Here is a 144,179-nt window from a genome sequence, read left to right as displayed (position 1 = left end):
GCAATATTACAGTAGTTATATTCTTCTACATAGGAGCAGTATTATAGTAGTTATATTCTTGCACATAGGAGCAGTATTATACTAGTTATATTCTTGTACATAGGAGTAGTATTATAGTAGTTATATTCTTGTACATAGGAGGCAGTATTATAGTAGTTATATTCTTGTACATAGGAGCAGTATTATAGTAGTTATATTCTTGTACATAGAAGGCAGTATTATAGTAGTTATATTCTTATACATAGGAGCAGTATTATAGTAGCTATATTCTTGTATATAGGAGCAGTATTATAGTAGTTATATTCTTGTACATAGGAGGCAGTATTAAAGTGGTTATATTCTTGCACATAGGAGCAGTATTATAGTAGTTATATTCTTGTACATAGGAGTAGTATTATATTAGTTATATTCTTGTACATAGGAGGTAGTATTATAGTAGTTATACTCTTGTACATAGGAGCAGTATTATAGTAGTTATATTCTTGTACATAGGAGGCAGTATTATAGTAGTTATATTCTTTAACATAGGAGGCAATATTACAGTAGTTATATTCTTCTACATAGGAGCAGTATTATAGTAGTTATATTCTTGCACATAGGAGCAGTATTATAGTAGTTATATTCTTGTACACATTAGCAGTATTATAGTAGTTATATTCTTGTACATAGGAGGCAGTATTATAGTAGTTAAATTCTTGTACATAGGAGCAGTATTATAGTAGTTATATTCTTGTACAGAGGAGCAGTATTATAGTAGTTATATTCTTGTACACAGGAGGCCGTATTATAGTAGTTATATTCTTGTACATAGGAGCAGTATTATAGCAGTTATAGTCTTGTACATAGGAGTAGTATTATAGTAGTTACACAGGAGCAGTATTATAGTAGTTATATTCTTGTACATAGGAGTAGTATTATAGTAGTTACACAGGAGCAGTATTATAGTAGTTATATTCCTGTACATAGGAGCAGTATTATAGTAGTTATATTCTTGTACATAGGAGCAGTATTATAGTAGTTATATTCTTGTACAGAGGAGCAGTATTATAGCAGTTATATTCTTGTACATAGGAGCAGTATTATAGTAGTTATATTCTTGTACACAGGAGGCCGTATTAAAGTAGTTATATTCTTGTACATAGGAGCAGTATTATAGCAGTTATATTCTTATACATAGGAGCAGTATTATAGTAGTTATATTCTTGTGCATAGAAGTAGTATTATAGTAGTTATATTCTTAACCAAAACTCTTTTTATTGAGAGTGCATATGGTCTTGTCCAAAAAAATAATAATGCGTATCAATATATAGCCATGTGCAAATGGCAGCAGTAGAGTGGGTGCAAATATTCTTACAGACCATATCAGATCTACTAACATAGTGAGTATAAACAAATTTAGTTAACAACGAATGAAAGAAAAAGACACAGACAAGATTGGGGGGTGGGGAGTTGGGAGGAGGGGTAGAATGGGGTGGGTAGAGGAGGACATAGTAGTTATATTCTTGTACATAGGAGCAGTATTATAGTAGTTATATTCTTGTACATAGGGGCAGTATTATAGTAGTTATATTGTTGTACATAGGAGGCAGTATTATAGTAGTTACACAGGAGCAGTATTATAGTAGTTATATTGCTGTACATAGGAGCAGTATTATAGTAGTTATATTCTTGTACATAGGAGCAGTATTATAGTAGTTATATTCTTGTACATAGGAGGCAGTATTATAGTAGTTATATTCTTGTACATAGGAGTAGTATTATAGTAGTTATATTCTTGTACATAGGAGGCAGTATTATAGTAGTTATATTCTTGTACATAGGAGCAGTATTATAGTAGTTATATTCTTGTACATAGAAGGCAGTATTATAGTAGTTATATTCTTGTATATAGGAGCAGTATTATAGTAGTTATATTCTTGTACATAGGAGGCAGTATTATAGTAGTTATATTCTTGTACATAGGAGGCAGTATTATAGTAGTTATATTCTTGTACATAGGAGCAGTATTATAGTAGTTATATTCTTGTACATAGGAGCAGTATTATAGTAGTTATATTCTTGTACATAGGAGCAGTATTATAGTAGTTATATTCTTGTACATAGGAGCAGTATTATAGTAGTTATATTCTTGTACATAGGAGCAGTATTATAGTAGTTATATTCTTGTACATAGGAGCAGTATTATAGTAGTTATATTCCTGTACATAGGAGTCAGTATTATAGTAGTTATATTCTTGTACATAGGAGGCAGTTTTATAGTAGTTATATTCTTGTACATAGGAGCAGTATTATAGTAGTTATATTCTTGTACACAGGAGGCAGTATTATAGTAGTTATATTCTTGTACATAGGAGCCGTATTATAGCAGTTATATTCTTATACATAGGCGCAGTATTATAGTAGTTATATTCTTGTACATAGGAGTAGTATTATAGTAGTTATATTCTTGTACATAGGAGCAGTATTATAGCAGTTATATTCTTGTACATAGGAGCAGTATTATAGTAGTTATATTCTTGTACATAGGAGCCGTATTATAGCAGTTATATTCTTATACATAGGCGCAGTATTATAGTAGTTATATTCTTGTACATAGGAGGCAGTATTATAGTAGTTATATTCTTGTACATAGGAGCCGTATTATAGCAGTTATATTCTTATACATAGGCGCAGTATTATAGTAGTTATATTCTTGTACATAGGAGTAGTATTATAGTAGTTATATTCTTGTACATAGGAGCAGTATTATAGTAGTTATATTCTTGTACATAGGAGCAGTATTATAGCAGTTATATTCTTGTACATAGGAGCAGTATTATAGCAGTTATATTCTTGTACATAGGAGTAGTATTATAGTAGTTATATTCTTGTACATAGGAGGCAGTATTATAGTAGTTATATTCTTGTACATAGGAGCAGTATTATAGTAGTTATATTCTTGTACATAGGAGCAGTATTATAGCAGTTATATTCTTGTACATAGGAGTAGTATTATAGTAGTTATATTCTTGTACATAGGAGGCAGTATTATAGTAGTTATATTCTTGTACATAGGAGCAGTATTATAGTAATTATATTCTTGTACATAGGAGCAGTATTATAGTAGTTATATTCTTGTACATAGGAGCAGTATTATAGTAGTTATATTCTTGTACATAGGAGGCAGTATTATAGTAATTATATTCTTGTACATAGGAGCAGTATTATAGTAGTTATATTCTTGTATATAGCAGTATTATAGTAGTTATATTCTTGTACATAGGAGCAGTATTATAGTAGTTATATTCTTGTACATAGGAGACAGTATTATAGTAGTTATATTCTTGTACATAGGAGCAGTATTATAGTAGTTATATTCTTGTATATAGCAGTATTATAGTAGTTATATTCTTGTACATAGGAGCAGTATTATAGTAGTTATATTCTTGTACATAGGAGACAGTATTATAGTAGTTATATTCTTGTACATAGGAGCAGTATTATAGTAATTATATTCTTGTACATAGGAGCAGTATTATAGTAGTTATATTCTTGTACATAGGAGCAGTATTATAGTAGTTATATTCTTGTACATAGGAGCAGTATTACAGAAGTCATATTCTTGCTCATGTAATACTTCACTATGTAACTTGGCATAAGTTATTGTAGTATTTCTGTTAATATTAATAATGTGGTGATTGCTTTTTATGGATTTTTCAGGGTTCACTTACCAGGTCATGGTGAAAATTAATATAATTGTTATTGCAAAAGATGCACAAATAAGAATCTTCTTCAGAATTGTTGTTTTTCCTACTAAGAGAAAAATAGGGAACAAAACTTAGGTTATGTGGTCACTGGGAGGACATTTCACACTTGAACTCTAAAACATTTCAGATTTATTTTTATAAATATTGTTATTTTGTATTGTTCATCCCTAAAAAAATGACAATTCAAAATTAATTAAAACTACAACTCGCCCCAGAACAATAAACAAGCTCTCACACGGTCACGCGGCATTTGTATTGTGCTCATGGTCATGTGCAGTCTGCAACTTGCGACCACAAATCCTATAGTGTAAGATTCTGTGTGATTTTCGGGTGGTCACTTCTTGCTCTGCGACATCCAGGGGGTACTGAACTCGTCATGCACTGCGCAGGGCCGGCCTTTGGGGTGTGCGGGCTGTGCGGCCGCACAGGGCGCCATAGCAACAGGGGCGCTGGGCGGCCGACAGCTCGCAATGTATATGCGGCAGGCGAGGCTGCACTTGTGTTCTACCTCGGGGCGCCCCCTCCATCTCCCCCTCCCCTATCTGACCTGATTCCTCCTCCCCTGTGTCTGACCTGCCTGCTGCCCCCGCCGCTGCCAATAAGAAGAGAGATGGGAGGAGGAGGGGAGGGGCTGTGGCCACTGTGCCACCAACGTTTCTTATAAAGTTATACAAATACAGGAGGCGGGTGCCGGAATCAAATAGCCGGCACCCGACCTCTGTGACAGGGAGCTGCGATCAGCGGCAGTTGAGTTAACCCTTCAGGTGCGGTACCTGAGGGGTTAACTGCCGCTGATCGCAGCTCCCTGTCACAGAGGTCGGGTGCCGGCTATTTGATTCCGGCACCCGCCTCCTGTATTTGTATAACTTTATAAGAAACGTTGGTGGCATAGTGCGCCCCCCCCCCCCCAACACCCCAGTATAAGAAACGTTGGTGGCACAGTGCGCCCCCCCAACACCCCAGTATAAGAAACGTTGGTGGCACAGTGCGGCCCCCTCCCCCCCCAACACCCCAGTATAAGAAACGTTGGTGGCACAGTGGGAAGTGCCAATGAGGGTTAAAAAATAATAAAAAAAATTAACTCACCTCCTCCAGTTGATCGCGTAGCTGCCGGTCTCCTGTTCTTTCTTCAGGACCTGTGGTGACGTCACTGAGCTCATCACATGGTCCATTACCATGGTGATGGATCATGTGATGGATCATGTGATGAGAACAGTGATGTCACCACATGTCACCACAGGTTTTGACAGGTCATGAAGAAAGAACAGGAAACGATCAATTGGAGGAGGTGAGTTAATTATTTTTTAATTTTTTAACCCTCATTGGCACTGCCCACTGCACCACCAATGTTTATCATACTGGGGTGTTGGGGGGGGCGCACTGCGCCACCAATGTTTGTTATATTGGGGGGGCCCACGGCGCCACCAATGTTTATTATACTGGGGTATTGGGGGGGGCGCCACAAGGTTAGCTCGCACAGGGCGCCTGAACACCTAAGGCCGGCCCAGAGTACGTCAGAGTCCAGGTTCTCGCCAGACACATGTTCAGTAAAGTAAATGGACTTTGGGGAGGGTAGAACAACACTTATTATACAAAAGACATCTTTATTATGTTCTCTCCAAATAGATTTACAAACATGATTATCAAAAGCAATAAAACCAGCAAAGCAGGTGGGTGCAGTGAAGGCGATATCCCCCACCTAGCTCTAAATCTACATATCGCATGTAAAAAGGTCTAGAATTATAAATGGTATATACAAACTGGATCCCTGGTTGGTGCCTATATCCACATCGCAAAATAGTCGGTGTCTGGGTCTGATTGTCCACATACCATCATCTTTAAAAAATGTCAATATATGGTGGGAAAACAATCGGACACAGGCATCATCCCCTGCAGTCCACATGTTATAGAAAGAACCCCCCCTTACTCAGTCACAATAGACCACAGTATACGGGGAAAATACTAAGAGAAGGCACAGAAACAGCCAGGACATACCAATATGGAGCTTCGCCTCGTACGTTACGCCCCCAGAATAAGCGAGGCAAAAGTTACTTTGGGGGTTTTCGTCCCCCTCTAGCTCCATATTGATATGTCCTGCATTGTTGTTTTTATTGCTTTTGATAATTATGTTTGTATATCTATTTGGAGATAACATAATAAAGATGTCTTTTGTATTATATAGTTGCAAGAAAAAGTATGTGAACCCTGTGGAATGATATGGATTTCTGCACAAATTGGTCATAAAATGTGATCTGATCTTCATCTAAGACACAGCAATAGACAATCACAGTCTGCTTAACCTAATAACACACAAAGAGTTAAATGTTACCATGTTTGTATTGAACGCACCATGTAAACATTCACAGTGCAGGTGGAAAAAGTATGTGAACCCTTGGATTTAATAACTGGTTGAACCTCCTTTGGCAGCAATAACTTCCACCAAACGTTTCCTGTAGTTGCAGATCAGACGTGCACAACGGTCAGGAGTAATTCTTGACCGTTCCTCTTTACAGAACTGTTTCAGTTCAGCAATATTCTTGGGATGTCTGGTGTGAATCGCTTTCTTGAGGTCAGGCCACAGCATCTCCATCGGGTTGAGGTCAGGACTCTGACTGGGCCGCTCCAGAAGGCGGATTCTCTTCTGTTTAAGCCATTCTGTTGTTGATTTGCTTCTATGCTTTGGGTCGTTGTCCTGTTGCAACACCCATCTTCTGTTGAGCTTCAGCTGGTGGACAGATGGCCTTAAGTTCTCCTGCAAAATGTCTTGATAAACTTGGGAATTCATTTTTCCTTCGATGACAGTAATCCGTCCAGGCCCCGACGCAGCAAAGCAGCCAGGGCTGGTGCTACCATAAGGCAGACCAAGCGGCTGCCTTAGGGTGCACCCTGGGGGAGGGCGGAAAAATGTGACATGGAGAGCCTATTGTGACATGGAGGGCTGATGTGACATGGAGGGGGAGAAATGTGACATGGGGGGCATGATGGCTTACATGGGGGGCTGATGACTGACATGGGGGGCTAATGGCTGACATGGCGGCATGATGGCTTACATGGGGGCTGATGGCTGACATGGGGGTCTGATCTGAGGTCTGATTAACATTGGGGGTCTGATTGGGGCTGTGAGCTGAGGTCTGATTAACATTTGGGGTCTGATTGCTGGTCTGACCTGAGGTGGGCGCCCCCCCTCGCAAGTGAGCTGCGAGGGGGCGCCAAAATGTAGCTTTGCTTGTGTTGGCAAAAATCCTTGCACCGGCCCTGAAAGCTGCCCCAAACCATGATGCCCCCACCACCATACTTCACAGTTGGGATGAGGTTTTAATGTTGGTGTGCTGTGCCTCTTTTTCTCCACACATAGTGTTGTGTGTTTCTTCCAAACAACTCAACTTTGGTTTCAGCTGTCCACAGAATATTTTGCCAGTACTGCTGTGGAACATCCAGTGGCTTCCTCTGTGGTATCCTCCCATGAAATCCATCCTTGTTTAGTGTTTTGCGTATCGTAGATTCGCTAACAGAGATGTTAGCATATGCCAGAGACTTCTGTAAGTCTTTAGCTGACACTCTAGGATTCTTCACCTCATTGAGCAGTCTGCGTTGTGCTCTTGCAGTCATCTTTACAGGACGGCCACTCCTAGGGAGAGTAGCAGCAGCGCTGGACTTTCTCCATTTATAGACAGTTTGTCTTACCGTGGACTGATGAACAGCAAGGCTTTTGGAGATTATTTTTTTTAACCCTTTCCAGCTTTATGCAAGTCAACAATTCTTAATTGTAGGTCTTCTGAGAGCTCTTTTGTGCGAGGCATCATTCACATCAGGCAATGCTTCTTGTGAAAAGCAAACCCAGAACTGGTGTGTGTTTTATAGGGCAGGGCAGCTGTGACCAACACCTCCAATCTCATCTCATTGACTGGACTCCAGTTGGCTGACACCTCACTCCAATTAGCTCTTGGAGATGTCATTAGTCTAGGGGTTCACATACTTTTTCCACCTGCACTGTGAAGGTTTACATGGTGTGTTCAATAACAACATGGTGACATTTAACTCTTTGTGTGTTATTAGTTAAGCAGACTGTGATTGTCTATTGTTGTGACTTAGATGAAGATCAGATCACATTTTATGACCAATTTGTGCAGAAATACCTATCATTCCAAAGGGTTCACATACTTTTTCTTGCAACTGTATATGTGGTGTCCTTGAATTGGGTTTCAGTTATGTTCCGACACTGCTCAGTCAGGCTGCAAAATTAGCCCTTTCAGGACTTTGCGATTTTCCATCTTTAATCCATGCCTTGCCATAGATTTTTTATTTTACCATTAACATAGTCGTATGAGGGCTTGTTTTTTTTTTTTTTTGTGGGACAAGTTGCACTTTCTAATGGCACTATTTAAAATTGCATTTGATGGGATGTTATGGGAAACTGTAAAAAAAATTCTAAATGGGGTGGAATTAGAAAAGAACGCAATCGGTTATGTTTTCATGGCGTTCCCTGTGAGGTAAAACTGACCCCTACCCTTCATTCTCCGGGTCAATATGATTAGAACAATACCCCATTTATATTGTTTTTCTTGTTTATTAATACAAAAAAAAATTAAACCTGTAAAAAAAAAAAAGTATTTTTTATTTTCATCGCTATATTCTGCCCCCCCCCCATAACATTTTTATAGTTATGTCTAGCTCATTTTTTGTGGGACGATCTGTAGTTTTTATCGATACCAGGGTGTCTATGACTGCTCCATCACATTTTATTAAATTTTTATTTTGGAAAGTTACATTTTAAAAACATACTAAATCGGCCATTTTTTTTATTTTTTTCCGTTTGTCGTATGGGAATAAGTTTTTTTACATTTTTATAGTATGATTGATTAGGGACACAGGAGTCATGTTTATCTTTTTATTCTAGGGAAAGGGAGGGGTGTGAGCTGAACATTAATATTTTCAATTTTTGTATATTTTGTAAAATCTTTTTTTCTTTCCTTTTTAATTTTTTTTTAAGCAACCCTAGGTGGGATCATTAGATTGCCACTGATATTCTGTAATAGATATCTATGCATTATAAAGAACTGGATTTAGTATAGTCCAATGCGGTGCTGCCACCTGTAGGCCATCATTGGAAAATACTAATAATCAGGCTGAAAGCCTTGTACAGGCTCAGGCCTATTACTAGTATGGATCGATATCCCCGATCTCCGCCAGGGGAAGTGTGCAGCTTCCAGTTTTAACGCTCTCACATTTGCCCACGGCATCTGAGCAGTTACATGTCTGCGATCGGCATTTTCGCTGATAGCAGACATTATACCCAGGTCTCTGCTATTTAAAACAGCAGAAACCCGGCAGTTATGGCGCCCACTGCGCTCGCGAGCAGGCACCATCTTCAAAGACCGGCTTCGGCTGTACATCTACAGCAGAGGTCCAGAAGGAGTTAATGGCTGCACAATATTTGTTAGTGATCTAAAGAGTTAAAGGATAACCGTCATATTTTCACTCAAAATTAAACTTTCATATATGTTGTTGCTGCTGTGGTGATAATCCGTAATCACTAATTATTTAATAAGATTCCGTCCATAGCAACCGCTCCTCCAAAGCGTCCTGGACTGCCGTCCTCCGCCTTCTGTATATAGAAGATAGGAGACGGAGGACACCTAGCAACGCTGTCTTGTCTGCACCACTGAAATGCCTGGGGGAGGAGAGGACGCGCTGCAATTACTAGGTAATTCAATACCTATACAAAAGTAGTAACTAGGGAGCTAAGGTGAACTCAGTCTGACCAATCCAGTTATATAATAAGAAAAACATGACAGTTTCCCTTTAAGAACTTTTCAAAAGGACTGTGCTTTTTATCCTCTTATCAGTGAAAAAGTTCAAAGGTTTTGTCCATTTTAAAGATGTTTTTTAGTTTTCACGTTTTTGGAAATATAAAAAATGAAATATTAATATTACATGTTTCCCACTTGACCAGCAGAGGGAGCTAATGCAACAAGCGGCTTATCCAAGCTACCTGTAATCTGGTTGCTGCACCAGTGACCCGGGCCCTCTCCTTGCCGGTGACCTCGCACCTCCCCTCGTGACTGTGGGCAAAAGGAGCGGGGAGTTGGTCTCTTAATACCCCTGTGCGGCACCATTGCCTTGGAGTCTGCAGAGCAGTGACTGTTCAGCACGGTGTGAGAATATATCTGAGCTGCTCTCTATATAATGCACAGCGCAGTGGGAAGTGTATCCGAGCTTTTCTCTATATAATGCACAGCGCAGTGGGAGGTGTATCCGAGCTGCTCTCTATATATAATGCACAGCGCAGTGGGAAGTGTATCCGAGCTTTTCTCTATATAATGCACAGCGCAGTGGGAGGTGTATCCGAGCTGCTCTCTATATATAATGCACAGCGCAGTGGGAAGTGTATCCGAGCTTTTCTCTATATAATGCACAGCGCAGTGGGAGGTGTATCCGAGCTGCTCTCTATATAATGCACAGCGCAGTGGGAAGTGTATCCGAGCTGCTCTCTATATAATGCACAGCGCAGTGGGAGGTGTATCCGAGCTGCTCTCTATATATAATGCACAGCGCAGTGGGAAGTGTATCCGAGCTTTTCTCTATATAATGCACAGCGCAGTGGGTGGTGTATCCGAGCTGCTCTCTATATATAATGCACAGCGCAGTGGGAAGTGTATACGAGCTTTTCTCTATATAATGCACAGCGCAGTGGGAGGTGTATCTGAGCTGCTCTCTATATAATGCACAGCGCAGTGGGAGGTGTATCCGAGCTGATCTCTATATAATGCACAGTGCAGTGGGAGGTGTATCCGAGCTGCTCTCTATATATAATGCACAGCGCAGTGGGAGGTGTATCCGAGCTTTTCTCTATATAATGCACAGCGCAGTGGGAGGTGTATCCGAGCTCTATATAATGCACAGCGCAGTGGGAAGTGTATCCGAGCTTTTCTCTATATAATGCACAGCGCAGTGGGAAGTGTATCCGAGCTTTTCTCTATATAATGCACAGCGCAGTGGGAGGTGTATCCGAGCTGCTCTCTATATAATGCACAGCGCAGTGGGAGGTGTATCTGAGCTGCTCTCTATATAATGCACAGCGCAGTGGGAGGTGTATCTGAGCTGCTCTCTATATAATGCATTATATGGATTCCGTTATTTTCCGTTATGGCTTTCCATTATAACATGCTTAGAACGGAATACATAACGCTGAGGTGAAGCCTCACTAAAGGTTCAGAAAGTGGGACAATCAATGACCGATAGAAACAATATTCCCAGAGTAAAAAACCCTAAGTATAAGAATAATCCGAATATAAATATTATTATAAAACCATATGGAAGTAATAGACACATTTACAGTAAAACATAACAAAAGATATTCTAGGACGATACAGTAAGTGATCAAAATTACAGATTTTTCTAATTGCTTTTCTAGAAATTATTTTGTAACTGAACGTATCCATCTCTCCTGACCTTATTATAATACTTACGTTTCTCCATGATGACGGCGGCTCTTCTGTACGGATGTGTCCGCTGTAGTAACCGGCTCTTCTGTACGGATGTGTCCGCTGTAGTAACCGGCTCTTCTGTACGGATGTGTCCGCTGTAGTAACCGGCTCTTCTGTACGGATGTGTCCGCTGTAGTAACCGGCTCTTCTGTACGGATGTGTCCGCTGTAGTAACCGGCTCTTTTGTACGGATGTGTCCGCTGTAGTAACCGGCTCTTCTGTACGGATGTGTCCGCTGTAGTAACCGGCTCTTCTGTACGGATGTGTCCGCTGTAGTAACCGGCTCTTCTGTACGGATGTGTCCGCTGTAGTAACCGGCTCTTTTGTACGGATGTGTCCGCTGTAGTAACCGGCTCTTCTGTACGGATGTGTCCGCTGTAGTAACCGGCTCTTATGTACGGATGTGTCCGCTGTAGTAACCGGCTCTTCTGTACGGATGTGTCCGCTGTAGTAACCGGCTCTTCTGTACGGATGTGTCCGCTGTAGTAACCGGCTCTTCTGTACGGATGTGTCCGCTGTAGTAACCGGCTCTTCTGTACGGATGTGTCCGCTGTAGTAACCGGCTCTTCTGTACGGATGTGTCCGCTGTAGTAACCGGCTCTTATGTACGGATGTGTCCGCTGTAGTAACCGGCTCTTCTGTACGGATGTGTCCGCTGTAGTAACCGGCTCTTCTGTACGGATGTGTCCGCTGTAGTAACCGGCTCTTCTGTACGGATGTGTCCGCTGTAGTAACCGGCTCTTCTGTACGGATGTGTCCGCTGTAGTAACCGGCTCTTCTGTACGGATGTGTCCGCTGTAGTAACCGGCTCTTCTGTACGGATGTGTCCACTGTAGTAACCGGCTCTTCTGTTTGGTGAGTTTGTTTCGGAAGCAAGAAAAACCAGGAGTGGATTCGAAAAAGTGGAGACGCTGCATCTGCCCTTAACTTCTTACCTTTTATGAGCCACTCCTGATTTTGGCTTCCATCCCCATCTCTAGAAACCTGAATGTCTGGCCGTCCCCGTCAGGTGAGAAGTTGAAAGGTGAAAGCTCCTGGTTTTCAACCTGCATAACGCCTCGTTCAGGGCAGTAAGTAATAATTTGCTGGTTCTGACCTTGTTCCTTCAGCCTCTTCTTCCAGTATGTGTTGTGTGTGCAGAGGACAAACATCAACCATCTCCAAGTGGGGGCTATCCTGGAGGACACTGCATTCTCACACCATACAACAAGCTGCTGTAAAGGGCGAGGAAGTATACACCACAATCTAATCTGACACAAAATATGGGGATTTTACCCCTTGCAGCTCTCTATAGGATGTGTAGGTAACTCCTGTGTATTATGGTTGCCAGTACCCTATAAATGATAAAGGAAGATTTATAGGGACATACAGGTTCAGTAGATGTCAGCCGAAGAAGCGCCCCATAAATATGTATGCTCGGTTTGACCAAGAGTGCCTACATTTTCAGTTGGAAAGCGGAATAAGCCAGATACCTCGTTAGCCCCCCCCCCCCTCCCCCAGTACATTCAGTACCCGATCCCCCCCCTTCCAATTTACCATCACCCAAACAGTATTGCTCGCAGTCACAGTATCCATATTTATTTGGGGGACATGATGCGCTCCTACTTTTCCTCTCACACATGGGAACCCGATATCGGCCTCCTGTAATATAGTGATGTCACCCGTACCAGCCTCCTGTAATATAGTGATGTCACCGGTACCAGCCTCCTGTAATATAGTGATGTCACCGATACCAGCCTCCTGTAATATAGTGATGTCACCGGTATCGGTCTCCTGTAATATAGGGATGTCACTGGTACCGGCCCCCTGTAATGCAGTGATGTCACTGGTTCCAGCCTCCTGTAATATAGTGATGTCACTGGTACCGGCCTCCTGTAATATAGTGATGTCACCGGTACCGGCCTCCTGTAATATAGTGATGTCACCGGTACCAGCCTCCTGTAATATAGTGATGTCACCGGTACCGGCCTCCTGTAATGTAGTGATGTCACCGGTACCGGCCTCCTGTAATGTAGTGATGTCACCGGTACCAGCCTCCTGTAATATAGTGATGTCACCGGTACCAGCCACCTGTAATATAGTGATGTCACTGGTACCGGCCTCCTGTAATATAGTGATGTCACCGGTACCGGCCTCCTGTAATATAGTGATGTCACCGGTACCAGCCTCCTGTAATATAGTGATGTCACCGGTACTGGCCTCCTGTAATGTAGTGATGTCACCGGTACCAGCCTCCTGTAATATAGTGATGTCACCGGTACCAGCCACCTGTAATATAGTGATGTCACCGGTACCAGCCACCTGTAATATAGTGATGTCACCGGTACCAGCCTCCTGTAATATAGTGATGTCACCGGTACCGGCCTCCTGTAATGTAGTGATGTCACCGGTACCAGCCTCCTGTAATGTAGTGATGTCACCGGTACCAGCCTCCTGTAATATAGTGATGTCACCGGTACTGACCTCCTGTAATGTAGTGATGTCACTAGTAACGGCCTCCTGTAATGTAGTGATGTCACCGGTACTGACCTCCTGTAATGTAGTGATGTCACTAGTACCAGCCTACTGTAATACCAGTAATTTGTATAAAAATGGTGCTTGCCAAGTTATCCAGATATTTGATGCAATTCACAGTCGAGTTCTGGTGCGTTTTGTTTAGTGACGTCCATATTTTTACACAACGTTCCAAATTATTATGCAAAAGGTTTCTGCCAAACAAATTCATTGTATTAAGAGAGCAGGTGCTAAAATGCCATTACAAAGCAGCAAACTGGTACATGAAGCCTCTGGAGTCCGGTGGACCTCAAGGTGTAGGACCCACCAGAGGCTGCATCAATCTAATATTCAGCCACCCCCTAGTGCTCACAAGCACAACGGTTGCAGAGGGCCCAGACATACATGAAGACTCATTTTCAGTCTAGTTTACTGATGAGGGCCGTGTAACCCTGGATGGCCCAGGTGGATGGAGTAGTGGATGGTTGGTGGATGGCCCCCATGTCCCAACAAGGCTGCGACGCCAGGAAAGAGGTGGCGGAGTCATGTCTTGGCTGGAATCATGGGGATAGAGCTGGTAGGGCCCTTTAGGGTCCCTGAAAGTGTGAAAATGACCTTGGCAAAGTATATAGAGATTATGACTGACCACTTCAAAATTCATCTTCATGCTGACAATGCCCCATCTCATACTGCAAAGAAGACCTCTAAGTCACTGGCTGCTATGGGCATAAAAGGAGAGAAACCCATGGTGTGGCCCTCATCCCTGACCTCAACCCTATTGAGAACCTTTGGATTTTCCTCAAGCAAAATATCTACGAGAGTAGGAGGCAGTTCACATCAAAAGCACAGCTCTGGGAGGCTCTTCTCAAGCAGAAACTCTCCAAAAAACTCTCCAAAAAGGTCAATGGATGTAATAATTGTGAAGGTGATATCAGAGAAGGGTCCTATGTGAGCATGGAACTTGGCCTGTTAAGATGTTTTTGAATGAAATAGCTTTTGATTTCAGTAAATGTGACCTCTTAAAGCTGCAAATTCAACAAATGACCATTTTTCGTTCTTTACAACCTATAAAATGTCTCGAAACTCTTGTTGTGCAGAATAATTTGGAAAAGTGCATTTTGTGCTTTTTAATTTGTGAAAAACATCCTGTTATCATTGGGAAGTTTGTTCCATAAAATGTGATTTATACTCTGACGGTTGAGGACTTGAACTTTATATTGTCACGAGCATCGACCATTTAGGAAAATCAGAGAAAAATATCAACAATAATAGGTTGGAACGCAGTGTATATGATTATTTTATTCCACTCAGTGGAAAAGTTGATGGACTTTGCCTCTGAAGACGACTCTATGAGGGGTCTTGGACTTCTGTCTTGATACAGGATGAAGCAAGATTTAGATTTTTTGATGGACATTTAAATTATAAAGATATGCGACTTTGTCTGAGCTTCATGGGGTCAGAGGTCAACTAAGCTTCACTTTTGCAGCATTTGGACTTTGCGGATTTCACCCTATGCATTTAAAAGGAAAAAATCGGCAGCATAAATTGACATATTAAGGTGGATTTTGGACCAAGATGAAATGATAATAAAGGATCACTCACGTCTTCCTCTTAACGTATTTGAACACAGATGCACCCCCTCCATGTCACATTTCACCCCCTCCATGTCACATTTCACTCCATCCATGTCACATTTCTCCCCATCCATGTCACATTTCACTCCATCCATGTCACATTTCACTCCATCCATGTCACATTTCTCCCCCTCCCTATGTCACATTTCACCCCCCCTCCATGTCACATTTCACCCCCCCTCCATGTCACATTTCACCCCCCCTCCATGTCACATTTCACCCCCCCTCCATGTCACATTTCACCCCCCCACCATGTCACATTTCACCCCCCCACCATGTCACATTTCACCCCCCCCTCCATGTCACATTTCACCCCCCCTCCATGTCACATTTCACCCCCCCTCCATGTCACATTTCACCCCCCCTCCATGTCACATTTCACCCCCCCTCCATGTCACATCTAACCCCCCCATGTATCATCTCCACCCCCTCCATGTCACATTTCACCCCCCCCTCCATGTCACATTTCACCCCCCCCTCCATGTCACATTTCACCCCCCATCCATGTCACATTTCACCCTCTCCCCTCTATTAATCTTGTGTGAAAAAACATTATCCTCACTTGGCCCTGTCTGCAGCAGCTCCCCTTCTCCTCTGTGTGGTCCTGGTATCTTCTCTCTGGGCTCCGGACAAGTTGTCGAGGACCTATCCCACTCAGCCAATCAGTGGCCACAGCTGTGTCATGTGTCACGCCAGTGATTGGCTCAGCAGGAAATCACTGGCCTGACGCGTGACACAGCTGCAGCCACTGATTGGCTGAGTGGGAAAGGTCCTTAACAACTTGTCGGGAGCCCAGAGAGAAGAAACCAGGAACAGACTGGCGGTGCGCAAGTCATTTCACCGCTTCCTGGTCCTCTGGTGCTCAGCGGGCCATTTTTTAACATACTTTAGGGTGGCCTGGGGGGCAATTGCCTCCCTGCCCTACGTCCCAGCCCGCCCCTGTGCTCTAGTGCTATGCTCTAGTCTCCTCCCCGCAAGTTTGTTGGCTGCTACGAAGCCAATACACGTGCAGGTGCGTACTGCCCTTCACTGTAATACTGTAGCCATGTTGGTTACTGGTATTACAGTGATTGGCTGGCCGGTATGCGTCATCGGGTGCTATATAGCACCCGATGACACGTGTTCGGCTCAGTGTTAGTCAGGGAGAGCTGTGCTGAAGAAGGGAAAGATAGTGTAGGGAGTGATCTACTTCTCACCATGAATGAACTGGGCTTCTCTCAAGCCGTTCACCTCCCTACACACAAGAAAGGCCACGCCTTGGACCTCATATGTCACGACCATGGTCATGGTCGTGACTCCTGTAACCGCATGCAGTTGCCTGCGGTCTAGGTCTGGTTGTCAATCACAGGTGAGGGCTGTAGTATGTTGCCTCACCTGTGGTTGCCGCTGGCAACACTATTTATGTGGCAGCATAGCAGCCTGAGCTGTTGCGAGGCAGCTTGCTATGTTGTGCATGTGGTTGCACTTGGCAACGTGTGTTTATATGTGTGCACTTTCCTTGTCTGGTGTGCACTGGGTTTATTGTGTGTGTGTGTGTGTGTGTATTCCCCTTTAAGTTGCTGTCTTCCCTTCCCTGGTGTTGGAAGGGTTAACTTCCTTCCTAGTGTGTGTGCACTGGTGTGTCTGAGTGTGGGTGTGGCTACTTGGGGCTATTTAGCTCCTAGCTGTTGCCAGTATCTGAGGGGTACTTCAGTCATGCTTGCTGGAGTCATCCTCCTGGTGATTTACCATCTGCCAGTGGGGGCCACCGTTGTGGTCATAAATGTTATATGTGATGTTTAGTTGATGTTGTTTTCCTTTTCATATTTAATGCAGCTATGGATCTGGGTTCCTGTGTGTTTGTGTGTGTGCTGTGTCCATTTATGTTTGGGTGTGGACACTAGCTTGTATTGCACGGGATCCAGTCAGTGTGTCTGTGGCAGGTAGGTGTGGATGTGCTTTTCATCCTCCTGCCATATCCATAGGCTGTTTATGTTCTTATCCCTTGCAGCTTGGCCAGTGAGACACCTGTTCCTCCGTGACTAGGAGGAACAGGTCGTCTTACCCTGCTCCTTGTTCCAGGGCAATCCTGAGGGCTAGCAGGGATTATAGGTTACGGTGTATGAGCCCTCCCACCATCAGGGTTGGCTCATATAATTAGGAGTCAGGGTCAGATTAGGGACGCGATAGGAGGTGACCTGCTCCCTGATCCTGTGCTCCTGGCCAAGTGGCGACTACATCTTCTGGCATCGCACGGCTGAGGGTTTCCCCCATCCTCAGCCGTGACATCATATTTCATTCAGGACTATCAATATCCAAGATGGAATAAATCCTGTAGTTTGGCCAGACCATCACACTATCCACTTTTCCCTTGCAGGACCAGCTCTAAAAAGCCAAGCAAAAGATCTCACAATATACCGTTCTCTGAAAGGTCTATCTCCCCAACATCTTCAGCACAACCTAAACCTGGATGGACTAACAGAACACTGCTTAGACCTGGACTCCATGGTCCATTAATATATCAGCCTTGTATCATCTTCCTTTGACTTTATTGCTCCCCTACGCATCACACGCTCCACACCATTACATCATGCGAGATGGTTCGACAACTCCTTAAAGGAGCTAAAGAAAGAGGGACGCAGACTAGAATGACAATGGCGCAAACACTAGCGCTTAAAGGATAAACACTCCTTAATTCGTCACCAAAAGAATTATCAGGCAATGATCAACAAGAAAAAGTCATTTTTTCTATCACAGGAAATTGCAAAAGCAGCCAACAAACCAGCCCAGCTATTCCGCACAGTAGACAGTCTATGCAATCCATCGTGCCGGAATCCCAACATAACATCCTCTTAGGACCTATGTGAGAAATGTGCCCTCTTCTTCACAAAGTCTCATCTATTCGGTCTGCTATCAAATCTACAACACCGAAAACCTATGCAGAGCCTCATAATGGATGCCACAACAACCTACTGCCATGGTATGACTTTAAGGTAAATACTGAAGAAGCCATCTCAAACATCCTTCTAAACCTTCGCCAGACTACCTGCGACCTGGACCCTGGCCCCACACAGTTCATGTTGAAATGCCCTGATCTGTTCATGCCAGCATTCCATAAGATAGACAACTGCTCCTTGCAAGCGGGGAAGTTTCCTACCTGTCTGAAAGAAGCAATCATCGGAAACCATCCCTAGATCCGGATATTCTGAGCAACTACAGACCGGTCTCCAACCTTCCCTTTTTGGGAAAAGTTATTGAGAAGGCTGCATATCTCCAACTTGAAGCCAGGCTCTTAATGAACAACATCTTTGACCCCCTACAATCTGGCTTCAAGAAGCACCACAGCTGTGAGGTCCGGATTTGCAATGACCTGCTAATGGCCAGAGACAGAGGCGAGTGTTCCATCCTGGTACTGCTTGATCTCTCAGCGGCTTTTGATACAATTTATCATGAAATCTTGCTCAACAGACTGCAAGAGTACTGTGGCATTGATGGTTTAGTCCTTCCTGGCTGGCAGAACTCAAACGGTAGCCTTGGGGCCTTTCCAGTCCAACCCTGTACCACTAAAATATGGTGTGCCCCAGGGCTCAATCCTATCCCCTTTGTTGTTTTCCATATACATGCTGCCACCCGGGAAAATCATCCAAAAACACGGTCTAACGTACCACTGCTATGCTGATGACACCCAGCTATATATGTCATTCAAACCCGATATGACAGACCGAATCCCAAAAATAAACACATGCTTAGCCGATCTTCAGGAGTGGATGAATGGAAACTGGCTTAAACTAAATGCTGACAAAACAGAGGTTCTTGTCATGGGAGGCCACCGCCTAACAGCAAAACCGCTCCAGACACAGTCAACACCACTGCGGGCAGGGAACTCGGACCTTACTAGCTCCAACACTGTGCGCAGCTTGGGTTTACTGATGGATGAGGAGTTAAACCTCAGAAACCAAATTTCAGCTTCGGTGAAACACTCCTTTTTTCACCTAAGGAATATTGCAAAAATTTAGCATCTCATTCCTTCAGAAGATCTTCCAACCCTAGTTCACGCCTTCATCATATCACAGCTGAACTATTGCAATGTCCTCTATGTAGGCCTTCCTAATAAAGACCGACACCGCCTGCAGCTAGTACAGAATGCTGCCGCAAGACTGTTAACAAGCCAACCCCGCCACCGTCACATAACACCAATCCTCTGCTCACTACACTGGTTACCCATAAAATGGAGAATCCTTTTCAAAATTGGCATGCTAACATTCAAATCCCTACACGACCTAGGCCCTGGATACCTGAAGGTGTTGTTGCATCCGCGTCACACCTCACACAACCTCAGATCAAAAGGCTCCAATAACGACCACCCCCAGAATTCAAGTAGAAACCCTTTGGAGCCAGAGCTTTGTGTCACGCTGCCCCTACCTTGTGAAATGCCCTGCCAAACGCAATCAAGACAGCTCCAGTGACAATTTCTGTGACATCCAGTGTACTTTTTCCGTAGACGGTGTCCGCTGCAGACAGTGACATTGTCTCCTGTGTAACGTTTCCACATCCAAAATACCTGTGACATTCCCTGTAATTTTATATTAGCCGCTGCTGACATCAGCGTCATTATCTGCGGGAAATCTCCTGTGTGATGTTTCCATATCCCAAATACCTTTTTACATTTTTTTGCGCATACATTTCGAAATCCTACGCTACTGTACGTGTGACATACTTGCAAGCATAGCTACCATTTAATATGCGCAAGGCGAGCAGTAAGGGACGGGGCAGTGGCCGTGCTGCTGATGGTGCACGCAGAGGCCGTGGCCCTGGGCGCGGTGAAACTGAGCCTGCTGCCAGAGCACAAGTAACACACTCATCCACGATACCTAGCTTCATGTCCCAGTTTGCAGGGCGGAGCAGGACACCACTCTCGAAGTCAGACCAGTGCGAGCAGGTGGTCGGTTGGATTGCAGCAGATAATGCTTCCAGCACCACCCTGTCTTCCACAAAGTCCAGTCTCAGTAGCCAAGAGTCTGGTCAACAGAATCCTCCCCCTGATCCTCCTTCCTCCCACCATGGAGAGTCTTTGCAAACAAGTGATCCCACACTCAGATATTCAGAGGAGCTGCCATACCACCAGCAGTGGCAGCCGTCTAGGCATAAGGAGCGACGCATGTGCCGGGGAGCGGGGTAAGTATTAGGCTACTTTCACACTTGTGTTTCTATTTTCTGGGATAGAGATCCGTCATAGGGTCTCAATACCAGGGAGAAAAACTCTTCCGATTGGCCCCATTCATTGTCTGAGGGCACTGTCCACTATAAGCAGCACACAGGCACAGCTCATGGGGGGGGGGGGGGGCTATGGTGGTGCTGGCACAATAGTATACCAGTGCCACCATAGCCCCCCTTGCCTTATGATCTGTGTCTGCTCTTCTGTGTGCCAACAGGCCCCCTTATAAACTGTGCCTGCTAAAACAAATTGCCATTGAGGGGTTAAAAATAATAATTAACTCAGTGTGTCACATAAAGGTTTTCATCTATAGTCTTGAGGACAAATGAACTATTATAAATCTATAGAGCTCAGGTATAAAATGAAAACCCAAAACTTTACAAGTTATTACAAATTAGAATGTGGCTAGCTGCCAATAGTGACTATATGTAGATGGGGCCTTTCACCCTGCTCTGGATACTGTGCAGCATACAGCTATAGCGCTATAGCTCAGTTATATATATCCAGATACTGTCCCCCATTTGTTGGAGGGGGGATGTCAGGTCGCCTTATTGAGATATAGCGCCACTGCTATTAGCATTCAGTAATCCCCTGAGCCTAACATACGGCTCACGGGGGTCCCGGCTTTGAGGTGTGCTACACAAAGAGGTGCCACCTGCCTAACAATCCCTATACCCCCCTTTGAGGCTGGCCACAGATAAACTGATTCCCTAACTCGTGTCCTGCTCGACGCGTTTCTGTGATCGACATAAGCCAGCAGTTCCTCAGGAGTCAAGTGCGGGGAAAAGAGCGTCAAACATACAATAATGGATGCTGCGCGCTGCTGATATTGAGCGTACAGCGATGCGTAGCCTCCGGCACTATGATGGCCGTCTCACTGTACGCTCAATATCAGCAGCGTGCAGCATCCATTATTGTTTGGTGCTCTTTTCTCCGCGCTTGACTCCTAAGAAACTGCTGGCTTATGTCCAGCAGAGAAACGCGTCGAGCAGGACGCGAGTTAGGACCTTCTATCTTCATTCAGAAGGACCTGCGGTGACGTCACTGCGCTCACCACGTGGTGAGCGCGATTACATAATCGCAGGTCCTTTTGCAGGTCCTGCAGAAAGAAGAGGATGCCGGCTGCGTGATCAAGTAGATGAGGTGAGTTTTTATTATTATTTTTAACCCCTCAGGGGAGGCAGGATGAAGGGGCCTGCACACCTACCTGAAGAGAGGGAAAGCAGGGCCCAGGACGGAAGACAAGTGGGCCGCCTCATTGCCCAATATAACTATAATAAAGATGTAGGAGGCGGAGCCTTCCATGCGCTTCGGGCCTCCCCCTGCCACGGGCCCCATAGCAGCTGCGTGGTCTGCCTATATAGGCGGTACGCCACTGTCCACTGCCACAAGAAGTTGACGGTGGGGAACGGCAATTAGTGTCTAAAGAGGTTGATGATGAGGATGAGACACAGTTGTCAATAACTGAGGTTATTGTTAGGTCATCAAGTCAGGAGGATGAGCAGAGTGAGGAAATGGAAAAGGAGGTGCTGGACGATGAAGTCACTGACCCAACCTGGGAAAGTGGCAAGCCGAGCCAGGACAGCAGTACAGAGGGCAGGGAGGGGGGGGGGGGGGGGGATCCGCAGCACCGCAACAGGCTGGAAGAGGCAGTGGGGTGGCAAAAGGGAGAAGGCAGACAACATCAAACAGGCCCGCAACTGTTCCCTGGAGCACACCCTTGCGGAAATCTCCCTTGCCAAGGGGTAGCTGTTCCGCAATGGTTAGCTAAGCAGCAGGGACTCGCCCATAATTTTTTCAATGGTCAGCTCAGCAGCAGACCCTCACCCCTAATATTTTAGATGGTCAGATCAGTAGCAGGCCCTCACCCATAACGTTTTAGAGGGTCACCAGCAGGCCCTTGCTCCTAATGTTTTTGAGGGTCACCAGCAGGCCATCAATCATAATTTTTCAAGGCTGCGTATGATGCCCTCCTTTATGTGTAATAAAGGGTGTATTGGAGCGCCGGTTCCTTGTAATTTTTGGCAGCACTTGCACTTTATATACAAGTAAATATATAGGAAAGAATATTTCCTAACAATTTTTCCTCTAAAATCAATTTCATCTTCGGTTTTGTACGTATTATTGTCAGTCTGTAAAAGTGGCGCACTACTCGGACAACATCGTTCCCAGCAGCGACCTGGGAGTCCAAGATAGATCCAGACATCCTCCCCATGCTGTTCCCGAACCATTTCACTAGTGTTTCCATCAATTTCTGACCTTTTCCTTTAAACCAGACACCCTCCCCTCTTCAGAGCGGGGAGTACCTGGTTTAATGCTCAGGTTCTCCCATTGACTTCCATTGTGCTCGGGTGCTCGGTAGAGCACTCGAGCATCCTGAGGTCTTCGATCCGTGCACCAGAGCACCCATGCACTTTGGTGATCGATCTACACTACTTATTATCACTGCACTACAGGACAATCCAGAGGGAGGAGCTTATTATAACAGCACTACAGCACAGCACAGAGGGAGGAGCTTATTATCACAGCACTACAGGACAGCCCAGAGGGAGGAGCTTATCACTACAGTACATTGTGCATATTTTAATCAACTTGTATAAGCCCATCAGTCCTGGAAGTAAACAGATTTTTTAGACCTATACCTTTAAGAAGCAAACATAATGATGGGCTGGTGATTTATAGGGAGCCAGTGTCCATTAGACCACAGCACGATCGCTATTGATTGCAGTTTATGAAGATGATACATGGCTGGGATCCATATTTTGTAACACCCTCCCCTTGCCGTGCTCATGGGGGCAGTGTGCTTAAAGATGTGAGAAGACATTAAAAAGGCTGTGTATTCTCTACATTTACCACCATAGTCATAGTGCTGGCTCAGCTTGGTTGCTGCAGTCACATTTTGCTAGAAGATTCTTAAATGACAGCGGTGAATGCTTAGGATCGCAGCTGACCTTCAGCGCCAAATTGTAAAGGTAAACTGACCATATTTAACCAGTTGAATGTTACTGTTTAGTCTCTGATTACCCCTTTTTTGGCTCAGGCTCCTTGGTGTGGGTGATATCTCAGCATCACACTTACAAAAATTACGAGTGGCCATGCAAAAAAAATAAAAAATTACACAAATTTCACAAAAGAATGTCAATATAGTAAATACAATGTCTCAATTCAGAAACTATTTTACAAGTCATCGCATGGCCATTGTAATAAGCTTCATAGGAATAGCAGCAAGATCTGTACAGACACAATCAGGTTCAAGTATCATCCATGAGGAGTAACATGGAAGATTCTCGAGATACGAGAACTCAAGAACAAAGAGGTCTAAGATAATATGCAGGAGGATGAGGACTATGGAAGAATTAGAGATATTGCATAAAAACCCTCAACCTCCAAACCGCTGTGTGGAGCGTCAGGGGTTGTCACGTACTTTGGCATATTCCTTAGGCAAATCAATAAATCTCTTCTTCTCCACCACGGCTGGGTTTCCGTAGTAGTAGTTCCAGGAATACTCTGGAGACAGGACCTTGGTGGGTTTGTAATGCAGGAAATATCTGTTGAGATAACTTTCATCATGCCAACGAGCTTCTATGTTTATAGCTTTATCGGACAGCATGGCGTGGTGGCAATGGTTGGTCAACTTGTAGATCTCTTCCACTGTGCCTCCAAAATGGGCCCCAGTGTAATAGAAATCGCCCTCGTCTTCAGGGATGTAACCTGCAGATTGAGGTCTCCTTTAATTGGTGAACTCCTTGCGAGACGATGTGAAAAAACCCGGATGGATGACACCATAAACATCACTGAGGATCTCAACCCCAACCTGGTCTTTGAACACCATGTCCACATCTAGACACACCAGATAGTCCACCTCATTGATGAACCGATCATTGATGTAGTCTCGAATGATCTGCATCCTTCTCATGGTGATGTCCTGCCATCTTTTGTAGGCTGGGACCTCCAGGACAACCAGATTTCTCATTTCACCCAGTGTAATGTTGGGGATGGCAGTGGGCTGGTCGGTCATTACATAATAAGTGACCCGGTGTCCAGTCATGAAAAACTTCTCAGCTGTGTCCAGAAAATGTTCAATAAACTTGGTGTACCTAAAAAAGAGAACAGAAAAAATGGTCAGAAAACGTGGTTTATGAAGAAAAGTATTATAGTAGTTATATTCTTGTACATAGGAGGCAGTATTATAGTAGTTATATTCTTGTACATAGGGGCAGTATTATAGTAGTTATATTCTTGTACATAGGAGCCGTATTATAGTAGTTATATTCTTGTACATAGGAGGCAGTATTATAGTAGTTATATTCTTGTACATAGGAGCAGTATTATAGCAGTTATACTCTTGTACATAGGAGGCAGTATTATAGTAGTTATATTCTTGTACATAGGAGGCAGTATTATAGCAGTTATATTCTTGTACATAGGAGGCAGTATTATAGTAGTTATATTCTTGTACATAGGAGCAGTATTATAGCAGTTATATTCTTGTACATAGGAACAGTATTATAGTAGTTATATTCTTGTACATAGGAGCAGTATTATAGTAGTTATATTCTTGTACATAGGAGGCAGTATTGTAGTAGTTATATTCTTGTACATAGGAGCAGTATTATAGTAGTTATATTCTTGTACATAAGAGGCAGTATTATAGTAGATATATTCTTGTATATAGGGGCAGTATTATAGTAGTTATATTCTTGTACATAGGAGGCAGTATTATAGTAGTTATATCCCTGTACATAGGAGCAGTATTATAGTAGTTATATTCCTGTACATAGGAGCAGTATTATAGTAGTTATACTATATAGAATGAGTGTGAATTTTCTGGATTTCCTTACTTTCTAATAGCAAACACAGTCAGTCCAATGTGAACTCCTCTCTTGTGGAATTGTGCGTTGAGTATGTCTATATTGAAGAGTCTATTCCATACAATCGGCGCTAGCCATGGAGTCACCGAGAGAACATCTGTCCGTCTGGAAGAGAGAAGAGCATTAATCATTACACCCAGTGTGTCTTTTTTTCCAAGGAGATGAAAGTGTTATTCCAGTTTGCGTTTGGCCGTGTCTTCCACAAGTTATAAAGCCCGGAGATCTCGCTCTCTAGACAATTGCTCCCTCTTCCATTTTCAACCACAAGTTTTACATTTTCATGGGAAATGCAGCCAAACTGTTATCTAGAAATAATATGTAGCACCAAATTGTTTCATCCTAAAAATGTCAAATTTTAAATGTTTTTTGTTCAATAAATGACATGTGTCGGCACTACCTTCCTCTGCTCAGATCACTGCGATACCATTGAACTCTATGGAGCTTGCTCAGGGCCCACAAGCAGTGGATAAGTGGTGCTCTGGTTCAAATACTTCACAGTCCAATCATCAAAAGATGAAACAATGCGTCGCTCACCATAAAATCCTTACTTTGTTCATAAATCCATGAAATACGCCGGCTTTGGGGTGAGGGCCGCATTGTTTCATCTTTTGAAGATTTTAATGTTTTTTTCTGCTTTGCATTATAATTTTTTGATAGAATAATGTAATAACAAAGACAAATAATAAAGTAAATACAATAGCCATACTCACTAGAGAAAAGGTACTAATGCTACAGCTCAGTTATAAGGGCTCCGGCAAACTAACGTATGTCGTCCGTTCTGTGCATTGGGGACCACAAATTTCAGTCCCCAATGCACTGGCACCATCCATGCGGATTCAACTTGAATGGAACCTTGATCCGTCCGCAGCACAAAAAAATAGAACATGGAGGCACGGACAGAAAACCACAGAAGCACTCCGCAGATTCTAGTAAATGGGTCCACATCCGTGATGAGGTGCACAAACAGCCGGTGCCTATATATTGCGGACCTACTGCTTGCAAGCTGCAATACGGGCACTGGCCGGCAACGATCGTGTACACGAGCCGTAAATGTGAGATTCTTTGCAAATTCTTGGCAAATTACGTATTTGTGCCTGTCCACCAACGACAAGGCGATCTCTTAGGACAGGAACCTGCACTAAATTCTACTTCTTCTGATGCCGACTGTAAGGACTGTACCCACTAAGCCTGTTGCCCCTATGGGACCTGTATGAACCTTTTATGTCTGTATCCACTGTTCCCACTGAAATCAATTACTATGATTATCAGGCAGGGGTGTAACTACCATAGCGGCAGACCATCCAACTGCTACGGGGCCCAAATGCAACAGGGGACCTAGTCTTTGTTGTCATTATCTTCTCTTCTACTGGAGGTGAAAACTCGGTCAGGACTTTACCTTCTAAAGGAACAACTTTTAGCAAATAAGGCAGTGGAAAAAATGGTTTAACGGTCATTGAAAGGAGTTTAGGTGTAAATCGTTCTGTCCTGTGTGTGGGCTTCCTGGTTTGATCCTTGCTATGGGGCCCTTACTTCTCTATGTACGCCACTGCTCTAAGCACCTTGGAATAACTTACGGAGGCTTCAGGGCTTCTGGTCTCTCGTACAGCATCCTGGAAGCAAAGAAGACATCAGCAGTATTATTTCATTGTATTTGATCGGTCTACATGTTAAAACTGCGCTCCGAGACCGGGTGCCAGATGCCTCAGGCTCACTCCCTACTGCAGGCCACGGCTTGTGCTTGTCTTTCAGATCTCTTCTGCTGGCCTGCAGATTAATGGATGTTAGGCTAGGTCTACACGACGACATTTGTCGCGCGACATTTTGTTGCACTAATGTCGCGCGACAATTTTTATAATGGCAGTCTATGGTGTCGCACTGCAACATGCGACATGCTGCGACTGCGACGCGACAGTCGCAGAAAATCCATTCGAGATGGATTTTTCTGCGACTGTCGCGTCGCAGTCGCAACATGTCGCATGTTGCAGTGCGACACCATAGACTGCCATTATAACAATTGTCGCGCGACATTAGTGCAACAAAATGTCGCGCGACAAATGTCGTGCCCTATCTGTCGCGCAACTTTTTGTCGCGCAACAAATGTCGTCGTGTAGACCTAGCCTAACTGTAAAAGCCATATCTAACCAGTAGGTGGCGCTTGTGTACATTATCCTGTGATATTATTTGTGGCAGTAGGTGGCGCTGGTGTACATGATCCTGTGATATTATTTCCAGCAGTAGGTGGCGCTGGTGTACATAATCCTGAGATATTATTTCCAGCAGTAGATGGCGCTGGTGTACATGATCCTGTGATATTATTTCCAGCAGTAGGTGGTGCTGGTGTACATGATCCTGTGATATTATTTGTGGCAGTAGGTGGCGCTGGTGTACATGATCCTGTGATATTATTTCCAGCAGTAGGTGGCGCTGGTGTACATGATCCTGTGATATTATTTCCAGCAGTAGGTGGCGCTGGTGTACATGATCCTATGATATTTTTTCCTGCAGTAGGTGGCGCTGGTGTACATGATCCTGTGATATTTTTTCCAGCAGTAGGTGGCGCTGGTGTACATGATCCTGTGATATTATTTCCAGCAGTAGGTGGCGCTGGTGTACATGATCCTGTGATATTATTTCCAGCAGTAGTGGCGCTGGTGTACATGATCCTGTGATATTATTTCCAGCAGTAGGTGGCGCTGGTGTACATGATCCTGTGATATTATTTCCAGCAGTAGGTGGCGCTGGTGCTTACTGGAAGGGTAAGAATTAATTTCCCTTTTTTATAGGTCGGTATCGACCATGTAGTGAAGCTGTTCAGCCACAAGATGTCAGCAGTGAGCTGAATGGATCTTTCTATAGAGTTACAGGGCGGGGGAATATGGGGTCACTTCTCATGAATTTATTGCTCACTGGGGGGAGGGGTGATTTCGGAGACTGTCTGGGCATGGACAGTCTTTTAGCCTTGGTATTGGTGTGGGGATTTTGTCTGCCTCTAATAGCGAAAGTGACGCGCTTTGAAAGTCACCAGCTTTGGAGTCGTTTATTAGGGATGGGTTCAGTAAAGAACCATTGGAAACAAGAAAAAAGCTGGAAAAAAAAAAGACGATAACCCAACAAACAGCAGAACCTTCTCTTTAATTAAATTACCGTCCCTCCGATCGATCACATCGTAAACTCAGCAAACAACAGAAGTGAAGTTCTCAAAAAGACAGAGATTTATCGGATATAAGACTTTAACGCCCCAAATAATTATCTCTGTAACTCAAACCAATTATCTGTCCATAGACAGTCTCCGAAATCACCCCCAATGAGCAGTAAATTCATCAGAAGTGACCCCATATTCCCCCGCCCTGTAACTCTATGGACGGCCACCTACTGCTGAATATAATATAACAGGATCATGTACACCAGAGCCACCTACTGCTGAATATAATATAACAGGATCATGTACACCAGCGCCACCTACTGCTGGAAATACTATCACAGGATCATGTACACCAGCGCCACCTACTGCTGGAAATAATATAACAGGATCATGTACACCAGCGCCACCTACTGCTGGATGTAATATCACAGGATCATGTACACCAGCGCCACCTACTGCTGGAAATACTATCACAGGATCATGTACACCAGAGCCACCTACTGCTGAATATAATATAACAGGATCATGTACACCAGCGCCACCTACTGCTGGAAATACTATCACAGGATCATGTACACCAGCGCCACCTACTGCTGGAAATAATATAACAGGATCATGTACACCAGCGCCACCTACTGCTGGATGTAATATCACAGGATCATGTACACCAGCGCCACCTACTGCTGGAAATAATATAACAGGATCATGTACACCAGCGCCACCTACTGCTGGAAATAATATCACAGGATCATGTACACCAGCGCCACCTACTGCTGGATGTAATATCACAGGATCATGTACACCAGCGCCACCTACTGCTGGATGTAATATCACAGGATCATGTACACCAGCGCCACCTACTGCTGGAAATAATATCACAGGATCATGTACACCAGCGCCACCTACTGCTGGAAATAATATCACAGGATCATGTACACCAGCGCCACCTATTGCCACAAATATTATCACAGGATCATGTCCACCAGCGCCACCTACTGCTGGATGTAATATCACAGGATCATGTACACCAGCGCCACCTACTGCTGGAAATAATATCACAGGATCATGTACACCAGCGCCACCTACTGCTGGAAATAATATCACAGGATCATGTACACCAGCGCCACCTATTGCCACAAATATTATCACAGGATCATGTCCACCAGCGCCACCTACTGGTTAGATATGGCTTTTAAACTTGTGAACATTTACATCCATAAACAAAATGAATTATGTCATATTTATGTAGAAAAGAGAAATGTACAGTATGTGTATAAATATATATACAGTATATATACGCTCCCACTTTTATGTTTCTAATTAAGGACGAGACCAGCATTGGCCTAAAATGTGGGCTTCCGTGATTAGTTTTAGTTACAGCGCCACCTTGTGGTGATGTTTCTCTTAATTTCTGCTCCTCCATTGGCTTTCGTGTTCTCCTGGCTGTCACTTTCTGTTGTCTTCCTGCATGTCTCATACAGATGAGTGCAGGGAGCAGACAGAGAGCTGCTATAACTCTACATCCACGCAGATCGGCCTCAGTCACATGACCATATTTTTGGTCCGCATCTGATCCGCAGGTTTTGCGGATTAGATGTAAACCTATTTATTTTAATGGGTCAGCAAAAAATGTGGACATCACACCGCGCGCTGTGCGCATCCGTATACCTGTGCTGCAGTTCTGGAAAACAAGATAGAACATGGTCCGTTCTTGTCTTTTTTGCAGACGGGAATAGCATTGTTATAATGGATCCGCAAAAAAAGACGGACGCAACGCAGACGTCACACAGCTGTCATCCATATTTTTTGCTGATCCACAAAATATATACAGTCCTGTGAATGCAACCTTAGAAGTAGTCATCATCTCACCTGTCAATCATAGGTTTCTGCCGGTGTCTGGAGATCAATGATTTGTTTTCCCTGTGACACAAAAATAAGACATTTTGAGAATGGAAGGAAATAACAAAATTGTGGCCTGCCCCCCCCCCCCCCTCCCCAAATATCAGAAATCACAAGAACCACAAAGGTTCAAACTGTAAAATTATGGTCTTCAGTGATTGTAAAATACAATCCCCAGCTCATCATCTTGTGCAAAGCAGACATTCTGAACAAGCACAGCTGCAGTGTAAAGCATGATGTAAGAACAATGCTAGCAGTGCAAGAATTTATATACAAACGTACTCACCCATTTTGATTGCAGGAAAATATAGCGATTGTGCGCCAGTCCCTAATGTCCATATGTCCCCTAAACGGTGAAACAGCAGAGTCATTACTTCTCTTTAGATGATGTGTTGTCCCATACATACTGCATCTTATACAATGAAATACTTATATTCCTTATCAATCGTCTTTTTATTGAGAAAGGTCAAGATCAAAAATACAAAGTTGACGTTCCATACACAATAGTATAAAGATAGGCATTGTATAACACCATATCTGGGGGAAGGCACCTCATTTTACATTATAAAGCCTGTGTTACAGATGTTATCATATCATAAAACCTCTTTTCACACATAGGAATAGCGTAGTCAAGGCACTTAGTAGGTGCACAGGTAATACACATATTGCAGTGTTGTAATACCACCCTTGGTTAAGATTTTAGTAAGTGCAAGTACTACTTGTGTAGGGTCTGCAAGGACCTCTGACATTTTGAGGCAACTGGCCTCACGAACATAAAACATGAAACCAGAATAACGACGAACAATAGATCTCTAGTTATTCATGGAGATAAAGCATTCTGTGATAGGTAGTCAGGTATGCAATGCAATAAGATATGACCGGGTCAATAGACCTTTATGAGATTGTTAACAGTGTTGACTCCCTAAATTGCAACCATGGCCTCCACATCTTAGCGTGCTTCTCATGAGTCCTGGACTCCCAGCTGGCTAACTCTTCCAGGCGTTGGATGAGGTCAACCTTGTGTATCCAGTGAGATATGGTAGGGGGTTCGGTACTGAGCCATCTCTGAGGAATTAGCAGCCTTGCTGCTTGAATTAGTTGAGTGGCAAGACAGCCTCTAGATGGGGTAAGCGCCTTAGTAGGCAGCCACAAAAGGACCAGCTCAGGTGTTAATGATATATCGGTATGGAGAATCGATTTCAGAGCAGTAGAGATACCATCCCAAAATGGTCTTATCCCTGAACAATACCATAAAATGTGTGAGAGGCTACCTTCTTCCGAGTTGCACCTCCAACAACGGTCAGTAGGGCACAGCCCCTTTGAGAACATTTGCTTGGGCGTCATGTACCACTGGGTTAGGACCTTATAGGAGTGCTCTTGCACCTTGACGCACCGGGAGAAGCCATGAGAGTGTGCGTATATCCGGAGGATATCTGTTTCAGAGAAGGTTCTGTTCAACTCTGATTCCCATGTGTTCAGGAACTGAGGGCGAGCATTGGGTCCTGGTGTGTTCAGTGCTATATATAGTAATGAGATCAATCTCTTATGTGTTGACCTAGAGGAAACAATCTTCTCGAACCAAGTTTGGTCCAGATCATGAGCTTTTTTATCCACTAAGGCCTTCCCAACTGACCCAAAATCTGCTAAGTCTAGAAAATTGCGCGACTTCATGACAGTTTTGAGAGTGTGATCCTCTGGTAGTTTGCCTAAGGCATTCTCCAGGAAATCCTTTGTTGTGAAGTCTCTCAGTGAGCCCCATCCTGGGGGGATGTGTCTTGCTGTCGGTCTAACCGATAAAGGAATCAGGTCTGCAGGCATGACTGACGAAGGATCGCGTAGCAAACCATGATCTCTATTGAGCTGCTTGACTACTTGACCCGTGCCTCTGAGTAGTGTGTATGTATGTAGAGAAGCTGAGCCCAGGCCCCACAGTGCTGCCCTCTGTGACTGAGACAGCTGGAACAATTCCAGCTCATTGCCGACTGCTGAGCAGCTAGGTAGAAATACTTATATTCCTGTACATAGGAGCAGTATTATAGTAGTTATATTCTTGTACATAGGAGCAGTATTATAGTAGTTATATTCTTGTACATTGGAGGCAGTATTATAGTAGTTATATTCTTGTACATAGGAGCAGTATTATAGTAGTTATATTCTTGTACATCGGAGCAGTATTATAGTAGTTATATTCTTGTAGAGGACGTATTAGTATTAGTCTTGTACATAGAGCAGTATATAGTAGTTATATTCTTGTACATAGGAGCAGTATTATAGTAGTTATATTCTTGTACAGAGGGGCAGTATTATAGTAGTTATATTCTTGACAGAGGAGGCAGTATTATAGTAGTTATATTCTTGTACATAGGAGCAGGATTATAGTAGTTATACTCTTGTACATAGGAGCAGTATTATAGTAGTTCTATTCTTGTACATAGGAGCAGTATTATAGTAGTTATAGTATTGTAATGCATAGGAGGCAGGTATTAGAGCAGTTATATTTGTACATAGAGCAGTATTATAGTAGTTATATTCTTGTACATAGGAGCAGTATTATAGTAGTTATATTCTGTACATAGGAGGCCAGTAGTTATAGTAGTTATATTCTTGTAGCATAGGAGCAGTATATAAGTAGTATATTCTTGTACTAGGGGGCAGTATTATAGTAGTTATATTCTTGTACATAGGAGCAGTATTATAGTAGTTATATTCTTGTACATAGGAGCAGTATTATAGTAGTTATATTCTTGTACATAGGAGCAGTATTATAGTAGTTATATTCTTGTACATAGGAGCAGTATTATAGTAGTTATATTCTTGTACATAGGAGCAGTATTATAGTAGTTATATTCTTGTACATAGGCAGTATTATAGTAGTTATATTCTTGTACATAGGAGCAGTATTATAGTAGTTATATTCTTGTACATAGGAGCAGTATTATAGTAGTTATATTCTTGTACATAGGAGCAGTATTATAGTAGTTATATTCTTGTACATAGGAGCAGTATTATAGTAGTTATATTCTTGTACATAGGAGCAGTATTATAGTAGTTATATTCTTGTACATAGGAGCAGTATTATAGTAGTTATACTTGTACATAGGAGCAGTATTATAGTATTTATCTTGTACATAGGAGCAGTATTATAGTAGTTATATAGGGCAGTATAATAGTTAATTCTTGACATGGAGAGTATTATAGTAGTTATACTCTTTTGTACCTAGGAAGCAGTATTATAGTAGTATATTCTTGTACATAGGAGGCAGTATTATAGTCGTTATATTTCTTGTACATGAGGAGGCAGTATTTATAGTAGTTATATTCTTGTACATAGGGGCAGTATTATAGTAGTTATATTCTTGTTACATAGGAGGCCAGTTCTTATAGTAGTTATGATTCTTGTACATAGGCTGCAGTATATAGTAGTCTACTCTTTGTACATAGAGGCAGTATTATAGTAGTTATATTCTTGTACATAGGGAGCAGTATTATAGTAGTTATATTCTGTACATATTGGAGGCAAGTATATAGCAGTTATACTTTTTGTCCATCGGCGCCGTATTATAGTAGTTATATTCTTGTACATAGGATGCCGTATATAGTAGTTATCTTCTTGTACATAGGAGGCAGTATTATAGTAGGTTATCTTCTTGTACATAGGCGCAGTAATTATAGTAGTTATATTCTTGTACATAGGGGCAGTATTATAGTAGTTATTATTCTTGGTACATAGGCGCAGTATATAGTAGTTATATTCTTGTACATAGGAGCAGTATTATAGTAGTTATATTCTTGTACATAGGAGCCGTATTATAGTAGTTATATTCTTGTACATAGGAGCAGTATTATAGTAGTTATATTCTTTTACATAGGAAATCAGTATATAGTAGTTATATTCTTGTACATAGGACGGCAGTATGATAGTAGTTATAGCTTGACATAGGAGCAGTATTATAGTAGTTTTTTTTTTTTTTTTTTTTTTATATTTTGTACAAGGAGCCAGTATTATAGTAGTAGTATATTTCTTGTACATATGAGCAGTAGTATTTATAGTAGAATTTGTCATAGGAGCAGTATTATAGTAGTTATATTCTTGTACATAGGAGGCAGGTAGATATAGTAGTTATATTCTTGTACATAGGAGCAGCCCATTATAGTAGTATATTCTTTACAAAGAGGGCAGTATTATAGAGTTATATCTGTACACAGGAGCAGTATTACTAGTAGTTCTATTCTTGGTACATAGAGAGCCGGTCATATTATAGTAGTTATATTCTTGTTACATAGGATGGCCGTATTATAGGTAGTATAGTCTTGTACATAGGAGCAGTAATTATAGTAGTTACTATTCTGGTACATAGTACGGCAGTATTATAGCTAGTTATATTCTTTGTCCATAGGCGACAGTATTATAGTAGTTATATTCTTGTTACATAGGAGGCAGTATTATAGTAGTATATTCTTGTACATCGGACGGCAGTATTATAGTAGTATATTCTTGTACATAGGAGCCGTAGTTATAGTAGTTATAATTCCTTGTCCCATAGGCAGGCAGTCTTTATAGTAGTTATATTCTTGTACATAGGTAGCAGTATTATAGTAGTTATTATTCTTGTACATAGGGAGCAGTCTTATAGTAGTTCATATCTTGTACATAGGAGGCAGTATTATAGTAAGTTATATTCTTTGTAACATAGGACGGCGTAGTATTATAAGTAGTTATACTCTATGTACATAGGAGGCAGTATTATAGTAGTTCTATTCTTGTACATAGGAGCAGTATTATAGTAGTTATATCTCTTGCTACATAGGAGGCACGTATTATAGTCAGTTATACTTCTTGTACATAGAGAGCCGTATTATAGTAGTTATATTCTTGTACATAGGAGCAGTATTATAGTAGTTATATTCTTGTCCCTAGGAGCAGTCAGTATTCTAGTAGTTATATTCTGTATATAGGAGGCGTATTATATAGTTCTATTCTTGTACATAGGAGCCGGTATTATAGTAGTTATATTCTTGTACATAGGGAGCAGTATTATAGTCGTTATATTCTTGTAATAGGAGCAGTATATAGTAGTTATATTCTTGTACATAGGAGCAGTATTATAGTATATTCTGTACATAGGAGCAGTATTATAGTAGTATATTCTTGTACATAGGAGCAGTATTATAGTAGTTATATTCTTGTACATAGGAGCAGTATTATAGTAGTTATATTCTTGTACATAGGAGCAGTATTATAGTAGTTATATTCTTGTACATAGGAGCAGTATTATAGTAGTTATATTCTTGTACATAGGAGCAGTATTATAGTAGTTATATTCTTGTACATAGCAGTATTATAGTAGTTATATTCTTGTACATAGGAACAGTATTATAGTAGTTATATTCTTGTACATAGGAGCAGTATTATAGTAGTTATATTCTTGTACATAGGAGCAGTATTATAGTAGTTATATTCTTGTACATAGGAGCAGTATTATAGTAGTTATATTCTTGTACATAGGAGCAGTATTATAGTAGTTATATTCTTGTACATAGGAGAGTATTATAGTAGTTATATTCTTGTACATAGGAGCAGTATTATAGTAGTTATATTCTTGTACATAGGAGCAGTATTATAGTAGTTATATTCTTGTACATAGGAGCAGTATTATAGTAGTTATATTCTTGTACATAGGAGCAGTATTATAGTAGTTATATTCTTGTACATAGGAGCAGTATTAGTAGTTATATTCTTGTACATAGGAGCAGTATTATAGTAGTTATATTCTTGTACATAGGAGCAGTATTATAGTAGTTATATTTGTACATAGGAGCAGTATTATAGTAGTTATATTCTTGTACATAGGAGCAGTATTATAGTAGTTATATTCTTGTACATAGGAGCAGTATTATAGTAGTTATATTCTTGTACATAGGAGCAGTATTAGTAGTTATATTCTTGTACATAGGAGCAGTATTATAGTAGTTATATTCTTGTACATAGGAGCAGTATTATAGTAGTTATATTCTTGTACATAGGAGCAGTATTATAGTAGTTATATTCTTGTACATAGGAGGCAGTATTATAGTAGTTATATTATTGTACATAGGAGGCAGTATTATAGTAGTTATATTACTTGTACATAGGAGCAGTATTATAGTAGTTATATCTTGTACATAGGAGCAGTATTATAGTAGTTATATTCTTGTACATATGAGCAGTATTATAGTAGTTATATTCTTGTACATAGGAGGCAGTATTATAGTAGTTTATTCTTGTACATAGGAGGCAGTATTATAGTAGTTTATATTATTGTACATAGGAGCAGTATTATAGTAGTTCTATTCTTGCACATAGAGCAGTATTATAGTAGTTATATTCTTGTACATAGGAGCAGTATTATAGTAGTTATATTCTTGTACATAGGAGCAGTATTATAGTAGTTATATTCTTGTACATAGGAGCAGTATTATAGTAGTTATATTCTTGTACATAGGAGCAGTATTATAGTAGTTATATTCTTGTACATAGGAGGCAGTATTATAGTAGTTATATTTCTTGTACATAGGAGGCAGTATTATAGTAGTATATTCTTGTACATGGAGTCAGTATTATAGTAGTTATATTCTTGTACATAGGAGTCAGTATTATAGTAGTTATATACTTGTACATAGGAGCCGTATTATAGTAGTTATATTCTTGTACATAGGAGCAGTATTATAGTAGTTATATTCTTGCACATAGGAGCAGTTATTATAGTAGTTATATCTGTACATAGGAGCAGTATTATAGTAGTTATATTCTTGTACATAGGAGCAGTATTATAGTAGTTATATTCTTGTTACATAGGAGTCAGTATTTATAGTAGTTATATTCTTGTACATAGGAGGCAGTATTATAGTAGTTATATTCTTGTACATAGGAGGCAGTATTATAGTAGTTATATTCTTGCAATAGGAGCAGTATTATAGCAGTTATATTCTTGTACATAGGAGCAGTATATAGTAGTTATATTCTCTGTACATAGGAGGCAGTATTATAGTAGTTATATTCCTGTACATAGGAGGCAGTATTATAGTAGTTATATTCTTGTACATAGGAGGCAGTATTATAGTAGTTCTATTCTTGTACATAGGAGGCAGTATTATAGTAGTTATATTCTTGTACATAGGAGGCAGTATTATAGTAGTTATATTCTTGTACATAGGAGCAGTATTATAGTAGTTATATTCTTGTACATAGGAGGCAGTATTATAGTAGTTATATTCTTGTACATAGGAGGCAGTATTATAGCAGTTATATTCTTGTACATAGGAGGCAGTATTATAGCAGTTATATTCTTGTACATAGGAGGCAGTATTATAGTAGTTATATTCTTGTACATAGGAGGCAGTATTATAGTGGTTACATTCTTATACATATATAACTGTAGCATTTGTATTAATATTAACAGTGAAGCGATTGCTCTGGTTTTTCAGATGTCACTTACCTGATCATGGTGAAGATTAATATAATTGTTATCACAGAAAGTATACACATAAGAATCTTCTTCTGACTTGTGGTTGTTACTAAGAGAGAAATATGGAATAAAATGTCAATGATGTGGACACTGGGAGGACATTTCACACTTGAGCTATAAAATATTAGTTTCTGTGTGTAGTATAACAGATTTTCAGTTTAATATGCTACCGAACTATTCATAAAATGTGAGAAGTCAGAGATCGGGTCCAAGTCAGACTAAAGCCTCTTGCACACGACCGTATGTATTTTGCGGTCCGCAAAAAATAGATCCGCAAAAAATACGGATGACGTCCGTGTGCATTCTGTATTTTGCAGAACGGAACAGCTGGCCCCTAATAGAACAGTACTATCTGTGTCCCTAATGTGGACAATCATTTTTTGCGGAACAGAAATACGGACATACAGAAACGGAATGCACACGTAGTAACTTCCGTTTTTTTGGGGGACCCATTGAAGTGAATGGTTCTGCATACAATCCGCAAAAAAAATAAAAAATAACTGACACAGAAAGAAAATACATTTGTGTGCAAGAGGTAATGGTGCATTTAGACTATGAATATTCTACAGAACTAGTCATAAAATGTGAGAAGTCTGAGACCGGGTCCAAGTCAGACTAGAGGTGCATTTAGACTATGAGAGGATCAGCCACTTCCGGACAGTCTGCTCTTTGTTACATGTGCAGCACGCCAGACCTGCAGGGTATAGCGATAGTGAGGTCACGGTTATGGGCAATCGAGGGTTACTCACTTTTTTGAGGAGAACCCTGGGCAGGCATGCGGCAGTGAAGGAGAGGTAGACACAAGTTCCTCTGGGGCACACTTGGTAAATAGGGACCAGGCCTGATGGTGTGTGAGGTGCCCTGGATGTTGCAGGTATTTTTAGTGCCTTAGGCAAGGTCCCTTTAAGGATCGTGACGCCAGTGCCTGTAACGGTGGCACACCGGTTTGCAGGAGGATTAATAGAGTACACCGTTGGTAAACCAAACGTAGCTTTACTTTTAGAAAACAGTCCAACTTTATACAAGCAGTTGCAGTGGTGTATAATGCAGTCCTTTTACAGTACAAAATGCACAGCAGGTTTACTTGATAGCACAGCAGGTTTCAATCTTGCAAGATACTTGGAGGGTAAACAGTTAATGCTTTGCAGTACAATGCTGCTCTATCCCCACAGCTATCCCAAGGCCCGGATGCCTAATTGCTGGCTTGAATCCTTGGTATATATAATTCTTCCTCCAGTATTGGCACTTGCTTTAGGTTACAATACCTTTGTTTCCTAGCTGGCTTCTCTGCTTGAGTGGGAAGGTGGCTGCAGGTTTCTCCCAGGAGGTGCTCTCCTACTACTGGGGTGTCTCATCTGAGCTAAGCTTAGCCTCAGGAGCTTTAGGCTGACTAGGTGACTCCTCTAGTCCCCTGGAATACACTGCCCTCCCCTGTCTAGGCCTTCCTATATATAACTAGGGCTCTCTAGCTCCCCCTAACGTCTGGGAGGCTAAACTGCACCCTGACAGGCCTGGCACCCAGATAACACAGGGAAATACAACACATGACAGTAAATGCAATAAACACATTAACCCTTGTGTAGTGCCCACCTTCACCTAGTGGGACACTACATACCCCCACGCTATGACGTTGCCCGTCCTCGGCTCAACATGAAGGGGTCCGCCCAACTGGAAAACGCAGCCTGAAAGACAAAATGAGAACAGGCATGCACAACAATCACCACATTAGCAATATAAATATGACAGACAGCGTCACTGAATGGTGTGGTGAAAAGGGGCGTCGTTCTCTTCTCTCAGGATAATGTAAGGGAACAGGGGCGCTGACCTGGTGCAGCGTATCAAGGATACCAGGATTAGTCCATTATAAAAGTAGAAGTGCAAACTGTCCATAATAAAACGGTAGTAGTCCATAGAAAATGCAAACAAACATAAGTCCTTGGAGGCTTAAAGGATAAACATGAGTCCGTACCCAGGCTTGCAAAGGGTTTAAACAGGGGTTTCCCGTGAGGGGCTACCTGGGCCCATAATGTAGTCTCCAAACCTCACAGGCGGGTGACCCCTGGTAGAACGGGTGGACCTCCTTACTGGCAGGGGTTCTTCCTGCCTGGACTCAGGAAGGTCAGAGGAGCCCACCGCCTCTGGAGTTACTTCAGGAGCTCTCTGGGGCAAGGTGTCCTGAGGCTGAGGGCTAACAGGAACTGGAGCTGGGACCATCAAGTTCAACCAGGGTGTGAGAAACCAATGGAGCGGTTCCTTGTCATAGAGTAAATTCTCCACAGCCTGCATGGGGTCCATAGGTGGAGCTGGCAATTCCGGTTCAGGAGACTCCGGCTCCATATCCTCTGCCGCCGGTTCTCCTTCTATACAAGGCTTTAAACGATTCCTATGAACAATTTGAGAACCTTTACCTTCTCTGGAGACTTGATAAATATGTGCTTCAGCATTAGGCAGAAATAATATAGGGAATCCTTTCCCATTTACTGTCCAACTTGCTGGTTCGGTGGTTGTTTTTCAACCATACCTTGTCTCCTAGAGCTAGGGGTTCCGCATGGGCAGCCTGGTCATAGTCTGTTGTCGTTCCCGAGCATTCTCCATGCGTTCCTGAACGATCTCCTTAGCATTGAGGAGACGTCTTTGGTGCTCCACTACCCAATCAGTCCTCGGCAGTGGGTTAATCACATCCGGCACTTGCACACCCAGGGATTGATCCGCAGGCAACCTCCCTTGTCGGCCAAACATCAAATAGAACGGGGTGTAGCCGGTGGAACAATGAATGGTGTTGTTGTAAGTATACATGAGCGGTGGCAACAGAGTAGGCCAATCACCCCTCGTCTCAGGGGGTACTTCTCTCAGCATTTCAATGAGAGTTTTATTTATCTTTTCACAGAGTCTGTTACCTTGCGGATGATAGGCGGTGGTCCGGACTTTCTGGCAATTATGCAGCAGGCACATCTCTTGAAACAGCTGTGACTCAAACGCAGACCCTTGGTCGGTGAGGATCCTTTCTGGGCAGCCATAGAGCAGCAGGAAATGCTTCCAGAACGCCTCTGCTGTAGTCTTAGCTGTCAGGTCTTTCACAGGCACTGCTACGACAAACTTAGTGAAGTGATCAATAATAGTAATGGCATACGTATACCCTGAGCGACTCGGCTCCAACTTCACATGGTCAATAGCAGCAAGTTCTAAAGGAGTTTTACTTACGATAGGATGGAGAGGCGCCCTCTGGTCATGGCGTTCAGTTCGCCCTACAGCACAGGCAGTGCATTCTCTGCACCATTTCTCAATAACCTCTCTCATCCCAATCCAATAGAATCTTCTGCGAAGAGTGGCCTCAGTCTTCTGCACGCCGAAGTGTCCGGACTGGTTGTGGTACATATCCAGCACCAGGCTGGCATCTCGACATGGTATAAGAATTTGATATATATACTCCTTCTGAGCAACAGGCCTCTTTGAAGGAATAGTTGGTGGCGATGTCTCCACAGTCTCACTAGTTCTGGGTCTGCACTCTTCCTGCGGATTCTCTCAGGGATTTTCCCACTGGTAAGGAAGTCGAGCAGTTCACCGAGCACTCTACTTTCGGACTGGAGCTTAATCCACCTTTCTTGGTCGCCTCTGGACTCCAGAATGTCTGTTGAGGGAGGATCAGCAGCAGGGAGGTTTTCAGTACGGATATTATCCTGCTGGGCAAATTTATTGTAGAACGCTGGCATTTCCACTTCTTCCCAGGCATCCTTTGGTTCATCTGGGGCTTCAGTAGTGGGAAGCCGCGACAGGGAATCAGCGTTATCGTTGGAGCGGCCTGCCCGATATTTCACAGTGAAGTCATAGTTGGCAAGGCAGGAGGCCCATCTTTGCTCCAGTGCCCCTAGTTTGGCTGTAGTCAGATGCGCCAGGGGGTTATTGTCCGTGAAGGCAACAAATAGTGTGGCAGCGAGATAGTCTTTAAACTTTTCGGTCACAGCCCACACTAAGGCAAGAAACTCCAGCTTGAAGGAACTGTAGTTCTGGTCGTTCTTTTCAGCTCCCTTTAGAGATCTGCTGGCGTAGGCAATTACCCTCTCTTTGTTATCTTGCACTTGAGCCAACACGGCCCCCAGGCCTCTTTTACTGGCATCTGTGTAGAGGTGGAACGGCTTCTGATAATCTGGGTAACCCAGGACAGGGGGTTCGGTCAGCTTCTTCTTTAGGGGTTGAAAGGCAATTTCCCGTTCTTCATTCCATTCAACAGGAATAGGAGTTTTTGGGCTCTTCTTTGGATGCCCCCTCAGGAGTTCCTGGATGGGATCAGCAATTTGTGCGAAATGCGGGATGAAACGCCTGTAATACCCTGCAAAACTGAGAAAGCTTCCAACCTCTTTCACGGTGGTAGGAGTAGGCCAGTTGCGGACAGCAGCAAGTTTATCAGGATCAGGCTGTACTCCTTCGGCACTGATAACGTGCCCTAGGTATTTGACCGCTGGTTTCAGCAGGTGGCACTTGGATGGCTTGATTTTGAGGCCATATTTAGTAAGAACTTGAAACACTTCACCCAGGTGCTTTAAATGGTCCTCATACATCTTGGAGTATATAATGACGTCATCCAGGTATAATAGTACAGTCTCAAAATTCCTATGGCCTAAACAACGTTCCATCAGCCTCTGGAACGTTCCTGGAGCGTTACACAGTCCAAACGGCATATAATTGCATGATTTTCCTATTTTATGACGTAAAGTCATGATTTTATTAAGGACACGGAGGCGAGTATTGCTATCTCTTTCTTTACTAGATTTAACAGCAGCAAAGAAAAAATACAAGTCAAACAAGTTGCCATGGCAACAGAACCCTCCCCTATGATCCAGTATAATAGGTCTGGACCCCGAACACTCATCCTCTTTCTTTGATGATGATTCCATAACAGAAGAACTGAACAACCCAACTTGAAGAAAAGTTCCAGCTGAAAAGGAAAACTTAAGACGAAATCCTCATGGAACCGGATTCGCAGAGCTGGAAAACGAAAAGGTAGACGCTGCCGTCAGTCGTTGTAGCGTAATAGGGAAGTTCATCCTGAGAAAGAAAAAACAGAAAAAACAAAGGGTAATCGACCTTTTAAGGAAGAAGGACAAAGTTATCAACAAGATGTTCTGCATCAAGGGAAACATTCAAATACAGTAGGAGACTAAAAACATGGCATAATGAAGGTATCAATCTCAGAAGTAAAATGACAACCGCATAAATCAGGGAGGGAAGGGAGGGGCAATACTCGCCTCCGTGTCCTTAATAAAATCATGACTTTACGTCATAAAATAGGAAAATCATGCAATTTTATTACATGACACGGAGGCTCCTATTGCGAGTTTAAAGCTGGGAAACAACTGAAGTAAAAGCATGATAAGAAGGCCGAAAATAGAACTCACGGAATGTAGACACCCGGGACCAGTCCGCCAGACGCATAATATCCTCCAAATGTGCTCCGGCGACTGCCATGGAAGTTGCAGCAGCACCCCTGGTGGAATGTGCGGTGAAGACCGCGGTATCCACTCCCGCTTGGGACATAATCCACTTGACCCATCTGGCCAAGGTGACGCTGGTGACAGGTTGAAAAGGACGGCGATATGATAGGAAAAGGTGAGAACAGGAGGAGATACGATGAGAAGAAGTACGGGACTCATATTCTCTCAGACAAGCGACCGGGCATAGAGATGGAGAATCCGGGAAACATGGGTAAGACACTGATCGAATATTGGTCTTGGTGCGACGGGTGATATTAAACACCACCCCTTCCGGAGTAAAAGAACGAGCGTCGTAGTCCAAGGCCCTAACATCAGAGACTCTCTTACAAGAGACCAGACAAAAGAGAGATACCAATTTAGCGGAAAGCTGACGCAAGGAAAGGTCTGGATTGGGCGGCCAGGAGGAAAAAAGAGAAAGGACAGAAGAAACGTCCCAGGTAGAAGAAAAACGTGGCCTGGGAGGACGCGAAAGGCGAGAGCCTCTAAGAAGACGACACACCAAGGGATGTTGACCCGCAGGAACCCCACTAAAACCCAGATGAGAGGCCGAAATTGCCGAACGATACAAATTGATCGTACGATAAGCCCTACCCTTGTCAAACAGAGATGTGAGGAATTCCAAAATCTCCGTCACAGGAGCTGATAAGGGATCCACGTTCCTAGCCATGCACCAGTCAGCCCAAGATTTCCAGGCCGCACGATAGGACCGTCTGGTTCCGGGAGCCCATGCGTCTTCCAAAAGACGTCTAGCTGAGTCCGAAATTGCAGCGCCCTGCCAGGGTCCCCCGAGACCCTGCAGGCGAGGAGCTGTAGAGATCCCTCCAGGATGAGAAGATGTTGAAGACCCAAAGGATCCAGCAAGAGATCCGGAAACATTGGGAGAAGAAATGGGCACTGAACCAGGACTTCTAACAGTTGAGGGAACCAAGATTGTGTGGTCCAGAACGGGACAATCAGGACTAGTTCGGCCCTCTGTTGGCGAATCTGAGCCAGGACACGGGGAATAAGGGCAAATGGCGGGAAGGCATACATCAGGTGACCCGACCAGTCTTGCAACAGGGCGTCTATTGCCTCCGCGTCCGGATCTGGACGCCAGCTGTAGAAACGGAGCAGCTGAGAATTCAAGCGGGATGCAAAAAGGTCCAAATGAAAGGGTCCCCAAAGGGAGGATATAGAAGCAAACACAGTCGAGTCTAGCTTCCAATCGCTGGAATCGGAAAGAAAACGCGAACTCCAGTCCGCGTGAGTGTTGTGGAGACCGGGTAGGTACTCTGATACTACGGTGATGTCCCTGGAAAGGCAGAAGGTCCAAAAATCCCGAGCCAGCCGGGACAGGGTCGATGAGTGCGTGCCTCCCATGGCGTTGACATAACGGACGGCCGACACGTTGTCCATCCGTAGTCTGATGCAGGTTCCGGTCAATCCATTCGCAAAACTGCGAATCGCGAAGGTGCCCGCGAGCAACTCTAGGCCGTTGATGTGTAAGGCAGATTCCTCTGCAGACCAGCGTCCTCCAGTGGTCACTCCGTCGCAGAAGGCTCCCCATCCCAGAAGGCTGGCATCCGAATCGACAGTAAAATCCGGACGAGAGGCGAAAATCGCTTTGCCGTTCCAGACCTCCAGGTTGCCAATCCACCAAGTCAACTCGTTCCTGGTTGCCACGTCCAAGGTGATCAGGTCCGAATACGAAAGGCCCGCCAGAAGATGAGAGTTCTTGAGGCGTTGCATGGCCCGGTATTGCAGGGGAGCCGGAAAAACTGCCTGGATAGAGGCCGAAAGGAGGCCGATGACACGGGCCAGTTGACGCAGGGAGACCTGCGGGAGAGATAGAGTCCGGTAAAGCTCTTTGCGAATCGCCTGGACCTTGGAAGACGGGAGACTCAGAGTTTCTGTAATGGAATTGATGGAAAAACCCAAAAATTCCATCTCCTGGGCCGGAGAGAGACAGGATTTCTCTAGGTTGAGCAGGAAACCCAGACGGGACAGTAGGTCCATTGTCCAACTCAAATGCGTCAGAAGGGTAGTTCGATCCAGAGCCATAAGAAGGATATCGTCGAGATAGACGATGAGACGGATCCCTCGACTGCGAAGGTAAGAGACAACCGGGCGCAATAATTTTGTAAAGGCCCAAGGAGCTGAGGAAAGACCGAATGGGAGACAAGTAAATCTCCATATCTCCTTGCCCCATCGGAACTGAAGGAGGTCCCTGGAAACCTCGGACACTGGTACAGTCAGGTAGGCGTCCTTCAGATCCAACTTTACCATCCAATCGCCGTGAAGGAGCATGTCTCTCAAGAGGTGAATACCCTCCATTTTGAAATGGCGGTAAAGGACGAAGGCGTTTAGTGGACGGAGGTTGATCACAGGGCGCATTTGGCCCCCTTTTTTGGCCACAAGAAACATATTGCTTAGCACTCCCATGGAGGTAAATGGGGCCGGCTCTATGGCGCCCTTCCGGAATAGGGCCAATAATTCCTTGTGCAAAAGGAGGAGTTTTGAAGCAGGAAGATGGTACGGGTCTGGAGGGGGAATGTAGATCTGAGATCTGGTTAGCTCTATTCGGAAACCTAGTACAGTAGAGAGAACCCATGGGTCCGAGGTTGTTGTAGCCCAAACGTGGGAAAAAAGACGGAGTCTTCCCCCTACACAGGAAACTGAAGAAAGGGATGGGGTTGGTAGACTTACCGAATGGACGTCTTGAAGTTGGGAAACCTCTGGAGCCTCTGGATCTCCAAGCCGGGCCACGAGAGGGGAAGAAGGTAGACGGCTGCCTGGATTCCTGATTGGAGTTGCGGTACATGAAGGAGCCTCGACCCGAACCACGGGTCTGGAACGATGAACGGCCGGACAGGCGGCCCCTAGAGCTGCCGGCCCTGGTGGAGACCCGACCTTGAAAAACGCGTCTCATAGACGTTTGAGCCTTATCCAAGGCTGTAAAGGCCCCAACAAAACGGGAGAGATCTTTTATAAAAGAATCTCCAAAAAGGAGGCCTTGGGCATCCTTGCCTGCTTCCGTTAATGCCAAATTTGAGAGTTTCAGCTCAATTTTAAACAATATGGCCTTACGTCTCTCGATAGAGAGGGACGTATTGATATTTCCAGTTATACATACTGCACGCTGGACCCACCCTCGTAGCTCTTCTGGGTCAACCAGCGTGTTTTGAGCTTTAGCGGCCTCAGCCAACTCAAATATTTTAGTCAGGGGGCCCAAAATATCTAAGACCTTGTCTTGGCAGGCTTTTAGAGCAGATTCAAGCCCTCTGCGGGGATTCCATCCTGACTTAGTTAAATACTGGGACATTTTTGGGTCCACCAGAGGGGTCTCACAGACCTTATTGGGAACAATTGGCCTGGGGCATTCAGCCCGTAACTTGTTTCTAGCCTCTTTACTAAGAGGTTGGCGAACTCTCGCCTCCAAGTATTTGGCAACATGCTCAGAGGGGAGCCATTCAGCGGATCTGGGATGGTGAAGTGCATCCGGATCAAAAAGCGGTTCTCCCGCTGGGTCTAGTATGGCCAAGGAGGGTTCCACGGAACCATCAGTATTGGAAGTAAGGGGTAAGGCCGGGTTAGAAGAAGGACCGGGGGGGTCCATATCCAAAGGGACTAAACCCTCCTCCTCTGTACCGTAAAAACGATCATCCTGTGCCTCCTCATCCGAATAATGATCGGAGTCAGATTCAGTGTCATGTTGCGCTCTGGCGCATTTCCACTGCCTCGCCTTTTCTGCCTGGCGGGCGTAGGCTCTCTTGCGCGGACGAGGCGCATTACTGGTTCTGGAGGCAGGTAATTCAGGGGCAGGTGCCCGAGAACTAGAGGGTGCAGGGATGGAACTATCCTTAGAGGGCGGATTATGTAAAAGGAAAGCTTCAGAAATGGAGTGCGATATGGCCGAAGCCATGGACCCCATAGCGGACTGAATGGCCATAGCAACAGAACGCTGAATCGCCAGCGCCTGATCATCAGACTGACCAGCAACAGACTCTTGGGCTAGAGACAACTGCTCCAAGTCCCTAGGAGTGGGGGTACGCTGATTGTGATCAGTCATGGTAAAAACTAAAGAAGCTATATATGCCTGACTAAACTATATATGGCCTGGGACAGGATCAGAGTATAGAATATATGGACGGGGCACTAATATGTGTAAGGACTCCGGAGACAACCAACCTAGAACAAGCAGGAAACACTGAGGCAAGGAGCGCTACTGCTGGAAAAACCGTCCGCACCAACACACTAACACACTGTCACAAGGGAGATCTCGCGATGCTAGGAGCAAGGAATACACAGTAAACGGACGGGAGCGAGATCTCGCGATGCTGGAGGCAAGGAAGCGCGAGATCTCGCGAGAACAGGGCAAAGAAACGGCGCGAAGAATCGGAGAAGAAGCAGGACAGAAGACGAGATAAGAATATGGCAGCCGAAGTCCCGCGAGACAACGGCCGCCGACGGGAGCGCACTGGAGAGCGAACCTGTAAAGTAAGAGGGTAAACAGGCGGGGGGCGGTAGACGGAATTAACCGACCGAAACCTGTGGAACAAAAAACAATACAGGGAAACCCACAGAACAAAAGAATAACGAAATTGACATAGATATATATATAAACCTAAGGAGAAATACACGGACAGTAAACCATATACAGAGTAAAGTAAAGGACAATTGCCTAAATAATTGAGAAGGGAGATAATGCCCTTAACAAAATGAAGCCCCACAGATTAGCCCACACAAGTACTTATCTGTGGAAGCAGCAGCAAAGAAAGAGGAGGAGTGTTCGGGGTCCAGACCTATTATACTGGATCATAGGGGAGGGTTCTGTTGCCATGGCAACTTGTTTGACTTGTATTTTTTCTTTGCTGCTGTTAAATCTAGTAAAGAAAGAGATAGCAATAGGAGCCTCCGTGTCATGTAATAAAATTGAATTCAAAAAGGCCCATAGGTGTAGTGAAAGCAGTCTTTTCTCTATCTTCTGGGGCCATGGGTACCTGCCAGTACCCGCTGGTTAAGTCCAAGGTGGAGAAATAGGCTGATGACCCCAGGGCAGTCAAAGACTCCTCAATGCGTGGCAATGGATATGCATCTTTGTGGGTGATTTGATTAATTTTTCTGTAATCCATGCAGAACCTTATGCTGCCATCTTTTTTTCGGACAAGAACTAGGGGCGCAGCCCAGGGACTATGACTGTCCCGAATTATATTAGAGTCTTTCATCTCTTGTATCATCTCTTTCACAGACTGATAGGTAGTAGGTGGTATGGGTCTGTATCTCTCCTTAATAGGAGGATGAGAGCCAGTGGGTATGGTGTGTTTGATTACACTGACCTCTCCGTAGTCCGTGGAGTGCTTGCTGAAAGCCTGGTGGTGCTCCTTCACCAGATTCAGGACTCCCTCTATTTGCTCCTTTGGGGTGGATTCGTTCCTCACATGTAATTCTTCCCACCAGGATGTCGTAGGGAGGCTGCTGCTCTGTGTGGTCTGGAACGCCTCCACGGCAGGCAGACGGATCACATCCTGGAAAGACACCTGGAAAAGCTGAGCAACGGGGCAGTGTTTGAGAGTAACGGGATGATCACCAAAGTTGATTAAACAGACAGGCACTTTACCTTGAGACACGGTAACCAGGCTCTTGGCTGTCCGTATGAAGGGATGATTCTCAATGGGAATAGGTTCTACTAGGGCTTGATAGTCCTGGCCCTGGATCCCTAACACAGCACGGCACCACAGGATGATCTGGGAATTTGGAGGCAGAATTACCGGCCGGTTATCCCGTATCCTTACAGTACAAATTTCTCCTTTTTTGTTGGCGAACCTTTGTTGAGCGCACAGCACACTGATAGTCTTTTGAATAACTCTTCTGGAAGCAGGCGAGGCTGAAGATATAGTTTGATTCAATGCGTCAAGCACTTCGGAGTAACAATTTTTAAGAAAATGAGTCCCTAGGATCACAGGGTGTCCTCCTTTATCTCCTGCTTGTACCACAATCATGCCTTGCTGTGGCAGGGTGGCTTCTCCCACCTGAAGGGTAGGTTCCCAATACCCATGGGCTTTCACTGGCTTACCGTTGCTGGCAATGATATCTAGCCAGGACTCTGGTGGCTGGGTGAGGAGACTTGGATCCCAGAACTTGTCAAAGGCAGGCCGTTGAATAGTGGTGACCTGTGACCCAGTGTCCAACAGGGCTTCAAAGGGTATCCCGTTGATACATATTTGAATTTTTGGACGGGATCCTACATACTTACGCATCCAGCTTGGATCCTTTGGACCTACTGTTCTACCTCCTGAGGGGCGGTCCTCTGCCTCAGGGGTTGCCCGTTTAACTGCCAGCACATTGATTCAGTATGTCCATATTTCTTACAATGGTGGCAGACAGGTTGCTTTCTACTTCTGGACCGGTAACTCGGTCACCCATCAGGTTCTTTTGGATATACATCCCTATAGGCAGGTGGGAGCCTTGGAGGAAAAGGGCCTTCATCTTCCAGTAACAATGGTCTCTCCCACTCCTCGATTTTCTTGCACACTTTCTCTAAGCTTAGAGTAAGATGGTTCACTTGCTCCATTAGTGCTGGCACTACATCTGTGACTGGAGCCTGGGTGGCCTGACTGACTCCTGAAGGCCCCACATTAACAGTCTTTGGCTGACAAGCCTGAGGTTCAGGGAAGGCTGTTGGCCCTGCGGCAGGGTTCTGACCTAGTATACTGATGGCCAATTCTTTGAAATCCAAAAATGTACAGTGGGGGTGTTGAGCTGACAACATCCGCAGCTGGCCCTTTAAATGCTCAGTACTTATGCCCGCAATGAACTGCTCTCTAAGAGTCCTGTCCTGGTCCTCAGCCTCTTTGGGATCCACTTGGACCACAGCTCTCAGTGTCTCCCCAGGCTGCTGCTTTCTGCTGAAGAAATGCATTTTAACTTCTGACACCGTTCTGGCCTCAAATGTGGTGCCCAAGCGATCAAAAATCTGTTCCAGGCTACTCTTCTCAGAACGGGGCCATGACATGACTTCCCTGCGGGCGGCCCCTTCTAACTGAGCTAGGAGGATCTCCATTTGTTGTTCTGCATATATGGGATAAAGCCAGAACAAGGCCAGTATCTGATCCCTAAAGTCCTTCCCCTTAATAACGTGGGAACCAGGGGGCCCCAAAATAATACGGCATGGTTAGCGGCATCAGGCTTGGCGGTGCCGCGGCAGCAGGGGCCCTAGGGTCGGCTGTGGGTACTTCAGAAGGCACGACTGGGGCCACCTGCCCGATTTCTTCAGGTGCGGACATGGCGTTAATAGGCGGGTTTGGCCCTTTAAATGTAGCGGAGCGGACCGGAGCAGCAATGTAATTTAAAAAAAAATTTTTTTTCAGGTAAAGTCTTTGGTCACTAATAGGGGACCCTCTCCGGTGCCCTGGCAGGAGTCGGGAATGTTCCGGTAAGGTAATCAGAAGGGCCGGCAAAAGATTAAAGTTGGTACTTACTCGTGATGCTCGCTTCAGATCTTGCGAGATGCGTGGCTACGTGCGTTGGACGTCCTGCGTACAGCGTCAGCAGGTGGTAGCGGCTTCTCGCAGCTCCGGGACTCAGGTAGGAGGCACCTTTTCTTCCAGACAGGGTGGCGTTCTTCCTCCTTGTTCTTTTTCGCGCCAAACTGGTCCCACGAGGCGCACTTGTAATCCAGTCAGGTTAAGCGGCCATCTCTGGACAAATCGCTGTCTATTCACTGACAGCAAGCGGTGGCTTACGCAAACGGCAAACAGTCCATACAATATAATCTTCACACCGCAAATTATTACAGTTCTCTTTGGCCCAGCAATTTTTCAATAAAACAATTAGGGCTTGTCACTTTAAGGCAAATAACAGCACACACTTTTTGTATCCGCAATGGCGCAGGAATGATCGTATCCTGTTCGTGACGCCAATTTATGCAGCACGCCAGACCTGCAGGGTATAGCGATAGTGAGGTCACGGTTATGGGCAATCGAGGGTTACTCACTTTTTTGAGGAGAACCCTGGGCAGGCATGCGGCAGTGAAGGAGAGGTAGAAACCAGTTCCTCTGGGGCACACATAGGGACCAGGCCTGATGGTATGTGAGGTGCCCTGGATGTTGCAGGTATTTTGAGTGCCTGAGGCAAGATCCCTTTAAGGATCGTGACGCCAGTGCCTGTAACGGTGGCACACCGGTTTGCAGGAGGATTAATAGAGTACACAGATGGTAAACCAAACGTAGCTTTACTTCAGGCTGACTAGGTGACTCCTCTAGTCCCCTGGAATACACTGACTCTCCCCTGTCTGGGCCTTCCTATATATAACTAGGGCTCTCTAGCTCCCTCTAGCGTCTGGGAGGCTAAACTGCACCCTGACAGGCCTGACACCCAGATAACACAGGGAAATACAACACATGAGAGTAAATGCAATAAACACATTAACCCTTGTGTAGTGCCCACCTTCACCTAGTGGGACACTACACATGCTGTGATCACCCGCACAGTATGAGGGCGAGGGATCGCTGCTGCTATCACTCACCACCACGCTGTTCTGCCCGGGAACCATCCGCACCTCTGATGATTTCACCTGAGGAACGAGTGTTTTGCTGGTTCATCGGGTGATCCGCGGCACCTTTAATTATTATTCGGAAGGAGCTTTTGTGGGAATGTTCGTTCCCGATAATCGGCCGGAATATTGGGCAGTGTAACTGCAGCTATACAATTGTTTCTCAATATAAAGGGACTTTGGTAAGGAAACATTATCTTTAACCCTTTAGTGAGGGGGGCAGTTGTCTGAGAACGTAATGACACCCATGTGTTTTAGAGAGGGAGGAGTCTGTCTCTCCATCAGCATCCAAAAACCTCAAAGTAAAAACATAAAACTTATTTTTTTCTTTGCACAATGCTTCCTAATGAAAAATAAGGGTTCTGTTTTATCGTTTTTCTTGTTCATTCTTAAAAACGGTAACTCAAAATGGCACCAATAAAAACTATAAGTCGTCCCATAAAAAATGCGCCCTCACAGAGCTTCACTGGTGCAGTGACGAATTTTTTTTTTACTGTGGAAATATAAAACATAAAAAATATTTTTATTGCTGTCCTCATACTGATCCGGAGAATAAAGAAATCAGGTCATTTCTACTGCATAGTTAACAACTTATGGCGGTATTGCTATTTTTGTTTCCCCATAACTTATATACAGTTATGACCATCTATATTTGGACACTGACACAAATTTCGTTTTTTTAACCTGTTTACTTTAAAACATATTCAAGTTATAGTTATATAATGGACGTGGACATAGAGTCCAGACTTTTAGCTTCCATTTCAGGGTACCCACATTAAAATGGGATGAAGGGTTTAGAAGTTTCAGCTCCTTTAGGCCTCATGCACACGACAGTATGTTAGAATATACTGTCGGATATGAGCTACATCGTGAAACTCAGATCCGACAGTATATTCTAACACAGAGGCGTTCCCATGGTGATGGGGACGCTTCAGGTTAGAATATACAAAAAAAACTGTGTACATGACTGCCCCCTGCTGCCTTGCAGGTGCTGCCAGGCAGCAGGGGGCAGACCCGCCCCCCTGTTTTTAACTCATTGGTGGCAAGTGTGCGCCCCCCCTCCCTCCCTCTATTGTAATAATAGCATTGGTGGCAGTGTGCGCCCCCGCCCCCCCTCCCTCCCTCTATTGTAATAATAGCATTGGTGGCAGTGTGCACCCCCCCCTCCCCTCCCTCCCTCTATTGTAATAATAGCATTGGTGGCAGTGTGCGCCCCCGCCCCCCTCTCCCTCCCTCTATTGGAATAATAGCATCGGTGGCAGTGTGCGCCCCCGCCCCCCCCCCCCTCTATTGTAATAATAGCATTGGTGGCAGTGTGTGCCCCCCCCTCCCTCTATTGTAATAATAGCATTGGTGGCAGTGTGCGCCCCCCCTCCCTCCCTCTATTGTAATAATAGCATTGGTGGCAGTGTGCGCCCCCCCCCCTCTATTGTAATAATAGCATTGGTGGCAGTGTGCCCCCCCCCCCCCCGATCATTGGTGGCAGCGGAGTAGAAGCATCATAGTTACCTGGCTGCTGGCTGCTGCGATCTCTGTGTCCGGCCGGGAGCTCCTCCTACTGGTAAGTGACAGGTCTGTGCTATAGGCAATGCGCCGCACAGACCTGTCACTTACCAGTAGGAGGAGCTCCCGGCCGGACACAGACATCGCAGCAGCCGGCATGTAAGTATGAATCTTCTACTATTGCTAAGGCTAAGTAACCATGGCAACCAGGACTGCAGTAGCGTCCTCGTTGCCATGGTTACCGATCGGAGTCCCAGCGATTAAACTGGGACTCCGATCAGAACTCCGCTGCCACCAATGATCTGGGGGGGGAGGCCGCACACTGCCACCAAAGTATTAAAAGAATAGAGGGAGGAAGGGGGGGGGGCGCACACTGCCACCAATGTATTAAAGCAATAGAGGGAGGAGGGGGGGGGGCGCACACTGCTACCAATGTTAATGCAATAGAGGGAGGGAGGGGGGGCCGCACACTGTGCCACCAATGCTATTATTACAATAGAGGGAGGGGGGGCGCACACTGTGCCACCAATGTTATTAATACAATAGAGGGAGGGAGGGGGGGCGCACTGGCCACCAATGAAATTTAAACTAGGGAGGGAGGGGGGTATGCCCCCTGCTGCCTGGCAGCCCCGGATCTCTTACAGGGGGCTATGATAGCACAATTAACCCCTTCTGGTGCAGCACCTGAGGGGTTAATTGTACGGATCACGGCCCCCTGTAAGAGATCAGGTGCTGCGAGGCAGCAGGGGGCAGTCATGTACACAGTTCGTTGTATATTCTAACTAGAAGTGTCCCCATCACCATGGGAACGCCTCTGTGCTAGAATATACTGTCGGATCTGAGTTTTCACGAAGTGAAAACTCAGCTATGAAAAAGCTTTTATGCAGACAGATCTTCGGATCCGTCTGTATGAAAGTAACCTACGGCCATGGATCACGGACACGGATGCCAATCTTGTGTGCATCCGTGTTCTTTCACTGACCCATTGACTTGAATGGGTCCGTGAACCGTTGTCCGTCAAAAAAATAGGACAGGTCATATTTTTTTTGACGGACAGGATACACGGATCACGGTCTCGGCTGCAAAACGGAGCATTTTCCGATTTTTCCACGGACCCATTGAAAGTTAATGGGTCCGCGAAAAAAAACGGAAAACGGCACAACGGCCACGGATGCACACAACGGTCGTGTGCATAAGGCCTAAACTTCAGACAGAAAAGCCCAGAAACAACCAGCAACTGAAAACCGCGGCAGTAAAGGCCGAGCATTAAAGAGGAGGAAACACGGCGTCCGGTGATGTCCATGAGGTCAAGACTTCAGGCAGTCATTGCCAACAAAGGGGTTTCAACCAAGTATTAGAAATTAACATTTTATTTACAATTATTTAATTTGTCCAATTACTTTTGAGACCCTGAAATCTAGGGATTGAGTTTAAAAAACGATTTAGGCTACATTCACTTCGCCGTATCAGGGTCCGCCTGGCGGTGCGGAGCCATACGGATACGTCCTGACTTACAATGTAAGTCAATGGGGACGGATCCGTCTACATTGACACAATATTGGTGCAATTGTAAACGGATCCGTCCCCCATTGACTTTCAATGTAAAGTCAGGACGGATCTGTTTGACTTACATTTAGACTTAGACTTTTTTTTGACTAAGTGTATGCAGACGGATCCGTACTGAACGGATACCATCGTTTGCATTTATAGGTGCGGATCCGTCAGTGCAGATACCAGACGGATCCGCACCTAACGCAGGTGTGAAAGTAGCCTTAGTTCCTCATATTTTTATGCAAACATTTTGTACCCACTGAATAAAAGCTAAAAGTCTGAACTTCAATTGCGTCTGAAATGTTCTGTTCAAAATCCATTGGGGTGATGTACAGAACGAAGATTCGAAAAATATATATATGGACCTGACTGTATAGCATAAAAGGGCGCCATAAAAAATACAACTCGTCCTGCAAAAAACAAGCTGTCATACGGCTCTGCCCATGAAAAGATAAAAGGTTAAGGCTCTTGAAAGGCGAAGATGAAAAATGAAAAAAAAATTGCTCTAAATAGACAAGTTACTAAGGGGTTAATGGGGGCATTTTTTTTTTCTAAAATAATAACATACAGCATATAATAAATAATAAAACCCTATAATAAATAACACAATAATCCATATGCAAATTCAAAAATGCAATAATTAAATTAATTAGATTCATAAGAATATGGTGTAGCTATTTAATTGACATTGCTTATATGTTTTGGTTATTTTGTATCCATCCCTTGTGATATTATTATATTACTTACGTTTCTCCGCGGCCATGGCAGCTCTTTTGTCTAGATGTTTCCGCTTTAGTACACAGCTTTTGGAAGTGCCGGGACGGTACGGTCACGCGTTCGGGTTTTCTGATGCAGTTTTGGAGGCCAAAACTAAGAGTGGATTTGGAAAAGAGGAGAAGTGTTATGTGTCCGTAATACAGTCTCTACTTTAACGATCCACTCCTTAAGGCTAGAAGTAGGGTGTGGCAGAACCTGTCAATCATCAGAGCTCCTGCGCTTTAACCTGAAAAGCTCCTCATTCAGGGCGGTAAATCATTTATTTTTTATTTGGTCAGAAGGCAACTCCCAACTCCAAGGTCCTGAGCAGGCAGAACCCTTTATCATGCTAAGGGCCCATTCACTCGTCAGTATTTTGTAATCCGCAAATTTGCGCAACAGAATGCGGACCCATTCATTTTAATGGCCCCAGAAAACATGCGGACAGCCTGCAGTGTACTGTCCGCATCTGTCGTTCTGTTCCGTTATGCGGATCCACCCCAAAAAATAGAGCTTGTCCTACTATAGTCCACAAAATGCAGTCCGTGGTCCCATTGTAGTCAAAGGATCCGCAAAAATGCGGATGACATGCGGAATGCATCAATATGTCATCCGCAATTGTGAATCTGTTTTACAACAGGATATAAAAAAATATATATTTCAGTACCCTACAACATGTATTCATTCTTCATTTTTATTTTTATTTTCAGAAAAGCAGAACTGATGTGAATGTACAATTGGTAAAAACGGAAGGTTTTTGCGGAAACACGGATCCACAAAAAACGGGATGGAAATCTGAAAAAGAAAAATACTGACGTGTGAATGGACCCTAAATGTAATTTTTCACTTTCCTTCCTAAGGGCACGGCCACATGGTCAGGTTTAGGGCTCATTCAGACGGCCGTATGCTGTCCGCAAAAATGCGGATCCTTTTTTAGATCATAAATATCAGTGACATTAATTCAGTCATTTTTCTTAGCCGCTGGTGACAGCGACATTACCAGCGCTTCATCTCCTGTATAACGTTTGTCATCCTAAGAATATCTGTGACATTCTGTGTACTTTATTTGCGCACACACTTACACACTTTGCACACACACTTACAAAACCTGCGCTGCTGTATGTGTGACATACTTTCAAGCATATATACCATTTAATATGCGCAAGGCGAGCAGTAAGGGACGTGGAAGTGGCCGTGCTGTTGATGGTGCAGGCAGGGGCCGTGGCCCTGGGCGCAGTGAAACTGTGCCTGCTGCCAGAGCACAAGAAACACACTCATCCACGGCGCAGGACACCACTCTGGAAGTCAGACCAGTGCGACCAGGTGGTCGGTTGGATTGCAGCAGTTAATGCTTCCAGTCGGTTGAGCACCACCCTGTCTTCCACAAAGTCCAGTCTCAGTAGCCAAGGGTCTGGTCAACAGAATCCTTACCCTGATCCTCCTTCCACCCACCATGGAGAGTCTTGGCAAACAAGTGATCCCGCACTCGGATATTCCGAGGAGCTCTTTTCATCGCCATTCCTTGATTTGGGCCTCTCGACAAGCCTGCTTGAAGAGAGACATGAGTAGATCTTGTACCCTGATTCCCAAACTCTGGAGCAGCCACAGTCAGAAGAAGATGACGGTGGGGAACGGCAATTAGTGTTTCACGAGGTGGATGATGATGATGAGACACAGTTGCCAATTAGTCAACTGCAATTAGTGTCTCAAGAGGTTGATGATGAGGATGAGACACAGTTGTCAATAAGTGAGGTTCTTGTTAGGTCAACAAGTCAGGAGGATGACCAGAGTGAGGAAGACGGGGTGCTGGACGATGAAGTCACTGACCCAACCTGGGAAGGTGGCAAGCCTTGCAAAGACAGCAGCACAGAGGGGGAGGGATCCGCAGCACCGCAACAGGCTGGAAGAGGCAGTGGGGTGGCAAAGGGAGAAGACGGGCCACACCAAACAGGCCCGCAACTGTTCCCCGGAGCACCCCCTTACGGCAATCTCCCTTGCCAATTGGTAGGTGTTCCGCAGTCTGGTGCTAGTGAAGTCCCGCTAACTGAGTATAAATATGGTAATTAATTGTACTCACAAGATTCATAAAATAGCATTTATTTAAACTGTGCGCCCGATTTTCACATGGTTGTAACATTAGAAAAATATATCCTGATTTCAAAACCACCTTCCTAATATAAAACCCAAATATCAATTTAAAATTAGACCAACATACTAGACCTTTCCATTTAAAATATAGAGCTGCGTTGCGCTGTTAACTCTATCTCCTCCTCCCATAGAATCACATGTCCAATCCTATCTGTCATGGTTTGAATCTCTGTGACAATGGCCACACCCATCTGCCTCCCAGCCTAGCTCTTGAACTAATCCCTGCTTACCTCATTTGCCAATCAGAGGGGGGGTTACAATTTACCAATTGAATGACGTTTTCCAACTGTCAATATAAATATATGTGATGTATTTAATGAAGAATTGTCAGTTTGAACTCACATACAGCCTGACTGGTGTTAGTTCTGTGAGAATTAAAACGACACGAGCGGTCGTTTGAGGCCGGATCATCAATGGCGGAACCAGCAGATATTGTGGTCACATCAGGGAGTGCTGTCAGAGCAGAATAGAGCATGCAGGGGCTCGTTACATTGGTGGCAGCGGTGGGATTGGCTCTCCAGTTACTGGGACACTCCAAATCACAACTAGGAATGACCAGCTACGCAGCCTGCAGGAGAGACACGCTGAAAGATTTACTTGAGAGCCAAGGAGGGATCGCTGGGGCAAAGAACAAGGCCACCTTGATCTGTGAGTTAGCTGAGATGGATCAGAGGGATGATGATGCTGGACCTCGGTCCGAGGAAGACTTGTTTCAGCAACGAGTTAGAGAGTGGTTGGCATTATATGGTGCCAACCCATCCGAGACCGCCATACAGCATGCCATCAGAGACATCCAGCTGCAGGATGAGCGGCAAGAGAGAGAATTGGAGCGACAACATGAGTGGAGAATGGCGGAAATACGGCAATCAGAGACAGCACCTAGAGATACAGCACCTGTCCGTAAGTTGCCCTTTCGCGCATTCAAATTATTTAAGGAAGGAGAAGAGGAAATAGAAGAGTTCCTCCAGGACTTTGAGAGACTGTGCCAGATACATAAAGTGCTGTCCCAAGATCAGGTCGCCTTACTGGCGAGTAACCTAACTGGCAAAGCTGCGGATGCGTATCGGGCCATGGAGGATGAGGACGCCATGTATTATAAGTGGGTAAAAGAAGCCCTGCTAGCCCGATTTGCCATTACCCCTGAAGCCAGCCGGATTAAGTTTCGAGAATCCCGGAAACAAGGCAACCTAACCTACGTGGAGTGGGCACATCATCTGCAGCGGAACCTCAAGGGCTGGTTCCAGGGAAGCCATGCTCATACCATAAAGGACATCACCCAGCTAGTTCTCTTAGAGCAGTTCTTTGACCACACCCCTCCGATAGTACGGGATTGGGTGCGAGATAAGCTGCCACAGACGGTACAGCAAGCAGCGACTTTGGCCGATGAATATCTGGACTCTCGGAGATCCATTGGAGGCCAGCGCTATCCACTACTGCGGCCCAGTGTACCAACCTTGAGCCCAACTCCATTATCTCAGTGGGCTGCCTCTAGACCCTTAGCCCGATCAAAACCTTCTACCGGGCCTAAGTGCTATACATGTAATCAGACGGGTCATCTGCAGCGTTATTGCCCTAACCGATCCCCGAGGTACCAAGAGACCAGTTATCCAGGTCGGCGACTTATTACCTCCAGAACGAGGCCAACCCTCTAGATGTTCAGGAAGAGTTTGGTGAGCTGTTCGAGGCTGATCCCGTCCAGGCCGCAACTGAAGATAATCGGCAACACCATCGTCAGGCGGTATGGGTTAATGGGCAGCCGGCCCAGGGACTTCGTGATTCTACCCGCTATATACTACCCGCTACCCGGAAGCTATTCCCCTATCCAATATCCAGGCTGACACGGTAGCTGATGCCTTACTGCGGGTGTTTACTAGGGTAGGATTTCCCCAGAAGATATTGTCTGATCAAGGAAATCAGTTCACCGCCGAGCTGACCCAGCAGCTCTGGCACCTCTGTGGAATTAAAACCCTCCAGAGCGCACCCTACCACCCCCAAACGAACGGTCTGTGCGAGAGATTTAACGGGACCCTAAAACAGCTACTTCGACCTTCGTGGAGAGTAGGAAGGATTGGGAGAAATATCTTCCCCACCTACTGTTCGCCTACAAGGAGGTACCTCAAGAGTCCACAGGGTTTTCACCATTTGAGCTGTTGTATGGGCGAAGGGTTAGGGGACCCTTAGACTTAGTGAGGGCCCAGTGAGAAGGGGGAGAGGATCCAGGAAGGCCTCCCCATCCTTAGTTACGTCTTGGAACTCAGGGATCGACTGCGGGAACTTACCGAGCTAGTCCATGAGAATATGCAATCAGCCCAGAGTCAGCAGAAAGTTTGGTATGATCGATCTGCTCGGAATCGCACTTTTTGTGTCGGACAGAAGGTCCTAGTACTAAAACCCTTGAAGCTAAATAAATTACAGGCCTCCTGGCAGGGCCCCTACCAGGTGGTAAAACAGCTGTGCGACACCACCTACGTGGTCACCAGCTGTGCAGACACAAGAATTAAGAGGACATTCCACATCAATATGATGAAGGCCTATCACGAGAGGGCAGAGGCAGTAGCCGCCATATGCGCTCCTGCCACTGGGGACTCTGAATATCTGCCGATGCTGGAGCTTCCTGCAGTCAGTAACCATTCTGGGGGGTGGAAGATGTTCAGTTAGGAGATGGGTTAGGACCCCAGGAACAAGAACAGGTCAGGGAATTGCTCCAGGACCGGAAAGAGATGTTCTCAACACTCCCTGGATACACTCACTTGGCAGTGCACAAGGTGGAGACCCTCGGGCAGAAGCCCCTGAGACAATCAGCCTATAGGATTCCCAGAGTGGTGCAAGAAGGGATGAGGGCAGAGATTAGGGAGATGCTTGAGTTAGGGGTGATCGAACCATCAGCAAGCCCCTGGGCTTCCCCTGTTGTATTAGTCCCAAAACGGGATGGCACGACCCGATTTTGTGTGGACTATAGGCAACTGAATGACTGTACTGTGACAGACGCCTACTCCATGCCCCGAGTGGACGAATTGTTGGACAAAATAGCTCAGGGACATTATCTGACGGCTATTGACCTGTGTAAAGGCTACTGGCAGATTCCCCTGGAAGCGAACACCATTCCAAAGTCGGCCTTCATCACCCCGTTTTGCCTTTACCAGTCTCGGGTAATGCCATTCGGGATGATAAATGCTCCGGCTACCTTCTAACGAATGATAGATCAACTCCTCGGTGGTCTGCAGGATTTTGCATGCGCATATCTTGATGACATCGCAATCTATAGCCAGACATGGGAGGAGCATCTCAGACACCTGGGCATAGTGCTAGACAGAATCAGAGTTGCATGCCTGACCCTGAAGCCAGACAAGTGTAATATCGGGATGTCTGAGGTACAATATTTGGGACATAGAGTGGGATGTGGGAAGCAGAGGCCGGAGCCTGCAAAAATCGACGCCATCCTAAACTGGCCGGTTCCCAGAACCAAGGCCCAGGTATTTGCATTTTTAGGGACAGCCGGGTACTACAGAAAGTTTGTACCCCACTATAGTGACATAGCCAAACCACTGACGGACCTGACCAAAAATAATCTCCCTCCTGTGGTCCCCGGAGTGCGAAACAGCATTTCAACAGTTGAAAACCACCCTAACACAAGCTCCCATACTGGCGGCACCCGATCCTAACAAACGCTTTGTCGTACATACAGACGCCTCCATGTTCGGACTGGGAGCCGTACTAAGTCAAGTTGGCAACGATGGGAAAGAGCACCCGGTGGCGTATCTCAGCCGCAAGTTGTTACCCTGTGAAGTTGGATATGCTGCCGTGGAAAAAGAATGTTTGGCTTTAGTCTGGGCTTTAAAGAAATTGCAGCCCTACGTCATGACGGACCAAATCCTTTGATATGGCTAAACCGGGTGGCAGGAGAGAATGGCCGATTACTAAGGTGGAGCCCGGCTTTGCAACCCTACAATTTCACCATACGATATCGGCCAGGGCCTCAAAACGGGAATGCGGATGGATTATCCTGGCAAACGGACCTAAAATCTTGTTATGTTATGTTATGTTACTAAGTCCTTGTATAGCGCTCTAGAGGAACTCAATCCGATCAAAGCGCTTTTCCAACATCCTCGAGTTGACCCGGTGAGGGTCCCACTGTGGCTGTTAGACTGTTTCCCAGGAGGGGGGGTAATATCATGGTTTGAATCTCTATGACAATGGCCACACCCATCTGCCTCCTAGCCAAGCTCTTGAACTAATCCCTGCTTATCTCATTTGCCAATCAGAGGGGGTTTTACAATTTGCCAATTGAAAGAGGTGTTCCAACTGTCAATATAAATATATGTGATGCATTTAATAAAGAATTGTCAGTTTGAACTCGCATACAGCCTGACTGGTGTTAGTTCTGTAAGAATTAAAACGACACGAGCGGTCGTTTGAGGCCGGATCATCAACGGTGGAACCAGCAGATATTGTGGTCACATCAGGGAGTGCCATAAGAGCAGAATAGAGCGAGCAGGGGCTCGTTACACTATCCATTCAACGTTCACTCATTACTTCTCTCAATGAAGTATACAACTTTTATTCACAATGCCCTATGTTCATCACAGATTAAAATTCTCCTCCTCATCCCAAATTGCCGCAATATCTGAATACATCCAAAATGATCTTCAATGGTTCCCCCTTCTTTCTTGGTACCGCAATGGGCGATCTCACAATAAGTTTCTCATCTCCATGGATCTTCACCTGATACAAGATACACAATTACCTTCCTCACATTTGCCGAAATACAGATATCTACAATCCCTATCGAGTTCTCACGAAACAATACCTCTCATACTCTGTAATGGCATCCCGATGTTTTCGTTTGGGATGTATATCTACATATTTCAAGCAAGGCTAACTAGTAATGGCTTCCCTATCGCTATACTTCATTTGTCCACTATGCAAGATTTTATATCCAACTCTACATTTAAAACCTCAGGTTGCAGGGTACCGAGTTGGTAAATCCATTCAACTCCCTGTCATGGTCATGGTCGTGACTCCTGAACCGCATGCGGTTGTCAGCTGTCTGGTCTATTGTCAATCACAGGTGAGGGGTGTGGTATTTGCCTCACCTGTGGTTGCCACTGGCAACAGTATTTATGTGGCAGCATAGCAGCCTGAGATGTATCCTTGCAGCTTGCTATGTCGTGCATGCGGTTGCACTTGGCTTGTGTGTTTATGTATGCACTTTGTTTGTCTGGTGTGCACTGCGTTTTGTGTTGTGTGTGCACTAGGACTCTTCCTTTCACTGTGGCTGCCCATGGCAACGTTTGGTTGGATTTGTACATGTGGTGGCAGTGTCCCGGCCTTCGGGCTGACTCCCAGGACATGGTTGCCACCCATGTCGTTGCCTGCGGCAACAGCCACAGTGTGATCTTGGTTTGGACACTTCCCCTTTGAGTGGTGTTTTCCCTTCCCTGGAAGGGTTAACTCCCTTTCTGTGTGTGAGACACTGGGATTGTCTGTGTGGGTGTGGCCTCTTAGGCCTATAAAGCCTCAGTGTTTGGCATGTGTCAGTGGGTTGCTTCAGCCATGCTTAGCTGGAGCAGCCTCCTGTGTATATAATCTGCCAGTGGGGGCCACCCTTGTGGTCATAGGTTTATCTGTGAAGTTTATGTCTTGATGTTCAGTTGATGTTTTCCTTTGTCTCTGTTTATTTGCAACTACGGATGTCCTGGTTACCTGTGTGTTATGTGTGCTGTGTCCTCTAGTTGTTCTGTGGACATTAGTAGTGCATGCATGGGTTCCAGTCAGCGTGGCTGTGACAGGTACGTGTGGAACTAGTAGTTCGCCTGTCATATCTGTATGTTGTATGCGTTTCCCCATTCCTTGTAGCTTAGCCAGTGAGACCCCTGTTCCTCCGTGTCCAGAAGGAACAGGCCGTCTTACCTTGACTCCTAGTTCAGGGACCGGTCGGAGGGTGAGTTAGGGATCCGAGGTTCCTGAGCATGGGCCCTCCTACCTTCAAGGTCGGCCCATGCAGCTAGGAGTTAGGGTCAGGTTAGGGATGCTTTAGGAGGTGACCTGCTCCCTAATCCTGTCGTCCTGGCCGAGCAGCCTAACATCTTCGGGCATCGCACGGCTGAGGATTTTCCCCATCCTCAGCCGTGACACTCCCCTTCTATTAATTTTACTCAATGGGTCATCAGACCTCAGCTCAGACTCCCAATGTTAATCAGACCTCAGAACAGAACTCCAATGTTAATAGGTCCCCCAATCAGACCTCAGATCAGACGTCCATGTGAATGACCCCTAATCTGACCTCATATAAAACCTCCATGTGAATGAACCCCAATCAGACCTCTATAAGTCCCCTAATCAGACCTCAAATCAGACCTCCATGTGAAGGACCCCCTTTGCTTAGATCAGATTTTAAAAAAAGTGAGTTTTTTTTTTTTTGCTTTGGGACCCAAACTCACTTTTTGTCCGGGCCCCATCAACAGTATTACATAATGTATATTTTAAGGTAGTGGAAAGCACAGGAGAGTAGATCCACCAACCAGGGTGCCAACGGTCCCGCAGTGTCACCCCACTGCTAGAATACAAATCAAGGAAATAATGATATAAAAGGACTGGCACACCTAAGATATTGGGTCCTTTAATTTATTAAATGCATTGACAATACATGATACAATAATAATAAAATAGCATATAATATATCCGACACCGTGTGGTGACTGTTGTAGAGGGTGATCCCACCAGGTGGTAGTAAAAATTATGGGTGGGGCTGCCATGTGGGATGGAGGGGTGCTGCCGTGTGAGATTGTATGATGGGGGGCTGCCATGTGGGATGGGGGGGTTGCTGCCGTGTGGGATTGTATGATGGGTCACCCGCGATGCTAGAGGCTCGTCCCTATCACCGCCTGCTATGGTGCTGTTACAGGACCTGCAAAGTGAGACTGCTTGATTTGCTCGTGATTTATTAGTGAAATAATACATATTTAGATTTTGATTTTGCAATACTGTTACAAGCTCTCAATCTGGGGAGCCCCTTAGAATTTTTTGTAACAAAGTATATATAAAAAAAAAACATCCTAAAAATTACATCACCGAAAGAGAAGACGTAATCGGCGCAGGCGCACTGAGGGAGTTCTGAGGAGACGAGCCTCCTCATCTCAGAGCGCCTGCGCCGAATGAACAGAGGCGCGCGATTTTTGAAATACTGACAGGGCCGGCCGGAGGAGGAGATCACGGCTGGCCCTGTCAATCAACACGACGAGGGGGCGGTTTTATGCGGCGGCTACCAGCAAGTAGACGCCCTACTTGCCGGTAGAGACCGGATTTGCATATTATAAAACTTCGTTTTCTCAAGAAACGGCCGCATGAAAGTAAGTGACAACATTATATTCTCATATATCGCGCTATAATGAATGTAACTAGCCCCAAAAAAAAAAAATGACTGTTGTGGGGTGACAGAAGCCCTTTAATAGTGACTGCACCGAGTGCTTGCTACAGTCAGGTCCATAAATATTGGGACATCGACACAATTCTAAAATTTTTGGCTCTATACACCACCACAATGGATTTGAAATAAAATTAACAAGATGTGCTTTCCCTGCAGACTGTCGGCTTTAAGTTGAGGGGATTTACATCCAAATCAGGTGAACGGTGCAGGAATTACAACACTTTGCATCTGTGCCTCCCACTTGTTAAGGGACCAAAAGTAATGGGACATAATAATAATCATAAATCAAACTTTCACTTTTTAATACTTGGTTGCGAATCCTTTGCAGTCAATTACAGCCAGAAGTCTGGAACGCATAGACATCACCAGACGCTGGGTTTCATCCCTGGTGATGCTCTGCCCGGCCTCTACTGCAACTGTCTTCAGTTCCTGCTTGTTCTTGGGGCATTTTCCCTTCAGTTTTGTCTTCAGCAGGTGAAATGCTCAATCAGATTCAGGTCCGGGGATTGACTCGGCCATTGCAGAACATTCCACTTCTTTCCCTTATAAAACTCATTGGTTGCTTTTGCAGTATGCTTTGGGTCATTGTCCATCTGCTCTGTGAAGCGCCGTCCAATGAGTTCTGAAGCATTTGGCTGAATATGAGCAGATAATTTTGCCCGAAACACTTCAGAATTGATCCTGCTGCTTTTGTCAGCAGTCACATCATCAATAAATACAAGAGAAGCAGTTCCATTGGCAGCCATACATGCCCACGCCATGACACCACCACCACCATGCTTCACTGATGAGGTGGTATGCTTAGGATCATGAGCAGTTCCTTTCCTTCGCCATACTCTTCACTTCCCATCACTCTGGTACAAGTTGATCTTGGTCTCATCTGTCTATAGGATGTTGTTCCAGGACTGTGAAGGCTTTTTTAGATGTTGTTTGGCAAACTCTAATCCGGCCTTCCTGTTTTTGAGGCTCACCAATGGTTTCCATCTTGTGGTGAACCCTCTGTATTCACTCTGGTGAAGTCTTCTCTTGATTGTTGACTTTGACACACATACACCCACCTCCTGGAGAGTGTTCTTGATCTGGCCAACTGTTGTGAAGGGCGTTTTCTTCACCAGGGAAAGAATTCTTCGATTATCCACCACAGTTGTTTTCTGTAGTCTTCTGTGTCTTTTGGTGTTGCTGATCTCACCGGTGCCTTCCTTCTTTTTAAGAATGTTCCAAACAGTTGTTTTGACCGTGCCTAATGTTTTTGCCATCTCTCTGATGGGTTTGTTGTGTTTTTTCAACCTAATGATAGCTTCACTGATAGTGACAGCTCTTTGGATCTCATCTTGAGAGTTGACAGCAACAGATTCCAAATGCAAATAGCAGACTGGAAATGACCTCTGGACCTTTTATCTGCTCATTGTGATTGGGATAATGAGGGAATAACACACACCGGCCATGGAACAGCTGAGAAGACAATTGTCCCATTACTTTTGGTCCCTTAACAAGTGGGAGGCACATATACAAACTGCTGTAATTCCTGCACCGTTCACCTGATTTGGATGTAAATACCCTCAGATTACAGCTGACAGTCTGCAGGTAAAGCTGACAGTCTGCAGGTAAAGCACATCTTGTTCGTTTCATTTCAAATCCATTGTGGTGGTGTATAGAGCCCAAAATGTTAGAATTGTGTCGATGTCCCAATATTTAGGGACCTGACTGTATGTTAAAACTAATAAGCGGCGCTGCCCCCCGACATGTTTCGCAGTGTACCGGCGTCTTCAGGGGTTAGGGCAGTGTTTGAGCGCGCTCGTTTATCAGCAAGTTATATAGCCTCTGTTGACTTGTCATCAGTGGGGGCCTATCCACATTCTGGCCAATAGGAATATGTGACGTCAGGGAGCCTCCGATATCATTGGTGGCAGTGGAGTACTTCCCCGCTTTCATCATCTGTTACCTGTTCAGTCCTCTTCTATTTGTCGGAGTCTGTATATGTCATCACTAATGGTCGTGCATGCGCTAGAACTTGGTCTGCTGTGTTACCCTTTCTCTCTATAGTGCATGTCTTGGGACTTAGTCTCCATCTCTTTTTTTATGTCGATTGCGCATGTCTTGAGACTTAGTTCTGTTTCTCACATTTATGTATATCCCCAATCTTGGGTCTCCTGCCTGTTCCTCAAATTGTATGGATGTGATATCGGTGAAGGTGAATGACGTGATCTGTTGGGGTAGTGTCTTGTTGCGTGACATTGTCTCGTTCGTGCTCTGTGATGGGGTGGTGTTCGATCAAAGAAATGCTCATTCATTAAAGTTTCATATTTATTAGAGGTTGGAATACTAGGTTTTGCTTGTGCTGTGTCATAAATGAAATGATTTGAATTATTAGTTTTTATAGAATTTTTTTTAAAAATTTGGTGTTGTATCTTCTTGTGTTTGTGCACATTCCGTGAAAAATGTTTGTGATGTAGGTACCTTCTTTCTTTATTCTTAAATTTTTTTTATTATTTTTTTTATCCATAATGTCCTGCTCTAACTTATCTATACTTTTACAGAGTCTCTCTTGCCAAATATTGAACTCCTCGTTTTTCAGAAATTTTTCTATAATTTCTTTTACATTCTGTATATTGTTTGTAGTTTCTTCTAATATTTGGACCCTTCTCTTAATGATCAACTGGATAAATGCCACTGATTGATCAAAAAAGAACGTGTCCCATTCCTTATTAAAATGGATATCAAGGAGATCTTGTGCCGGAGTTTTGGACAAAGAGAGGTCCTTAGGAATATGTCCATTTTCTATACACTGTGTAAGGGATCTGATCTCCCATCTCTGTTTAAGTTGTTTATGTAGGAGGGTTTCAAGTTCCCTGAAGACCTCAGTCATAGTTTTTTATGACTCTGTGGTTCTTTTCTGATGTCAAATCTAAACATCTCAACTTTCTTCTGAATACCTACGCTTTTATTATCATCAGTGTATGATATAATTGCTCCATAATTTCTTTTTTACCGGTGGTTCCATATACGCTCACCTTTACTTATTTACTTTTTTATGGTGTCATTATGTGAATTTCACAACATTCTAGAATTCTCACGTATGACTATATACTCTATCTCAAAGTCTTATCATCACCAATCTCACTGTATTTATATAGAAACATAGACTGTGTCGGCAGATAAGAACCATCTGGCCCATCTAGTCTGCCCAATATACTGAATACTATGGATAGCCCCTGGCCCTATCTTATATGAAGGATGGCCTTATGCATATCCCATGCATGCTTAAACTCCTCCACTGTATTTGCAGCTACCACTTCTGCAGGAAGGCTATTCCATGCATCCACTACTCTCTCGGTAAAGTAATACTTCCTGATATTACTGTTAACCCTTTGCCCCTCTAATTTAAAACGATGTCCTCTTGTAGCAGTTTTTCTTCTTTTAAATATTCTCTCCTCTTTTACCTTTTTGATTCCCTTTATGTATTTAGCAGTTTCTATCATATCCCCTCTGGCTCGTCTTTCTTCCAAGCTATACATGTTAAGGTCCTTTAATCTTTCCTGGTAAGTTTTATCCTGCAATCCATGGACCAGTTTAGTAGCTCTTCTCTGAACTCTCTCCAAAGTATCAGTATCCTTCTGGAGATATGGTCTCCAGTACTGAGCACAATACTCCAGATGAGGTCTCACTAGTGCTCTGTAGAGCGGCATGAGCGCCTCCCTCTTTCTACTAGTAATGCCTCTCCCTATACACCCAAGCATTCTGCTAGCATCTCTTGCTGCTCTATGACATGGTTCGCCTACCTTTAAGTCTTCTGAAATAATGACCCCTAAATCCCTTTCCTCAGATACTGAGGTTAGGACTGTATCACTGATTTTATATTCTGCTCTTGGGTTTTTACGCCCCAGGTGCATTATCTTGCACTTATCAACATTACATTTTAATTGCCAGATTTTTGACCATTCCTCTAGTTTTCCTAAATCCTTTTCCATTAGGTGTATCCCTCCAGGAACATCAACCCTGTTACAAATCTTTGTGTCATCAGCAAAAAGACACACCTTACCATTGAAGCCTTCTGCAATTTCGCTGATAAAGATATTAAACAATATGGGTCCCAGAACAGATCCCTGAGGTACCCCACTGGTAACAAGACCTTGGTCTGAATATACTCCATTGACTACAACCCTCTGTTGCCTGTCCCTCAGCCACTGCCTAATCCATTCAGCAATATGGGAGTCCCAAAGACTGCACTTTATTGATAAGCCTTTTATGTGGGACAGTATCGAAAGCCTTACTAAAGTCTAGATAAGCGATGTCTACTGCACCTCCGCCATCTATTATTTTAGTCACCCAATCAAAAAAATCTATAAGATTAGTTTGACATGATCTCCCTGAAGTAAACCCATGCTGTTTTTCATCTTTCAATCCATGGGATTTTAGATGTTCCACAATCCTCTCCTTAAGTATGGTTTCCAATAATTTCTCCACTATTGATGTCAGGCTTACTGGCCTATAGTTACCCGATTCCTCCCTACTACCTTTCTTGTGAATCAGCACAACATTTGCTAATTTCCAATCTTCTGGGACGACTCCTGTTGCCAGTGATTGGTTAAATAAATCTGTTAATGGTTATGCTAGTTCACCGCTGAGCTCTTCTAATAGCTTTGGGTGTATCCCATCAGGCCCCTGTGACTTATTTGTATTAATTTTAGACCGTTGACTTAGAACCTCTTCCTCTGTAAAGACACATGCATCAAAAGATTCATTAGTCTTCTTTCCTGACTGAGGTCCTTCTCCTTCATTTTCCTTTGTAAAAACTGAACAGAAGTATTCATTGAGGCAGTCAGCTAGTTCTTTATCTTCTTCCATATAAGTTCCTTCTTTTGTTTTTAATTTGGTAATTACTTATTTTAGTTTCCTTTTTTCATTTATGTATCTGAAGAATGCCTTATCACCATATGTATTGCCTATTTTTATGCATTGTCCAATTTTATGCATTTGGTACACACTATGTGCCTTTTTAATTAGTTGATAAACTATCCAGGTGTTTTGAAGCCATTTTGTCTTCTATAGCCCAGGTGGCGAGTGCTCAGCCTCAAACATTACTATTTTATATACTCTTTCTGACTGGGTGAGTCATTCAGGCTTTGCAGCACCCACTTCATAGTTACTGACAGGGTGAGCCACTATATTCTTCAAACGGGTTTTAGATTTACCCACCCTCGCTTTTAGGTTAGGATATACACTCACCTAAAGAATTATTAGGAACACCTGTTCTCTTTCTCATTAATGCGATTATCTAGTCAACCAATCACGTGGCAGTTACTTAAATGCATGTCGGGTTGTGGTCCTGGTCAAGACAATCTCCTGAACTCTAAACTGAATGTCAGAATGGGACAGAAAGGTTGGCTACAACAGCAGAAGACCCCACCGGGTGCCACTCATCTCCACTACAAATAGGAAAAAGAGGCTACAATTTGCACGAGCTCACCAAAATTGGACTGTTGAAGACTGGAAAAATGTTTCCTGGTCTGATGAGTCTCGATGTCTGTTGAGACATTCAAATGGTAGAGTCCGAATTTGGCATAAACAGAATGAGAACCTGTATCCATCATGCCTTGTTACCACTGTGCAGGCTGGTGGTGGTGGTGTAATGGTGTGGGGGATGTTTTCTGGGCACACTTTAGGCCCCTTAGTGCCAATTGGCCATCGTTTAAATGCCACGGGCTACCTGAGCATTGTTTCTGACCATGTCCATCCCTTCATGACCACCATGTACCCATCCTCTGATGGCTACTTCCAGCAGAATAATGCACCATGTCACAAAGCTCGAATCATTTCAAATTGGTTTCTTGAACATGACAATGAGTTCACTGTCCTAAAATGGCCCCCACAGTCACCAGATCTAAACCCAATAGAGTATCTTTGGGATGTGGTGGAACGGGAGCTTCGTGCCCTGGATGTGCATCCCTCAAATCTCCATCAACTGCAAGATGCTATCCTATCAATATGGGCCAACATTTCTAAAGAATGCTATCAGCACCTTGTTGAATCAATGCCACGTAGAATTAAGGCAGTTCTGAAGGCAAAAGGGGGTCCAACACCATATTAGTATGGTGTTCCTAATAATTCTTTAGGTTAGGACGTATATAATCAGTTATCAGTTTTGATATTCAACCGCAGCCACAGTATACCAACTAGCTAGGTGGCACCAGGCAATATCTGGTGGAGCCACATGTCAGCACTAGGCATTGCTGAGTGGTGTGCCAGCTGGCTGTGGGAGGATTGCGGTACTTCATCTAGCTAGGTGATACCAGGTAATACCTGGCAGATCCACATGTCGGGGCTAGGCATTGCTGAGTGGTGTGCCAGCTGTCTAGGGGGAGAAAAGCAGCTGGTTGGCATTTCCCTTATGGGAGTCGAGTAGCCACAGGTGGTCAGTGGTTGACTCAAAAACCCAGTTTCCGAACCGAGTGGAGAAACTGGTTTCAGACACGAGGTCAGATTGGGCAATGGAGCTGGTTGAGGTGGTGCCAGGCTCCTCTAAGTGGTGGCAATGTGGGTATGTAATAAATAAATTAAGTGGTCCTTGCCACTGATTTCCACTGAACCACTGCTGGATTTTCCCCTATAGTTTCCCACAGACCTCAGACCAATTGAACACTTGTGGGTAGAGGTGAAGAAAAAGCTGTATTCACACCCAAGTCAGTCACAGTAAAATTGACAAGACTCTGCAGAACTAATCAGATGCCAAGTAGCTGCAAGTCCAATGTATGTATGAGATAGCCGGGATGAAGGTCTATAAAATGATGGGAGTCTCACGTTCCAAGCTGTAGTGGATGGTGAGATATGGAGCCTGAAAGTCACAAGTGCAAAACATTGTTACCCTTTTGCTCGTCAGTGTAAGTATCTGCAAGGGTTGTATGAAGGACTGTATATAATATACACAGGGCTCATGCACAAGACCGTATGTATTTTGGGGTCCACAAAAAAACGGATCCGCGAAAAATACGGATAACGTCCGTGTGCATTCCGTATTCTGCGGAACGGAACAGCTGGCCCCTAATAGAACAGTCCTATCCTGTTCTATTTTTTTGCAAAATGGACATACGGAAACTGAATGTTTTTCTATTGAAACGAATGGTTCCACATACGTTCTGCAAAAAAAACAGAACGGACGCGGAAAGAAAATACGTTTGTGTGCATGAGCCCTTAATGGATTGTATAGGAAGCATAGATAACAGTCTAGGAGCAGAGCAAAGGGACAGAATACAGATGGATGCAGTATAATTCTCCCCATTTACAAAGACAAGTTCCATTTATCAGTAATTTCCTCTACAGTAGCTGTTCCGTGGGATCAGACCAGACGGGCTCACCTTCGCCCCACACACATAAATGAACCGTGGATGCCCCTCAACCTGTCGCAGGTTATCCTTCCATGGACCACTTTCCACAGGTACTAACCACTGTATATGGGGAACGCCCCACAAGACCGGCCACTCTGGAGATGTTCTGGCTGATCAGCTAGTGAAACCACTATTAGTAATGCCTAATAGCAGGTGGAGTGAAGTCAGCGGACCTGTGTGAGCCTCTCATTGCTGCGGTGTAATGTGGTGAAACTGTAGCCGTGGGTGGGCACGGGGGCGGCGCAGGTGTATAAGGCAACACCAGGTGTAACGTGCACCTTGAACTTTTTTAACACCCTCCCCTTGCCATGCTCATGGGGGCAGGTCCTGCAGGCTGAGTGTGCTTAAAGATGCGAGAAGACATTAAAAAGGCTAAATGATAAAATATTGAGGCACTCAGGTTAAGGTTTTGAAATTAAAGTATAGCATCCAGCGCCAAAGGATTGCCTCTACTCACCTCACAGATAATGTGACCGCTGATGAAGGTTCACCGTGACCGAAACGTCCGGTCAGAAATATTCTATTATTGATATGTACCACTGGGCAAATGGAAGTTGCAGATAATGTGAAATAAAGCTATACTTTAATTGCAAAATTTTAACCTGAGTGCCTGAATACTTTATCATTTGGATGGTGGCTTAACAGCCCTTGATTGGCACCAGGGACACTTTGAGTGCGCTTCCTCTTTTTACTACACACATGTTGGCCAGGCTTTGTGAGCAGCAGAGGGCAGTAGTGGAATACCAGCTGCAACATGGTCATCACCTTTCTAGTCAGCTAACGCTCTTCACAAGCTAGGAGTAGGCATGGATGTCTGACCTCTGTGAGGTATTAAGAAACTTTGAGGAATCAACACAGATGGTGAACAGCGATGCCGCTATTATCAGCGTCACCATCCCACTTCTGTGTCTACTCAAAAGCTTGCTGCTCACAATTAGGGCAGACGCTTTGCATGTGGAAGAGGTGGAAATGGGGGAAGACATTACACAGGGCGATATCCAGACCACCCTCAGTTTGTCTTCTCAGCGCAAATTGGATGATGATGAGAAGGAGGAGGAGCAGGAGATGGTTGCCTCCGCTACAGAGGGTAGTACCCATGGAAGTTTAATTCCATCTGTTCAACGTGGATGGGCAGAAGAAGAGGAAAAGGATGAGGAGATTAAGAGTCATCCTCCTGTTGACGACAGCGAAGTCTTGCCTGTTGGGAATATGGCACACATGGCTGACTTTATGCTAGGCTGCCTTTCCCGTTTTACACATTTTGGACAACACTGATTACTGGTTGTTCACCCTTCGCGACCCCTGCTACAAAGAGAACATCTCATCTCTCATTCCTGTGGTGGAGAGGACGAGCAAAATGGTATAATACCAGAAGGTCCTTGTGGAAAAATTGCTCCAAAATTTCCAGCTGACAACGCTGGCGGCAGAGTTCATAGTTCTTTGGGCAACCAAAGAGAGGAGACCAGGGGAACACACATCAGTTCCAACAGAGGCAGGGCAACACTCTCCAAAGCCTGGGATAGTTTCATGACACCCCGCCAGCACCCTCACCCTGATGCGCGGCCTAGTGTCACAAGGAGGGAAACATTTTGGAAGATGGAAGGAGTACGTAGCAGACCATATCAGCTCCTCAATGATCCCTCTGTGCCTTAAAACTACTGGGTGTCCAAGCTGGACATGTGGCACGAACTGGCGCTCTACGCCTTGGAGATGCTGGCCTGCCCTTCCGCCAGCGTTTTGTCAGAGCGGGTATTTAGTGCTGCTGGCGGCATAATAACTGATAAGCGCATCTGCATGTCAACTGAAAATGCTGACAGGTTGACTGTTATAAAAATGAAAAAGGCCTGGATTGCCCCTGACTTCTCTACTCCACCAGAGGAAAGCAGCTGAACATAAAGGCACTTTAAATGTTTTTTCTATAATGTACTGAATACACTGTATTCCCATGTACCCCTTCCACCACAAAAAATGGTATATGGTTCAATCTTCCTTTTCTTGTCCTCCTCCTCCTCTTTCATCATATCAACATGCTTATTAATCTTCCCTCGCTCCTAATGTTGTAGAGAGTCAGCTCATCTGCAGGCCCTCAAATACAATCTTTTCGAGGGTCAGCTCACCTGCAGGCCCTCGCATATAATGTTTTAGAGGGTCAGCTCAGCAGCAGGCCCTCATCTACAATCATTTAGAGGGCCAGCTCACCTGTAGCCCCTCACCTACAATCTTTTAGAGGGCCAGCTCACCTGCAGGCCCTCGTTTGTAATGTTTTAGCTGGTCATATCACTAGAAGGCCCTCACCTACAATCTTTTAGAGGGTCAGCTCACCTGCAGGCCCTCGCATATAATGGTTTAGAGGGTCAGTTCACCAGCAGGCCCTCACCTACAATCATTAAGAGGGCCAGCTCACTTGCAGGCCCTCGCATGTAATGTTTTAGAGGGTCAGCTCACCTGCAGGCCCTCGCATATAATGTTTTAGAAGGTCAGCTCACCAGAAGGCCCTCAACCATAATGTTTTACAGGGTCAGCTCAAAAGCAGGTCCTCACCTACAATCTTTTAGCGGGTCATCTCACCAGCAGGCCCTCACCTATAATCTTTTAGAGGACCAGCTCACCTGCAGGCCATCGTATGTAATGTTTTAGATTGTCAGCTCACCAGCAGGCCCTCACCTACAATCTTTTAGAGGGCCAGCTCACCTGCAGGCACACGCATGAAATGTTTTAGAGGGTCAGTTTACCAGCAGGCCCTCACCTACAATTTTTTCGAGGGTCAGCTTACCTGCAGGCCCTCACATATAATGTTTTAAAGGTTCAGCTCACCAGCAGGCCCTCAACCATGTTTTATAGGGTCAGCTCGCCAGTAGGCCCTCACCTACATCTACCAGGGTCAGATCAGTAGCAGGCCCTCACCCGTAACGTTTTAGAGGGTTACCAGCAGGCCCTTGCTCCTAATGTTTTTGAGGGTCACCAGCAGGCCATTAATGTATAATGCCCTCCTTTATGGGATATACAGGTTGTATCTGAGTGCCTCTTCCTTGTAATTTTTGGCAGCACTTGCAATTTATATACAAGTAAATATACAGGAAAGAATGTTTCCTAACAATTTTTCCCCTAAAATCGATTTTTATCTTCGGTTTTGTACGTATTATTTCAGTCTGTAAAAGTGGCGCACTACTCGGACAACATTGTTTCCAGCAGCGACTTGGGAGTCCAAGATGCATCCAGACATCCCCCCTATGCTGTTCCCGAACCATTTCGGTGGTGTTTTTATCAATGTCTGACCTTTTCCTATAAACCAGACACCATTCCCTATTCAGAGCGGGGGGTTCTTGGTTTAATGCTCAGGTTCTCCCATTGACCTCCATTGTGCTCGGGTGCTCGGTAGAGCACCCGAGCATCCTGAGGTATTTGATCAGAGCACCAGAGCACTTTGGTGCTCGATCAACACTACTTATTATCACTGCACTACAGAACAGCCCAGAGGGAGGAGTTTTTTATTACAGCACTAAAGGACAACCCATAGGGAGGAGCTTATTATCACAGCACTACAGGACAGCCCAGAGGGAGGAGCTTATTATCACAGCACTACAGGACAGCCCAGAGGGAGGAGCTTATCACTACAGCACATTGTGCATATTTTAATCAACTTGTATAAGCCCATCAGTCCTGGAAGTAAACAGAGTTGTTAGACCTATGCCTTTAAGAAGCAGACATAATGATGGGCTAGTGATTGTCATTTATAGGGAGCCAGTGTCCATTAGACCAGAGCACGATCGCTATTAATTGCAGTTTATGAAGGCGATACATGGCTGGGATCCATATTTTTCAACACCCTCCCCTTGCCGTGCTCATGGGGGCAGGTCCTGCAGGCTGAGTGTGCTTAAAGATGCGAGAAGACATTAAAAAGGCTGTGTATTCTCTACATTTACCACCATAGTCATAGTGCTGGCTCAGCTTGGTTGCTGCAGTCACATTTTGCTAGAAGATTCTTAAATGACAGCGGTGAATGCTTAGGATCGCAGCTGACCTGCAGCGCCAAATTGTAAAGGTAAACTAACTTACTGTTTACAGTCAGATTACCCCTTTTTTGGCTCGGGCTCCTTGGTGTGGGTGATATCTCAGCATCACACTTACAAAAATTACGAGTGGCCATGCAAAAAAAAAATATAATAATTTACACAAATTTCACAAAAGAATGTCAATATAGTTAACACGATGTCTCAATCCAAAAACTATTCTACAAGTCATCGCATGGCCATTATAATAAGCTTCAGGCCTCATGTTTTTTCACTGTCAGTGATTTGGCTTCAGTGGTTCGTGTCCAATTTTGTTTCAGTTGTGTTTCCTTGTGTCTTCCTTTTTTTTTTTGTCTGACAGGGGAAAAAAAAAGGAAGGTAAATGAAAAGTATAATTTTTTTGCACCAAGGTCTTGTAGAAAAAAAAAAGGACAAGGACGTGGACACGGATGACATACCAGTTGTGAATCAGTTTTTTCTGACGGACCCATTGACTTGAATGGGTCCATCTTTCGTTTTCCACTGACAAGAATAGGGCAAGTTATATTTTTTTGACGGACTAGAATCACAGATCACAGACACGGAGAAAAAACGAAAGACTATCATTTTTTTTTACAGCTTTATAGAAATGAATGGGGCCTCCGCTAAACTGAAAAATGACGGAACGGACACGGATGCACACAACGGAATGGCAGCAGGATCCAGTGCAGGCACAATCAGGTTCAAGTATCATCCATGAGGAGTAACATGGAAGATTCTCGAGATACGAGAACTCAAGAACAAAGAGGTCTAAGCTAATATGCGGGAGGATGAGGACTATGGAAGAATTAGAGATATTGCATAAAAACCCTCAACCTCCAATCCGCTGTGTGGAGCGTCACTTTTTGTCACGTACTTTGGCATAATCTTTAGGAAAAACAATAAATCTCTTCTTCTCCACCATGGCCGGGTCTCCATAGTAGTAGTTCCAGGAATACTCTGGAGACAGGACCTTGGTGGGTTTGTAATACAGGAAATACCTGTTGAGATAACTCTCGTCATGCCAACGAGCTTCTATGTTTATGTCTTTATCGGCCAGCATGGCGTGGTGGCAATGGTTGGACAACTTGTAGATCTCTTCCACTGTGCCCCCAAAATGGGACCCCGTGTAATAGAAATCACCCTCGTCTTCGGGGATGTAACCTGCAGACTGAGGTCTCCTTTCATTGGTGAACTCCTTGCGAGACGATGTGAAAAAACCCGGATGGATGACTCCATAAACATCACTGAGGATCTCAACCCCAACCTGGTCTTTAAACTCCATGTCCACATCTAGGCACACCAGATAGTCCACCTCATTGATGAACCGATCATGGATGTAGTCGCGAATGATCTGCATCCTCCTCATGGTGATGTCCTGCCATCTTTTGTAGGCTGGGACCTCCAGGACAACCAGATTTCTCTTTTCACCCAACGTAATGTTGGGGACGGCAGCGGGCTGGTCGGTCATTATATAATAAGTGACCCGGTGTCCAGTCATGAAAAACTTCTCTTCGCTGTGTCCAGAAAATGTTTAATAAACTGGGTGTATCTAAGAAAGAGAACAGAACAAATGGTCAGAAAACATGTGGTTTATAAACCAAGAAGAAAACCAATCAGTATTATAGTAGTTATATTCTTGTACATAGGAGCAGTATTATAGTAGTTATATTCTTGTACATAGGAGGCAGTATTATAGTAGTTATATTCTTGTACATAGGAGGCAGTATTATAATAGTTATATTCTTGTACATAGGAGGCAGTATTATAGTAGTTATATTCTTGTACATAGGAGCAGTATTATAGTAGTTATATTCTTGTACATAGGAGCAGAATTATAGTAGTTATATTCTTGTACATAGGAGCAGTATTATAGTAGTTATATTCTTATACATATGAGCAGTATTATTGTAGTTATATTCTTGTACATAGGAGCAGTACTATAGTAGTTATTTTTTTGTACATAGAAAGCAGTATTATAGTAGTTATATTCTTGTACATATGAGGCAGTATTATAGTACTTATATTCTTGTACATAGGAGCAGTATTATAGTAGTTATATTCTTGTACATAGGAGGCAGTATTATAGTAGTTATATTCTTGTACATAAGAGGCAGTATTATAGCAGTTATATTCTTGTACATAGGAGGCAGTGTTATAGTAGTTATATTCTTGTAAATAGGAGGCAATACTATAATAGTTATATGCTTGTACATAGGAGGCAATATTATAGTAATATTATTCCTGTACATAGGAGCAGTATTATAGTAGTTATATTCTTGTGCATAGGATGCAGTATTATAGAAGTTATATTCTTGTACGTAGGATGCAATATTATAGTAGTTATATTCTTGTACATAGGAGCAGTATTATTATAGTAGTTATATTTTTGTACCTAGGAGCAGTATTATAGTAGTTATATTTTTGTAAATAGGAGCAGTATTATAGTAGTTATATTCTTGTACATAGGAGGCAGTATTATAGTAGTTATATTCTTGTACATAGTAGCAGTATTATAGTAGTTATATTTTTGTACATAAGACGCAGTATTATAGTAGTTAAATTTTTGTACATAGGAGCAGTATTATAGTAGTTATATTCTTGTACATAGTAGCAGTATGATAGTAGTTATATTCTTGTACATAAGATGCAGTATTATAGTAGTTTTATTCTTGTACATAGGAGGCAGTATTATAGTAGTTATATTCTTGTACATAAGAGGCAGCATTATAGTAATATATTATTGTACATAGGAGCAGTATTATAGTAGTTATATTCCTGTACATAGGGGTAGTATTATAGTAGTTATATTCTTGTACATAAGAGCAGTAATATAGTAGTTATATTCTTGTACATAAGAGCAGTATTATAGTAGTTATATTCTTGTACATAGGAGGCAGCATTATAGTAGTTATATTCTTGTACATAGGAGGCAGTATTATAGTAGTTATATTCTTGTACATAGGAGGCAGTATTATAGTAGTTATATTCTTGTACATAGGAGGCAGTATTATAGTAGTTATATTCTTGTACATAGGAGGCAGTATTATAGTAGTGATATTCTTGTACATAGGAGCAGTATTATAGTAGTTATATTCTTGTACATAGGAGGCAGTATTATAGTAGTTATATTCTTGTACATAGGAGGCAGTATTATAGCAGTTATATTCTTGTACATAGGAGCAGTATTATAGTAGTTATATTCTTGTACATAGGAGCAGTATTATAGTAGTTATATTCTTGTACATAGGAGGCAGTATTATAGTAGTTATGTTCTTGTACATAAGAGGCAATATTATAGAAGTTATACTATATAGAATGTATATAGAATGAGTGTGAATTGTCTGGATTTCCTTACTTTCTAATAGCAAACACAGTCAGTCCAATGTGAACTCCTCTCTTGTGGAATTGTGCGTTGAGTATGTCTATATTGTAGAGTCTATTCCATACAATCGGCGCTAGCCATGGAGTCACCGTGAGAACATCTGTCCGTCTGGAAGAGAGAAGAGCATTAATCATTACACCCAGTGTGGCTTTTTATTTTTTTTCAAGTAGATGAAAGTGTTATTCCAGTTTGCGTTTGGCCGTGTTTTCCACAAGTAATAAAGCCCGGAGATCTCGCTCTCTAGACAATTGCTCCCTCTTCCATTTTCAACCACAAGTTTTACATTTTCATGGGAAATGCAGCCAAACTGTTATCTAGAAATAACATGTAATCTCCCGCCCTTACCAAAATGTTACAAAAGCAGTTTGTTGCACCAAATTGTTTTATCTTAAAAATTTAAAATGTAAAAAAATTTTTGTTCAATAAATTACATGTGTCGGCACTACCTTCCTCTGCTCAGATCGCTGCGATACCATTGAACTCTATGGAACTTGCTCAGGGACAGCAAGCAGTGGATAAGTGGTGCTCTGGGTCAAATACTTCACAGTCCAATCATCAAAAGATGGAACAATGCGTCGCTCACCATAAAATCCTTACTTTGTTCATAAATCCATAAAATACACCGGCTTTGGGGTGAGGGCCGCATTGTTTCATCTTTTGAAGATTTTAATGTTTTTTTCTGCTTTGCATTATAATTTTTTCATAGAATAACGTAATAACACAGATAAATAATAAAGTAAATACAATAGCCATACTCACTACAGAAAAGGTACTAATGCTAAAGCTTCATTATAAGGGCTCCGGAAAACTAACGTGTGCCGTCCGTTCCGTGCATTGGGGGCCACAAATTGCAGTCCCCAATGCACTGGCACCATCCATGCGGAATCAACTTGAATAGAACCTTGATCCGTTCGCAGCACAAAAAAAAATAGAACATGGAGGCACGGACAGAAAACCACGGAAGCACTCCGTAGATTCTAGTAAATGGGTCCACATCCGTGATGAGGTGCACAAACAGCCGGTGCCTATATATTACGGACCCACTGCTTGCAAGCTGCAATACGGGCACTGGCCGACAACGGTCGTGTACATGAGCCGTAACTGTGAGATTCTTGGCAAATACATTTTGTACAAAATTATGTATTTGTGCCTGTCCACCAACGACAAGGCGATCTCTTAGGACAGGAAGCTGCACTAAATTCTACCTCTTCTGATGCCGACTGTAAGGACTGTACCCACTAAGCCTGTTTCCCCTATGGGACCTGTATGAACCTTTTATGTCTGTAGCCAGCGTTCCACTGAAATCAATTACTATGATTATCAGGCAGGGGTGTAACTACCATAGCGGCAGACCATGCAACTGCTACGGGGCCCAAATGCAAGAGTGGGCCCAGTCTTAGTTGGGATTATCGTCTCTTCTACTGGAGGTGAAAACTCGGTCAGGACTATACCTTCTAAAGGAACACCTTTTAGCAAATGAGGCAGTGGAAAAAACGATCCAAGGGTCATTGAAAGGGTTTTAGGTGTAAATCCTTCTTTCCTGTGTGTGGGGCCCTGGTTTGATCCTTGCTATGGGGCCCTTACTTCTTTATGTATGCCACTGCTCTAAGCACTTGTAGTAACTTACGGAGGTTTCAGGGCTTCTGGTTTCTCGTACAGCATCCTGGAAACAGAGAAGACATCAGCAGTGTTATTTCATTGTATTTGATCGGTCTACATGTTAAAACGGCGCTCCGCGTGCCCTCTTATGCCTGCAGCAGGTCCGGGTGCCAGATGCCTTAGTCTCTCTCCCTGCTGCAGGCCACGGCTTGTGCTTGTCTTTCAGATCTCTTCTGCTGGCCTGCAGAATACTGGATGTAAATGTAAAAGCCATATCTAACCAGGAGGTGGCGCTGGTGTACATGATACTGTGATATTATTTCCAGCAGTAGGTGGCGCTGGTGTACATGATCCTGTGATATTATTTGTGGCAGTAGGTGGCGCTGGTGTACATGATCCTGTGATATTATTTCCAGCAGTAGGTGGCGCTGGTGTACATGATCCTGTGATATTATTTCCAGCAGTAGGTGGCGCTGGTGTACATGATCCTGTGATATTATTTCCAGCAGTTGGTGGCGCTGGTGTACATGATACTGTGATATTATTTCCAGCAGTAGGTGGCGCTGGTGTACATGATCCTGTGATATTATTTCCAGCAGTAGGTGGCGGTGGTGCTCACTGGAAGGGTAAGAATTAATTTCCCTTTTTTATAGGTCGGTATCCACCATGTAGTGAAGCTGTTCAGCCACAAGTGAGCTGAATGGACCTTTCCATAGAGTTACAGCGCGGGGGAATATGGGGTCACTTCTGATGAACTTATTGCTCACTGGGGGGAGGGGCGATTCCGGAGACTGTCTGGGCATGGACAGGTCATTGGTTTTGGTTGAAATGGAGAATATATTTTATTGTAGTTTATTTGAAATATTAAATTTTTAATATGGACAAAATATTAAAGTTGTATTTGGCGGGTTGTGGATGGAACTATCACACAATTTCCAGTATCCGCTATGGACACGGTTGTATGAATGTTCTCGCAGATCGGAATCAGACCTGGAGCCGGAGAGTTTGGAGTCGTTTATCCGATAAACCTCTCTGTGAGAACGTTGGAAGGACGGAGATCAGATTTTCTACGTATCTTTCAATATATGCGATGCGCCATGTTTCAGGGATCGGCTTTTACTGTGACGGGGGGGGGGGGGGGGGGCAGGGTTTGGTTGGCGACATATATTGTGATCCACGACAAGGGTGTAATATGGACCTCCTCTCCTGCGGCTCCGAGGATTGCTGCACCGATCGCTCCCCTTCTTCTTCATTTCGAGACTACTGATGGCTTCCTCTTATGCTGCTCTGAATGACTGGGGGCCACAAGCAGTTTCAGAGTTGGGGCCCTTCCATAGGGGACATTAGGGAGGTTGGTTTTAATGGTGGATCTCTGTTTATTCAGCACATGTATGATGGTTATATAGTGAGTGTTCTGATGTCTGTTGGGATCTCGTCTGCTTTTCTTGTTCTCCATCTTTCCCGCAGTCGACTCTTCAAAATTATTAAATCTTTTAGATTTGGCCCAATTTTCTATTTCTCTTTTTAGGGGTAATGGGCACCAATGCTGTAAGGAACTTACCTAGCTGCCATCCCGTGGTGTCTTCCTCTTCCCCAGCAGTCGTCACTTTGGTTTGTGTGGCGGTTCTGGGGAGATCACGTGCAGCATATCCACTAATGGCCCTTCCCGGAAAGTTACCATGCCAATAATTCAAGCTCCGGACGATCATCCAATCAGTGAAAGGAGGACGTAAAGAAAAACCGCGCTCCAACTCGGCGTCCAATCTGAAGGCCGGGCAGAGGATTTCCACCAGGCAATCATTCTGTGTCACTGCCTGTGATTACGTATGTGTCTTGGCTTCTGTCCATTGTGCTCCTCTCAGCTCCGGCATTAGAATTCCCGCTGCGCTGACTTTTCACTTGTCTCTGGATTAACCCTCAGTCTGCTGACTTGCCTTCTATTAATTCTCCTGGTGAACTGACCTTTGGCTTGTCCCTGGATTTACTCCTTGTCTACTTGTCCAGTTGTATCTGTCTCTCTTGGTTTTGACTCTGCTTGTCCAATACTTTTTTGTACCTTCCTGGTCAGTCTGGTCAGTCTGCTACCAGCGAGCTCCCACTAGTTTTCTGCTGTCTTCTACCACAGATGTGACCTGGGTCCCTAGAAGCCAAGTCCATGCAGCAGGCTCTGGTGAACACCTAGGGGTAGCATTAGCTTCTTTCCAACCAGAGGGGTGAGGATCACTGGTAGTTTTTGAGTTTGCTGTCTGCAGTTCTGGACAATACCCGCAGTATTTCCCTACAATCTTTTAGCCTTGGTATTAGTGTGGGGATTTTGTCTGCTTTTACAGCGAAAGTGACGCCTTGTCAGGAGCTTTGGAGTCATTTATTAGGGACGGGTTCATTAAGAACCATTGGGAACAAGAAAAAAACTAAAAAGAAAAGACAAGAACCCAACAAACAGCAGAGTCTTCACTTTAAAACCACAGGGAACCATCAGAAATGTTCTTAAAGGGATCCACAGTCTACTGAACGTCACCTCTTGACCCCCCCCCCCCCCCTCCCCAGAGGAAACCATCATATCTGGAGACTGTCAGCAATCCTCAGAGCCTGTATATTGAATCCAGTAAACACAGCAGGAGAGGAGTCCATATTACACCCCATCAATCGCTCAGTCCTGTTACGTCCTCTGTCTCATAGACGCTTGCTGTGGATCACAATATGTCGCCAACCAAACTCTACCTCGCCATCACATTAAAGACGATCCCCCAAACACATCCGTGTAAAATCCGATCACCGTCCCTCCGATCGATCACATCGTAACCTCAGCAAACGACAGAAGTGAAGTTCTCATAAAGACAGAGGTTTATCGGAAGTAAGACTTTAACCCCCCCAAATAATCTCCTCTGTAACTCAAACCAATTATCTGTCAATAGACAGTCTCCGAAATCACCCCCAATGAACGGTAAATTCATGAGAAGTGACCCCATATTCCCCGCGCTGTAACTCTATGTAAAGGTCCATTCAGCTCACTGCTGACATCTTGTGGTTGAACAGCTTCACTACATGGTGGATACCGACCTATAGCAAAAGGAAAACTAATTCTTATCCTACCAGTGAGCACCAGCGCCACCTACTGCTGGAAATAATATCACAGGATCATGTACACCAGCGCCACCTACTGCTGGAAATAATATCACAGGATCATGTACACCAGCGCCACCTACTGCTGGAAATAATATCACAGGATCATGTACACCAGCGCCACCTACTGCAGGAAATAATATCACAGGATCATGTACACCAGCGCCACCTACTGCTGGAAATAATATCACAGGATCATGTACACCAGCGCCACCTACTGCTGGAAATAATATCACAGGATCATGTACACCAGCGCCACCTACTGCTGGAAATAATATCACAGGATCATGTACACCAGCGCCACCTACTGCTGGAAATAATATCACAGGATCATGTACACCAGCGCCACCTACTGCTGGAAATAATATCACAGGATCATGTACACCAGCGCCACCAACTGCTGGAAATAATATCACAGAATCATGTACACCAGCACCACCTACTGCTGGAAATAATATCACAGGATCATGTACACCAGCGCCACCTACTGCTGGAAATAATATCACAGAATCATGTACACCAGCACCACCTACTGCTGGAAATAATATCACAGGATCATGTACACCAGCACCACCTACTGGTTAGATATGGCTTTTACACTTGTGAACATTTACATTCATTAAACAAAACAATTATGTCATATTTAATGTAGAAAATAGAAATGAGTGTATATATATATATATATATATACGCTCCCACTTTTGTGTTTCTAATTGAGGAAGGGACCAGCATTGGCCCAAAATGTGAGCTTCCATGATTAGTTTTAGTTACAGCGCCACCTTGTGTTGATGTTTCTCTTAATTTCTGCTCCTCCATTGGCTTTCGTGTTCTCCTGGCTGTCACTTTCTGTTGTCTTCCTGCATGTCTCATACAGATGAGTGCAGGGAGCAGACAGAGAGCTGCTGTAACTCTACATCCACGCACCATCCCAGTCACATGACCATATTTTTGGTCTGCATCTGATCCGCAGTTTTTGCGGATTGGATGTGGACCAATTCATTTCAATGGGTCCTCAAAAAATGTGGACAGCACACCGCGCGCTGTGCGCATCCGTATACCTGTTCTGCAGTTCTGGAAAATGAGATAGAAGATGTCCTGTTCTTGTCTTTTTTGCAGACGGGAATAGCATTGTTATGATGGATCCGCAAAAAAAGACGGACGCAACGCAGACGTCACACAGCTGTCATCCATATTTTTTGCTGATCCGCAAAATACATACAGTCCTGTGAATGCAACCTTAGGAGTAGTCATCATCTCACCTGTCAATCATAGGTTCCTGCCGGTGACTGAAGATCAATGATTTGTTTTCCCTGTGACACAAAAATAAGACATTTTGAGAATGGAAGGAAATACAAAATTGTGGCCTGCCCCCCCCCCCCCCAAATATCAGAAATCACAAGAACCACAAAGGGTCAAACTGTAAAATTATGGTCTTCAGTCATTGCAAAATACAATCCCCAGCTCATCATCTTGTGCAAAGCAGACATTCTGAACAAGCACAGCAGCAGTGTAAAGCATGGTGTAAGAAAAATTCTTGCAGTGCAAGAATTTAAATACAAATGTACTCACCCATTCTGATTGCAGGAAATTATAGTGATTGTGCGCCAGTCCCTAATGTCCATATGTCCCCTAAACGGTGAAACAGCGGAGTCATTACTTCTCCTTATATTATATATTGTCTGACACATACTGCATCTTATACAATGAAATACTTATATTCTTGTACATAGGAGCAGTATTATAGTAGTTATATTCTTAACCAAAACTCTTTTTATTGAGAGTGCATATGGTCTGGACAAAGAATCATGCATCAATATATAGCCATTCGCAGATGGCAGCAGCATAATGGGTGCCAATATTCTCACAGACCATGTCAGATCTACTAACATAGTGAGTATAAACAATTTAGTAACAACGAATGAAAGAAAAGACACAGACAAGATTGGGGGGTGGGGATTGGGAGGAGGGGTAGAATCGGGGTGGGTAGAGGAGGAGAGGGAGTTCTTCCAATTCACTCGGGGTTGCGGTATTTCTCCCATGGTCGCCACAGTTTGAGAAATTTGGAGCGTGTGCGAGTTTCCCAATGGGCTAATTCCTCAAATCTAAACAGTTGATCTGTTTTCTCGGTCCACAGTAACATTGAGGGTGGTGAGTCATTCTTCCAGAGGAGGGGTACCAACAAACGCGCTGCAGTAAGAAGCATGGTCGGGAGGTCAGCTTTGGCAGGAGTAAGGGAATCGTTGGGACACCAGAGGAGTACTAGTTTTGCATCCAGACGTACCTTAGAGGCGCATATCCGGTTAATTGTGTTCTCTATTTGAGACCAAAAGGGGCGAATTTTACTACAAGACCACCATATGTGTGACAAAGAGCCAACTTCTGTTCCACACCTCCAGCACTGCGATGGAATGTCAGGGTTGAGCCTATGTAGGAATTCTGGTGTTTTGTACCAGCGGGTCAGTAACTTGTAGGAATTCTCCTGAATTTTGATGCATCGGTTGAAGCCATGTGAATGGGCTAAGATAAAGGCCTTCTCCGGCTCAGTCAGTTGGATTGTGAGCTCCTTTTCCCAGGCAGACATAAAGTGCAGTGCTGGAGGAGCAGAAGAGAGCAGCTCCCTGTAGAGTGTCGAGAGGGGCTTTTTCGGTAACTCGGGAACACAAAGCTTCTTTTCTAGCCAAGTAGGTGTATCATCAGTGGGGGAAGGTAGCTTGAGGGCTTTAACATCCCGGCTAAATGCCCCAATAGATAGGAAGGAGAGGGCTTTAACCTTTGGCAGACCCTGAATCTTGTCCCATGCCAAGTCCCCAGACGTGGAAGCTATATCTTGTAAGGTAAGGTCAGAAAGTATGCTCCAGACTCCGGAGGGTCTGAGTATATCGGGGTGGATATAGTTCTGTAGTAGATGTAGGGGGAGGTGGATATTAGGGAATCTGATGTCTCGAGATTTATACAGTTTGGCCCATTCCACCAGCATGCCTTTCCAAATGGGAGAAGCAAATGCGTTATTCGGGGTGCATGTGCGGATTCCCCATAGGATAAGTCCTTCTTTGTAGGTGAGAAGAGCACGTTCCAGTTGTACGCAAAGATTCGGGGGTTGGCGTGAGAGGAGAGAAAAGCACCTGTTCAGGAGCGACGCTGTGTAATAAGTTTGGATGTCGGGCATACCAAAGCCCCCAAATCTCTTTTCTCTTGTCAATATTGAGTACGCTATCCTGGAGGACTTGCCCGCCCACATGAACAAAGAGAACACACGGCGTATTTCCATAAAAAAGGAGCGGGGTAGCCAAATTGGTAGTGTCTGTATTAAATATAGAAGTTTGGGTACAATGAAGGTTTTAAGGAAGTTCTTCCTTCCCATCCAGGAGATGAAGGGGAGTTTAAGGGACTGTAGATGTGTTCTAATATCTTTGAGTAGGGGGCCGTAGTTCAGACTAAATAGGTCATCTTGGTTAGCCGAGATTCGTATCCCTAGAAACGTAATATCACGGGGGGCCCAAGCAAAGGAGGTGGCGCGTTTAAGGTCCTTGACTACATATGACTTGCATGAAACATTCAGGGCCATGGATTTGCTATAATTAATCTTGAAGTTAGATATCCACCCGAACTCTTCGAACAGAGAATGGAGCCGTGGGAAAGAAATCGTGGGGTTGGTGGTCATAATCAATAGATCATCGGCAAATGCTGCGGTGGTATGCATACAAGAGCCCATCTTGATGCCTTCAATTGCGGGGTCCTGTCTAATCTTGCATAGCAGCGTTTCCAATACTATGACAAAAAGAGACGGGGAGAGGGGGCATCCCTGTCTAGTGCCATTGGATATGGCAAAGGCAGGGGAAAGAGTGCCGTTGACTTTGACTCTGGCAGAGGGGGACGAGTATAAAGAGAAAATAGCCGCGATAAACTGAGCAGGGAAGCCAAATTTTGACAGTGCCGCAGACATGTACCGCCAACTGACCCTGTCAAAGGCCTTTTCCGCGTCTGTACTGAGCAAGGCTAGCGGAGTTGAAGTGCTCCGTGCCCAATTCATGAGGTGAAGGAGGCGGACTGTATTTTCGTTCCCCTGTCTGCCAGAGACAAACCCAACCTGCTCCCTATGGATGATATCGGGGAGAATCTGCTGAATTCGCTGAGCCAATATCTTAGCCCACCACTTTACGTCCGTGTTAAGGAGGGAGATTGGGCGATAGCTACCACAATTTAGAGGATCTTTGTTCTCTTTATGAATAATCGTAATGTGGGCCGAAAGCGATTGGGGGGGGGAGGTGGCCACCGTTCAGTAGGTGGTTACACATAGAGCGGAAGTGGGGGACTAGGACCTCTTGAAAAACTTTATAGTACGTAATGGAGAAGCCGTCAGGTCCAGGGCTCTTCCCTGAGGGAATAGAGGCCAGTACTTTCCGCGCTTCAGCATCTGTTATTGGGGCTACTAGTTGAGTTGCCTGGGATTGGGTGATATTAGGGAGATGTAGGGAGGAAAGAAATTCTTCCGTGGCGTCCGTGAGGGTATTAAGCGACTGATTCAAGGGGGGTGGAAGATTGTAGAGTTCCGTATAAAAGGTGCTAAAGGCCATCGCAATGTCAGGGGTAGACTTCAGGTGAGTTCCTTTAGCATCTTTGATAGCAGAGATAAAAGAATCAGAATGTTGTTTTTTAACTAGCGCTGCCATAAGTTTGTTCCCCTTATCGCCATGAGCGTACGATTTAAATCTAGAGCGTAGGAGCAGTTTGGCTGATGTAACATTAAGTAAGTTCTTAAGCTTAGTTCTAGCATCTCTAAGTTCAGTGGCACAACTAAGTGCCTGTGATTGTTTGTGCGTAAGTTCGAGCGACTCAATTAGGGACATAAGGGTGGCAATGGCTTGAGAGCGTTGTTTCTTAACGTGGGAGCCGAGGGCGATAAGTTCACCTCGGATCACCGCTTTATGGGTCTCCCATACAATCGGTGGTGAGGGAGGTGTGGGACCTGCGTTATTCCGCTGGAAGAACTCTGTCAGAGAGGAAGCTAGCTTCTGGGAGTTGGCTTGATCTAAGATGAGGGTGTCATTGAGGCGCCAATTCCATTCCCTTTTTGGAAGAGAGGTCAAGGTGAAACGTATAAAAATTGGGGAGTGATCTGACAAAGTAATATTACCTATTTTGGCGTGTAGGAGCAGTTGGGCATGTTTGGAGGATAAGAAGAAGTGATCCAGTCTATGGTATGAGGACTTGGCATGGGAAAAGAAGGTATAATCCCTACCAGAGGGGTTTAGAGTGCGCCATGTGTCAAACACACCTAATTTTTTCAGGGCCAATTTCAAACGCCTCAAACGTATGTGCGTAATAGCCGACTTCCCGGAGGAGGAGTCTAAGCTAGGATCAAGGGCCACATTAAAATCTCCCCCTAAAATTACAATGCCCTCCTTGAAGGAGGATAAGAGCTTGAGGGTCTGAATCAGCCATTGGACCTGTCCCCTATTTGGAGCGTAGACGTTAGCTAGTGTGATCTGAGTGTCAGCAATTACGCCCTTCACAAACAAGTACCGACCATCTGGGTCTGAGGAAGAAGCCGAGACTACGAAGGGTAGTTGCTTGTGAATGGCGATGCTAACACCTCTGCTAGCCGAGCTATGTGTGCTGTGGTACCATTGTGAGAATTTTTTGGGTGGAAGATTAGGTATCTTACCCGACCGGAAGTGGGTCTCTTGGAAGAATGCTATGGAGACTTTGTCTTTCTGCAGTAGAGATAGGATTTGCGACCTCTTACATGGCTCATTCAGACCTCTCACGTTGAAAGAGGAAACTATGACTTCAGCCATCTCCGGGTGGTGGTTGGGTACATTGCATGTCATCAGTGGTAGACCAATCAAGCGTGGAAGAAGGACGGAAAGACACGGTAGGAGAAAGGAAGACACAGACAAAACGAACAAAACATCTGCAAATAAGATAAAGGAAAGTTAAATGCAAAAACCAGCATAAAACACAGAGAAATGAAAGCTCCACAGGGCGCCCGATGGTGAAACGATCCATTTGCATGACGGCGGACAGCCGGGATCTACCGGGCGGGGGGTCTCGTGGAGTCCTTAGGGGCCAGAAGGAGGCCATCAGGGGGTAGGGTCGTAAACCGGGTTAGACGCTGGTTAAACCCCAGCTTCTCGGGGGGAGGGGGGGAAGAGTAATGTGAACCATAAAACGTAGCATAAACAAGGTCCCAAATAGAGCGAAAAGGGAAAGTCTCTTTCGTGCTGTAACAAGGGACGCCATCTGGGTGTCATCAGGGGTCACAGGCTGGGTGACCAGCGAAGGCAGTGCCCTTTTATTGGGCTGTAGAGTTGAATAGTGTCCCATATGCGACATATCATCTCAGCGGTGCGGAGGAAACTCGGAAGTAGCGGGAAGATGGCGTTCCCGGTTAGGTCTGGTAGCTTTACCCGAGGTGACGGTATTCCACTGGTCCGAGCTTGGAGGCGAGGGTATCGGCACTCCCTGATCGGCAGGCATCCAGGACGGTATCTCCAGCGGTGAAATACCCAGGTGAACCCAGGCAGCGTTTAGATCCTGAGGGGAGCGTACAGTAATCTGTCTCCCGTTCTTCATAACGGCCAGGCCGAATGGGTAAAGCCATCTGAACTGGATGGCAGAGGCCTTGAGAGCTTCTAGGAGTGGCCGGAGAATTCGGCGTTTCGCCAGTGTAGTAGGAGCCAGGTCTTGAAAAAACAAGATCGGTGTGCCTTCAAATCTCAAGCTGTCTGCTTCTCTACTTGCTTTCAGCAGAGCCGCAGTGTCCACATAACTAAGAAGGCCACACACATCTCTCGGCGGCTCAGAGCCTTTAGGTTTAGGTCTCAAAGCTCTGTGTATCCTCTCAATTGTGATTTTCGCAGCTCTGTCCGTTCCCAAAAGATTCGCAAAAATTTCGCATGCGATTTTTTCCAGCGCTTCCGATGCGAATGATTCAGGCAGGCCCCGGATGCGAATATTTCGCCTGCGGCTGCGATTTTCTTGATCCTCGATGCGCAGCAAAGCGTCATTAAGGAAGTCTTTTTGCGAATTTAATACTGCGCATATTTCTCCCTCGTGGCGAATAATCGCATCATGCGAATTTTCTAAGTCCGCCACCCGCTGCCCCATGCTGCGCAGGTCTACCTTGATCTCTGCTAGGTCTTGTCTCAGGGGAGCCAGAGCGGCGTCCAGGACCTCCCGAAGTGCTGTCTTTGATAGAGCTCCACTCCGTTTTCGGGCTTTGTACTCCGAGATGTCAGAAGCGCTTCCTGCTTCAGAATAGTCTTCTCCCTCAGAATGCTGAGAGGCAGCCGGCGCCATCTTGGGGGTCTCAGCTCCACGGGCCTTGGGCTGCTTTTTCAGGTATTGCTCCATGTCTGGCTGTTTGGAGCGGACCTGGGTGGTCTCTAAAGGGTCCTTGCTGCGGTCTCTCCCCGCTTTGCCCATTTGCGCAGGTAAAAAAGTGCTTTTAATGGGGTTAATCACCAGCTAGCCGGAGGAGCTCAGCAACAGGCAGCCATTCAGGAAGGCAGCCAAGCTCCGCCCCCCGAAATACTTATATTCTTGTACATAGGAGCAGTATTATAGTAGTTATATTCTTGTACACAGGAGCAGTATTATAGTAATTATATTCTTGTACATAGGAGGCAGTATTATAGTAATTATATTCTTGTACATAGGAGCAGTATTATAGTAGTTATATTCCTGTACATAGGAGGCAGTATTATAGTAGTTATATTCCTGTACATAGGAGCAGTATTATAGTAGTTATATTCCTGTACATAGGAGGCAGTATTATAGTAGTTATATTCTTGTACATAGGGGGCAGTATTATAGTAGTTATATTCTTGTACTATGAGCAGTATTATAGCAGTTATATTCTTGTACATAGGAGCAGTATTATAGTAGTTATATTCCTGTACATAGGAGGCAGTATTATAGTAGTTATATTCCTGTACATAGGAGCAGTATTATAGTAGTTATATTCCTGTACATAGGAAGCCAGTATTATAGTAGTTATATTCTTGTACATAGGAGCAGTATTATAGTAGTTATATTCTTGTACATAGGAGCAGTATTATAGCTAGTTATATTCTTGTACATAGGAGGCAGTATTATAGTAGTTATAATCTTGTACATAGGAGGCAGTATTATAGTAGTTATATTCTTGTACATAGGAGGCAGTATTATAGTAGTTATATTCTTGCTACATAGGAGCGGTATTATAGTAGTTATATTCCTGTACATAGGAGCAGTATTATAGTAGTTATATTCTTGTACATGGAGCAGTATTATAGTAGTTATATTCTTGTACATAGGAGGCAGTATTATAGTAGTTATATTCTTGCTACATAGGAGGCAGGTATTATAGTAGTTATATTCTTGTACATAGGAGCAGTATTATAGTAGTTATATTCTTGTACATCAGGAGCAGTATTATAGTAGTTATATTCTTGTACATAGGAGGCAGTATTATAGTAGTTATATTTGTACATAGGAGCAGTATTATAGTAGTTATATTCTTGTACATAGGAGCAGTATTATAGTAGTTATATTCTTGTACATAGGAGCAGTATTATAGTAGTTATATTCTTGTACATAGGAGCAGTATTAGTAGTTATATTCTTGTACATAGGAGCAGTATTATAGTAGTTATATTCTTGTACATAGGAGCAGTATTATAGTAGTTATATTCTTGTACATAGGAGCAGTATTATAGTAGTTATATTCTTGTACATAGGAGCAGTATTATAGTAGTTATATTCTTGTACATAGGAGCAGTATTATAGTAGTTATATTCTTGTACATAGGAGCAGTATTATAGTTATATTCTTGTACATAGGCAGTATTATAGTAGTTATATTCTTGTACATAGGAGCAGTATTATAGTAGTTATATTCTTGTACATAGGAGCAGTATTATAGTAGTTATATTCTTGTACATAGGAGCAGTATTATAGTAGTTATATTCTTGTACATAGGAGCAGTATTATAGTAGCTTATAGTCTGTACATAGGAGCGAGTATTATAGTAGTTATATTCTTGTACATAGGAGCAGTATTATAGTAGTTATATTCTTGTACATAGGAGCAGTTTATAGTGTTATATTCTTGTACATAGGAGGCAGTATTATAGTAGTTATATTCTTGTACATAGGGAGCAGTATTATAGTAGTTATATTCTTGTACATAGGAGCAGTATTAGTAGTATATTCTTGTACATAGGAGCAGTATTATAGTAGTGATATTCTTGTACATAGGAGCAGTATTATAGTAGTTATATTCTTGTACATAGGAGGCAGTATTATAGTAGTTATATTCTGTACATAGGAGCAGTATTATAGTAGTTATATCTTGTACATAAAACAGTATTATTAGTTATTCTTGTACTAGGAGCAGTATTATAGTAGTTATATTCTTTACATAGGAGGCAGTATTATAGTAGTATAGTCTTGTACATAGGAGGCAGTAATTATAGTAGTTATATATCTTGTACATAGGAGCAGTATTATAGTAGTTATATCTTGTACATAGGAGGCAGTATTCTAGTAGTATACTCTTGTACATAGGAGCAGTTTATAGTAGTTATATTCTTGTACATAGGAGCGGTATTATAGTAGTTATATTCTTGTACATAGGAGGCAGTATTATAGTAGTTATATACTTGTACATAGGAGGCAGTATTATAGTAGGTATATTCTTGTACATAGGAGCAGTATTATAGTAGGTATATTCTTGTACATAGGAGGCAGTATTATAGTAGTTATATTCATGTACATAGGAAGCAGTATTATAGTAGTTATATTCTTGTACATAGAACCGGTATTATAGTAGTTATATATTCTTGTACATAGGAGCAGTATTATAGTAGTTATATTCTTGTACATAGGAGGCAGTATTATAGTAGTTATATTCTTGTACATAGGAGGCAGTATTATAGTAGTTATATACTTGTACATAGGAGGCAGTATTATAGTAGGTATATTCTTGTACATAGGAGCAGTATTATAGTATATTCTTGTACATAGGAGGCAGTATTATAGTAGTTATAGTCTTGTACATAGGAGGCAGTATTATAGTCGTTATATTCTTGTACATAGGAGCAGTATTATAGTAGGTATATTCTTGTACATAGGAGGCAGTATTATAGTAGTTATATTCTTAACCAAATTTATTTTTATTCAAAGAGTAAGGCATATCAATCGATCACAAACCATCGTAGCATCACTGGTAAAGCATAGTCACAAATCGCTCATGGAAGTGACCACAAATGCATGTCAGTGCAACACATGTTGTACAAAATGATACATCAAATGTGACAGACAATAATAATCAAATATAACACAAATAAGAGGAAAAGAGAGGGAAAGGAGAGGGGGGGGGAGGGGAGTTTTCCCCAACTCCGTCAGGGGGACTTCCTATATGTCTTCCAGTGTGACCAGATTTTTAGAAAGCGGGAACGCGTACAAGATTCCCAGTGGACCAGCTCTACAAACCTGTAGATCTGATCCACCTTATCCCTCCACATCGAAACAGTGGGAGGTTCAGTATCCTTCCAAAGCAGCGGGATGAGCTGTCTCGCCGCCGTGATGAGCATAGTAGGAAGATCAGATCTACAGGGGGAAAGCGAGTCATTAGGGCACCAAAGCAGGATCAGCTTAGGATCCAGCTTAACCTGCTTAGCACACACCTCATTTATCAGAGCTTCTATACTGGTCCAGAACGCTTTAATCTTTTCACAGTGCCACCAAATGTGTGACAGAGAGCCTACGTCTTTTCTACACCTCCAGCACTCACTTGGGAAATCTGCGTTAAGCCTATGCAAGAACTCCGGGGACTTGTACCATCTCGTAAGCAGCTTATACGAGTTGTACCTTAATACAGCGACTAAAGCCGTGAGAGTGTGTAAGGACAAAAGCCCTTTCCGGGTCTGTAAGGTGGATGAACAATTCCCTTTCCCATTTAGAAAGGAAATGTAGCTCAGGAGGGGAGGCTGAGAGTAACTCCTATTATATAGTAGACAGCGGTTTAGGGATCCTACGGGCGTCTGATAGTCTCCTAGACAGCCAAGAGGGGGTTCCAGAGGTGGTGGGGGGCGGTCTTAATCTCCATCTGCAGGGCGAAACTCTGTAGGAAGGAAGCTTTTTTGACGTTAGGGTCATTCAAGACCGTGGACTAATCCAGAGACCCATCCGGGGACCTAATCTCACTTAAAGGGGTCTCGGCCAAAAGAAGCCAGATACCTGAGAGCTTCTCTGCTTCCGGATGGACATAAAACTGTAAAGAGGAAAGCGGAGTACCCGGTATGGGGAACTCAAGTGTTCTATCCTTAAACTGCTTGGCCCACTCAACCAACATACCCTTCCATAGGAGTGTCAAAGAGGAACTACCCGGAGAACAAGGGGACAGCCCCCAGAGAATCTGCTTCATTCTGGTGAAAAGCAGAGAGCGCTCAAGACACACATATGGAGCACTATAAGTGCTATTGAGGAGGGATAGACCTCTAAATAGTTGAAAGGCCACATAGTAGGAACGTATGTCGGGCAGACCAAAGCCGCCAAACCTCCTCTCTCTGGTCAGCACCGAATAAGCAATTCTGGAGGGTTTGCTTCCCCACAAAAAGAGGGAAAAAACTCTGCGGATGTCTACAAAAAATGAGTGCGGCAGCCAGATAGGCAACACCTGCAGAAGCTACAAAAATTTAGGAGCTATAAAGGTCTTAAGGTAGTTCCGCTTGCCACACCAATAAATAAACGGCAGTTTAATAGAGTGCAGCTGCTTCCTAACTGAGGACAATAAGGGGGCATAATTCAGAGCAAATAAGTCCTTAGCCTGAGCTGGGACGTGCACACCCAAAAATACTATGTCTTTTGTAGCCCAGTGGAAGGGGGTATTATTCTGAAGGGCCTCTTTAACCGACTCTGGACAAGTAACGTTAAGGGCCATTGATTTGCCATAGTTAATTTTAAAGTTTGACACATAGCCGAACTCCTCAAAAAGAGACAAAAGCCTAGGGAAGGATGTTTCGGGATTGGAAGTCATAATAAGTAGGTCATCTGCAAATGCGGCTGTCAAGTGGGTCCGAGAATCAATGGTCAAGCCCCTAACTGCAGGATCCTGCCGGATCTTACACAGCAAAGTCTCCATCACTATGTCAAACAGAGATGGGGAGAGAGGACACCCCTGTCTTGTCCCATTGGATATGGAAAAGGAGGGAGAAAGAGTACCATTTATTTTGAGTCTGGCAGACGAAGCTGAGTACAGAGTGAAGATCGCAGATATAAACGAATCTGGGAAACTAAACCTCGACAGGGCCCGTGACATATAATGCCAACCGACCCTGTCGAAGGCCTTCTCCGCGTCCGTGCTCAGCAAAGCCAGAGGCGTAGAGGAGCTTCTAGCCCAATCCATAAGATGGAGCAAACGTATTGTGTTTTCACAGCCCTGTCTGCCACGCACAAACCCCACTTGCTCGCTATCAATAAGATCCGGCAGGATCAGCTGTATTCGCTGCGCCAGTATCTTGGCCCACCACTTGACATCCGCATTCAGCAGTGAAATCGGGCGATAACTGCCACAGTGGAGGGGGTCTTTGTTTTCTTTATGGATTATAGTTATGTGGGCCTCTAACGTTTGGGGGGGTAGAGAGCCTCCAGACAGGAGGAAATTACAGAGTGCCTGAAAATGAGGAGTCAAAACGTCTTTGAAGGTCTTGTAATACGATATCGGGAGTCCATCCGGGCCTGGACTTTTGCCTGAAGGAATGGAGGAAAGGACCTTGCCAATTTCCTCTCTTGATACAGGGGCGACTAGTTGGGAAGCTTGTAGGGGACTAACAGAGGGCAGCTTCAAAGTGGACAGGAACTCATCTGTGGCTTGCCCAATAGAGGCTGAACCAGGACGGTCTGGAGTGGGGAGGTTATATAGATCCGCATAAAAAGCACTAAACGCTTTCGCTATATCGTGAGTCGACTTGTGCTTATTGCCTTTCGCATCAAGAATAGCAGGGATAAATGAATCCATGTGGCGTTGCTTAGCCATGGCAGACATCAGTTTATTCCCTTTGTTCCCATGGGCATAAGCTTTAAACCTGGAGCGGAATATAAGTTTCGCTGATTTGGCGTTGAGCAAGTTTTTCAGTCCCGTCCTGGCCTCCGCCAATTCAGCAGACACAGCCTGAGCCTGGGTTTGCTTATGAGTCAGTTCAAGACTCGCTATGCGGGACAGCAGGTCATCTACAGCCTTGGAGCGCAACTTTTTTAACATGCGAGCCCAGGGAAATTAATTCTCCTCTAACCACCGCCTTATGAGTCTCCCACAAGATGGAGGGGGAGGGAGGAGGGTCGCCCACTGCATTAAGAGAGAAGAATTCAGACATAATCCGGGAGATTCTAGCTGCATTGGTAGGGTCGGAAATCAATGTGTCATTAAGACGCCATATTCTCTCTCGTTTAGGAAGAGCTGTCATAGACACTCGGAGAAATACTGGGGCGTGATCAGAAAGCGTAATGTTCCCAATCCTCTTGTCTACCACCTGAGAAATATGGGGGGAGGATAAAAACAAGTAGTCCAACCTATGGAAGGATTTTTTAGCGTTTGAATAAAACGTATAATCCCTACCAGAAGGATGCATAGTGCGCCACACATCAATAACCCGCAACTTCTTCAGCGCAGTCTTCAGACGTCGCAGAAGTTTGTGGGACAACTCAGACCTCTGAGAGGACGAGTCGAGGCCTGGCTCCATAGTAACATTAAAGTCACCTCCTAGTATAAGCATGCCCTCACTAAAAGCCTGTAATTGCTCAAGAGTCCGAACGAGCCAGGGGATCTGACCCCTATTAGGGGCATATAAATTAGCCAGGGTAACAGGCGCATCAGCGATGTGCCCCTTAACAAATAAGAAGCGACCATCAGTGTCCGCAAGGACAGCGGAGTGTTTGAAGGGTAGGCGCTTGTTGACGGCCACGCTGACGCCCCTGCTAGCCGAGGCAAAAGAGCTATGAAACCATTGTGGGAATGCGTTTTGGGACAATTTCGGGATCTTCCCTGATTTAAAATGAGTTTCTTGGAGGAATACAACGGAGGCCTCATCTTTCAGTAACAAAGAGAGCACCTGAGACCGCTTACATGGCTCGTTCAGACCCTTGGCATTCAGTGAGGCAACTACAGCAGAGGCCATAGTAAAGACAGAGGAGGCCTGTCGGCCCAGAGCAAGAGGACATCCAGTGTGGAAAGCCACAGACGGAGTAAGGAGAAGAAACGGAGGAAAGAGGAGGAAGGGAAAGTCAAAAGAAAAGTAAAAGACATAACAAATGAGACCGTAACACAACCCAAATAACAAAGAATGTCTCCCCATGGACAGGGAGCACGTGACCCCACCCAGCATCTGACACATTGGAGATCCTTTTTCATAGCGGCAAACAGCCGGGATCTGTCAGAGGGGGGCTCCTGTGGGGCCACCGGGGGTGGAAAGGAAGGGGGTGAGGGAGAGGAAATACTCAGTAACATAACTGACAACAGTGCAGACATATAACCCCCGCATAACTAACAGTGCAATCAGTGCTCCAGTGCACAGCTCGTAACCTGCATCTCATGCAGGCAAGGTAGTAAAGCATAGGGTCCGGCCCAAAACCCATGGGAACGGGGCAGTGGGCCAAGACCTAAAATAAGTCCAAATGGACAAACGATGAAACTTCAGCTCAGGCAGAGCCAGACAGAGTTCCTACGTCTTGGGACCCAGCAAAGTCACAGAACATTGAACTCAGTGGAGAGTGAACAAAAGCGCCTTCAGCGCTTCCCGGAGCAAAGTCAGGTAACAGGTGCTTGCGACCGGCCTGTTCCTTGTTTCCCAGCTCTGGAAGGTGAAACTTGCTGCCACTAATCTATACCCGGAGGGGTAGGCAGGGGATCCCCTTGATCAGCCGACAACCACGAGGGGACTGTGATGGGTTCAATCCCAAGAGGGCCCCATATTGCTTTCAGGTCTTCCGGGGTCCGCACCGTATACTGCCTCCCGTTTTTCAAGATGGCCAGACCGAAGGGATAGAGCCAACGGAATGGCGTAGCTATGGCTTTAAGGGCCTCTAGGAGCGGCTTCACGATGCGCCTCTTGGCTAAGGTGGAGGGGGCCAGGTCCTGGAAGAAAAGGACTGGGGTCTCACCGTACATGAAGCGGTCGGCCTCCCTTCCAGCCTTGAGCAGTGCAGCAGTGTCCACATAGCTTAGGATGCCGCATACTACATCCCGCGGCGGCTCACCAGGTTTTGGCTTGGGCCTTAAGGCCCTGTGGATGCGCTCGATCACAATCGGAGCTGCTCTCTCAGCTCCCAGCAGGGAGGAGAAAATTTTGCATGCGACTGAATGAAGCGCGTCAATCGCAATATTTTCGGGTAGGCGGATGCGAATATTTCGCCGCCGGCTCCGGTTCTCCTGATCCTCTATGTGCATCAGCGCGTCGTTTAGCAAGTCTCTGTGGGTTTGCAGGGCTGCGCTGGTCTTACCCTCATGCTCCAGGATGGCTTCCTGTGCTAGCTCCAGGGACTCCACACGATTCCCAATCTGCCGCAGATCTCCTTTTATCTCCTCCAAGTCCTTTTTAAGAGGTGCAAGAGCAGATTCCAGAATGTCCGAGATCTGCTTTGGAGAGTGAGGAGCTCTTTCGCAGTGGTCTGCAATCAGAGACATCAGAAGTGCTTCCTGCCTCAGAGCCTTCCTCTGCTTCAGAGAGCTGCCGTGCCCTCCTGGAGACTTCAGCAGCAGGAGTCCTGGACTGTTTCTTGAGGTATTTATACCTCAGCCGTGTTAGCCCCCCCATATCAAAATTTTTGAACAAAATATGTGCAGTTGGTAAGATCTTTGTTAGATCAGGTTAGATCAATTGTTGTTTGCGTTAGATCTCATACAGAAGTAGAGATATTAACAGTTATTTGCAGGGGGGGCTAACCCGTCATCAGCCCCCCCTTATCAAAACATTGACCAAACAATTAGCTATTTTGGAAGATATTTGTTAGATCAGGTATGATCAACTAGTTGTTTTGTTAGATCTCACATAATTGCAGACTTATTAAGTGATTAATGAGGGGGGGCTAGCCCCCCCCACATGCAATTTTCAGGTAAAATTTGATGCAGACTAATAGGCCTTCGTTAGATCCGGTAAGATCAAGTGGTTTCAACGTTAGATCTCATTTAATTACAGAGATATTTCACATAAAAATACAGATATTAGGTAGTATTAAATAGGGGGGCTAGCCCCCCCACATGTAATTTTCTGGTAAAATTTGATGCATACTAAAAGGCCTTCGTTAGATCCGGTAAGATCAAGTGGTTTCAACGTTAGATCTCATATAATTACAGAGATATTACGGATATTTGGTATTACGTCAGGGGGGGCTAGCCCCCCCACATGCAATTTTCTGGTAAAATTTGATGCAGACTAATAGGCCTTCATTAGATCCGGTAAGATCAAGTGGTTTCAACGTTAGATCTCATATAATTACAGAGATATTTCACATGAAAACACAGATATAATTAGGTAGTATTACATAAGGGGGCTAACCCCCCACATAAGCAATTTTCTGGCAAAAAGACATTCAAGCTAATAGATAATTGTTCATTTTTTATTAGGCCGCATATGGTGGTAAAAAGTATTAATCATAATGTAATTAGGAATAAAAGGTATTTATTGCAGTTTTATTTTCTCTCAGATAATGACAGGAAAGTTGGTGATTTTATATCAGAAGTTAACCCTTTGTGGCAGTCGCTTAACATTACTTTGACTCAGTTCACTCCTAAGCAAATTAGCTGGTGAGCTTTTTTGCGCAGTTGTCGTGCGTTTTTGTTTGTACGATTTTGCTTGTCCCACGGTTTGCCAGATGGTCACGGAGTCACCTACCTCCGACAGTCGCGCCGATGGTGCCATTATATTCTAATGGCACCCCAGTTGCCCTGGGTGCAACGCGCGGCTTCCCACCACAATTCTGCCCGTGCAAACAAAAACGATCCAGGCTAAAACAGCTATGCTTCACGGACTGTGATTTGCGGGCAATAATAGGACATGTTGTATCTTTCAACGGGACGGAAAAAGGGAAATACGGAAACGGAATGCATACGGAACACATTCCGTTTTATTTGCGGAACCATTGAAATGAATGGTTCCGTATACGGAACGCAAAAAACGGACCGCAAAACGGAAGAAAAAAAAACGGTAGACAGGAAACACAAAGGAGGAATTTATCAAAACTGGTGTAAAGGAAAACTGGCTCATAGCGACCAATAAGATTCCACCTTTCATTTTTTTTTAGAGCTCCTTTGAAAAATGAAAGATTGAATCTGATTGGTTGCTATGGGTAACTAGGCCAGTTTTCCTTTACACTAGTTTTGATAAATTCCTCCTTTGTGTTTTCTGTCTACTAGGTTACCCTGACTTAAGCCCAATTTAGGAAGACCACTTTTGGGTTACTTTAAATGCACTGACACTATTCATACTTATAGATGATGATAATGAACACAATTACAAAATAAATAGTTTAAAAACTATTAAAGGTAAACAAGGTTTTATAACAAATAAAATATCCGGCAGCCGGCAAGTCCCATAATCTATGCACAGGCACTGTGCTGGGCCCCCCCAGGCTGAGGCCCTGGTACGCATGCAGGCGATTGTTCTGCCATTCGCTATACATCACTTCCTGTTCATTCACAAGTCTCTGAATACAGAAGAGCACTCAGTACAGAGGGTTCATGTCTATTAATAAGGGAGAGTACGATGGCTCCTCAGTTTGTGACTCTGTTCTGAGTGTTTCCTGTTCATTCACTGCTGTGGCTCCAGAAAAAGAGATTGAGAACTCTGTATTCTCAAGTTATTTTTCAATTTTAAAAGGGAAATGTCAGGGGTCTGTTTAGACCCCTAATATTTCCCCGACGCCACTAAAAGTAAAATAAATAAATAATTGGCAACACACACATATAATATACTCATACAACAGCGTGCACCGTATTGTAGTGTACATTATGCACATGTACTACAGTGCAGACCAGCTGATACTGATTATTATATATTTTTTTCATCAATCTAATTATGTATTTTTAATATTTTTAATATTGATTTGATAAACATTATTTAACCTCTTAAGGACACAGGGCGTACATGTACACCCTGTGTCCGCTCTCTGTATATGGCGCCCGCAGGTGAACTGCTGCATCTTGTAGCAGACACCCGCGGCTCATGTCCCCGATCAGCAGTTATGCCGATCGGGGACATTTAACACCTCAGATGCTGTGGTCAATCCTGACCACTGCATCTGAAATGAGAAAAAACTGAAAGTGAAAGTTAACTCACTTCTCCGGCTCTCCCGATCTGTGATTGGAGGAGCCGGAGCATGTGATCAGCAGCCTGTGTCCTTGTGAATGAACACAGGCTGCTGAATAGTATTTCCTATGAAGCCCTGTGCTGTAATAGGGTTCCATAGGAAAGTAGTAAAATCATCATATATTCCAATGCAAGTACATTGGAATATATGATTAAAAAAATCGGATGATTGAATGTTATAGTCCCCTATGGGAACTATAAAAAAGTGTAAAAAAAATAAAATAAATGAAAAAAAATATAAAAGTTCAAATCACCCCCCTTTTCCCAAAAAAAAAAAAAAAATAATACATTATGGGTGTCACAAGTTACGAAAACGCCCATAGTATAAAAATATAATTTTTTTTTTCCCCATAAGGCAAATAGCGAAACGGAAAAAAGCGTCCAAATGGCGAATTCACCATTTGTGTTCGCTTCATTTTCTACAAAAAAAATGTAATAAAAAGTGATCAAAAAGTCATACACACCCCACAATGGTATCACTAAAAAGTGCAGATTGTCCCGCAAAAAATGAGCCCCAATACAGCTCCGTAAACGTAATTATTAAAAAGTTATAGGGGTCAAAACATGGCAACAAAAAAAATAAAACTGATTTTGTCCCACTTTAGAATTTTTTATTTACTACAAAACGCAAGAAAAACTATACATATTAGGTATCGTCGGATTCATAATGACCTGTAGACTAAAAGTAACTCGTCAGTTTTATCGCAAATTGAACAGCGTAAATAAAAAACCCGGAAAGTTGTTGCAGAATCGCTCTTTTTTTTGCAATTTCACCCCATTTGGAATTTTTTCCTGCTTCCCACTACATCATGTGCAATATTAAATGGTGGCGTTGGAAAGTATATCTTGTCCCGCAAAAAAACAAGCCCTCATATGGCTATGTGAACCGAAAAATAAAAAAGTTATGGCTCCGGGAAGGAAGGGAGCGAAAAAAATAAATGCTAAATCTCCACAATCTCCGGTCCTTAAGAGGTTAAAATAATTTTAAAAAAGGTAAAAAATTGCAAAATAGTCTGTCCAGCTGAGGTTAAAAATGTTACACAGGGCTTGGCAGCAAAAGGGGTATAGGGATAGTCAAGGCTTGAATGAACTAAAAGAGTAACATTCTGTATGCTGCTATTCATGTACATGACATATTTTAAGAAAGGAGTCTCAAACTCCATTCACCCGGGAGCCACTCAACATTTTTTTCTCTCATGGGGGCCGCTCGCCAAATTTCATACTTTAAAATAAAATTTAAATATATCCGGTTTGGTACACTAATATACACACACAATAAGGTCACATTCATATCTGTAGGTTTAGGAGCGATTAGGGATTCCTGCATCAGAAACTTGCGCTTTCCTGTAGCAGGAATCACTAATCTGGCGTTCACAAGCGGCCGCTATCACCCATTGAAGTTACTAATCAGGTGAGAGCAGTTGCATGTAAACGCCTGCACACCGCATGTAATGGGATGTGACATTATTACATGCAGTTATAAAACACTCTCCCTGGATGCACAATCATTCCTAGTAGCCGAATGTACTAATATCACGTCTCACGTCCATGACCGCGCACCTGACTTCTGAGCTGGCTGCGGGCCACATAGTACCGCCTCGCGGGCCGCAATTGGCCCACGGGCCGGTACTTTAAGACCGCTGTTTTAAGGGATTCCCTTATGCATGTATGTGTATATATATTTATATATATAACATTATATACGTTGTTCTATTGAAATTACATTGGTTTTTCAATTCTAATTGTAGATGCCACGAAAACCATCAGTTGATAGTGAGGTCTTAAAAGAAGCCTTAAAATGTTACCCAACCATTTTCAATGCTGAGGGAGAGTTAAAGCCAGCTTCTGATCCAGTATGGAGGGATGTATGTTCTCATTCCTCTTTCCAGAAGAAAGCTACTGAGATAGAAGAATTGTCACAGAGTGCATTTAAGCCAAAACAGATCCATGATTACATTTATCAAAATAGGTATGGTCTGCAGACATTCCTGCGCCTACAGTTCAGGCTTATCTCACCTCAGGCAGGAGATACAGTGCAAGAGTCCTCATCTAACTCAAGCACTACAGATGAAGAATCTTCGGAGAACTGCTTGGCAGAGTCACAGGGAAGGCAACCAACAGTTTTATGGCAGCTATCAATACCTTATGAGCAATATTTAGAAATTGAGCCTAACACAGTAATCTATAATGAGGGTAGCTGCAAGAAGAGACGGCGAATACTTAAAAAAAATGCATGGAGTACTACAATTGCAGATGTGTTTTACGAACAACATGGGATTCCTTGTGTATTTTCTTTTAAGAGAAACAAAGTTCGTATCAGCAATGATCAGACAAGGAAATTTATAACTGCAACTGGACAGTGTAAAGAGTGCAAAGCAGCAGTTTATGTTTATGCAGAAGAGGAGCCTTGTGTTGGAAACCCTCTAATCCTTCATATTCGTGCTCCTGACACAAGATCCATAGTGCATTTAAAGAAATGTCAATTGAGAGGTGAGAAAAGAAGGAAAGTTGGTGAGGAGATGTTAAAAACACTACCCTGCAACTGGAGAAGAGAAAAACTTAATAAGGAAATTACATTTGAAGAAAAAGAGCCACCCAACATACCGTCTTTAAGAATTTGTAGAGATGCCAGACAGGAAGCCGTCCACAGGAAGTTTGGTACACCAAAGTTAAAAGATCCTGTTTTGTCTCTTGTAGAAATGAAAAGTACCCCAAAATATGCAGGTGATATTCACATTATCTCATATGATTATTTTTTTTGTGCATTATTGGTCAAAGGAACAAACATACATTTACAAAAGGTATTGCTCAAAACACTCTTTCTCAAAAATTGAAGTAGATGCCACTGGGAGTTTGGTTCAAAAACTAAAAAGAGCAAATGGATTGTCAGCTCATATATTCTTATATGAGATTGTGATCAACTTTACAAATACTCAATTAAGTGTTTCTCAAATGTTAAGTGAATGTCGGGATACGCCAACTATAACTTTTTGGTTGGAAAAATGGCTCAAAGATGTACATAAATCACCTAAAGAATGTGTCTGTGACTTCTCATTGGCCTTACTTGGTGCATTATGCCGAGCCTTAAATGACTGTAGCCTTAACACCTATCTCAAAAAGTGTTTATCAATCTTACAGGGCCTTAATACTGAAAAACTAGCATGCTTTATTCGGGTAGATGTCGCCCATCTAATTAAAACAGTTTGCCGATGGAAATGCTATCACAAAAAGGCACAACTTGTTAGAAAATTTTATATTCGATGTGTTGGACTAATGATCAACTGCGCATCATTTCAGATTCTAAAACACCTTCTTCTCAGTACACTTATCCTTTCTAGGTGTGAGACAACTGGTGAAATGGCAAAAAACAAAATCTCTAAATATGAAACATCAAAGTCATACCTTTGTAATTGCATTGAGACGGGAGATTTAGAAATTATTGATGCCTATGTTGCTAAACAAGATGATAATGAAGAACTCAATGATGAAGAGGAAATAAATTCCCAGGCACTGGCAGAGTGGTTAAGTGACATTGTTCAGGAAGCAGATGAAACAAGTAGAGAACAGGGTGATCAACCAAACCCTTATTTCTGTGTCGGCTTTTCTCTGAAACTACTGCGTTTGATCAAGTACTTCCCTATCTGGACATCAGTCATGCAACCAGCATTTCAGTCTCCTAATATAACAGCCTCTTCTGCGTCAGTTGAGGGTGATTTTGGCCTTCTGAAGAATGCTATTCTTCAGCACAATCAAAAACCACTCCGAGTTGACAAGTTTGTTGCATGCCATTTAACAGCTCTTTCCGGAATTTCTAAAATAGCAGCTGCTGGGCCCATTCCTACAATAATCAGTGCCAAAGCATTTATGGGAGATGTCATAAATGAGTTTGGACAAACCAAACCTCTGGAAGATGAAAAAGAGGTTAGTCCACAGTTACACATGTTGAAGGACTCCACTCAACTTCTGAACGAACCTACTTCACAGGCCAAGCACATGAAGGAGAATTCCCTTAAGCTCATAGAGGAAAACACGCATATAGAGGAGAATTTCATGGAGCCTATTGAAGAAAATAAGCACATGAAGGAGAATACCCTGGAGCTCCTAGAAGAAAACAAGTATATGGAGGGAAATATCCTGGAGCCTATAGAAGAAATCAAGCATATGGAGGAGAATGTCCTAGAGCTTCTAGAAGAAGAGTCCTGGCGGGGGAAAAACAAAAAGCCTTACAAAACTGAATGTGATTCTCAAGGAAAAAATGATGTCACTTCAAAGATTCTGAAGTCCAAGAATTCTGTTGACCCATTGAATAGACCCTTTAAGAAAAGACAGACCTATTTAACACCATTTCCAAACATAACTCAAATAATTGACAAACCTTGCTCAAGAAAGCCATTAGGCATACTGAGAAATGGAAATCTTTTAAACCCCATTAAATTAAGCAAGGCTATATATAAGCTAAATAACACTTGTCCATTTGATTCTCTGCTGCACAGTTTGTCTTCCATCTACATTGATTATGAGTTATACAGAAACTTTGTAGCTAGTTGCCAAAACCCCTTTCTCAATTTTGTTAAATATTTTGTTGAAAATGGTCCTAATCAATATGTCTACCAACAAAGAGCTCAATTGTTACTGGAGATTTACCCATGTGTCCAAATTCCTGGTGGAATTGTAAACTTAAATGCAGAAGATAACATCGGCAATACTATTCAATTGTATTTGAAAAATGTTCCAAGTGCAGTGGAAACTTCAATTTGTCAAAATGCAGCATGTAAAAATAATAGTGAACGCTCTAGTATATTTTGGCCAATAAACACAAATGACCTGAAACATGGCTTTGCCTATGCAATGCAAAGTTCATCTAAGATCATCAATAGACCATGTTCACCCACCTGCGGCCAACGTACTACAATCATCACTAGGCCGGGCCCACATCTAATAATTGAGCCACGTGTTGGTTTACCTTTAACAAAATATTTTCTCTCTGAATTTCCAAGTGAAATAACAATATCCGATACACTTTATGCACTAGGAGCAGTTATAGTACATGTTCAAGGATGCCACTATGTGTCCTACTGTAAAAGAAAAAACAATGTGTGGGAAGAATATAATGATATGACCAACGCTGTAAAAACTGTTGACCCCAACAAAGTATGTGGACTATCAGAGATTGTTATATATGTGAAAGTCTAAGTAATTCTGACTTCATAATACTGGTCAGTGCTTCATAAACTAGAAACTTTCCTTAGTGAGTAATACCAAAAAACAATCTGTATGCCTGTGCCATTTTTGGTTGTTCTGTTTCTCCTACACTCCTGTACTCAGTCTCCTTACCCCCCCCCCCCCTCCCCATATACTTTCGAATCTTCTCTGTAAGAACCCCTAAATTGCTTCTATAGATTAGCACCTAAGTATTCTGTGTTCTGTTGGATTGTAACTTTACCTAGTTAGGTAGCTGTAGTTATGCATGGATTTTGTACCTATACAGTTGGTGATAAGATATTTTTTATATTGCCTATTCTCTGATACTCTACACAATATACAGTAGATACTGACAATTGTTCTTATATGCTAATATGTTGGCTCTTTAATATTTTTTTTTTTAAAACAACATATAAAATTATTTACAACACTTTCACTATTCTTTTTTGATTTTTTCCAATTTCAAATATTTGTTTTAAATACTGCTATAATATAGGTACTTCCACCTTATTGCAAACATCAAACCCCCTTCTTTGGTCTTAAAAAAAAAACAGCTTCTGAATGGACTTTTCAAAACACAGTAAAGCCAATGGAAGCATTTTGCTCTACCATATCTTTGATATCAGCTGTCTTGGAAATATCGTATTTTCCGGCGTACCGTATTTTTCGCCCTATAAGACGCAACGGCCCATAAGACGCACCTAGGTTTTTGGGTAGGAAAATAAGAAAAAAAATATTTTTAACCAAAAGGTGTGCTTTTGGTGGGTTTGGAACTAATGGTGGTCTATGGATGGCACTGTTATGGGGGGGATCTGTGGATGACAAACACTGTTATGGGGGGATCTGTGGATGACGGACACTGTTATGGGGGGATCTGTGGATGACGGACACTGTTATGGGGGGATCTGTGGATGACGGACACTGTTATGGGGGATCTGTGGATGACGGACACTTATGGGGGGATCTGTGGATGACGGACACTGTTACAGGGGGGGATCTGTGGATGGCACTGTTATACATGTGCCATTCACAGACCCCCCCGCCCCATAACAGTGCCATCCACAGACCCCCCCAGCCCATAACAGTGCCATCCACAGACCCCCACCCCTTAACTGTGCCATCCATGTTATCCACAGATTCCCCCCCCCCCCTCCCCCAGTATACAAATATAAAATGTATTATTCAATTAAAAGCTATTACACATGCCCCCCTCACTCCTAATAGTACCGTATATCCTAATAGCTTCTGTACAATGCCGGCAGGCAGCCCGGGCGGCCGGCGCGTCACTCACTGACGTCACTTGCCTGCGCCGCCTACTTCATTCATAAAGTAGGCGGTGCAGGCACGTGACATCAGGGAGTTACGCTGCCGTCCGCCTGGCCTGCCGGCATTGTACAGAAGCTATTAGGGTATACGGTACTATTAGGAGTGAGGGGGGCATGTTAAATAACTTTTAATTGAATAATACATTTTATATTTGTGCAGCACTGGAGCGGCGGGGCTATAGTACAGTGACTGCACCGCCCCGCCGCAATTGCCGGCCCCCAGCTCCTCCTCCCAGTCCCTACTACGCTCGCACATCGCAGCCAGCAATGTTAAACTGGTCAGCATTCGCCCCATAAGATGCAGGGGCATTTTCCTCCCATTTTTTTTTGGGGGGGGGAAAGTGCGTCTTATGGGGCAAAAAATATGGTATATGACGACCCCCAACTTTTCCATTTAAAATATAGTGTTTGGGCTATACTCGCCGTATAAGACTACCCCTCTATATACTGTGCTATTGTTAACCCCACCTGTGGTTTACTGTATTTATTGCAAAAAAGTGATTTTATAGATATGCAAATTACCAGTACCTTTGTGCCCAAGGGGCTGTCCCTCCGCTGTTTCTTGCCCAGTTGCTCCCTGGATCCCAGTGCCGCCCCTCTCTTAATTTATTTACTGCACTAGTTCGTTCTTGCTGTGAGGGAGGAGCGAATAGAGGAGACAGCGCCAACTAACTGTGCATGCGTGAGATTACAAGCGGCTTCAGAAGATAAAAAACCAAAGTGCAGTGAATAAATTATCTTCTGAAGCTGCTTGTAATCTCGCGCATGCGCAGTTAGTTGGCGCTGTCTCCTCTATTCCCTCCTCCCTCACAGCAAGAACGAACGAGTGCAGTGAATAAATTAAGAAAGGGGCGGAGCTGGGATCCAGGATTCGGGACGCGGCTGGGCACAAAACGGCGTCAGCCCCTTGGCCACAAAGGTACCGGTACTGGTAATTTGTATATCTATAAAATATATATTTTTTGCAATAAATAAAACACAGGCCCCTCCTCCGCCCCTCTATCATCATTGGTGGCAGCAGGCAGCACAATGGGGAGGGACTGCTTCCCCTGTGCTGCCTCATACCCGGCGTATAAGATGACCCCCGACTTTTGAAAATCATTTCTAGTGTTAGAAAGTCGTCTTATACGCCGGAAAATACGGTAGTTAAACTTTGGACTGCCACGACACCTCCTACCAAATCTATTACCTAATTCTGTCTGTCTATCTGTCTTTAACAGAATTACATGTGAAAAATGGTGGTACCCTAAGATACACAGGAATTAGATATGGATCTAGGTGAATGGAATAAGTGGAGAATATGGTTTTCATACTATAGCTCAAAAGTCAAACACAATTGATAAGAACTGTAATGTTGATAGAACAGCGGTGCAGTATCTGTCACTGTCTGTAATGTCGATAGAACAGCGGTGCGGTATCTGTCACTGTCTGTAATGTCGATAGAACAGCGGTGCGGTATCTGTCACTGTCTGTAATGTCGATAGAACAGCGGTGCGGTATCTGTCACTGTCTGTAATGTCGATAGAACAGCGGTGCTGTATCTGTCACTGTCTGTAATGTCGATAGAACAGCGGTGCGGTATCTGTCACTGTCTGTAATGTCGATAGAACAGCGGTGCTGTATCTGTCACTGTCTGTAATGTCGATAGAACAGCGGTGCGGTATCTGTCACTGTCTGTAATGTCGATAGAACAGCGGTGCTGTATCTGTCACTGTCTGTAATGTCGATAGAACAGCGGTGCAGTATCTGTCACTGTTTGTAATGTCGATAGAACAGCGGTGCAGTATCTGTCACTGTTTGGAATATATCTCAGTGATGTTTCGGATTTCTATACTACAATTACAAGCCCTACTTTTACTTTAAAATGACACTAAACTCAGGAGTTAACTGTTAAAAATGCATTCAATCAGCCCAACTATTTAGGGAAATGTATTTTATTTGTGTATCACTCGGCTGTATATCCTCCAATCATCTCTAAATTGGTGCTGATACTGTACTTTTTGAAAGGCTACCTTTCCCCCTTATGTCATATAACCTCATATCTCTGTTTATGTGAAATATCTCTGTAATTATATGAGATCTAACGTTGAAACCACTTGATCTTACCGGATCTAACAAAGGCCTATTACTCTGCATCAAATTTTACCAGAAAATTGCATGTGGGGGGGCTAGCCCCCCCTCATTAATCACTTAATAAGTCTGCAATTATGTGAGATCTAACAAAACAACTAGTTGATCATACCTGATCTAACAAATATCTTCCAAAATAGCTAATTGTTTGGTCAATTTTTTGATAAGGGGGGGCTGATGACGGGTTAGCCCCCCCCCCCTGCAAATAACTGTTAATATCTCTACTTCTGTATGAGATCTAACGCAAACAACAATTGATCTAACCTGATCTAACAAAGATCTAACCAACTGCACATATTTTGTTCAAAAATTTTGATATGGGGGGGCTAACACGGCTGAGGTATTTATTCATCTCCGGTTGCCTGGAACGGGCCCCAGTCGGCTCTGGTGTCTCAGGGTGACGGTCCTTGCCTGGTTTCCCCATTGGCACCGAGTAAATAGCTAATAAAAGGGGCAATAATAGCTGCCAGGGAGAGGAGCTCAGGAACAAGCAGCCATTCAGCTCCAAGGTCAAGCTCCGCCCCCTATAGTAGTTATATTCTTGTACACAGGAGGCAGTATTATAGTAGTTATATTCTTGTACATAGGAGCAGTATTATAGTAGTTATATTCTTGTACACAGGAGGCAGTATTATAGTAGTTATATTCTTGTACATAGGAGCAGTATTATAGTAGTTATATTCTTGTACATAGGAGCAGTATTATAGCAGTTATATTCTTGTACATAGGAGCAGTATTATAGTAGTTATATTCTTGTACATAGGAACAGTATTATAGTAGTTATATTCTTGTACATAGGAACAGTATTATAGTAGTTATATTCTTGTACATAGGAGGCAGTATTATAGTAGTTATATTCTTGTACATAGGAGCAGTATTATAGTAGTTATATTCTTGTACATAGGAGCAGTATTATAGTAGTTATATTCTTGTACATAGGGAACAGTATTATAGTAGTTATATTCTTGTACATAGGAACAGTATTATAGTAGTTATATTCTTGTACATAGGAGGCAGTATTATAGTAGTTATATTCTTGTACATAGGAGCAGTATTATAGTAGTTATATTCTTGTACATAGGAGCAGTATTATAGTAGTTATATTCTTGTACATAGGAGGCAGTATTATAGTAGTTATATTCTTGTACATAGGAACAGTATTATAGTAGTTATATTCTTGTACATAGGAGGCAGTATTATAGTAGTTATATTCTTGTACATAGGAGCAGCATTATAGTAGTTATATTCTTGTACAAGGAGCAGTATTATAGTAGTTATATTCTTGTACATAGGAGCAGTATATAGCAGTTATTTCTTGTACATAGGATAAAGTATTATAGTAGTTATATTCTTGTACATAGGAGGCAGTATTATAGTAGTTATACTCTTGTACATAGGAGCAGTATTATAGTAGTTATATTTGTGTACATAGGAGCAGTATTATAGTAGTATATTCTTGTACATAGGAGCAGTATTATAGTATTATATTCTTTACATAGGAGCAGTATTATAGCAGTTATATTCTTGTACATAGGATAAAGTATTATAGTAGTTATATTCTTGTACATAGGAGGCAGTATTATAGTAGTTATACTCTTGTACATAGGAGCAGTATTATAGTAGTTATATTTGTGTACATAGGAGGCAGTAGTATAGTAGTTATATTCTTGTACATAGGAGCAGTATTATAGTAGTTATATTCCTGTACATAGGAGCAGTATTATAGTAGTTATATTCCTGTACATAGGGGCAGTATTATAGTAGTTATATTATTGTACATAGGAGCAGTATTATAGTAGTTATATACTTGTACATAGGAGGCAGTATTGTAGTAGTTATATTCTTGTACATAGGTGCAGTATTATAGTAGTTATATTCTTGTACACAGGAGCAGTATTATAGTAGTTATATTCTTGTACATAGGAGCAGTATTATAGTAGTTATATTATTGTACATAGGAGCAGTATTATAGCAGTTATATTCATGTTCATAGGAGCAGTATTATAGCAGTTATATTCTTGTACATAGGAGCAGTATTATAGTAGTTATACGCTTGTACATAGGAGCAGTAATATAGTAGTTATATTCTTGTACATAGGAGCAGTATTATAGTAGTTATATTATTGTACATAGGAGCAGCATTATAGTAGTTATATCCCTGTACATAGGAGGCAGTATTATAGTAGTTATATTCTTGTACATAGGAGCAGTATTATAGTAGATATATTCTTGTACTAGGAGCAGTATTATAGTAGATATATTCTTGTACATAGGAGCAGTATTATAGTAGTTATAGTCTAGTACATAGGAGCAGCATTATAGTAGTTATATCCCTGTACATAGGAGGCAGTATTATAGTAGTTATATTCTTGTACATAGGGGGCAGTATTATAGTAGTTATATTCTTGTACATAGGAGGCAGTATTATAGTAGTTATATTTTTGTACATAGGAGCAGTATTATAGTAGATATATTCTTGTACATAGGAGCAGTATTATAGTAGATATATTCTTGTACATAGGAGGCAGTATTATAGTAGTTATATTCCTGTACATAGGAGGCAGTATTATAGTAGTTATATTTTTGTACATAGGAGCAGTATTATAGTAGTTATATTCTTGTACATAGGAGCAGTATTATAGTAGATATATTCTTGTACATAGGAGCAGTATTATAGTAGATATATTCTTGTACATAGGAGGCAGTATTATAGTAGTTATATTCCTGTACATAGGAGGCAGTATTATTGTAGTTATATTTTTGTACATAGGAGCAGTATTATAGTAGATATATTCTTGTACGTAGGAGCAGTATTATAGTAGTTATGTTCTTGTACATAGGAGCAGTATTATAGTAGATATATTCTTGTACATAGGAGCAGTATTATAGTAGTTATGTTCTTGTACATAGGAGGCAGTATTATGGTAGTTATATTCTTGTACATAGGAGCAGTATTACAGAAGTTATATTCTTGCTCATGTAATACTTCACTATGTAACTTAGCATATGTTATTGTAGTATTTCTGTTAATATTAATAATGTGGTGATTGCTTTTTATGGATTTTTCAGGGTTCACTTACTTGGTGAAGGTGATGATTAATATAATTGTTATTGCAAAAGATGCACAAATAAGAATCTTCTTCAGAATTGTTGTTTTTCCTACTAAGAGAAAAATAGGGAACAAAACGTAGGTTATGTGGTCACTGGGAGGACATTTCACACTTGAACTCTAAAATATTACAGTTTTATTTTTATAAATATTGTTATTTTGTTTTGTTCATCCCTAAAAATGAGAATTCAAAATTAAAACTACAACTCGCCCCAGAACAATAAACAAGCTCTCACACGGTCACGCGGCATTTGTCTTGTGCTCATGGTCATGTGCAGCCTGAAACTTGCGACCACAAACCCTATAGTGTAAGATTCTGTGTGATTTTCGGGTGGTCACTCCTTGCTCTGCGACACTACTGGCAATCATCCAGGGGGTACTGAACTCGTCATGAACTGCAGTACGTCAGAGTCCAGGTTCTCGTCAGACACATGTTCAGTAAAGTAAATGGACTTTGGGGAGGGTAGAACAACACTTATTATGCAAAAAACATCTTTATTATGTTCTCTCCAAATAGATTTACAAACATGATTATCAAAAGCAATAAAAACAGCAAAGCAGGTGGGTGCAGTGAAGGTGATATCCCCCACCTAGCTCTAAATCTACATATACAATCGCATATAAAAAGGTCTAGAATTATAAATGGTATATACAAACTGGATCCCTGGTTGGTGCCTATATCCACATCGCAAAATAGTCTGGTTATCCACATACCATCATCTTAAAAAATGTCAATATATGGTGGGAAAACAATCGGACACAGGCATCATCCCCTGCAGTCCAAATGTTATAGAAAGAATCCCCCCTTACTCAGTCACAATAGACCACAGTATACGGGGAAAATACTAAGAGAAGGCACAGAAACAGCCAGGACATACCAATATGGAGCTGGAGGGGGATGAAAAACCCCAATGTAAGTTTCGCCTCGCTTCTTCTGGGGGCGTAAAGTACGAAGCGAAATGTACGTTGGGATTTTTCATCCCCCTCCAGCTCCATATTGGTATGTCCTGGTTGTTTCTGTGCCTTCTCTTTGTTTTCCCCCATATACTATGGTCTATTGTGATTCAGTAAGGGGGGATTCTTTATTTTGGAAATTTACGTTTTAAAAACATACTGAATCGGCCATTTTGATATTTTTTCCGTTTGTTGTATAGGAATAATATTTTTATATTTTTATAGTATGGGTGATTAGGGACGCAGGAGTGCCTATAATGGTTTTTTCTTTTTATTCTAGACAAAGGGAGGGGTGTGAGCTGAGCAAATTGCGGATCCACAAAACATGGACACGGGCAATGTGCGGACCGCACATCGCCGACACTGTCATAGAAAATGCCTTTTCTTGTCCTAGTAATAACTAGGGAACTAAGGTGAACTTAGTCTGACCAATCTAATTACATAATAAGAAAAATATGACAGTTTCCCTTTAAGAACTTTTCAAAAAGACTTTTTATCCTCTTATCAGTGAAAAAGTTCAAAGGAATCTTTCATGCAATTTTTTAAGATTTTGTCCATTTTAAAGATTTTTTTAGTTTTTACTTTTTTGGAAATATGAAAAATGAAATAACAATATTCCATGTTTCCCACTTGACCAGCAGAGGGAGCTAATGCAAACAAGCGGTCTATCCAAGCTACCTGTAATCTGGTTGCTGCACCAGTGACCCGGGCCCTCTCCTTGCTGGTGACCTCGCACCACCCCTCGTGACCAAGGGATGCCTGCCATCCTTAGTCCTGGGGGGCAAATCCAGTCAAGTGGCCCATTTTTCTAACCCCGCCCATTATTACAAGCCCCTCCTACATATAATAGGCCACTCCCAACAAACACTGTACAGCTGACATTCTATAGTTGCGGCCTGTCTCTACACATCATACGGAGAGGGGAGGCCTGTCCTGGCTGCACTGCCTGCTTCACATGGAGCTCCTCCGCTCTCCTCCCTCCCCTGATCCTGCTCAAGGCCTGTGGTTCCCCCCACCATCTGCCACCCGCCCGTGGCCTGCTGCCCCCCTTTGACCGTCCTCACCCAGCTCTGAATCCTCCTTCTGCAAATGGCAGGGGGAGCAGCCGGAGCATCTCCTCTCCTACATAGTACCCCATACCTCTTACATCCAGTGATGTCACCTTTGTTGTAGACGTTCTCTTTCTTTATCTTCTCCATTCAGACCAGACCGCCATAATGATTTCTCAGCCATCTCCCGTCTATGCTTCCCACATTTCCATCTTCTGAACACCCTTTCCTGCCACCCCCAATACTATACTGCAGAAACAGTCCCCCTGGAAATACTACTACCACACAGATAGTGCCCCAATACTGTGCCCGCTGTGCCCCCAATACTATACTGCAGAAACAGTACCCCTGGAAATAATACTACCACACAGATAGTGCCCCCAATACTGTGCCCACTGTGCCCCCTATACTATATTGCAGAAACAGTCCCCCTGGAAATACTACTACCACACAGATAGTGCCCCCAATACTGTGCCCGCTGTGCCCCCAATACTATACTGTAGAAACAGTCCCCCTGGAAATACTACTACCACACAGATAGTGCCCCAATACTGTGCCCGCTGTGCCCCCAATACTATACTGCAGAAACAGTACCCCTGGAAATAATACTACCACACAGATAGTGCCCCCAATACTGTGCCCCCTATACTATATTGCAGAAACAGTCCCCCTGGAAATACTACTACCACACAGATAGTGCCCCCAATACTGTGCCCGCTGTGCCCCCAATACTATACTGTAGAAACAGTCCCCCTGGAAATAATACTACCACACAGATAGTGCCCCCAGTACTATACTGCAGAAACGGTCCCACTGGAAATACTACTACCACACAGATAGTGCCCCCTTCAACAATTATTGGCACACAGTGCTCTAAAAAATAACTGTGCCCAGAAACTAATACTATAAAGATAATGTCCCCCAAAAATAATTGTGCTAAGCTGATACTATGCCAGGGTGCCCCCCCCAAAGTAACAGTGCTCCCCAAAATCCCACCAATAGAAATAATTCTCTGCCAGAGCACACTTAGTAGTAATAATGCCCCTATAGTGCCCATACTAGAATCATGTTCCTCATAGCCCCCCAGTAGTAGTAAAGCTCTGCATAATACCTCCTAGTAGTAATAATTCTCTCTATAATATGACAGTACATGTAATACCCCCATTTAGTTCCCACAGTTGAGCTAATGTCCCCATAATGTATGCCAGTATAAAATACCCCAATATAGTGCCCCAGTAAATGCCCTCATAGTGCTCCTCTCCCCCTTCCCCATAGTGTCCCGCGTAACATGCCAGTTTAAAAATGCCAGATGAATATGGAGATAAGCGCTTCCACAATGGAGGCGCTCATCTCCTACTGCCCGCCTCCACCACTACATCCAGGGCCACGCCGCCTGTGGTGATCGGTGGTGCAGCCCTGTGGAATAAAAATTAATGTATTTGTTAAAGACAGCCCAGCGGCAATTTTTTTTGGGTGGCCTGGGGGGCAATTGCCTCCCTGCCCCCCGTCCCAGCCCGTCCCTGTTCGTGACTGTCTGCAGGGGAGTTGGTCTCTTTAATACCACTGTGTGGCACCATTACCTTGGAGTCTGCAGAGCAGTGAATGATCAGGACGGTGTGAGAATATATCTGAGCTGCTCTCTCTATAATGCACAGCGCAGTCAGGGCCGGCTCTATAATAAGGCAGACCAAGCGGCTGCTTAAGGGCGCAGAGAAGGGGGAAGGCGGTGCCAGGGTGGTATTTTATTTTAATTTATTTTATTTTTTTAATACATAACTTGCGGACTTGCCCCGCCAGGCCCGGCCACCCTCCCCAGCCTGCAGGTGTGCCATGCGGCCCCGGCACTCACCTCCTCACAGAGCGGCACGCAGGCTCAGCAGCAGCACGGCATCGGCAACACAGACAGTCACGGGGTCAGGGGGGGTGACTGCCGAGTGGCACTGCGGCGGCGGAGGGCAGGCAGCAGCAACTGGTATAAACTGGGGAGCGGAGGTCTGGAAACTGGAGGTGGAGCTGTTGGTGGTGAGTAACTGTGTGGACAAATGTCTCTGAGTAGTCTGTGCGGCCAGCAGGGAGAAATGTGATGGAGGGGGGAAGAAATGTGATAACATGGATGGAGGGGGAAGAAATGTGACAACATGGATGGAGGGGAAGAAATGTGACAACATGGATGGAGGGGAAGAAATGTGACAACATGGATGGAGGGGAAGAAATGTGACAACATGGATAGAGGGGGAGAAATGTGACAACATGGATGGAGGGGGAAGAAATGTGACAACATGGATAGAGGGGGAGAAATGTGACAACATGGATGGAGGGGAAGAAATGTGACAACATGGATGGAGGGGGAAGAAATGTGACAACATGGATGGAGGGGGAAGAAATGTGACAACATGGATGGAGGGGGAAGAAATGTGACAACATGGATGGAGGGTGAGAAATGTGACAACATGGATGGAGGGGGAGAAATGTGACAACATGGATGGAGGGGAAGAAATGTGACAACATGGATGGAGGGGGAGAAATGTGACAACATGGATGGAGGGGGAAGAAATGTGACAACATGGATGGAGGGGAAGAAATGTGACAACATGGATGGAGGGGGAAGAAATGTGACAACATGGATGGAGGGGGAAGAAATGTGACAACATGGATGGAGGGGGAGAAATGTGACAACATGGATGGAGGGGGAGAGATGTGACAACATGGATGGAGGGGAAGAAATGTGACAACATGGATGGAGGGGGAGAAATGTGACAACATGGATGGAGGGGAAGAAATGTGACAACATGGATGGAGGGGAAGAAATGTGACAACATGGATGGAGGGGAAGAAATGTGACAACATGGATGGGGGGGAAGAAATGTGACAACATGGATGGAGGGGGAAGAAATGTGACAACATGGATGGAGGGGAAGAAATGTGACAACATGGATGGAGGGGAAGAAATGTGACAACATGGATTGGGGGGAATGTAACAGCATGGATGGAGGGGCGAGAAATGTGACAACATGGATGGAGGGGGAGAAATGTGACATGGGGGGCTGATGGCTGACATGGAGGCATGGGGGTCTGATCTGAGGTCTGATTAACATTGGGGGTCTGATTGCTGGTCTGACCTGAGGTGTAATGGAAAATATTTTTTTTCTTATTATCCTCCTCTAAAATCTCTATAGGGCGAAAAATCCAGTCCTCAAACCAGCGAGGACTGGTTCCAGAGCGAAGATACAAGGACCACACAGAGGAGAAGCTAGCTGCTGCAGATGGAACCAGCGCCAGGTGAGCTGCGGGGGTGGGGCAGGCACCAAATTGTAGCTATGCTTGTGTTGGCAAACATTTTTGCACCGGCCCTGAGCGCAGTGGGAGGTGTATCCGAGCTGTTCTCTATATAATGCACAGCACAGTGTAAGGTGTAGCCGAGCTGTTCTCTACATAATGCACAGTGCAGTGGGAGGTGTATCCGAGCTGCTCTCTATATAATGCACAGCGCAGTGGGAGGTGTATCCGAGCTGCTCTCTATATAATGCACAGCGCAGTGGGAGGTGTATCTGAGCTGTTCTCTATATAATGCACAGCACAGTGGGAGGTGTATCCGAGCTGTTCTCTATATAATGCACAGTGCAGTGGGTGGTGTATTCGAGCTGTTCTCTATATAATGCACAGTGCAGTGGGAGGTGTATCCGAGCTGTTATCTATATAATGCACAGTGCAGTGGGAGGTGTATCCGAGCTCTATATAATGCACAGTGCAGTGGGTGGTGTATCCGAGCTGTTATCAATATAATGCACAGCGCAGTGGGAGGTGTATCCGAGCTGCTCTCTATATAATGCGCAGCGCAGTGGGTGGTGTATCCGAGATCTATATAATGCACAGCGCAGTGGGAGGTGTATCCGAGCTCTATATAATGCACAGTGCAGTGGTGGTGTATCCGAGCTCTATATAATGCACAGCGCAGTGGGAGGTGTATCCGAGCTCTATATAATGCACAGCGCAGTGGGAGGTGTATCCGAGCTCTATATAATGCACAGCGCAGTGGTGGTGTATCCGAGCTCTATATAATGCACAGCGCAGTGGGTGGTGTATCCGAGCTGTTCTCTATATAATGCACAGCGCACTGGGTGGTGTATCCGAGCTCTATATAATGCACAGCGCAGTGGGTGGTGTATCCGAGCTGTTCTCTATATAATGCACAGCGCAGTGGGAGGTGTACCCGAGCTCTATATAATGCACAGCGCAGTGAGTGGTGTATCCGGCACACTGTGTGGTACCAGTATTTTCAGGGGGACTGTCTCTGCAGGATAGTATTGGGGGGCACAGTATAGAAGGACGTAACTCCCTATATCACAGCTTCCCCTTGCCTCCCTGCACGGCCTGTAGTGGCGCTCACCGCTCGGTCAGGCATCGCTCCCGGCGGCTGCTCCATTAGTCAGCGTGCCCGGAGTGCAGGGGGAGCGCTCACTGACAGCTCCGGCCACGCTGGGCACTGAGCACACAGAGTGTACAAGTTCATTATATCTAATAAAAAGGGGGAATGTAGAGTTAATTATAACACATAAGGCTCCTGTGCCCACCGGGCTGAGGGGGCAGGGCAGGCAGAGACCCGCAGCTCCCGCACTGCCCGCCTCTCCTATGCTGATAGAAGACGGAGGACCCTTAGCAATGCTCATCTGAGAGAGCGCTGCGAAGGGACATTTCAGCCCCAGTTTTCTACCACAAATAAACGTTTTCCCTAAATAAAGTATATTACAAAAATGTTCCCTGTCACTGTCCCTACAAAAAAGAAAACGGCAGTTACATAATAATAATGATAATAAAAGAAGGGACACATTCCCCTTAATCAATATGATTATATGTACCCCCAAACATGGGCCATAAAAAACTAATTCAACTAAGGCTGGGTTCACATCAGCGTTAAGTATTCCGTTATAAGCAAGTTATAATGGAAAGTCATAACGGAAAATAACGGAATCCATAGGACGGAAGTCAAAACGGAAGCCATTAAGAGGCATTCCGTTTTGATCTGTCATAATGGAAGTCTATGGGAATCTTAACGGATCCGTCTGGCTCCCGTTATGCAGAATGGACAAAAAAGTCCATTCTGCATAACGGGAACCACAGGGATCAGTTATGAAGGATCAAAATGGAATGCCTCTTAAAGGCTTCTGTTTTGACTTCCATCTTATGGAATCTAAGTTCCTAGGTCTTCCAGACCTTGGTCTTTCCAAATGCAGCATCTCTCAAGTGCAACTCTTTAGTGCACCTACTGAATTATGCCAAAATGTGACTATAAGGGGACCACAGGTAAATAGTTAAGGCTGCGTGCAGCCTGTAATTGTGGGTGGAGCGACTTACCCTATTTAAACCCCCTGGTACAAGCAGGAGGGCGCCCGTTCTTTGCAGTTTCGCCCATCTGTGACGTCACTTCCGGTTTCGCGTCTTCGTGGAATCTAGACCACGGCGCCTCCGGTAAGTTGGTCCCGGCTGGGTAGCCGAGCCCTGTTGGCAGTGCGGACAAACCCCCGCTTCTCTCCCTGCAGCCTAGCAGAGTATCACCGCTCTGCGGCCCAGGCGGACGCGCCTGCCACCGGCACCTTGTGTTCCACCAATTCACAGCCCGGCCGGTAGCTCCACGTCAGGCCCCCTGCCTCACGCCAGCTGCCGGAGCATGCATCGCCTCCCCCCTCCAGGTACCGGGCACCTTCGGCGCATGCGCCGCAAGTTGGTGTGGCGCGGCCCGGGAAAAGGGGGGCAGGCGGGGACGGCGCCGCAGGTGTGAATAATGGGGCTGTTGTAGGCTCTATACTGCAAGACCTTGCAGACGCCTGCAAGCCATCCAAGGTCAGGAAGTTTAGATGCGGCACTGTGGTTAAGTCATCTGTTGACCAGTTTTTGGGTTGTTGTGGCTGCCAGGGAAGGTTGGCACTGTGGCAGTCATGCCTTCTTCCTGATTATGTTCCCCAGTGCGGGGGTCCCGGGCGGCAGGACTAGCAGCACAGCCGCCCTGTCTGCAGTGGGCGCCGCTTCTCCGTGTGGGCGAGTCGCTGGCTGTTTTGCCTGCTGCCCTTAACCCCCAGACTGCCGAAAAAAAGGAAAATTGTGATTTACTGCCAGGTGCAGGCCCCGGTCACCCTGGGCTCCTATGCCAATCACGCTATTACGTTTATAAATCTTCACCCCCTGGGTGGCTGGGGGCTGTGGTATTCCTTGAATTCAGGGCCCAGGTGTTCCCTGAACCTCTCAGGGTTACGGCTGCCCTAAAATTGCCCAGGGGTCCCGTCTTCCCGGAATCGCTCACGTGTGATGTCATTCCTGATACCGCCCAGGTGTCACTTGTTCCCCGATCCGCTCTGATGTTATGTCATCCCTGTAACCACCGGGTGTCATATGTTCCCTGAATCGCTTAGGGTAAGGTCTTCCCTAAATTCGCTCAGGTTTAATGTCTTCCCTAGAGTCGCTCAGGTGTAATGTCTTCCCTGAATCGCTCAGGTGTAATGTCTTCCCTGAATCGCTCAGGTGTAAGGTCTTCCCTGAATCGCTCAGGTAGTATGGCTCCTCGGATCGCTCAGGTGTAATTTCTTCCCTGAATCGCTCAGGTAGTATGGCTCCTCGGATCGCTCATGTGTTATGTCTCCCCTGATCGCTCATGTGTTATGTCTCCCCTAAACCACTCAAGTGTTATGTCTTCAGGTGTCATGTTTTTCCCCGAGTCACAGGTGTCATGTTCCCGGAATCGCAGGTCATGTCTTCCCAGAATCACTCAGGTTTTGTTTCCCTGAATCGCTCAGGTGTCATGTTTTTCCTCAAATCGCAGGTGTCATGTCTTCCCTGAATCATTCAGGTTTTGTCTTCCCTGATTCGCTCAAGCGTCGTGTTTTTTCTCCAAATCACAGGTGTCATGTTCCCAAAATCGCATGTGTCATGTCTTCCCTGAATCGCTCAGGGTTATGTTTTCTCCAAATTGCAGGTGTCATTTACCCAAGATATGCATGTGTCATGTCTTCCCTGAATCGCTCAGGGTTATGCTTTCTTCAATACACAGGTGTCATGTTCCCAAAAATTGCATGTGTCATGTCTTCCCTAAGTGACTCAGGGGTCAGGTCCCCTGAATTGCTCTGGTGTTATCCCTCCCCTTAGTCACTTAGGGGTAATGTTCCCTGAATAACTCAGGTCTTGTGTGTTCCCTGAATCGCTCGGGTCTTGTGTGTTCCCTGAATCGCTCGGGTCTTGTGTGTTCCCTGAATCGCTCGGGTCTTGTGTGTTCCCTGAATCGCTCGGGTCTTGTGTGTTCCCTGAATCGCTCGGGTCTTGTGTGTTCCCTGAATCGCTCGGGTCTTGTGTGTTCCCTGAATCGCTCGGGTCTTGTGTGTTCCCTGAATCGCTCGGGTTTTGTGTGTTCCCTGAATCGCTCGGGTCTTGTCTGTTCCCTGAATCGCTCGGATCTTGTCTGTTCCCTGAATCGCTCAGGTCTTGTCTGTTCCCTGAATCGCTCGGGTCTTGTGTGTTCCCTGAATCGCTCAGATCTTGTGTGTTCCCTGAATCGCTCAGGTGTCATGTATTCCCTGAATCACTCAGGTGCCATGTTCTCCCTGATTCGAGTTTTGTTTTTCCTACCTCTTCCAGGTCGGTTGTTTCCCAGGTTGCATATTTTCCTGAACAGTCTGGTTATGTATTCCCCTGATTCACTCAGGTCAGGTTGACCTGATTCGCCCAGGCTTCTGTTTTTCCCTGGTGTTATCCCTCCCCTTAGTCACTTAGGGGTAATGTTCCCTGAATAACTCAGGTCTTGTGTGTTCCCTGAATCGCTCGGGTCTTGTGTGTTCCCTGAATCGCTCGGGTCTTGTGTGTTCCCTGAATCGCTCGGGTCTTGTGTGTTCCCTGAATCGCTCGGGTCTTGTGTGTTCCCTGAATCGCTCGGGTCTTGTGTGTTCCCTGAATCGCTCGGGTCTTGTGTGTTCCCTGAATCGCTCGGGTCTTGTGTGTTCCCTGAATCGCTCGGGTTTTGTGTGTTCCCTGAATCGCTCGGGTCTTGTCTGTTCCCTGAATCGCTCGGGTCTTGTGTGTTCCCTGAATCGCTCGGGTCTTGTGTGTTCCCTGAATCGCTCGGGTTTTGTGTGTTCCCTGAATCGCTCGGGTCTTGTCTGTTCCCTGAATCGCTCGGATCTTGTCTGTTCCCTGAATCGCTCAGGTCTTGTCTGTTCCCTGAATCGCTCGGGTCTTGTGTGTTCCCTGAATCGCTCAGATCTTGTGTGTTCCCTGAATCGCTCAGGTGTCATGTATTCCCTGAATCACTCAGGTGCCATGTTCTCCCTGATTCGAGTTTTGTTTTTCCTACCTCTTCCAGGTCGGTTGTTTCCCAGGTTGCATATTTTCCTGAACAGTCTGGTTATGTATTCCCCTGATTCACTCAGGTCAGGTTGACCTGATTCGCCCAGGCTTCTGTTTTTCCCTTGTCTCCCAGTGGGTAGGTAGTGGCCAGGTCCAACCAGGTTCAAGGTACTGCCCGACCCACCCAGGTGTCCGTCCACCTTATGAAGGTGTATGTAATTGCCTGCTTTGCTTAGGATTCCATGTTGCCTGAACCGCTCAGGATTCAGTGTATCGCCCGAATTACGCGGGTTCCATGCATCAGCCTGTAACGCTCGGGGGTTTGTTCAGCAGCGTCCGGCTGGTTCCTGGTTACCCGATTTGTGTCCAGATTCCTGTTTTCCGCAGGTTTGTTGCATGCGGCGCAACTTCAGGCTCTTATTCTGGCTGTCCAGGGTCACCCAGCAGTTGGCCATGGCGCCCAGACTGCATCCTGGTTCTCCGTCGCCTCTTTCCAGTGCCACCAGATCACACCTCTCTCCAGGTCTCGTGCCAACGCAAGCTTATTTTTCATGTGAACAGGGCCTCAGGCCACCGGAATTTCGATCCATCCTCAATTGTGTCGCAGGGCTCCTCCATGCTCGGTCACTCCACGGTGCCGGGTTTCACGTAAGTTCCAGCCGAGTGGCGGCGTGATGCTTCTCCGCAGCTCAGAGCCTTCCTTCGTTCATCACGAGCCTCCATTCCTAGGTCTTCAGTATCGCCGGAGAGTTGGCAGCGCTGTCCGTTGATTCGGTTAGGTTGCGATCCTTTCTATACCATGTTCGTTCCTGTTTCCTTCTGATTCTCAGGTTTCATGTATTTCCCGGATTAGCCCAAAATTCACGTATTTACCCATTCACCCAGGTCTAATTCCCCGGAGTCGCGCAGGTTTTACGTGTTTCCTGGATCGCTCGGGTTCATGCATTTCCCTGAATCGCTCGGGTTCATGTATTCACCTGAATCAATCTAGTTTATGTTTCCAGAATCACCCGGGTTCATGTTTCTGGATCGCTCAGGTTTATGTATGTGCCCGAGTCACTCAGGTTTTACATATTTCCCTGAATCGCTCAGGTCAGGTATTTCCCTGAATCGCTCAGGTTTTGTATTTCCTGTCTTCAGGTTGCCGGTATTTCCAGGCGGTATGTTTTTCCTGATTCACCCAGGTTACTTTTTTCCCTGAATCACTCAGGTTTTGTATTTTCCTGTCTCTTTCAGGTTGGCGGTATTTCCAGGTTGTGTGTATTTTCTTGATTCACTCAGGTTACGTATTCCCTGAATCGCTCAGGTCTTTTTTCCCACAGGTTGTTCGCATTTGCCTGATTCGCTCAGGTCTTTTTCCCGCAGATGTTTGCATTTGCCTGAATCACTCAGCTCTTTTTCCCACAGGTTGTTCGCATTTGCCTGAATTGCTCAGGTCTTTTGTCCCACAGGTTGTACGCAGTTGCCTGAATCGCTCAGGTCTTTTCCCACTGGTGGTACACATTTGCCTGAATCACTCAGGATCCGATATATATTTGCCTGAAACTCTCTGGGTTTTCCAGCAGTATCCAGTGGTTCCTGTTTACCCGGTTCGGGTTCCGCATGTTTGAATCCCTGATTGCATTGGATCCGGGTTCATCACGGGGGTTTGGACATGGTCATCCATTATCTCGACAATTGTTGTTACATCAGGTATTGTACTCTGCTCCCACTCAAGCGGCATTCTCCTGTTCATTGCTACGTCATGGTTTTGCTCAATCTCACCTGGGAAGTCTGCACCCTGATTCCTGATTGTCAAGGGACCTCAGGGCATCCCCTCGGGCTGGGCTAGTTGCCCCAGCTTTTTGCCAGGCTTGAGGCCCCTGTATAAGGCCATCAAAGCCACCCTCAGGGTTAGCGCAGCGGTCCAGGTGCGTAGGCAACCAGTGTCAGGCGAGCTTTTCCGCAGATTGTCCGTAGCCCTAGACTGTCTCCCTTTTGGGCACTCAGCAAGCATCATCACCAAAGCAGCCATGTACCTAGGGTTCTATGGGTGCTTAGACCCGGGGAGTTCACCTACGGCACGGTCAACTGAGCGACCCTGCTCAGGCGACATCTCGCCTGGCATACGGTCCACTTCATACTGTCCATCCCAGCCACCAAGTCCAATCAGGCTGGTCCTCCCACCGAGGTAGAGTTCTTCCCTACGGCCAACTGTTGGTGTTCCGCCAAGGCACTCCAAGAGCTTCTGGCCTCACTCCAGTCTCCCGCGTTAGACGACACGTTGCTCCCGATCAATGGTAGGCCCCCCTTCTTCGGCCCAGTTTGTCTCCAATATCTGCACCCTGGCGGCAGGGGTGGGGTTCAACCCTAGCACGGTATCCGGGCACTCCTCTCGCGTAGGGTCCCGCTTCCGCAGCATCCAGTCATCAGGTACCAGCACACGTCATCCGCAAGGTGGGTCGTTAGCGGTCGTCCTGCTACCCCAGGTACATTCCCAATCCGCGAGTTGAGATTGTCAGAGCCTTTCGTTCTTTGGGCTTTATGGGTTCCATGATGCTCCAAGAATACATTGCACCCTACTCCGGGCCGGTTCTCTTTGCCCACTTATCTAGGCCTTACCTCGTCACTGGCACCGGGCACACTCCAGCCAGTTGGTTCAGGGCAGTACATAGGCATGCCTACTCTGTTCCTCGATTAGCTCCTACCACAATTACAGACATAGTTAATGCAAACAATGTTTACATTTTTCATCTTACTCTTCCCACTTTTCCACAACCTCCTGAAATACCCCCACATCCATTCACCCAGCAAGGAACTAGTCATCTCTCCCTCCATCTTACCTACTCGTCTGACGCTTGCACAAACCTGTTTGACAACATAAAACACTTCCTCCCCAAACACACACAGATACCTCCTGCCCTCTCTTATTCTCACCTACTAACACTTTCTCTGCTTCTCCTTATTGATGGTGATATCTCTCCAAATCCAAGCCCCCCTCAGCAAATCCCCACTATCATCTCCATGTCCCACTACAAATCTCCTTCTACAAATTTCTGCAACCCATTAAAGGGCTTCTGTCACCCCCCCAAAAGTCATTTTTTGGCTAATTAAAGAGGCCCTTTCACTAGTATACAAACTAAAAACTAATTCCATCAGTGGGCAGAGCGGCGCCCAGGGGTCCCCCTGCACTTACTAGTATGCCTGGGCGCCGCTCCCTTCGCCCGGTATAGGCTCCGGTGTCTCAGCTCCGTCTGTTGTACTGGACTGATTTTTTGTAGGAGGCGTGTCCCTTGCTGCAGTGCTGGCCAATCGCAGCAAGCAATTTTTCTGTGGTTTAGTTTCTTTAACGGCACTTTTATAATATGTTAATTACCTGGCTACAAGCAAGTAGGGTGGTTACTTGCTGGTAGCCGCTGCATCCTTATTTAAAAAAAACGCCCCCTCCTCCTGTTGATTGACAGGGCCAGTGAGCGCTCTCCTCCTTCAGCTGGCCCTGTCTGCGTTCCAAATACCACTTTAACACCTGGCTACTACACTTTCTTTCTGCCGACATCCCCACTATCATCATGGATGACTTCAACATCCCTATTGACACCTGCCATTCGGCCGCCTCTAAACTCCTATCGCTCTCTTCCTCCTTCGGCCTATCACAGTGGTCTTCAGCTCCCACCCACAATGATGGTCACACTCTGGATCTTATCGTTACCCGCCTCTGCTCCCTATCTTACCTTTCTAATTTGCCTCTCCCCCTATCCGACCACAACCTACTCACCTTCTCTTCACTGGTCTCTTCTGCTGCTCTCCCAGTCCACACACCAGCACACACCTTTCTAAATTTCTTCTCCCACTCTCTACCATCTGTTCCCTCCAAGACCTAGATGCTGCTACCACCCTATATAACACCACAATAAGTACAGCTCTGGACACTGTTGCCCCCCTCACACACAACAAAACCCCAAAAATTAACAGACAACCCTGGCACACCAACCTGACCAAAAAACTCAGACAAGCTTCCAGGGCTGCTGAGCGACGATGGACGAAATCCCATTCTAAAGATCATTTCACCGCATACAAGCAATCCCTCCTCATATTCAAATCCTCACTCGCTGATGCAAAACAGGCCTACTTCTCATCTCTCATATCTTCCCTGTCACACAGCCCTAAACAACTTTTTAACACTTTTAACTCCCTTCTCTGTCCCCCAGCGCCCCCACCCTCTCCTCTCGTCCCAGCTGAGGACTTTGCCAAATATTTCAAACAAAAGATAGTCAACATCAGAGAAAGCTTCACTACACAGTCCCCACAAACCCTCTACACTACTGCTCGGTCGTCTTCTCCCAAAACCCACTTCTCCACCATTACAGAAGAAAAACTACTCTACTCTCCAGATCTCATCTGACCACCTGTGCACTTGCCTCAATCCCATCCCACCTCATCCCTAACCTCACCACAGTGTTTATCCCAGCCCTAACTCATCTCTTCAACCTATCACTAACCTCTGGTGTCTTCCCCTCTGCTTTTAAACATGCAACCATTTCACCCATCCTCAAAAAGCCTTCACTTGACCCATCTTCTTTGTCCAGTTATCACCCCATATCACTTCTTCCATTTCCCTCAAAGCTACTTGAACAACATATCCATTCTGAACTATCTCACCTCTCCTCCTGCTCCCTCTTTGACCGCCTACAATCTGGCTTCCGACCCCACCACTCGACTGAGACTGCCTTTACCAAAGTCACCAATGACCTACTAACAGCCAAAACCAAGAAACAATACTCTGTCCCCCTTCTCCTTGACCTGTCCTCTGCCTTTGACACTGTCGACTACTCCCTTCAGTTGCAAACTCTCTCATCTCTTGGCATCACTGACCTGGCCCTCTTCTGGATCACATCATACCCCACAGACCGGACGTTTAGCGTCTTCCACTCTCACACCACCTCCTTGTCTCATTCCCTCTCCGTTGGTGTCCCGCAAGGCTCTGTCCTAGGACCCCTGCTCTTCTCTATATACACCTTTGGCCTGGGACAGCTGATAGAGTCCCATGGCTTTCAGTATCACTCTTATGCTGACTACACACAAATCTATCTCTCTGGTCCAGACATCACCACCTTACTATCAGGAATCCCACAATGTCTATCTTCTATATAATCCTTCTTCGCCTTTCGCTTTCTAAAACTTAACATGGCTAAAACAGAATTCATCATCTTTCCCCCATCTTGCTCAACCCCCCCTTCAACAGACCTATCTATCACGATCAATGGCTGCACACTCTCCCTGGTCAACCAAGTCCGCTGCCTTGGAGTGACCTTGGATTCTGCCCTTTCCTTCCGACCGCACATCCAAGCCCTTTCCACCACCTGCCGCCTCCAACTCAAAAACATTTCACGCATCCGCGCCTTCCTTAACTTTGAATCTGCAAAAATGCTTGTACATGCCCTCATCATCTCCCGCCTAGACTACTGCAACATTCTCCTCTGTAGCCTTCCATCTAGCACTCTTGCACCCCTCCAATCTATCCTCAACTCTGCTGTCCGACTAATCCATCTCTCACCCTATTACTCCTCTGCCTCTCCCCTCTGCCAATCCCTTCACTGGCTCCCCATTGCCCAGCGAATTCACTTCAAAGTACTAACAAATACATACAAGGCCATCCATAACCTGTCCCCTCCCTACATCTCTGAGCTACTTTCCCGATACATCCCCACGCGCTCTCTCCGATCCTCACAAGACCTCCTTCTCTCCTCTCCTCTTATCGCCTCTTCCCACAATCGCCTCCAAGATTTCTCCCGTGCATCCCCCATACTCTGGAACTCGCTGTCATGGTCTTACCTTCTCACTGTTCTCCTTCGTTTGACATGTGCTGGCGGCCATCTTGGTTTCTGGGTTTCTTGTAGCCTCCCACCCTGCGGCTTCTCCTTCCCACTGGGAGGAGCTGGATGCCTAGCTCATATATATTGGAGGTCTGTGGCTTCAGTTCCTTGCTTGGTCCTCCTGTGTTCACATGCTTCTAAGACTGCTGCTGCTTCTGGTTCCTGATCCTGGCCTCGTCTGACTACCCCGTTGGTTCCTGATCCTGGCTTCGTCTGACTACCCCGTTGGTTCCTGATCCTGGCTTCGTCTGACTACCCTTCTGGTTCCTGACCTCTGTCTACGCAAGACCCTGCTTCGGTTTAGCCATCCGTTTGGACTTTTGCTTACGGCTTGATTTTCAATAAAGCCTTCTTATTTTCCACTTATCTCTTGTTGTACGTCTGGTTCATGGTTCCTTGACATTAGGACCAAGCCCAATGGTCTCCGTGCCCTGCAGCGCTTTTTGGGCTTCGCCAATTATTATCGGAAGTTCATCAGGGACTTTTCTATGCTAGCCAAGCCGCTCACGGATCTGACCAGGAAGGGCAGTAATTTCCAGGTCTGGCCGCTCGAGGCCATCCGAGCGTTTGAGGCTCTAAAGTCCGCCTTTGTGTCGGCTCCGATTCTGTCGCATCCCAGCCCTGGGTTGCCCTTTGTCCTCGAGGTGGACGCGTCTGAGACGGGAGTAGGCGCCCTCCTGTCTCAGCGTAGAACACCAGAGGGTCCTCTGCTTCCTTGTGGGTTTTACTCCCGGAAACTGTCTTCCGCGGAGTGCAACTATCAGATTGGTGACAGGGAGTTATTGGCCATCGTGCAGGCCCTTAAAGAATGGAGGCACTTGCTCGAGGGTTCGGTGGTTCCGGTTCTCATCCTGACGGACCACAAGAATCTGACCTACCTTTCTGAGGCCAAGAGATTGACACCACGTCAGGCCAGATGGGCTCTGTTCTTGTCACGTTTTAATTACGTGGTCTCCTACCTACCCGGTTCCAAGAACATCAGAGCGGATGCCTTATCACGGCAGTACTCCGAGCTGTCCGGGGAGGAGTCGATTCCGACTTCGGTCATACCTCCGAATCAGATCCTGGCCGCCATTCGCACCAGCCTGACCTCTCCCCTGGGTGAGCAGATTTTGGCGGCTCAATCTGGTGCTCCCTCTGGGAGACCCAACGGCAGGTGTTTTGTGCCTGAGGAGTTGCGCACTCGGTTGTTGCGAACCTACCATAACTCCAAGGCCGCGGGGCATCCTGGAAAGAATCAGCTGTCCTGGGCTGTTTCACGTCTGTTCTGGTGGCCTTCTCTACGTTCCGACATCGCCGCATATGTAGCGGCATGCTCCGTTTGTGCCCAGAGTAAGTCCCCTCGGCACCTTCCGTTGGGCCTGTTGCAACCCATAGCCACCGGGGAGCGCCCATGGTCACACCTGGGGATGGATTTCATTGTGGACCTCCCTGCATCCCGAGGCCATACGGTCATTCTCATGATTGTGGATCGGTTTTCCAAAATGTGCCACTGTGTTCCTCTCAAGAAGTTACCCTCTGCACAAGAGTTGGCCACGATTTTCGCCAGGGAGGTCTTCCGGTTGCACGGTTTGCCCAAGGAGATTGTGTCGGATCGGGGGAGTCAGTTTGTGTCCAGGTTCTGGCGCGTCTTTTGCTCCCAGTTGGGGATTCATCTCTCTTTCTCCTCGGCCTACCACCCTCAGTCCAATGGGGCCGCAGAACGATCCAATCAGGCCTTGGAGCAATTCCTTCGTTGCTATGTCTCCGATCACCAAGACAATTGGGTTGACCTCCTGCCTTGGGCTGAGTTTGCCAGGAACACGGCAGTGAACTCTTCCTCTGGGACGTCTCCCTTCATGGCCAATTATGGGTTCCAACCTGCCGTGTTACCGGAGGTATTCTCTCCCCAGGATATTCCAGCTGTGGAGGATCACCTTTCCGTCCTACGTGCTTCTTGGGTACAGATCCAGAGGTCCCTTGAGGTCTCTGCGCAGCGCCAGAGACTCCAGGCTGATCGCAGACGAGCGCCCGCTCCTTCCTACCAGGTCGGAGACCGTGTATGGTTGTCCACCCGCAACCTCAACCTTCGAGTGCCCACTCCCAAGCTGGCGCCTCGCTTTGTTGGTCCCTTCCGAGTGCTTCGCAGGGTAAACCCGGTAGCCTATGCCCTTGCGCTTCCTCCTGGCATGCGGATCTCCAACGTGTTTCATGTCTCCCTGTTGAAGCCATTGGTGTGTAATCGTTTCACTTCCTCTGTTCCTCGGCCCCGTCCGGTCCAAGTGGGCAATCGTGAGGAATATGAGGTGAGCAATATCCTGGACTCGCGCCTGGTCCGCGGTCGGTTGCAGTTTTTGGTCCATTGGCGTGGTTATGGTCCAGAGGAGCGTTCCTGGGTTCCCTCCGCAGATGTCCATGCTCCTGCTTTGCTCCGAGCCTTCCACGCACGCTTCCCTCAGAAACCGTTCCTTACTCCGCGGAGGAGGGGCCCTTGAGGGGGAGGTACTGTCATGGTCTTACCTTCTCACTGTTCTCCTTCGTTAGACATGTGCTGGCGGCCATCTTGGTTTCTGGGTTTCTTGTAGCCTCCCACCCTGCGGCTTCTCCTTCCCACTGGGAGGAGCTGGATGCCTAGCTCATATATATAGGAGGTCTGTGGCTTCAGTTCCTTGCTTGGTCCTCCTGTGTTCACATGCTTCTAAGACTGCTGCTGCTTCTGGTTCCTGATCCTGGCCTCGTCTGACTACCCCGTTGGTTCCTGATCCTGGCTTCGTCTGACTACCCCGCTGGTTCCTGATCCTGGCTTCGTCTGACTACCCTTCTGGTTCCTGACCTCTGTCTACGCAAGACCCTGCTTCGGTTTAGCCATCCGTTTGGACTTTTGCTTACGGCTTGATTTTCAATAAAGCCTTCTTATTTTCAACTTATCTCTTGTTGTACGTCTGGTTCATGGTTCCTTGACACTCGCTACCCCAACATATCAGACTCTCACCGTCAGTAGAATCCTTCAAAAGAAACCTAAAAAAAAACACCTCTTCAGACAAGCCTACAACCAGTGACCCTGCTGCCTCTATACCGCCATGACCAGCTTCACCCGCACCTACTGTGTCCTTCTCCTATACCATGTAAATTGTAAGCCCTCCCGGGCAGGGCCCTCTCTCCTTCTGTACCAGTTTGTAACTTGTCTTCTTTATGATTAGTGCAATTGTCTGTATTATGTATGTGCACCGCTTATCATATGTACAGCGCTATGGAATGAATGGCGCTTTAATAATAAATAATAATGAAAAATGGATTCCGTTATAACCATGTTATAACGGAAACCCATACCAGAATACATAATGCTGATGTGAACCCACCCTTAAAAAAAAGCCATCAGATGGAAAGATAAAATCTTATGGCTCTTGAGATGTGGAAAAGAAAAGGCTCAAAATGGACCGGTCACTAAGGGTTGTGGTAATTCGCTCTGGTAGGCAGGTTAGCAGACGCAATATAGAGGCAATGGACCAGGTTTTAATCTTCACACGCATAATATAACAGGACAGTCCCTTTTCAGGCTTGGTGCTTGTTCACACATAGAAAAAACAAAATAACATTCAGCTGGTATCCTGGGTGTGAGTTTACACCCGGGTGAATGCTCAGCCTCAGAAAGTCCACTTGCAGGCTGTAAGGCGGCCTGCTCGCCTAACACACAGCCTTCAGACCTCAGCACAGAGAGCTCCCAAAACCACAGCGTCTCCACAGCTTCACTGTGAAGTGGAAGATAATCCACACAGCTGAGACTGCTGGCTGGGTTTTTATCCCATCCAAAACCCGGCCTGGAGCGTGGGGAGAAGCAACCCATCCTGCATTTTGGCTGCTCCCAGTAAGAGCCGGCCCAGATCGGCTCTGCACTTAAAATTACCGGCTCTTACCTTACCTGCTGACACTTAAAATTACCGGCTCTTACCTCACCGCCAGAAATCTCGGTGACACATACCTTCCGTTAAATACGGACCCTTGCGCCTTCCTACATAAACCCCCCCCCCCCCCTTTTGTTCAACCCTGAGTGAGTGAACACTTGGCAGACAGTGGACCCGGGACAGGGCATCCACGTTTCCCTGTAACCTGCCTGCCCTATGTTTCACCAAAAATTTTGTAAAGACAAGAACCACCTGGTGACCCGAGCATTCCTCTCTTTGGCTTGGCTCATCCACTTGAGAGGGAAGTGGTCAGTTACCAGACGGAACTTTCTCCCCAACAAATAATAGCGGAGAGACTCGAGTGCCCACTTGATGGCCAGGCACTCTCTCTCCACTATACTGTACCTAGTCTCGGCTGGGGAGAGCTTATGGCTGAGGCAAACAATGGGATGCTCCTCCCCGTTGACTTCCTGAGACAGTACAGCACCAATGCCTACTTCGGAGGCATCAGTTTGTACTATAAACTCCCTTTTTAAGTTCGGCGCCACCAAAACCGGGGACCCACACAGGGCCGACTTCAAAGCGGAAAAGCCTCTTCCGCCTGGTCATTCCAGCGGACCACCAGGGACTTTTATCCCTTCAAGAGTCCTGTCAATGAAGCTGCTAAAGTGGCAAAATGGGGAATGAACCTCATATAATAGCCCACAATTCCCAGGAATTACTTTACTTGCCGAGAGGTGACAGGTCGGGGCCAATTCCTTATCGCCTCTATTTTGTTTACGTGGGGTTTAAAGACTCGGCGCCCAATGACATACCCCAGGTATTTGGTCTCCTCTAACCTTATCGCACATTTTTTTGGGTTAGCTTTTAGACCAGCCTTTCGAAGGGAGTCCACTACAGCCTGTACTTTGGGCAGGTGACTTTCCCAGTCGGTACTGTGAATGACAATATCATCCAGGTAAGACGAGACGTATCGCCGATGTGGATGAAGCACCATGTCCCGTCCGGCTTGGGTATCAATACTATAGGACTGGCCCACTCACTTTTAGACTCCTCGATGATGTTTAGCCGCAGCATTAGCTGCACCTCCTCCGATACGGTTTGTCGCCGAGCCTCGGGTACCTGGTATGGCTTTAACTGGACTTTTGCCTGAGGCTCAGTGACAATCTTAAGCTGGATTATGGATGTGCGTCCAGGGAGGTCCGAGAACACATCTGTGTTCCGACTACCAAACTCCCTGGTCTCCTGAGCCTGTTTAGAGGAGAGTCTGTTTTTACTGTGGCAGCCGCCTCCCTTGTATCAGACATAGGAGCCGGAACCTCTTCCCGTAGAAAACCTGGCCGCTGGCTGTCTTCTGTACAGGTCTCCCTATCTTTCCAAGGTTTAAGTAAATTCACATGGTAAACCTGCTGTGGCTTCCACCGCCCTGGCTGGTGTACCTTGTAATTTACCTCTCCAACTTTATCGAATACCTCGTAGGGCCCCTGCCATCTAGCCAGGAACTTACTGTGCATGGTCGGTACCAGAACCAAAACCCGGTCACCAGGGTTAAAGTTCCGGACCTGAGCCTGCCTATTATAGATCAGACTCTGGGCTCGCTGAGCGGCCTCCATATGCTCCCTGACAAGAGGTAAAACAAGGGCCGGCACCACCACCCGGCAAACCTGGGCAAGTGCCGGGGCCCCCTGCTCCTGGGGGGGCCCACTGTGTCCTGCCTGTTTTGAATTCTAGGGCAGCTTACCCCAGTAAGGCAAACAATTTTCGCCATGTGCACTGCTGGGATAAGCGGCCCCAGGACTCAGAACAGGGTAGATGGAGTTGTTTTGGTAGATGATCGATCCTATGCTAGAATGTAGTTGTTAGAAGGAGGTCTGTGACATCACTGGTCACATGCTCCTTCATGGTCACATGACAGACCCTGACTGCAGCAGCAGCTTGTGGAAGGAGGAGGGGCTGTGTGCCTGCAAGATGCTATAGAGTGAGGTAGGATGTGCTGCTGGAGAACATAGAACTTGTGAGGAGAAGCATATGGAGCTCATATATGAGGGGGCAGGTGGAGCACTCGGGGGCAGTTGGTTTCAAGTGGAGTGGAATCTGGTGCAATTAAGGGGGTTTATCATACAGATCCAGGTGTATTCGGAGGGCCATGATGTGTGTCTGTCTGTCCCTGTGTGTGTGTGTGTGTGTGTGTGTGTGTGTGTCAGTCTGTCTGTCCCTGTGTGTGTGTGTCAGTCTGTCTGTCCCTGTGTGTGTGTGTCAGTCTGTCTGTCCCTGTGTGTGTGTCAGTCTGTCTGTCCCTGTGTGTGTGTGCCAGTCTGTCTGTCCCTGTGTGTGTGCCCCTTTCTGTGTCTATGGCCTCATGCACACCGGCCGTGTGCATCACGGATGCTGACCTATTCACTTGAATGGGTCCGCAATCGCTCAATGGGAAGCACTACGGAGTGCTTCCATGGTGTTTCCGTCCATGCCTCCGCACCGCAAAAAAATAGAACATGTTCTATTTTTTTGTGCGGACGGATCATGGACCCATTCAGGTTGAATGGGTCTCAATCTGTCCCGGCCGCCGCACGGACGTTGCCAGTGCATTGGGGACCACAATTCGTGGTCCCCAATGCACGGAACGGATGCATAATGGCAGTGTGCATAAGGCCTGAGGCATTGCTTAGACTCCATCCCACAGTCTAGCCAGTGCCTAATGGGTTATGGTTTAGACCACCTTCTGGTACATGTTGATAATTCCCTTTTAAACCTCAGTCCATGTCCACTCAGTGCTGGGAGTCATATTATAAAGTAACAAAAGGTTGGAGCATAACTAAAGGTGGAATTCCCTTTTAATGTTTCCTAAAGGTGGCCACACATTAGATAGAAGTTGGTTGATGATTGCACAGGTGTCTGTCCCTGTGTGTGTGTGTCTGTCTGTCCCCGTGTGTGTGCGTCTGTCTGTCCCCGTGTGTGTGCGTCTGTCTGTCCCCGTGTGTGTGCGCGTCTGTCTGTCCCCGTGTGTGTGCGTCTGTCTGTCCCCGTGTGTGTGCGTCTGTCTGTCCCCATGTGTGTGTGTCTGTCTGTCCCTGTGTGTGTGTGTGTCTGTCTGTCCCTGTGTGTGTGTGTCTGTCTGTCCCTGTGTGTGTGTGTCTGTCTGTCCCTGTGTGTGTGTGTCTGTCTGTCCCTGTGTGTGTGTCTGTCTGTCCCTGTGTGTGTGTGTCTGTCTGTCCCTGTGTGTGTGTGTCTGTGTCTGTCTGTCCCTGTGTGTGTGTGTCTGTCTGTCCCTGTGTGTGTGTCTGTCTGTCCCTGTGTGTGTGTGTGTCTGTCTGTCCCTGTGTGTGTGTGTGTGTCTGTCTGTCCCTGTGTGTGTGTGTCTGTCTGTCCCTGTGTGTGTGTGTCTGTCTGTCCCTGTGTGTGTGTGTCTGTCTGTCCCTGTGTGTGTCTGTCTGTCCCTGTGTGTGTGTGTCTCTGTCCCTGTGTGTGTGTCTGTCCCCGTGCGTGTGTGTGTCTCTCCCCGTGCGTGTGTGTGTCTCTCCCCGTGCGTGTGTGTGCGTCTGTCCCTGTGCGTGTGTGTGCGTCTGTCCCCGTGCGTGTGTGTGCGTCTGTCCCCGTGCGTGTGTGTGTGTCTCTGTCCCCGTGTGTGTGTCTCTGTCCCCGTGTGTGTGTGTTGGTCTCTGTCCCCGTGTGTGTGTGTTGGTCTCTGTCCCCGTGCGTGTGTGTTGGTCTCTGTCCCCGTGCGTGTGTGTTGGTCTCTGTCCCCGTGCGTGTGTGTCTGTCCCCGTGCGTGTGTGTGTGTGTCTGTCCCCGTGCGTGTGTGTGTGTCTGTCCCCGTGCGTGTGTCTGTCCCCGTGCGTGTGTGTGGGTGTCTCTGTCCCTGTGTGTGTCTCTGTCCCCGTGCGTGTGTGTGTGTGTCTGTCCCCGTGCGTGTGTGTGTGTCTGTCCCCGTGCGTGTGTGTGTGTCTGTCCCCGTGCGTGTGTGTGTGTCTGTCCCCGTGCGTGTGTGTGTGTCTGTCCCCGTGCGTGTGTGTTTGTGTCTGTCCCCGTGCGTGTGTGTTTGTGTCTGTCCCTGTGCGTGTGTGTGTGTCTGTCCCCGTGTGTGTGTGTCACCATCACCATGCCCACAGTGTTCCCTTTGTCTTGACGCAACTGCATCAGGACATTCTGTGCGGGGCAAGATGAAGATGGAAGAGGAGGCAGCACCGCCAGCATGGAGTCTGTGGTAGAGGCACAGGGAGGTACACTAAGGATGCAGGTAACACTACTACATGATCTACACTAGTGTTATCTGTGGTTTTACATAGGACTGCAGGTAACACTACTACATTTTCTGTACTCAGATAGCCATGACTGTGTTATCTATGCTATTACATAGGACTGCACGTGATATCTACTGTATTATCTGTACTCAGAGAGTTATCCCTGTGTAAGGGGGCCCACTGAGACTTTATCGCCCAAGGGCCCACATGATCCTGGAGCCGGCCCTGGGTAAAACGGTCTCTATCCGCTGTTGCATCTTGACAACATATTTTACACTTTTATGCGGAGTAGGTTGCTGTTCCCATGCCTCTTTGGCCACGTCCAACAGACCACGAGGATGTCTGCCATAAAGCAATACGAAGGGCAAGAACCCAGTAGAGGCCTGGGGCACCCCTCGCACTGCGAACATGAGATAGGGCAGCAGAAGGTCTCAATCCTTCCCATCTTTAGACACCACCCTTTTTAACATAGTTTTTAGAGTTTTGTTAAACCTTTCTACCAGACCGTCCGTTTGGGGATCATACACAGACATTCATAACTGTCTGATATGCAGCAACTTACAGAGTTCCCTTATGACTTTGGACATAAAAGGAGTCCCCTGGTCAGTCAGAACCTCTTTAGGTAGCCCCAGTCGGGAGAACATCTCCATTAGCGCCTTAGCTATTACCTTCGCCAATGTATGTCGCAGTGGAACCGCCTCCGGGTACCGAGTGGCATAGTCCAGGACGACCAAGAAGTGTTGGTGTCCTCTAGCAGACTTCGGTACTGGGCCTACGAGGTCCATAGCGATTCGCTCAAACGCCACCTCAATGATTGGGAGAGGTACCAAGGGACTGCGAAAAAGGTGTTCGGGGCTAGTTGCCTGGCAGGTCGGGCAGGATTTACAGAATTCTTCCACCTCCCTAAACACACTGGGCCAGTAAAACTGTTGTAGTATCCGGTCCTTTGTCTTCTGCATTCCCAGATGACCCCCGAGAACATGTTGGTGGGCTCACTCTAACACGAAGTTTGCGTTAAGCCTGGGGCACCACCAGCTGTTCAATGGATTAACCTCACAGCTGGTTTACTCGGTACAACATCTCCTGATGAACCACAAAACGGGGGAACACTGACTCTGCCCCTGGTTGTTGTGGTTCACCATCTACTATTGATACATTTTCCCAGGCTCAGGATAGGGTTGGGTCCCGGTGTTGGGCGGTACCAAAATTATACCCGGAGACATTGAGGTCTGCCAACTCCGGACCCGGCGGCAAGTCCTCCACGTCTCCCACCATCACACTTAGCGGGGGTTTCTCCCTCTCTTCCACCAAAGTGGCAGTCACCCCTACCGCTGGCCCTTCTGACTGGTTCCCATGGTTCTGAGCCAGGCCACTCTGCTAGGGTCACATCTTTCTCCTGGGTATCAGTACCTTTCGTATCCGGCCATAGTGCCGGGAAACCGGGGAAGTCTCTCCCAATTATTAGTTCATAGTGCAACTTTGTGGCAACGGCCACCTCATGAGTCCACGTGTTAGCCACTGCGGAAAGTCACACCAGGCGATGGGCTAGTCCTTTAAGTCTCCATGGATGCACAATACGCCTACTTTCTGGCCAGTATACTCGGCGGGCCGCACCAGGGCAGCTCTAACTGCCGCTGACACTTAAAATTACCGGCTCTTACCTCACCGAGGTCAGGAATCTCGGTGACACATACCCTCCGTCAATAACGGATCCTTGCACCTTCCTACAGGGTTCAAAAAGTGGGCCGTTTTTTTTTGTTTTTGTTTTTAAGGACAATTAATGACAGATAGAAACAATATTCCCAGAGTAAAAAAAAAACTATGATAAATAAGAATAATCCAAATACAAATCCATTTTATGATTATAAATATTGTTATAAAACCATATGGAAGTAATAGACACATTTACAGTAAAAAATAAAAGATATTCTAGGAAGATACAGTAAGTGATAAAAATTACAGATTTTTCGAATTGCTTTTCATTTTGTAACTGAACGTATCCATCTCTCGTAAACTTATTATAATACTTACGTTTCTTCATGATGACGGCAGCTCTTCTGTACGGATGTGTCCGCTGTAGTAACCGGCTCTTGGAGCTTTCAGATCTGTTTAGGTTTGTTCTGGGAGCAAAAAAAAAAACAGGAGGCGTTTCGAAAAAAGTGGAGACGTTGCATCTGCCCGTAACTTCTTACCTTTAATGATCCCCTCCTGATTTTGGCTTCCAACCCCATCTCAAGAAACCTGAACGTCTGGCTCATCAGATGAGAATTAGGGTGTGGTGACATTTAGCTTTTCCAAAGCATGAGAAGCTCCTGGTTTTCAACCTGTAAAACGCCACGTGCAGGGAAGTAAGTGTTAATTTGCTGGTTCTGGCCTAATTAATTCAGCCTATGCTTCCAGTATGTGTTGTGTGTGCCAAGGACAAACGTCAACCATCTCCAAGGTCTTCCCAATCTCTGGGACCTGTTTTATGCTAAATGTAATTTGCACTTTAATGCCTAAATCTACAAGTGGGGGCTATCCTGGAGGACACTGCATTCTCACACCATACAACAAGCTGCTGTAAAGGGCGAGGAAGTATACACCACAATCTAATCGGACACAAAATATGGGGATTTGTTGCAGAATTGCTGTGGATTTTACCCCTTGCAGCTCTCTATAGGATGTGTAGGTAACTCCTGTGTATTATGGTTGCCAGGACCCTATAAATGATAAAGGAAGATTTGCCGGACATACAGGTTCAGTAGATGTCAGCCGAAGAAGCGCCCCATAAACATGCATGCTCGGTTTGACCAAGAGTGCCTACATTTTCAGTGGGAAAGCGGAATAAGCCAAATACCTCGTTAGGACAAGCCATTTCTATTGATGGTGGGGGCCTGAACTCTAGGTCCTCGGGATCATGACAATGAAAGGAGCCTCGGCATTCCTGCAAGTCACTGACACACTGGCTCGTCCGTATGGCGTTTGTGCCTAATACTGCAGCTTGACTCTCTGTGAGTGAAACCGCCAAGAGCATGTGCCTTCTGGAAGATTGCAACTGCTAAGCTATGGGCCCTCACTTAGGCCCTTTTTTACACAAATGAGTTTTCTGCGCGGGTGCAATGCGTGACATGAACGCCTAGCACCCACACTGAATCCTGACCCATTCATTTAATTGGATCTGTGTACATTAGCATTTTTTCTTCACGCATCAGTTCTGCTTTGCGTGAAAAACACATCCTGTTCTATATTCTGCATTTTTCACGCAGGCCTGGCCCCATAGAAGTTAATGGGCTTCAGTGAAAAACGAATTGTATCCGCAAGCAAGTGCGGATGCGATGTGTTTTTCACTGATAATTGCTAAGACATGTTGTTTGTAAACCTTCAGTTTTTTTATCACGCGCGTGAAGAACGCATCAAAACGCATTGCCCCCGCGTGGAAAAAAAACTGAACAACTGAACGCAATCGCAGACAAAACTGACTGAACCTGCTTGCAAAATGCTGCGAGTTTCACTGAACGCATCCGGAGACAATCCGTCACGCTCGTGAGAAAGAGGCCTTAAGGGTATCTGAGCGCTCGTCGCTGATAATCTGGCAGTCTAATACTGCCTCTCAATGCCCAATGAATGAGCAAACGCCCGTTCATCAGGCAGTCCTGATCTTACAGCATGCTGGCAGCAGATCGATCTGTCTAATAGCCTTCTGCCGCCGGCACACCGCTGTCTGGCACTTGATGCGCCTAAGTTATGTAGAGGCGCATCCCCCGCTGGCCTGTATCTACGCCAGCACCCTCAGTGGAGGAGATTTAGATCATTTTCTAGGCCTAAAACAGGCCTAGAAAAGGAAAATGAGACAGGCGACTGGCCCCCACGCCGTGCCCCCTTTTTTAGCAAGTGCTCTGCAAACAAATGTGGATAGGGAAATGACTTAAAATAACATAAAATACGTAAAAATAAAAAATAATAATCTTGATCTAGGAGAACCAGGTCCATATGGAGTAGGAGGTTGAGGAGGCGGTGGATGTGGCGGTGTAGGTGGAAGTGGCGGTGGAGGAGGTAGCCTACACGGCTTTTTGTTTTAAAAAATGTTTATATATTTATTTATTTATTAGGGTACACCCCAAAACATTGGGAAATATACCCCTCCAGTCGTGCTAAACACACGTTCGGACCAGTGGTCGGCAAAGTGCGGCTCGCGAGCCACAAGCGGCTCTTTAGACACTTCTATGCGGCTCTTTGGTGCGCAATAATTGAATCGCGAATAATCGAATTTTACTACTGTCTGAACTCTGAAACAATCTCTCTCCTATTGATAACATGGCCAGCCTCTGTACTCACTGTCACTATGAATGCACTGCAGCGAGCGGCTTCCGGTACAGCTACATCACTTCCGGGTATAGACTTTTGTCAGGGTATAGAAAAGTGGCAGAACACCGGAAGCCGCTCGCTACAGTGTATTCATAGTGACAGTGAGTACAGAGGCTGGCCATTTTATCAATAGGAGAGAGCTTGTTTCAGAGTTCAGACAGTAGTAAAAAAATTTGCACACAAAGCCAGTTATGTGCGCAGTTTAGGACACATGAGGGGACACATAGGGCCATGAGGGGGACCAGCATAAGATGCTATATGTGTGTCTTATGCTGGCCCTCCTCATGGCCCTATGTGTCATAGCACACATCCCCTGCCTATAACAGTGTCCTCCTTAGATCCCCCATAACAGTGTCCTCCTTAGATCCCCCATAACAGTGTCCTCCACAGATCCCCTATAACAGTGTGTCCTCCACAGATCCCCCATAACAGTGTCCTCCACAGATCCCCCATAACAGTGTCCTCCACAGATCCCCCATAACAGTGTCCTCCACAGATCCCCCATAACAGTGTCCTCCACAGATCCCCCATA

The 144,179-nt window shown here is 45.0% G+C and overlaps 2 pseudogenes; both read right to left on the bottom strand.

Moving 5' to 3' along the window:
* Positions 1-23,960: 23,960 nt before the first annotated feature.
* LOC122946274 lies at positions 23,961-27,034 on the bottom strand (annotated as a pseudogene).
* Positions 27,035-77,232: 50,198 nt separating this feature from the next.
* LOC122945946 lies at positions 77,233-141,437 on the bottom strand (annotated as a pseudogene).
* Positions 141,438-144,179: the final 2,742 nt, after the last annotated feature.

Source organism: Bufo gargarizans, chromosome 9 (genome assembly GCF_014858855.1).
Source record: "Bufo gargarizans isolate SCDJY-AF-19 chromosome 9, ASM1485885v1, whole genome shotgun sequence".
In the NCBI taxonomy this organism is placed as follows: domain Eukaryota; kingdom Metazoa; phylum Chordata; class Amphibia; order Anura; family Bufonidae; genus Bufo; species Bufo gargarizans.
Note: the sequence above shows the minus strand (reverse complement) of the source record. Positions and strands in the feature narration are given on the sequence as shown.